This window comes from Lithobates pipiens, unplaced genomic scaffold, assembly GCF_037356315.1.
Source record: "Lithobates pipiens isolate NorthernLeopardFrog02 unplaced genomic scaffold, aLitPip1_a1.2 Scaffold_30, whole genome shotgun sequence".
Lineage (NCBI taxonomy): Eukaryota > Metazoa > Chordata > Amphibia > Anura > Ranidae > Lithobates > Lithobates pipiens.
This window is the reverse complement of record NW_027507791.1, coordinates 178,885,862-179,030,040: the sequence shown is the minus strand read 5'-3', so window position 1 is coordinate 179,030,040 and position 144,179 is coordinate 178,885,862. Positions and strand designations below refer to the sequence as shown.

General features: G+C 43.9%; 1 protein-coding gene and 1 long non-coding RNA gene across 2 annotated transcripts; both read right to left on the bottom strand.

The window, feature by feature from the left end:
- Window positions 1-28,051: 28,051 nt before the first annotated feature.
- Window positions 28,052-118,122, bottom strand: LOC143942261 (ribonuclease inhibitor-like). The gene is made up of 8 exons (XM_077463504.1): window positions 118,052-118,122; window positions 117,603-117,767; window positions 94,865-95,029; window positions 90,989-91,153; window positions 82,429-82,593; window positions 65,029-65,193; window positions 45,669-45,833; window positions 28,052-28,208 (listed from the first exon to the last, which is right to left on the bottom strand). The coding sequence occupies exons 1-8, from the start codon at window positions 118,120-118,122 to the stop codon at window positions 28,088-28,090; spliced, it is 1,182 nt and encodes a 393-aa protein (XP_077319630.1). The 3' UTR covers window positions 28,052-28,087.
- LOC143942283 (uncharacterized) lies at window positions 110,468-111,501 on the bottom strand. Its single transcript, XR_013264742.1, has 3 exons — window positions 111,427-111,501; window positions 110,664-110,842; window positions 110,468-110,568 (listed from the first exon to the last, which is right to left on the bottom strand). It is a non-coding gene; the product is annotated as an uncharacterized LOC143942283 (long non-coding RNA).
- Window positions 118,123-144,179: the final 26,057 nt, after the last annotated feature.

The following is a 144,179-nucleotide window of genomic DNA, read 5'->3' as shown; positions in this document are numbered from 1 at the left end:
CAAGACACTTTGAATTATAAATAGACACCCCTCCCTCTCTTGAACACCAGAGGGGGTGGTCATCAACGGACTCCCCTCTCCATTCCCCTTCTCTACTCTTTTGTCCATCTCTCCTTCTTTTCGACTCTCTCCCCCCTTTTTTCCTTTTTATTTTTGCATTTCCCCACTTCCCCCTCCCCCACTTCCCTCATCCTCCCACTCCCCTCCCACTTCCCCTTGCCAACCACCCTTGTTCCTGTATTACAATATGATCCCCAATCCAAGCATCTACAGATTCTCTACATGGCCTTAACTCACTTCATAAATTCCCTAGCTGTGCTTGCATGACGATCAGGGGTCAGGCTCGAAGACCAATTGCTATAACAGTTGCAGGACTACCACTAACCAGCAGGATAGGTAAACAGGCGATTCAGTTCGCATTGTGCGCTATATAAGTATTTCATTCATTCATTCATTCACTCTGGCAGATGACACAAGCTCACCTGAGGTGCGGCGTCTAAGTACTAACCGGTTTTCACCAGAGCTCCTGATGGTGGAGATGGATTTAGCTGCATGTTAGTACCAGGTCTCGGTCCTCAGGATCGCCCTACCAGGAGGTGAGCAAGCCGGGGTTCAGTAGCAGATGAGCAGGTAAGGATCAAACAGAAGCGTGATCAGTAAGCAAGCCAAAAGGTCGGTAACGTGTTGTTGCAGGTTGGGATCAGGCAGAAGCGTAGTCGTGGAACAAGCCAGGGGTTGATAACGAGCAGTAGCAAATATATAATAAACGGCAGCAGGGAAGACAAGAGCGAGATACAGGCTGGAGATAGCACAATATTATGGCAAGGAGCAAGTGCAGAGACATGGCTTATATCAGGAAGTTCATGGGAGGAGAAAAGAGTTCAAGGTTCAGCTGAAATCAAGATACAAGGCAGGGTTGTCTAAAGGATCTGACAAGACACTGTCCAGCATCTCAGATAGCTCAGTGAAAAGATTCATTGCCTGACACAGCTGAGGTCCCAAGTCCAGGTCCTGACAGTACTCCCCTCCTCCCTGGACGTCCACTGGGCGTCTTAGGGCCCGGTTTGTGAGGGAACCTCTGGTGGAATTCTCTTGTTAATCTAGGAGCATGAACGTTCTGCTCAGGCTCCCAAGAATTTATTTGCGGGGCCCATATCCTACCCATTGAACCAGATATTGCAATTTGTTCCTATAGATCCTGGAATCAATAATTTTCTCCACCACATATTCTTCTTCACCCTGTACCTTAACAGGTGGAGGGGTAGAAGAATTCATCCCGAAAAAGTATTTTCGTGAAAGGTTTGAGTAGCGATATGTGAAACACGGTGAATCTTCATACTGGCTGGAAGTTTTAGGTGAAAGGCGATTGGGTTGATCTGGGCCTAGATCTGGAAAGGTCCCACAAACTTTTGTCCCAACTTTGCAGATGGAACATGAACCTTCAGATTTTTAGTAGATAACCAAACTTGATCACCACATGAAAGGTAGAAAGTGTTCTGCGATGTCTATCTGCAGCCTTCTTGTAACTTTTCTGAGCTTCCCTCAAAGTCTCGATCAATCTATCCTGGATCTCCTGTAAAGCAGTTAATCTGTTGGTAACAGCAGGAATCGGAGTTGAGATAGGGAGATCAGGGATAAAAGCTGGATGATGTCCGGTATTTAGGAAAAAAGGGGTCTGAGAGGTGGAGCTATGTTTAGAATTGTTATAAGCAAACTCTGCGGTAGGAAGATAGTCCACCCAGTCATCCTGAAGATAATTAACAAAACATCGAAGGTACTGCTCTAACGTTTGATTGGTCCTCTCGGTCTGACCATTAGACTGAGGATGATGAAAAGCAGAAGATAGATTAATTGTTACTCCGAGAGCTGAGCAAAAGCTTTTCCAAAATTTTGAAGTGAACTATACTCCTCTGTCAGAAACTACATCTTCTGGAATTCCATGTAGTCTAGATTTCTCAAACCTTCAACCTTCAAAGATTTCTCGAACCATCAACTCCGCAGTTTGTTCTGCAGAGGGTACCCCCTTGACCGGTATAAAGTGAGCCATCTTCGTGAAGCGGTCAATAACAACCAAGATAGTGGTAATTTCTTTAGAGGGGGGTAAATCGACTAGAAAGTCCATAGAAATTAATCCCCATGGTCTTGATGGGACAGGGAGTGGCTGGAGCAACCCTAAAGGAGAAGCTCAGGGTGTCTTATTGCAAGCACAGACCAGGCACAAGGCTACATCTCTTTTGTACCCAGGCCACCAAAAGGAATGGGATAAAAGTTCCTCTGTCTTAGAAACTCCAAAATGTCCAGCAAGTTTGGAGTCATGAACCAACTTGAGGTCTTCAACCCGAGCAACTTCAGGTACATAGAGGCGATGTGCTTGAGTCCAGAAGCCATTTTTGTACTCAAGGAGGATGTCCATAGGAGGATTTTTGAGGAGTGGGTCATTCTCATACCCTTCCTTGAGGAGACTTAAGAGTGCTTTAGAACTTGTGGCACCTAGAAAGGTTTTTTGAGGCAGGACTGTGTATTTAGAGTTGTTTTCCTGGAGAGGTCCAGACAACATTCATGATAAGGCATCAGCCTTACCATTCCTTGACCCAGGTTGATATGAGATAATAAAATTGAACCAGGAAAAGAACAATGACCAACGTGCTTGTCTAGAAGACAATCTCTTGGCAGAACTAATTAATTCCAGATTCTTATGATCTGTGAGAACGGTCACAGGATGCTTAGCGCCTTCCAGCAAATGCATCCATGCAGAAAATTCTTCCTTAATTGCCAGTAACTCCTTATTCCCAATATCATAATTTCTTTCGGTTGAAGACATTAAATGAGAGAAGAAAGCGCAAGGATGAAGCTGCATCTTTTCACCACGTAATTGAGAGAGGATAGCTCCCACGGCAGAGTCCGAAGCATCCACTTCCACTATAAAAAGGTAATTCAGGATTGGGATGTACCAAGAGTTTTTAACTTTCCAAAAGCAGCCTGTGCCTCAGATGACCACACAAAGGGCACCCCTTTCTTTGTTAGTTGGGTAATTGGAGCTATCACCTTAGAGAAGTTCCATATGAATTTTCTGTAAAAGTTGGCAAACCTGACAAATCGTTGGATTTCCTTAACGTTTCCAGGGGTAGGCCAATCTACCACTGCTTTAATCTTCTCGGGATCCATGCTCACTCCATCTGGAGAAATAATATACCCTAAGAACTGGATCTGGGCTTGTTCAAACTCACACTTCTCCAGTTTGATGTAAAGTCGATTCTGCCTTAATCTTTCAAAGACAGTGCAAACATGCTTGCGGTGCTCTTCCAGGTTATTGGAAATGATAAGGATGTCATTCAGATAAACAATGACAAATTGGTCCAACAGATCTCGAAAAACATCGTTTATGAAGTGTTGAAAGGTCGCAGGTGCATTGCAGAGACCAAAAGGCATGACCAAGGACTCAAAATGTCCATATCTGATTCTAAAGACGGTTTTCCATTCGTCTCCAGGACGAATACGGACCAGGTTATATGCCCCCCGTAGGTCAAGTTTTGTAAACACTTTGGCAGAACGAAGTCTTTCCAACATTTCTGAGATCAAGGGGAGTGGATAACGGTTTTTAATAGTGACCTTATTTATGTGCCTGTAATCAATGCACGGACGCAAGGAAGAGTCTTTCTTTTCAACAAAGAATAGGGCTGCTCCTGCAGGAGATGTTGAGTGTCTAATAAAACCCTTCCCTAAATTTTCATCAAGCCACTCCCTGAGCACTTTTAATTCAGGTTCTGACAGAAATAAAAAGGCAGCCGAAAAGGTATTTCAGCCCCTGGGAGCAGCTAAATGGGGCAATCGTATGGGCGGTGAGGAGGTATTTGATCTGCATTTTTCTTATCACAGACATCCCGGAACGCATGGTATTGTGGAGGCAAGTTGTGATATGACTGGGTAGTTACCACACCAACTTGCAATTCCTTGACCAGCGGAGAACTTGTTTGGTAAGATTCCCTACAGTGTTCCTTGCAGTGGGAATAAGTGAAATCTATGGTACGTGTTCCCCAGTTGATAGAGGGATTATGAGTGGAGAACCAATGAATGCCAAAAATTATGGGAAATTTGGGTGATGTGATCAACTGAAAGCTGATGGTCTCAAGATGGTCAGCCTCAAACTGGGTTACCAGAGGAACTGTTTTATGGGTAACAGGTCCTGAGGATAAGAGTGAACCATCAACCGTCTCCATCTCAATAGGAGCAGATGTATTTCTGGCTTGAATGTTATTGCAGTGGGAAAACTCTATGTCCATAAAGTTTCCTCCAGCCCCAGAGTCCACCATAGCAGAGCAGGGGATTTCACGGCCCTCAGAAATAAGCTTAATAGGGATGACAAAATGAGACAGTGGAGAATTTACTTTATTTTCTTCGAGAATCAATGGAGAGATAGACTGGGTAATAGAGTTGATTTGTTCAGGCAGGATCACATCAGTCGCAGCAATTGTTTTTCTAACCTATTTAGGACAGTTAACTGCGTAATGCCCAGAGTCTCCACAATATAGACAGAGGTTCTCCGAACATCTTTTCTTTCTTTCTTTCTTTCTTTCTTTCTTTCTTTCTTTCTCCTGAAAAGAAATGGATCTCGTAATTGCATCAACCTGCATAGGTTCAGCTGTGTCAGAATCTGGAGAAACTCTTGGATCCTTCTGAACAAATTGACTAGCAGAGAAACGCATGCCACCATTACTTCCAAACATTCCCAGCCTCTCCTTCCTCCTTTCTGTAAGCCTCTGATCAACTCGGGTACATAGTTGGATGAAGGCTTCAAGATCATTAGGAGTCTCTACTCTGGCAAGCTCATCTTTTACCTGTTCAGAAAGCCCTTGGTGGAACTGACTTTTTTGTGCTGCTGGGTTCCAAGTGGTATCTGCCATCCAACGTCTGAATACAGCTGTGTACAGAGCGTTTACCCTGCCGTAAACTATGCAACTTTGCTTCAGCCATAACGCAGTGGTTGGGATCATCAAAAACTTGATTCAATGCATCCATACTGTCTTGTTCGATATAGGGGGAGGCCCAGACTAGAGCTTCCTCAGTCAGGAGGTTGATAACAAACATTACCTTCTGTCTTTCAGAAATGAATGCAGTGGGTCGCATTTGGAAATAGATGCAACACTGGTTAAAAAAACCTCTGTAATAGTGGCGGTCACCATTAAACTTGGGTGGGTGAGGCATATGTGTGTTAGTATCATCTCGGGAACGTAGATCCAGCAATGTTTTGTCAGAGCACGGATCTCTTCATGCTGCTCCTTCACCACACCTTCCAGAACGGAGAATTTTTCTCGGTAAGTGACACCAAACTCATGCAGCTCTGCAATTTGCTGCCTGAATGGAGCCACAGCATTTGCTATAGAGGCCTTCATGTTTTGGGCCACAATATTCTGTCACGATCAGGGGTCATGCTCAAAGACCAATTGCTATAGCAGTTGCAGGACTACCACTAACCAGCAGGATAGGTACACAGGCAGTCACCCTGGCAGATGACACAGGCTCACCTGAGGTGCGGAGTCTAAGTACTAACCAGTTTTCACCAGAGCTCCTGATGGTGGAGATGGATTTAGCTGCGTGTTAGTACCAGGTTGCGGTCCTCAGGATCGCCCCACCAGGAGGTGAGCAAGCCGGGTTCAGTAGTGGATGAGCAGGTAAGGATCAAACAGAAGCATGGTCAGTAAGCAAGCCAAAAGGTTGCTAATGAGTTGTTGCAGGTTGGGATCAGGCAGAAGTGTAGTCGTGGAATAAGCCAAGGGTCGATAACGAGCAGTAGCAAATATAAAACGACAGCAGGGAAGACAGGAGCGAGATACAGGCTGGAGATAGCACAATATTCTGGCAAGGAGGAAGTGCAGAGACATGGCTTATATCAGGAAGTTCATGGGAGGAGCAAAGAGTTCAAGGTTCAGCTGAAATCAAGGTACAAGGCAGGGTTGTCTAAAGGATCTGAAGAGGCACAGTCTAGCATCTCAGATGGCTCAGTGAGAAGATTCATTGCCAGATACAAAACTAGTCCCTCTTTAAATAGCAAAAAAGTGCTATTGTGCAAAAACAAGTATTTTTATAAAACAATACTGTGACAGTCCTGTTGAAAAAAGTGCATATGTGTGGTATCCAGTAATAGCACTGCTGACATGCTTATAAATCCTTGCGTCTAAAGATGATTGACAGGTGTTGCAGATCATGCATTGGTGCTCTTATTCCAGTGACCCCCTAGGTATTAAATAGTCACCTTGTAGTGTGTAACTTAGCGATTACGCTCAGTCAGTACACACTTGTGAACCACCCCTGGGTGCTATAACGGTAACAGGATCCTGGACTTCCCACGCAGTATCTCAGAAATAATGGGAAATAAAAAGCATTGATAGTGTGATATTGCTTAAAATGTTTTATTAAACAAATAAGAACAATCCCCCAATGGGGTACTCACATGTACCAGGTGAGGTCCATCAGTGCACCACTCTGTGTATGACATGAAATATTACAGCAGCTGGTTTTTGGAATGGTGTATGTTTCCTCCTAGGCAGATAGATTGCCTGTCGTACCATCCTGGCCCCTCCCCTACACATGCTCGATACAGAGTAATCGTATCTTCATAAGGGGGAATTCCCCTTATGAAGATACGTGTTTGTTTAATCTTTAGCACGCATTTATTGTGTAATATTCTAAAGCACAGCCTATAATTTACTATTTTTTAACAACTATGGGTACACTGTATGTATTGTGTACTCCGCCAGGAAAGTAGTAGCAACTGCACTAGGGGTGCACGGTACTGTGTACACCAACAGAAGTTTAATAACAACTATGGGTGCACCGTATTGGGTAAAGTGTATTTAATATATATTAAATACACTGCAGCTAACTGAATCCCCTGCCTGACAGAAGTATATTAGAAACAGTACACTGGGAATGGCCTGCAGTGAGATATAGCTAAACTGTATGCAGTGGATATTAGACATGTGCATTCGTTTTCGTCCGAATGCATTTTCGTCCGAATTTCAGCTATTTTCGTTTTCGTTTTGACAAACGATAACGAAAGCACAAAATCCGAAAAACGAAAGATCCGACATAAATAAATGCTTTATTTTCGTTTTCATTGTTACAACAGTTCGATATAGAATAGGAGATTCGACATGACTCTGACAACAATCTGTGTCTATAGAACCTGTGGTCGAAACTTACCTCTATTAGTCCAAGATTATATAGAGAAAATATTCGACAGAGAAAAAAGATTTGACAGAGAGAAAAGATTCTGCAAGTTACTGTCCTAAAAAGTGTTTGGGGACCCGGGTCCTGCCCCAGGGGACATGTATCAATGCAAAAAAAAGTTTTAAAAACGGCCGTTTTTTCGGGAGCAGTGATTTTAATAATGATTAAAGTGAAACAATAAAAGTGTAATATTCTAATATTCCTTTAAATTTCGTAGGGGGGGGGGGGTTGTCTATAGTATGCCTGTGAAGGGGCGCATGTTTCCCGTGCTTAGAATTGTCCCTGCACAAAGTGTCATTTATGCAGGAAAAAAAGTCCTTTAAAATCACTCGCAGCTATTATGAATTGTCGGCTCCGTAATACAGAGAACACTCATTGATAGTCATTGATTAAAAAAATAAAAAAATAAATAAAAAAAAAAGCGTGGGGGTCCCCCAAATTCAATTACCAGGCCCTTCAGGTCTGGTATGGATATTAAGGGGAACCCTGCCTCAAATTTAAGAAAAAATTTGACGTGGGGTTCCCCCTAAATATCCATAACCAGACCCTTCAGGTCTGGTATGGATATTAAGGGGAACCCCGCATCAAATTTTAAAAAAAATTGACGTGGGGTTCCCCCTAAAAATCCATACCAGACCCTTTATCCGAGCACGCAACCTGGCAGGCCGCAGGAAAAGAGGGGGGGGACGAGAGAGCGGCCCCCCCTCCCTCCTGAACCGTACCAGGCCACATGCCCTCAACATTGGGAGGATGCTTTGGGGGTCCGTGACCCCTCAAAGCACCTTGTCCCCATGTTGATGAGGACAAGGGCCTCATCCCCACAACCCTGGCCGGTGGTTGTGGAGGTCTGCGGGCGGGGGGCTTATCAGAATCTGGAAGCCCCCTTTAACAAGGGGACCCCCAGATCCCAGCCCCCCTGTTTGAAATGGTAAGGGGGTACAAAAGTACCCCTACCATTTCACAAAGAAAGTGTAAAAAATGGTTAAATAAAACAAACATACTTTTGAAAAATTCCTTTATTAAAAATAAAAAAATAAAAAAAAGATTCCAGCGGTGGTAATCCACTCTTGCTATCCAGCGACGGACGATCATCTCTCCAGCGATGTCTCATCTCATCCAGCGCAGCGATCCTCCATCCTTCTTCTGTCTCCTCCACGGAGACACTGCAGGCATTCCGGCGGCTGACGTTTCTTATATATATTCTTGTATATATATATTAAATACTCTGCAGCTAAATGAATGATCTGCCTGCCTGCTCAATTTAAATCAGACTCTCTCTTTCCATCCACGCCAACAAGTCCCGGAGGATGCTGGGACTGTCACATCATAAGGTGGGGGGGAATGTGACATTGTCCGGTAACCCTGCCCATTGTCCCTATATAAGTCGCCGCACAACGTGTCCCTGTCATTGAGGCCAGAGACAGCGTTGAGTCAACATCTCAAGGAAGAAGAGAAGAGGAGAAAGCGGCGGCGGTGGCGGTGACAGAAGACCGGGCCACCGCTAGTAAAAGAGCTATAGGAAGAAAGAGGAGGCCCGGCAAAAAGAACCGAAGCAGGGGGCAAGACCCCCGAAGTCGGGAGAAGAGGCGGCGATGACAGAGGACCGGGCCACCGCTAGTAAAAGAGCTGGGAGAAGAAAGTGGAGGCCCGGCAAGAAGAACCGAAGAGGGGGACAAGACCCCAAAAGTCAGAAGAAGACCCCCGGGTGGTGGCGGCGACGAAGAAGAAGAAAATCGGGCTCCTCTGCTAGTAAAAGAGCTAGCAGAAGATAGTGGAGAAGTCAGATGAGAAGACCCCCCAATACGGAAGGCCACCAGAGCTGTGCAATAAATTATTTTAAAACCTTGTGTTGTGTTTTATTTACTCTTTTTCACCAGGTGAATGGGTAGGGGTACATTGTACCCCATACTCATTCACATAGGGTGGGGGGCCGGTATCTGGGGGCCCCCTTATTAAAGGGGACTCCCGGATTCTGATAAGCCCCCCGCCCGCAGACCCCGACAACCAATTGCCAGGGTTGTCAGGAAGAGGCCCTTGTCCTCATCAACATGGGGACAAGGTGCTTTGGGGTGGGGGGCCGCAGGGCCCCCCTTCCCCAAAGCACCCCCCATGTTGAGGGCACGCTGCCTGGTATGGCTCAGGGGGGGGGGGCACTCGCTTGTCCCCACCCCCTTTCCTGACCGTCTGGGCTGCGTGCTTGGATAAGAGTCTGATATGGACTTTGGGGGGACCCCCATGCTGTTTTTTCGGCGTAGGGCTTTCCCCTTTAAGTCCATACCAGGTGACGGGGCCAGCGACGTGTCAATGTCTCCAATGGAGACGGCAACATTAACCTCCTGCGCTAGTCCCGGCTACCTGAAGCCACGTTCAAAATGAACTGACTTTTCTCCATGGGTGGGCAAATCCGTTCCTTTCAAAAGTCCGGCGGACTAGCACACAGACGGCCGGATTGTCCGCCGGACTGCCGAGTCCGGCGGACAATTTTGAGTCAAAAGTTCTTTCTAAGTCCGCCGGACTTTTGGGGGAAAAAAGTTTGCTGGAGCCCACACACGGACGGATTGTCCGCCGGATAGTCTGATCGTGTGTATGGGGCATTAGATGTCACCATAGATTTTCTGTTTTTAGATGGGTGTTGTTATCATGTCTAGTCACCAGATGGCAGTGTTTTATACTAGAATAGATTTACATATAAGAATGTTATTACGTCTATATGAATTGTCTCTGCTTCATATTTTTTACTTTTTTATATGAAATGTATCGGAGTACTTGTATTATATATGTATCTTTCTCTGTTTAGACTGAGAGATCAGAGAGGAATAGGAGCCCTGTAGATTATTTTTTGTTACCAATGAGAGCGAACTTTTGCTATTAAAAACGACATTATACACCCGACTTCATACCCTTTGATGAAGTCACCTCTTCAGTGACGCAACGCGTCAAGGAGGAGCCGGGTGTCGTTATTTCAGGTCGCGGCTGAGATCGGAAGTCCCTTCGTTCATGAAGCTGTATTGAGCTATTTTAACTGTAAGTTACTACTTACATAGTTACATAGTTACATAGTTACATAGTTAGCCAGGTTGAAAAAAGACACAAGTCCATCCAGTTCAACCTTAAAAACAAATAAATAAAATAAAAAATAATCGTACAATCCAGATACCCAATTTTATGCCCACAATTGATCCAGAGGAAGGCGAAAAAAAAAAAACCCAGCAGAGCATGCTCCAATTTACTACAGCAGGGGAAATAAATTCCTTCCTGATCCCCCAATAGGCGATCGGATTTTCCCTGGATCAACTTTACCTATGTTAGTACCTAGTTATATTATGTACCATCAGGAAAGTATCCAAGCCTTTCTTAAAGCAATCTACTGAACTGGCCAGAACCACCTCTGGTGGGAGTCTATTCCACATTTTCACTGCTCTAACTGTGAAGAAACCTTTCCGTACTTGAAGCTGAAATCTCTTTTCCTCTAGACGTAAAGAGTGCCCCCGTGTCCTCTGGGTTGACCGTACAGAGAACAACTCAACACCAAGTTCACTATATGGACCCCTAATATATTTGAACATGTTAATCATATCCCCCCTTAATCTCCTCTTCTCAAGAGTGAATAAATTTAGTTCCTCTAATCTCTCCTCATAGCTGAGTTCCTCCATGCCTCTTATCAGTTTGGTTGCCCTTCTCTGCACTTTCTCCAGTTCCCCGATATTCTTTTTGAGAACTGGTGCCCAAAACTGAACGGCATATTCCAGGTGAGGTCTTACTAATGATTTGAACAGGGGCAAAATGATATCTCTTTCTCTGGAGTCCATACCTCTCTTAATACAAGAAAGGACTTTGCTCGCTTTGCAAACAGCAGCTTGGCATTGCATGTTGTTATTGAGCTTATGGTCTACCAAAACCCCCAGATCCTTCTCCACTATGGATTCCCCCAGTTGTACTCCCCCTAGCATGTATGATGCATGCATATTCTTAGGCCCCAAGTGCATAACTTTACATTTATCAACATTAAACCTCATCTGCCACATAGTCGCCCAATTAGACAGTGTATTGAGGTCGGCTTGTAAATTGGAGACATCCTGTAAAGACGTTATTCCACTGCATATCTTGGTGTCATCTGCAAAGACAGAAATATTACTTTTGATGCCAGACCCAATATCATTTATAAAGATGTTAAAAAGTAAGGGTCCCAACACTGAACCTTGGGGTACACCACTGATAACCTTAGACCATTCAGAGTAAGAGTCATTAACCACGACTCTTTGAATTCTGTCTTCTAGCCAATTTTCTATCCATTTACAAACTGATATTTCCAAACCTGTAGACTTTACCTTACACATGAGCCGTGTGTGCGGAACTGTATCGAATGCTTTTGCAAAATCCAAGTATACCACGTCCACCGCCACCCCTCTGTCCAAGGTTTTACTTACCTCCTCATAAAAAGAAATCAGATTTGTCTGACAACTTCTGTCTTTCATGAATCCATGCTGTCTGTTGCTTAAAGTGTTATTGTTCAGCAAGAACTCGTTGATGTGGTCTTTTATTAAACGCTCCAGTATCTTCCCAGCTATAGAAGTTAAGCTAACAGGTCTATAGTTACTTGGTAAAGACTTTGATCCCTTTTTAAATATAGGCACCACGTTCGCCCTGCGCCAATCCAGTGGGACTATTCCCATCATTAATGAGTCCCTAAAAATTAGATACAATGGCTCTGAAATTACAGAGCTCAATTCTTTTAGGATCCGTGGGTGGATGCCATCAGGTCCAGGTGCTTTATCCACCTTTATTCTGTCTAAGTATTTCTGGACCATATCCCTTTTGAGCCATTGTGGATCATTTGGGGCTGTGTCACTACCACCCCCATTATGGACATGAGCTCCCCCATGCTCTTTTGTGTACACAGAGCTGAAGAAAGTGTTTAATAAATTAGCCTTCTCTTTGTCCCCAGTCACCAACTCTAGATTGTTTTGTAAAGGGCCTACATGCTCAGACTTGACCTTTTTACTATTAATATATTTGAAGAATTTTTTGGGGTTTGTCCTACTATCTTTTGCAATCTGTCGTTCGTTTAGAATTTTTGCATCCTTGATTTCCTTTTTACATATACTGTTAATTTCTTTGTAACATTTAAATGACACTAGTGATCCTTCATTTTTATATTTTTTAAAAGCTCTTCTCTTACAGTTTATAGCTTTTTTAACTTTGGCCGTGAGCCACATAGGTTTTGTTTTTAGCCTTTTAAACTTATTGCCCATGGGAATATACTTTGCAGTGAGGTCCCCAACAGTCTTTTTGAAGAATTCCCATTTCTGTTCTGTGCCCATTGAAGCGAATATTCTCTCCCAGTCTAAGTCCTGGAGAGTAGCCCTCATCCTTGGAAAATTAGCTCTCTTGAAGTTAAGTGTTTTTATCTTACCCGTATGTATTTCTTGTTTAGCGCTAACATCAAAGGAAATCATGTTATGATCACTGCTACCCAGGTGTTCCTTTATCTGGACATTAGTAATAAGCTCTGCATGGTTTGAGATTACCAGGTCCAACAGAGCTTCATTCCTAGTTGGGGCCTCAATAAACTGGACCATAAAATTGTCCTGTAATAGGTTTATCATTTTTTGCCCTTTAACTGTCCCAGCAGTGCCATTACTCCAGTCAATTTCTGGGTAGTTAAAATCCCCCATTATTATCACTGTCCCAGCCCTTGCAGCCCTTTCCATCTGTGCAAGGAGCTGAGTCTCCACCTCCTCATTCACATTGGGTGGTCTATAACAAACTCCAACGATTAACTTTGAACTACCCCCATCTAAATGCAGTTCCACCCATAATGCTTCGGACTCATCACACTCTCCATCCACCAGGTCCTCTTTCACACTTGCTTTGAGATCACTTCTCACATAGAGACAGACCCCGCCACCTTTCCTTTTTACCCTGTCTCTCCGAAAGAGTGCATAGCCAGGAATATTAATAGCCCAGTCATGTGAGGATTGAAGCCAAGTTTCAGCAATACCGATTACATCATAGCTCTCCTGATGCACCACAGCTTCCAACTCACCTATTTTGCTTGGCAGACTTCTGGCATTGGTGAATAAACACTTTAATGCATTATTACATTTTGCTCTGGTGTTTTTCATATTATTTTTAGTAGTACAAATTGCACTATAGTTTTCAATGGCTGTTTGCAACATGGGAAATTTCTTGACACCTGCCATATCCCACCCCCCATCTATCCCCATTCCACCCTCCATTAATGTCTGACCCCTAACTGACCTGTCTGCCCAATGTACTTCTGGTTCACCCTCCCCCCTCAAACCCAGTTTAAATACTCCTCCAGCCTTCCCATAAACCTCTTCCCCAGCACAGCAGACCCCCTTCCATTCAAGTGCAAACCATCATTAGCATATAGGTTGCACCCCAATGAAAAGTCAGCCCAGTGCTCTAGAAACCCAAATCCCTCCTCCCTACACCAGGTCTTTAGCCATGCATTCAGCTCTCTAATCACCCCCTGCCTTTCCTGTGTTGCGCATGACACAGGCAATATTTCAGAGAATATCACCTTGGAGGTCCTTCCCTTCAACTTGCAGCCTAGTTCTCTAAATTGATTCTTGAGGAGCCTCCACCTTCCATGTATACGGTCATTGGTTCCAACGTGGACCAAGACTGCTGGGTCATACCCAGCCCCTCCCAGTAATTTATCCACCCGGTCCACCACATGCCGAACCCTAGCACCAGGGAGACAGCAAACTATTCGGTTGAGGCGATCCTGGCGACAAATTATTCTATCTTGTCTTTTTAATAAATTGCACTGGATTACTACAGCATTGAGCTATCCCTCTTTTATTGCATGTTATCTGCATTTGAGGAGCCTGGAAACTGATCCTTAGACTGGTGTCGTCTTGTCTTGGATTCCTCTGGAAATGAATCGATCATTGTGGAATCAGTATTTCATACACATGGAGGCTTGACTTGATCTGTAAGAGTCTCTGTATGAGATGAGAGGATGGGGCAAACGATTAGCGCACAGTGAATGGTGGAAATACTTGGATGAATTGGATCTCTTTGATTTTTGCACATGAACGGTTTATCCGAATTTTATGACTGGATGTGATTTTTGCACTAATTAACACTTTGGCGCATTTTGCACTTTATTTTTGAAGAATGTTTGCACATTTTGATGAAAGTTTTTTATACTCTGATGTTATTGCATATTTGCACACTTGTTTATGAAGATTTTCTTTCTTGAATATTGCACTTTATCCCTTTCCCGCCGAGTGTACGCAGATGTGCGTACTCGGCTTCCGGGGGGTATACCGGGGATGATGCCGCACCTGCAGGCATCATCCCAGTACCGTTTTTTTTCAGCGGGTGATTGGCTTTCCAGCCATAACAACCGAAGTGGTTAAAAGCCGCTCGGCTCTTATGCCGGAGGAGCGGGAGGGGACATCCCCCCCTCCCGCCGCTGTTACCGGTGCTCCCACTCGATCAGGAGCACCGATTCACGCTGCGATGCCTCCGGCTGCTGGGGAGGAACTGGAACTAAGCCGTAATCGGCTTCATTCTAGTATCCTAATAGTAAACACGGAAGCGACGTCATGACGTCACTTCCCGTTTACTCGGCTGCCAATGCGCCGGTTTAAAAAAAATATACGGCATTCAGAATCGCTGTTTACAGTGATCTGAATACATTGAAGTGTAAAGGAGGGATGGGGGGTCTTTTAGACTCCCGATCCCTCCATAAAGAGTACCTGTCACCACCTATTACTGTCACAAGGGATGATTACATTCCTTGTGACAGCAATAAAAGTGATCAAATTTTTATTTATTTTTTTAAAACAATTCAAAAAAATAAAAAAAATAAAACATTTTTAAAGCGCCCGCCGTCCCCGCGAGCTCGCGAAGCAAAGAAAGCGCATATGGAAGTCGCGCCCGCATACTTAAAAGGTGTTCAAATCACACTTGTGAGGTATCGCCGCGATCGTCAGAGCGAGAGCAATAATTCTAGCACTAGACCTCCTCTGCAACGCTAACTTGGTAAACGTAAACATTTTTTTAAAGTGTCGCCTATTGAGATTTTTAGGTACCGTACTTTGTCATCAATCCACGAGTGCGTGCAATTATAAAGTGTGACATGTTTGGTATCTATTTACTCGGCGTAACATTATCTTTCACATTATGCAAAAAAATTGGGCTAATTTTACTGTTTCGTTTTTTTTTTTTATTCATGAAAGTGTCCCTTTTCCCAAAAAGTTGCGTTTAAAACACCGCTGCGCAAATACCGTGTGACATAAAATATTGCAACAATCGCCAATTTATTCTCTAGAGTCTCTGCTAAAAAAATATATATATATGTAATGTTTGGGGGTTCCAAGTAATTTTCTAGCAAAAAATATGGATTTTAACTTGTAAACACCAAATGTCAAAAATAGGCTTAGTCATGAAAGGGTTAAATTAGACTTGCCTATTATAGTTAGCATTGTTTATTAGCACAGAGTAAGTGCCACATTCTTCTTCTTTTATATTATAGGCACAGTTGGCTGTATAATATGGGCACAGATGGCTGCTTTTGCTGGGCACAAAGTCTGCATATGATGGGCAGAGTGGCTGCATATGATGGGCTCATTGGCTGCAATATATGTTTTTGTTTCAGTACTTTTCCGAATTTTTCAGTTTGTTTGCGCCCCCAAAAATTTTGAGCACCAGCCAACACTGGCGTGGGGGGGGGGGGGCTGACATATATACAGGTGTGGGGGGCTGACATATATACAGGTGTGTGTGGGGGGCTGATATATATAAAGGTGTGTGGGGGGCTGATATATATACAGGTGTGTGGGGGGCGGACATATATACAGATGAGATGTGTGGGGGGCTGACATATATACAGGTGTGTGGGGGCACTGACATACATACAGGTGTGAGGGTGGCTGACATACAGGATTGAGGGGGGCTGAGTGAGTACAGGTGGGGGTGGCCAGTGTGCGCATTCGGTAGGATGGCCCTTGGACAAGCCCTGGGGAGTGAGGTTGAAAAAAGTCCAACCTATGTGTGTGATTTAGGCTGGGTTCACATTGCTGCGGGGGGAGATCCGGATGTGATTCGCACCGCAAATCACATCCGATCTCCGTAGCGATGCGAGTTCAGCCATACAGATAGTATGGCTGAATTCGTATCGTTCCCGCAGCAAACTCGCACGGGACCCTTTTTTTGGTCCGCAACAGAATCGGATCGCATGGGGGTTCACACCATGCGATCCGATTCCTGTGCGAGTCGGCAGATCGCACTGCGATATGCGGACGGATCTGGGGGTGTCATTAACATATCATTGACACTCCCAGCCGTCCGCATAGGGCAGTGTGAACTGCCGGCGGGAGTAATGCGATGCGGGAAAACGCAGCGGATTCGCGGCGTTCCCGCATCGCAGCGGTGTGAACCCGGCCTAAGGCTGCATTCACACCTGAGCGTAGCTTTTTCAAGCGTTTTTTGCGGCGTTTTTTACCGCGATTTGCGGCGGTTTTTACCGCGATTCGCGGCGTTTTTTACCGCGATTCGCGACGTTTTTTGCCGCGTTTTGTCGCGAATTTGTGCAGGGCAAAAGGTCACCAATGTTAAGCATTGAGCAGATACAGCGTCAAAACGCCCATAGAAACGCTCGTTGTCGCGCTAAATGCTCGAATCGAGCGTTTCCATTAGTTTCTATGGGAATGAAAACGGCCAAATCAGCCCGATTCGCGCGACAAAAAAGGGTCCGGAACTTGTTTGAGCTTCAGGCGTAGGGCTTCAGGCGACTTGGAGTGGAGATGTGAACCATCTCCATTGAGAATAATGTATTTTTTCCCCTCCAGCGTTTTGTAGCTTCAGGCGGAGGGCTACAAAACGCTCAGGTGTGAATGGGGTCTTAATGTCAGTATTGCATTGTATATCCCTGTATGTTGCGGTCGTTCAGGTGCTTATCTAACAGTTTCTTGAAACTATCGATGCTCCCGCTGAGACCACCATCTGTGGAAGGGATTTCCACATCCTTGCCGCTCTTACAGTAAAGAACCCTCTTTAAGGTTAAACCTCTTTTCTTCTAATTTTAATGAGTGGCCACATGTCTTGTTAAACTCCCTTCCGCAAAAAAGTTTTCTCCTTATTATATGGTACTTGTAAATTGAAATCATATCCCCACTCAAACATCTCTTCTCCAGAGAGAATAAGTTCAGTGCTCGCAATCTTTCCTCATAACTAGGGATAAGCCGAACACCCCCCCCGGTTCGGTTCGCACCAGAACCTGCGAACAGACCTAAAATTTGCGTGAACTTTAGAACCCTATTAAAGAGGAAGTAAACCCTTCCAAACAACTTGGACCTATAGGTAAGCCTAGATTAAGGCTTACCTGTAGGTCCAAGCAATATCTCCTAAACCTATATGGTTTAGGAGATATTTGCCCGAAAATGGGCACCGCTGTCTACGGCGCATGCGCCGTAGACAGCGGCGCGCATGCGCACTAAATGCGGCAAATCCAAGAATGGATTTGCCAAATTTGTCGACTCCCGTGCGCATGCGCGGGAGTGACGTCATCGCGGCTTCGCCGTATGACAGCGGCGGAGCTGCGAGGCGCGACTCCCGTGCGCATGCGCGGGAGTGACGTCATCGCGGTTGCGCCGCTGTGATTCGTCGGAGCTGCGAGACCCCACAAGCAACATGGATGCGGCGGACTACAGGGATCAGCGGCGACTTCGCTGGCTCCTGTGTCAGGTAAGTGACACATAATGAGCTACTATGCGATGCATAGTAGTCCATTATGCTTTACCTTTGCAGGGAAAAAAAGAGGAAGTAAACCCATCAGGGTTTACTTCCTCTTTAAAGTCTATGGGACTCAAACATTTGAAATCAAATCAAGTGCTAATTTTAAAGGTTAATATGCAAGTTTTTGCCCTAAAAAAACTAAAAACAGTCTCTTAGAAAATTACTATTTTGATAAAGTGCAGAAAAAATGCAAAAAAAAAAAAAAGTAAACGCACTACAGAGTCAATTGAAAACCTCCACAGAAACACAACTGCTTCAATTGAGTGCAAAGCCAAAAAACAGTGAATTGATCATAAAGTGCCAAGTGCGTCATATAAATGTGCAAATAAGTAAACACTCTCCAGAGGTGATATAAGTGAACCACCCTAATAATAAACAAATGATATACAAGAAAATAAGAGAGTATACCTAGACCAAAAAGAGGGTACCCTCTCCTGATCACATGGGAATAAACTTTAGAATAAACAAAAAAAAAAAAAATATATATATATATATATATATATATATATATATATATATATATATATATATATATATATATATATAATAGTAAACGCACTACAGAGCCGGCTGCAACATATGTTATATCAGAATGAATCCGGCCTCTATAGATTAAATATACATATTGAAATCCATCAAAAATAAAAAGATATAAATATTCAAGTCCATAAATAAACAACAGTCTCCTTTAGGCCGGGTTCACACTGCTGCGGGGGGAGATCCGGATGTGATTCGCACCGCACTGCAGTTCAAATCACATCCGATCTCCGTAGCGATGTGAGTTCAGCCATACAGATAGTATGGCTGAATTCGCATCGCTCCCGCAGCAAACTCGCACGGGACCCTTTTTTTGGTCCGCAGCAGAATCGGATCGCATGGGTGTTCACACTGCAATATGCGGACGGATCTGGGGGTGTCATTAACATTTCATTGACACTCCCAGCCGTTCGCATAGGGCAGTGTGAACTGCCGGCGGGAGTCATGCGATGCGGGAAAACGCAGCGGATTCGTGGCGTTCCCGCATCGCTGTGGTGTGAACCCAGCCTTAAGTGCAAGTGCTTTGTGCAAACTTGTGCAAATTCAACTGAGGTGTGGATCTCCCAGTGCTTAATCCCGCTGTGATCACACTTTAGTGGGCAGTGGCCCCTTACCTATAGCAAGGAGGGATTCGCATAGAGGTATATAGATTTCTTTATATGTCTTCTCTCCTGGTAAATTCGGTCACCTTCTCCTTTGAATTTTATTCTTATTGCTCCAGAGGACCCAATAGATTAATAGAGAGGGAATACCATAGTGTAGTATCTCACAAATAGCATTTATTAAAAATGTACATACACAGGGTACTCACACATTAATAGATAGAAAAAAGCCTTTTTCTAGCAATCAGCAGCAAGTGCATCCACATTCAGCTTCCTTCCCGTCCCTACGCGTGACATCACATCACGTTCCCCTGATGAAAAAATTTATATCTTTTTATTTTTGATGGATTTCAATATGTATATTTAATCTATAGAGGCCGGATTCATTCTGATATAACATATGTTGCAGCCGGCTCTGTAGTGTGTTTACTATTTTATATATATATATATATATATATATATATATATATATATATATATACATTTTTTTTTTTGTTTATTCTAAAGTTTATTCCCATGTGATCAGGAGAGGGTACCCTCTTTTTGGTCTAGGTATACTCTCTTATTTTCTTGTATATCATTTGTTTATTATTAGGGTGGTTCACTTATATCACCTCTGGAGTGTGTTTACTTATTTGCACATTTATAAGACGTACTTGGCACTTTATGATCAATTCACTGTTTTTTGGCTTTGCGCTCAATTGAAGCAGTTGTGTTTCTGTGGAGGTTTTCAATTGACTCTGTAGTGCGTTTACTTTTTTTACATTTTTTTGCATTTTTTCTGCACTTTATCAAAATAGTAATTTTCTAAGAGACTGTTTTTAGTTACTTACCTTTGTTCACTTGATTTTCATTTATTTGGATTCTATCACCTTTGTGGTGTGTTTATTTTATTTTATTTAATGTAGCACTTTGCACTTTTTGATACTATTCAGTAGACATTTATAGATATATATATATTTTTATATTACACTATTGATTTATGTAATTAGGCATTATACTTATCACCCTCGGAGGGTTATTTAATATAGGGACAGCGCAATACCAACATATCTTTAGTTTCATATTAAGTGGATACGGTGTGATCCATTCCGGTAGTAGCAGCAGCCCCTGACATTTGATAGATCACCAGTGGTAGCGCAGGAATAAAACACTATCATTTAATAAAAATGTAATATCCCTTTAAATTTCGTACCTGGGTGGTACGTATAGTATACCTGTAAAGGGGTGCATGTTTCCCATGCTTAGAACTGTCCCTGCACAAAGTGTCATTTCTGCAGGAAAAAAAGTAATTTAAAAACACTTGTCGTCTCCTTGTAATACAGAGAACAGTCATTGAAAGTCATTAATAAAAAAAATGCGTGGGCCTCCCCCAAATTCAATTACCAGGCCCTTCAGGTATGGATATAAACCCTTTCATGACTAAGCCTATTTTTGGCATTTGGTGTTTACAAGTTAAAATCCATATTTTTTGCTAGAAAATTAATTGGAACCCCCAAACATTATATATATTTTTTTAGCAGAGACTCTTGAGAATAAAACGGCGATTGTTGCAATATTTTATGTCACACGGTATTTGCGCAGCGGTGTTTTAAACGCAACTTTTTGGGAAAAGGGCCACTTTCATTAATAAAAAAAAAAACGAAACAGTAAAATTAGCCCAATTTTTTTGCATAATGTGAAAGATAATGTTACGCCGAGTAAATAGATACCAAACATGTCACACTTTATAATTGCACGCACTCGTGGATTGACAACAAAGTACGGTATCTAAAAATCTCAATAGGCGACGCTTAAATTTTTTTTTACGGTTACCAGGTTAGCGTTGCAGAGGAGGTCTAGTGCTAGAATTATTGCTCTCGCTCTGACGATCGCGGCGATACCTCACAAGTGTGATTTGAACACGTTTACATATGCGGGCTCGACTTCCGTATGCGCTTTCTTTGCTTCACCAGCTCGTGGGGACGACGGGCGCTTTAAAAAAATTTTTTTTTTTTTTTATTTATAATAAAATGACTAAATTGTTTAAAAAAATAAAAAATAAAAATTTGATCACTTTTATTGCTGTCACAAGGAATGTAAACATCCCTTGTGACAGTAATAGGTGGTGACAGGTACTCTTTATGGAGGGATGGGGGGGGGTCTAAAAGACCCCCTACCCCACCTTTACACTTTAATGTATTCAGATCGCTGAAAACGGCGATTCTGAATACCGTATATTTTTTTTTAAAACCAGCGCCATTGGCAGCCGAGTAAACGGGAAGTGACGTCATGACGTCGCTTCCGTGTTTACGATTAGGATACTGGAACAATTACGGCTTCGTTCCAGTTCCTCCCCAGCAGCCGGAGGAGCCGGATCTTGAATCAGTGCTCCCGATCAAGCGAGAGCACCGGTAACAGCAGCGGGAGGAGGCAGGAGGGGGGAGATCCCCTCCCGCTCCTCTGGCATAACAGCCGAGCGGCTTTTACCCGCTTCGGTTGTTATGGCTGGATAGCCAATCGCCCTCTGGAAAAAACGGTACCAGGATGATGCCTGCAGGTGTGGGCATCATCCCGGTATACCCCCCGGAAGCCGAGTACGCACATCTGCGTACGCACGGTGGGAAGGGGTTAAGGGGAACCCCGCATCAAATTTAAAAATGACGTGGGGTTCCCCCAAATATCCATACAAGGTCTGGTATGGATTTTAAGGGGAACTCCACGCCAAATAAAAAAAATGGCGGAGTTCCCCCCAAAAATTCATACCAGACCCTTTATCCGAGCATGTGAACTGGCAGGCAGAAGGCGCCCCTCTCCTGAACCGTACCAGGCCACATGCCCTCAACATTGGGAGGATGCTTTGGGGGTCTGTGACCCCTCAAAGCACCATGTGCCCATGTTGATGGGGACAAGGGCCTCAACTCCACAACCCTGGCCGGTGGTTGTAGGGGTCTGCGGGCGGGGGACTTATCAGAATCTGGAAGCCCCCTTTAACAAGGGGACCCCCAGATCCCGCCACCCCCTGTTTGAAATGGTACATTATACCCCTACCATTTCACAAAGAAAGTGTAAAGAATTGTTAAAAAAAAACACACAGACACCATTGGGATAAGTCCTTTATTAAAAAAATAAAAAACAGATTCCAGCGGTGGTAATCCACTCTTGGTATCCTGTGATGACTGATCATCTCTCCCTATGACATCAAGCGCAGTGCATCCTGTCTCCACCAGAGACACCACTGGAATCCCGGCAGCCTGACAGTTCTTAGATACTACTTAGCTCCGTTACATCAGAGGGGGCGGGGTCACTCACACGTCACTGGGGAAGCCCCGATTTCTTCTTGCGTCGTAGGAGGGCGGGGTCAGGTGACGGGTAGCCCCGTCCTCCTCAGCTAAGACCCGTCAGGCTGCTGGGATTCCCGCAGTGTCTCTGGTGGAGACAGGATGCGCTGCGCTGGACGTCATCGGGAGAGATCACCCATCACTGGACCTCGGAGAAGAGATCACCCATCGCTGGATACCAAGAGTGGATTACCACCGCTGGAATCTTTTTTTTTTTTTTTTTTTTAATAAAGGACTTATCCCAACGGTGTCTGTGTGTTTTTTTAACACATTTTTACACTTTCTTTGTGAAATGGTGGGGTACAATGTACCCATTATCATTTCAAATGGTGGGTGGGATCTGGGGGTCCCCTTGTTAAAGGGGGCTTCCAGATTCTGATAAGCCCCCCACCCGCAGACCCCCACAACCACCGGCCAGGGTTGTGGGGATGAGGCCCTTGTCCCCATCAACATGGGGACATTGGGCTTTGAGGGGGTCACAGACCCCCAAAGCATCCTCCCAATGTTGAGGGCATGTGACCTGGTACAGTTCAGGAGGGGGGGGGCTCTCTCGCCCCCCTCTTTTCCTTTGGCCTGCCAGGTTGTGTGCTCGGATAAAGGGTCTGGTATGGATTTTTGGGGGGAGCTCCATGCCATTTTTTTAAATTTGCCGTGGAGTTCCCCTTAAAATCCATACCAAACCTGGGGGGGTCTGGTATGGATATTTGGGGGGAACCCCACATCATTTTATTTTGTAAATTTGATGTGGGGTTCCTTTTAATATCCATACCAGACCTGAATTTTTTTTTTTATCAATGACTTTCAATGACTGTTCTCTGTAAAACGGGGAGCTGACAATTCATTATAGCCGCGAGTGCTTTTAAATTACTTTTTTCCTGCAGAAATTACACTTTGTGCAGGGACAGTTCTAAGCACGGGAAGCATGCGCCCCTTTACAGACATACTATACACACCCCCAAGGTATGAAATTTAAAGGAATATTACACTTTTATTGTTCCACTTTAAGCAATATTAAAATCACTGCTCCCAGAAAAAACAGCCGTTTTTAAAACTTTTTTTTGCATCGATACATGTCCCCTGGGGCAGGACCCGGGTCCCCAAACACTTTTTATGACAATAACTTGCATATAAGCCTTTAAAATTAGCACTTTACATTTCTCCCATAGACTTTTACAGGGTGTTCCACGGCTTTTCGAATTTGCCGCAAACACTCCAAATTGGTTGCCATTCGGCAAACAGGCAATGTTCAAGTCGAACATGAGTTTGACTCAAACTCAAAGCTCATCCCTACTCATAATTTTTATCCTCCAGACCCTTTATTAGCTTTGTTGCCCTTCTTTGTATTCACTCCATTTCCAGTACATCCTTCCTGAGGACTGGTGCCCAGAACTGGACAGCATACTCTAGGTGCGGCTGGACCAGAGTCTTGTAGAGCGGGAGAATTATCGTTTTATCTCTGGAGTTGATCCTCTTTTTAATGCATGCCAATATTCAGTTTTCTTTGTTAGCAGCAGCTTGGCATTGCATGCCATTGGTGAGTCTATCATCTACTAGGACCCCCAGGTCCTTTTCCATCAGATTCCCCCAGAGGTTCTCCCCCCAGTGTATAGATTGCATTCCTATTTTTGCCACCCAAATGCATTATTTTACATTTTTCTACATTAAACCTCATTTGCCACGTAGTTGGCACCCCAATCATCTGTGCAGATCTTTTTGCAAGGTTTCCACATCCTGCAGAGAAGTTATTTCCCTGCTTAGCTTAGTATCGTCCGCAAATACAGAGATTGAGCTGTTTCCCCCATCCTCCATGTAGTTTATGAACAAATTAAATAGGATTGGTCCCAGCAGGGAAGCCCGGGGGACCCCACTATCCACCCCTGACCATTCCGAGTACTCCCTATTTATCACCACCCTCTGAACTTGCCCTTGTAGACAGTTTTCAATCCATGTACTCACCCTATGGTCCATGCCAACGGACCTTATTTTGTACAGTAAATGTTTATGGGGAACTGTGTCAAATGCTTTTGCAGAATTCAGATCCACCACGTCTGCGGGCCTCCCTTTGTCTAGATGGCAACTCACCTCCTCATAGAAGGTTGGTAGATTGATTTGGTAAGAACAATTCTTCATGAATCCATGCTGATTACTGCTAATGATACCGTTCTCATCACATTCCCACCAAACTCATGCAGAACCCTTTTTTTTGTCAGCACCAGAATCGGATCACATTGTGTGTTCACACCCATGCGATCCGATTCTGCAAATCACGCTGCATTTTGCAAATCGATTGCGGAGTTTCATTAAATGAACATACACTCCGCAATCGGTTGACATGAGCAGGTTTGCAATTTAGCCCCCATTCACATTGGGCCAGTTTGACATGTCAAATCGCATGCCATATAGCAGCCTATTGCCAGCAATGGCACCATCCGAATCCCAAAAGTGGCTCCTGCACTACTTTTGGCAAATTCAGGGGCGATTTCAATAGACATCTGTGTATGAAGCCGCAAAGATGTCTCTCAAATCTCCCCCCGAAGTTGCACTGAAATGCCGGTTTGAAATGTTGCGAGTTCAGATGAAAAACCTGCATTCAGTATGACCCCCGGCTTAGATGGGGGGTGGATTTGCAGGAAATTTGCTGTAAATTCGCACCACGTCCAGTGTGAACCGACCTCAGGGACCTTTTTAAATGCAAAACTGATTTTTTGCAGTTTTTGGTTCAATAGACTTCAATGGAGAAGCTGCAGAAAAGCAGGTAGTGCGTTTTTACCGCCTTTTGGCACAATTTCCATTTTTAAATCTGCCCAACAACAAATTTAAAAATAAATAAATAAACAACTAAAATGCAAATTGCTGTTAAAAAAAAAAAAAGCAGAAATCACTGCAGAAACGCTCAAAATCAACATGTATAGATATGAGCGGAGCCTAAGCCCCCATTCACACCAGTGCGACTTGTCATGCAATTAGACAGTTCCAAATCACATGACAAGTTGCATCCTATTGTCAGCAATGGAACCATTTGAATCTGTGTGACTCCGACTTTGCTCTATGCACTGATTTGATAAAAAAAAAAAAAAAAAAAAAAAAAAAAAAGGTTCCTGCACTATTTTTGCCGATTTCAGGTGCGATTTCCATAGACATCTGTGCATGAAGTATCACAGATGTAAGCCAAGTAGCACCTGGTGACCTGCTACTATGAAATCATGCGACTTCAAGTCGCACAATATAAAAAGTGGCATCAATGTGAACCATGGCTTAAAGTGATTGTAAAAAAATTCATTCAAATTAAAATAGAAATGAAATGCAAAACATTTTTGTATAAATAAAACAAAAAACATAAATATATTTTTTTCCTTTTTATAAGTGATCACATTCCCTCTATTCTCAGCTGCATAAGAACTGGGGGGGCAGAAGCAGCAGCACACTGTTCTTCCCAGTGAATGACTGTGTGGGGGACGGGGGGTGTCAGGACAAGTCTGATCATTGGAGGAGAGCACACTGAGTTCCCAGCATAGCTCGAGAACTGACCATGGTGTGCTCTCCTGCTTAGTGTGGTCAGTATTTAAAGTGGTAATAAACCACTATCTTTTTTAAAACCTGCAAGGCAATGGCATAATGTGCTAGTATGCAGTACATACTATTACATTATGTGAGACTCACCTTACAACAAAGCCCTCCAGTGGCGCACTTTCACCACTGACAGGGCTTCCATCTTAACCCTCTTCTGTCCGGGTTCAGACTTCATGTTGTGTGAGTGGGCGAAGCCGCCATGATGTCACTCCTGGTGATTATGGCACAGGACTCATTTATACATGTCTTTATGGACCTTGCTTTGTGCTCTGGTGCACAGTCATGCTGGGACAGGAAGGGGCCGCCCCAAAGTTGAAATTGTCCAAAATGTCTTATTATGCTGATGCCTTAAGAGTTCCCTTCACTGGAATTAAGGGGCCAACCCAACCCCTGAAAAACAACCCCACCCCATAATCTCCCCTCCACCAAATGATTTGGACCAGTGCAAAAAGCAATGTCCATAAAGACATGAATGAGTGTGTTTGGGGTGGAGGGACTTGACTGGCTTGCACAGATAGAACACCGATAGAACACATTTGGGATGAATTCGAACAGAGATTGTAAGCCAGGCCTTCTCATCCAACATCAGTGCCTGACCTCACAAATGCACTCCTGGAAGAATGGTCAAACATTCCCATAGACACTCTCATAAACCTTGTGGACGGCCTTCCCAGAAGAGTTGAAGCTGTTATAGCTGTAAAAGGGTGGGCCAACTCAATATTGAACCCTATAGACTAAGACTGGGATGCCATTAAAGTTTATGTAAAGGGAGGTGTCCCAATACTTTTAGTAATATAATGCAGATTAATTCCTGTATCATGAGCACCATCTAGAAGTCAAAATGTAGTATACATTGCCAAATTAGATCTTTCAGAAAACTATTCTGCATTTTGCCCACTAGATAGAGCTGACAACACAGAAATGAATCTTTTAGAAAAATGACAGCGCATTTTGTTTGGCGTTCACAAATACTTCTGACATTCCGAGAAGAAATGATTTATAAAATGCCCCCTAAGTAAATGTATTTTGCAATTTTTTTTGGTGAGAAATTATTTCATGGGAATCATAGATTCATTTTATGATGGTAATTTATTTTAACAGGATATAAATTAGGGATGTACCATTATATCAGCCGCTGAAAATGATAAGCCAAAAATAGGATTATCTGTGTTTTGCTGATAAAAAAGTGCTAGTAATAGTGTGATGTGTCCTACTCATTACACATTTTATTTATTACAACTTAAAACCGCATTAAATGTCACGAAAACCCTGGAATGTCCTGTGATATGATGTGCAGTATATGGTCTGCGCCCCATTAATGTCACCCAATAATATCACCACCAATTCTCTTCTCTAGTTGTACTCTTTGTATTCATTATAATCTAGAATATCACTCAGTATTATAGAGAATGGAATCCCAATCCCTGCTGTGTATGTAATGATGAATACATAGACTGATGATATATAGTAAGATTTTCGTACACCTCCATCCCATCCCCCATTGGGGTCCCCCCAGCACTCTTCAAGGGCTACTCTGTCCCCTGATTAGCCGCTCCCAGGCTGATGGATCTTCTGATGAGTCCTCCTGTATTGTCCTCCTCCAGCACACAGCTTCATACAAACCCAATTCTCAGATCTCCTGCAGAGATCAGTCCATGTGGGGGACACGGAGTCCGTGGGGAAAGGCCGGCAGTGACACATTGGGGGGAGATTCCATTCAGAGAACAAGGATCCCCCCACCATGGGGGAGGGGAGGGGGAGCCGGCTGTGTAAGATAAATACCGGCATGACAGATAAATGTCGGCTGTGTTCCCTGAGTCGGGTTATATAGGAAATGTTCAGTTTTTATCTTCATTACAAAACAGAATCCCCCATTGTGTCCTGGTGTATTAGTTCATCTGTGATGATCCATTCTCCTCTTGGGTCAGGTTTGTTCAGATTTATATCTCATCCTCATCCTCATCCAGAGAACAATGTCCCCTCCCCTCCTCCATTCACAGCAATGTCCTCTCCCCCTCCTCCATTCACGGCAATGTCCCCTCCCCCCTCCTCCATTCACAGCTGTAGCTGATTCTCCTCCTCGGGGGTCATCATAGAAATCTTCATTTCTGGTCGGAGATTTTTCAGATTTTCTAGTTCTCTTCTTGATTCCTCTGACAAGCGGTATTTTCTGATCCTAGAAGAGAGGATATAAACAGTCATCAGATCTCAGCAGAATTGTCTCACATTATTTCCCAGCATCCTCCAGGATATATATTAAGCTCTCCACACACATTAAAATCTGATTTTACAATCTCTGTTCGATCTTCCAACACATATGTAGAGTGAGGATCTGTCTGATTGTATAGAGACTGATATGATGGTTTAGGTAGGTCCTCATCTTATGAGGTTCTGGAAGATATAAAGCTGATTGTACAAAGATTGTATGGTCAGATTGTACTGTGTGTGATGGACCTTACACCATCCTGTCACCTTCTTGTAGGACTTTACCAACTAAGAAGTGACACTGCACAATGGAGGATGATGGGAGATATCAGATTATATAACAGGAAATATTCCTCCTCATTGGTCATTTGTCCTGTAAGATGTTCTGTGATGCACGAAACCCACCAATCACAGTCACACTTCTCTTTCTTTCTCATCTAATGAGGGACAGAGCAGTTTAGATAAGTTTGGGTTATACTGCCACCTACAGGAACCTCTGACACTGACAAATGAAAAAATTGTTGGCCAGGCCAGGATAATCCCTCCTACTCCCAGCATGCCTCAGTGTTTTGCTTGTGTCCTAGGAGGATGGATGTCTTTTCTCTACTCTGATGAGAAAAGTTTAAAGCGTTATTAAACCCAAAAGCAAACATTTATTATATTGCAGCTTACCAATTCTTAGATGTGATGGCTGTAAAAGATTTCCTTTCTTTGGCTTTCTTCTATTTTTATTTGGTGAACCAGTCAACAGGTATTTTCAAAAGCACAAGATCTCCAGCAGAATGTATCAGTTTACATGGATGAGACAAACCATTTAACACTGGCAGTCGGTGATTAATATGATCAGCTTTTATTTATTCATGCAAAATTTTTATCCCCCAAAATGGTTTGCTGTAACTGACTATAAAGTGTGAGCTGGAGTTTGGCTTCAATTTGTTAGTGTATCTAAATCTGCTAATACATTTATCACAACTTTTCAGCCGACTAAAAATGCTCCTCCGGAGTTGTGTCTCACTAATACAGGAAATGTCTTACTGGCCAGACCACAAGGAGATAACAAAGGAATAAAACAAACATGAATGCAGCCACCACATCTAATGATTGGTAAGCTGTGATATGACATTTTTGGCTTTGGGTTTAATACAGCTTTAACTTTCTTGCAGCTTTTTTCTTCCATTCAATAAAGATTGTTGTTACATTATTGCTGATCTGATGTGTAAATGCAGATAAGTGGATCCTCCCCATGAGACTGGACATGTGTGACTAGACTCTTGTATGCCGAGTCTCTAAAGCCCATGAAGGATAAACCTGTACCTGAGGAATCAGTCTTCTGCCATTACTCCCAACATAAACACTCTAAGCCCACGTACTCACGGTCAGAGATTTTGCCAACCAAATCCGTCGGATTTTGCCCGTCGGATTTAGTCCGACGGATTGTGTCCGAAACTGTTGCGTACACACGGTCGGGCCAAGTTGGCGAAAAATCCGATCTTTCAGAACGTGATGACGTAATTTCGTTATAATGGGACTACATTCAGGCTAGTAGTCAATAGCTTTGATGTAGGAATTTGATCTGAGCATGCGTGGCACTTGGCCCGATGAAAATGCTCTACACATGATCGGATTAGGTCCGGCCGGCCCAGTTGGTCGGGAAATATTTCCAACATGTTGGAAAATTGGGTCGGACAGAGATTCGGACGGAATCAGTCCGATGCATACCACACACAGTCGGATTATCTGACGACACGGTCCGATAAGACTCATTCCGACAGATTCTCCGACCGTGTGTACAAGGGCTAAGGGCACTTTCACGTCGGTGGTAAAGCACTGCTATTTTTAGCGGCACTTTACCATAGTTTTTGCTTTGCTTTTCAGTATACACCACTCCTACAGCACCTCAAAGATGCTGCTTGCAGGACTTTGAGTGTCCTGCCAGTGCACCACTCCAGTGTAAAAGCCCTCGAACGTTCGCACTGGAGTGAGAGGAGAGGCGCTTTACAGGTGCTATAGCATCTGTAAAGCTTCTCAGTGTGAAAGTAGCCTTATTGATGTGGTGAGCACCACTTTAAACCTTGAAGAACAGCCAGTAGTGATGGCTAACGTTCGCGGCGGGCCCCATTGACTTCAATGGGAGGCGAACTTTGCAAACCTACAGGTCAAATTTGCAGCCACAAAATAATTAATAGCTGTGCAAACATAGTCCCACCACATGGCCAATGACATAACACATGTATGAGGTGAATCTGGGATCGACAACTACAAGCATTCTTTTTTTATATGGGAAATTGTTGTGACAATTCAGGACTGTGGAGAGCATGAAGACAATGGAGGAGAGGGAAGGTCAGGGTAGGCAAAGAAGAGGGTGCAGGAGATGATCACCAGCAGTGTGACATACAGCAATGACACCTGCACCGTGATAGAGTCATCTGACACCAGCACCATGATAGAGAGCACTGACATCAGCAGCGTGACATACAGCACTGACAGCAGCACCGTGATAGAGAGCACTGACATCAGCAGCATGACATAAAGCACTAACACCGCACCGTGATTTACAGCACTGACAGCAGCACCGTGATAGAGGGCACTGACATCAGCAGCGTGACAGACAGCAATGACACCTGCACCGTGATAGAGAGCACTGGCATCAGCAGCGTAACATAAAGCACTAACACCAGCACCGTGATATACAGCACTGACAGCAGCACCATGATAGAGCGTACTGACATCAGCACCGTGATATACAGCACTGACACCTGCACCATAAGCAGCCCCAGGAGGAAGTCAGCATAGCACAGGGATGGTGGGAGCCCCTCATAATGAGCATAGCACAGGGATGGTGGGAGCCCCTCATAATATGCACAGCAGAGGTACAGCCCCAGGAGGAAGTCAGCACAGCACAGGGATGGTAGGTTCCCCTCATAATAAGCAGCCCCAGGAGGATGTCAGCATATCACAGGGATGGTGGGAGCCCCTCATAATAAGCAGCCCCAGGAGGAAGTCAGCACAGCACAGGGATGGTGGGAGCCCCTCATAATAAGCATAGCACAGGGATGGTGGGAGCCCTTCATAATATGCACAGCAGAGGTACAGCCCCAGGAGGAAGTCAGCACAGCACAGGGATGGTGGGAGCCCCTCATAATAAGCAGCCCCAGGAGGAAGTCAGCACAGCACAGGGATGGTGGGAGCCCCTCATAATAAGCAGCTCCAGTAGAAATATGACACCGCTCAACCTCTTCAAACAGGAGGGTATGGGCATATAGTACGGTGTGCTTTTTTTGGACAAGGAAGTGAGCCAAATGAAGAAAGAAGGTCTGTGTGCTCGATTAAAAAAATCGTTTATAGACATATACATGGTCTACTGGTCACATGTGTTGAATTCCTCCGAGATCCATGCTTCATTCATTTTTAGAAATGTGAGGTAGTTAACACTGTCGTGAGCTAGGCGAGTACGCTTATCGGTCACGATCCCCCCTGCTGCGCTGAACGTCCTTTCGGACAGGACACTGGACGAGGGGCAAGCCAACAGTTCGATTGCAAATTGGGCAAGCTCTGGCCAGAGGTCAAGCCTGCCCACCCAGTAGTCCAGGGGTTCATCACTCCTCAGAGCGTCCACATCGGCCGTTAACCCAATGTAGTCGGACACCTGGCGGTCTAAGCGTTCCCTGATGCTGGATCCGGATGACACCTGTCAATGGGTCGGCTGAAAGAATGACCTCATATCCGAAGTCACCAACACATCTTCAAACCGGCCTCTTCTTGCAGGAGCTGTTGGATTGGTACCCGCAACTCCTTCTCTGGGAGTGGTAATTGCTCCTCTGCCAGCGCACGCAAAAGCAGAATGCAGCATTTCTCGAAGCAAGGCCTGGAAGTGCTCCATTCTGCCAGCCATCTGTGACGGTGGTAACATTTCCGCCATTTTGTGTTTGTAGTGGGGGTCTAAGTACGTTGCCACCCAGTACTGGTCCTTGACCCTTATGCTTTTTATACGGGGGTCCCTATTAAAACACTGGAGCATTAAGGCCACCATTTGCACTTAACTGGAAGCAGTGTGGTGGCCTGGCTCCTGCTCATCATCCAGGATAATGCCGTCCTCTTCATTCTCCTTTCCCAATCCACGCACAACAGGGATCCCAGAAAGGTTTAAAGCATGCTCTTCTTGCTCCTCCTCATCCGCCCCGACACCATCCTCCTCTGACTCCTCTTCAGACTCCTGTTGTTCACTTGTCTCAGAGTAGCCCCCCGGGAATTCATCCAGCATTGCGACTTCCTCATCTTCCCGCTCCTGCTCCTCCACAGCTTGATCAATGACACAACGCAGTGCACGCTCCATAAAGAAGGCATAAGGTACCATGTCACTGATGGCGCCATGGCTGCGACTGACCAGTTTGGTGATCTCCTCAAATGGCCTCAGAAGTCTGCATGCGTCGCGCATGAGCAGCCACTGGCGCGGTGAAAAAAAAAACAGCTCCCCAGAACCTGTTCTGCCGCAGAGTTCATACAGGTAGACGTTAACTGCACGTTTCTGCTGGAGCGGCCTATCAAGCATATAGAAGGTTGAGTTCCATCGCGTCGGGCAATCACAAATAAGACGTCTGACCAGCAGATTGTGTCACCGCTGAATGTCAGCAAGGCGAGCCATGCCCGTGTAAGATCTTCTGAAATGGGCCGAGATTTTCCTTGCCTGCCGCAAGATGTCCTGGACCCCAGGGTATTTGACAACAAATCGCTGCACGACCAAGTTTAAGACGTGTGCCATGCATGGCACATGTGTGATTTTGCCCTGTTTCAATGCGCTAAGCAGATTGGCACCGTTGTCACACACCACTTTACCAACTGTCAAATTGAGAGGTGTTAGCCACTGATCTGCCTGTGAACGCAAAGCTGAAAGGAGTGCCGGGCCAGTGTGGCTCTTGGCTTCCAGGCACAACAGACGCAGCACGGCATGACAACGTCTCACCTGGCATGTCGAATAGGTTCTGGGGAGCTTGGGCGGCGCAGCGGAAGAGACGCTAGCAGCGGAAAAGGAGGAGTCAGCCGAGGAGGAGAGGGAGGAGGATGAAGTAGGAGGAGGAGGAGGAGGAGAAGGGCCAGGCCTGCATGCAATCCGTGGCAGTAAAACCAAATCTACACGGGTGCCATGGGTTACATGCTTGACGGCCGTCAGAAGGTTCACCCAGTGAGCAGTAAAAGTGATATACCTTCCCTGCCCGTGTTTGCTAGACCACGTGTCTGTGGTCAGATGTGGCACCGACACTGTGTGCCAGAGATACATTCACTTGCCGCTGAACATGGCCATATACCTCTGGGATGCCCTTCTGTGAGAAATACTTCCTTCCTGGGACCTTCCATTGTGGTGTTCCAATGGCCACAAATTTGCGAAAGGCCTCCAAGTCCACCAGTTTATATGGCAGTAGTTGGCGGGCTACGAGTTCTGACAAGCCAGCCGTCAACCGTTGGGCAAGAGGCTTATCCGGCGTCATTTTTTTACGCTCAAACATTAGGCCCACGGAAGCCTGCCTTTTTGCAGAAAAACGTGAGCTTGGCGTGATGGAAGGTGGAGTGGAGGACAATTGTGAGGAGAGAGGAGAAGGAGAAGTAGAAGACGAGGCTGGACGGTGAGAGCCTGGAGTGTGGCTTTGTGTGTTCCGTTGCTCCCACTGGGCTCGGTGATGGCTGCTCATGTGCCTTCTTAAGGCCGTCGTCCCTAGGTGAGTGTTGGGCTTACCGCGACTAATGCGCTGACTGCAAAGATTGCAGATGGCAACGCTATTGTCAGCAGCAGACACGTTAAAAAAAGCCCACACTGGGCCATGTGCCGGTGTCCTGGGAGCGCCAGATGTGACCGTACATGGTTGATGACTCGCTCCTGATACATTTGCAGTCTGCTTTGTCCCTCCTGTGCAATGCAAGTTATTCCTGCTTCTCCTCCCTATGTGCTGGTCCATATGTCCCTCTGAACTCCCCTCCTCTTCCTCTCTTGTGGGCACCCACGTGACATCACTAGACACGTCATCATCGACGTCACCTTCCCCACCGCTATAAGTAGAGATCTCGGAGTAGGCAGCAACACCGGGGACCAACCTCCTCCTTGGGCTGATCTGGGTACTGTCGTCAGACTGCTGAGTAACGGTTGTTGCTACCTCCTCTTCCTGATCCAATACCAAGAGTGGCTGCGCATCAGAAATGTCTTGATATGGATCAGAAAATAATTCATGTGACTCAAGCGGAAGGTATGTGGTGGTGGTGGTGTTGTTGGTGGTAGTGTCTTTGGGGGTGCACATAGCAGAGAGTGAAGAAGAGGGTGCAGATCGAGAGGATGAGGAGGGTGCAGAAGAGTAAGGCTGAGTGAGCCACTCAACCAAGTCTGGTGTGAATTGAACGCACCTTCTGCAACTTCCCACTTTGGCTCAAGCCTGTTGCTCCTGCCCTACCCCTACCACCCCTGTGGAAGGGCCTGCCTCTTCCTCTGCCTGTCATTTTTTAAATGACCCTGTGACAAAACTCTCAGTCCCTATACTGATAAAGGACTGCTGCAGTATAGGGCAGCGGTCAGCAGTAGTGCACCTCAACCCTATGTATTGTGGACCTAAACCAGTCCTTAAGGAATAGCAGACTGTACCTCACTCAACCCTATGTACTGTAGCACCCTAGACAAAGTTACCATTCCTTATAAGGACCTTTGTGGAACAAGTAGGTTGTGAATGATTAGCAGACTGTACGTCAGTCCCTATACTGATGAAGGACTGCTGCAGTATAGGGCAGCGGTCAGCAGTAGTGCACCTCAACCCTATGTATTGTGGACCTTTACCAGTCCTTATGGAATAGCAGACTGTACCTCACTCAACCCTATGTACTGTAGCACCCTAGACAAAGTTACCATTCCTTATAAAGACCTTTGTGGAACAAGTAGGTTGTGAATGATTAGCAGACTGCAGCAGAAGGGCAGCAGTCAAGTATAATATTCTTTCTATATTTGAAAGAAAGAATATTATACGTGTACAAGCCTATTACCATACCAGTCCTGAAAAGAACCTTTGTGGACCTAATAGTAACAGCTACTGATTAAACTGACTGTCCCTGCAGCACACAGCGTCCTGTCCCTTTCTCTACACTGACAAAAGACACTCAGGCTGCTGCAACGATCACTAGCACAGCACTGCCTCAAACCTATATTCTGAACTACACCTAACACCTATACCAGTCCTGAAAAGAACTTTTGTGTACCAAATAGCTAGTGATTTGGGTCACTGCAATCTCTTCCTGCTCCACACAGCAACCTCTCCCTATAGTGACAGAAGAAAGAATGTAAAATGGCCACCGGATCGGGTCTATTTATAAGTTAGGGGGAATGTCCAAGTGTTGTAATGTCTCAATTGGCTGTCCTGTACCCCATGATGGATGTGTCATCATAGGTCAAAGTTCTTTTACACAGTAAACACGGAAGTCCGCCGATCGGGCGGACAGCGAACAGCCCAAATTCGCCGCGAAACGACTGCCGGGCGAACCGTTCGGCCATCACTAACAGCCAGTCCCCTCCACCAGTACTCTCCCCAGTCTAGGCTACTTAGGGGCTCCTAAGACCACAAAGGCCTTTCTGATTGCAGTCTTCCTTTATGGAGAATGGTAAAAACTTGACAAGCTCATTGTGTCTCCCAAGCAATCTGCCATCCTTGTAACCATTTGAGAAAGAGTGTGTTAAAAAGTGGTGTGCCCACTCCATGGAATCAGCAGTATGACCCATTACTTGAAGTATCTGGATCAAATCCTAGACACGGCTCAAGCCAGAGTATTCCTTCCTTGGGTGAAACTTCAATCTCTCTGCTCCCAGACTGAGACTCTTCAGTCCAGGAGTCTTTTATGAGGGGCTCACCCATAAGTGCAGCTAGATCTCTTATAACTATGAGGTGTAAATGTTTGATAAGAGTTATTATTATAATTTATAGAGGATTTATAAAGCACCAACAGTTTGCTCAGTGCTTTACAACACGAGGGTAGACAGTACACTTACAATACAAATCAATACAGGAGAGATCAGGGGGCCCTGCTCATTAGAGCTTACAACCTAGAAGGGAGGATCAATTGGAACTAAAGGTAATAACTGTGGGGGGTGAGCTTATGGAGAAAATTAAAATACAGGTGTTAGGTGTGGGTAGGTTAGGCTTCCCTGAAGAGAAGGGTTTTCAGGGATTGTCTAAAAGCTAATAGAGTAGGAGATAAATGGACAGATTGGGGTAGGGCATTCCATAGGATTGGAAAGTCTTTGGAAAAGTCCTGGAGGCGAGCATGGGAGGACGGGATGAGGGAGTTAGAGAGCAGAAGGTCTTGAGATGAACAAAGAGAACGAGTAGGTTGGTATTTAGAGACTAGGCTAGTCATTTAGCTGGGGGCTAAATTGTGGATGGCTTTGTAAGTAGTTGTTAGTATTTTGAATTTAATTTGTTGGGTGAGCGGAAGCCAGTGGAGGGATTGACAGAGAGTGGTTGCAGACACAGAGCGATTGGTAAGTTGGATGAGTCTGGCAGCAGCATTCATGATGGATTGAAGAGGTGATCGACTATGTAGAGGTAAGCCAATGAGAAGGAAGTTGCAGTAGTCAAGGCGAGAGATGACCAGGGAATTAAGAGCTTTGTTGTGTTATTGGTTAGAAAGAGGCGCATTTTGGAGATGCTGTGGAAGTTGAGGCGGCAAGATTTGGACAACAATTGGATGTGGTGCTTAAAGGAGAGTTCAGAGTCCAGGACAACAACTAGAACCTTGGCATGCAAGGATGGGTTTATAGTTGTGCCATCGATTTTGGAAGAGAGATCAGGGGAAGGAAAAAGGACATTTGGGGATGGAAAAATTCTAAGTTTGGTTTTGGATAGATCAAGTTTGAAGAAGTGGTGCGACATCCAGACTGATATATCTGATTGAAAATAGGAGAGGTCCAAGAACAGAACCTTGGGGGAGCCCAACAGAGAAAGCAAGAGGAGAGGAGGCAGCAGAGTTGTAAGAAATGCTAAAGGTGTGGTTGGATAAGTTGGAGAATCAGCAAAGAGTACAGTCACTGAGACCAAAGGCGTGGATTTTTTTGAGGAGTAGGGGATGGTCAACAGTATCAAAGGCAGCAGAGAGGTCCAGAAGTAGGAGTACAGAATAGTGTTAATTGGTTTTGCCAGTTAGTAGTTTTAGGAAAGCAGTTTCTGTGGAGTGTTGAGGAGGAAGGGGATCAAGAAGGCTATTATTAGCAAGGTGGACGCTCAGTTGGTTGTAGACCAGACATTGAAGGAGTTTGGATAAGAAGGGGAGCAAGGAGATGGGGCATAGGTTATCAAGATCGGCTGGGTCCAGGGAGGACTTTTTAAGTATGGGCCTGACAAGTGCATGTTTTAGAGAGTTGGGGAAGATGCCAGAAGAGAGGGGGATATTGGGTTAGAGAGTGTAGCATAGAGCCAGAGGGTGAACGTAGAGAATTTGCGAGGGAACAGGATCTAGCGGGCAGATGGTAAGGTGGACCTTAGCAAGTAGTTTAGCAACCTCGTCTATAGTGGTGGGGTTGAAAGAGGGAAGCAACGATTGTACCTGTGGGCATGAAGTGTAATGCATGGAGGGTATCTGAACAGTAGAGATCACTTCACTAATTGTATCAATCTTCTGTTTGAAGTGATTGGCGATCTCCTGGGCAGTGAGAGAGTTGGTGGGTGGAGGCAGTGGAGGACAAAGTAGAGAGTTGAAGGTAGAGAAGAGTTGGCAGGAACTTGATGATAAGTTGCTAATGAGAGTGATAAAATAAGTCCGATTGGCAGTGAGGAGCGTATTTTTGGAGCTCAGATTTATATTGGTTAAAATCTTTCTGAGACTTAGTCTTACGCCATAGGCACTCATGAGCACGACTATGTTTTTTTCAGACTTCTAGTATCATCTGTTTGCCAAGGTAGAAAGGGTCAGGGCCTGATTCTGTGTGTAGTGAGGGGGACCAGTGAGTCCAGCGAGGCTAGAAGTGAAGCATTGTAGACAGAAGTGGCTAGGTTTGTGCAGGATAGGTTTGAGATTTTGTTATAGAGGTTGTCAGTAGCAGAGTAGAGAAGAGAAGGGTTTAGATGACATAGGTTTCTGCGGGTAACTTTTAGGTGGTTGGAGGGAGAGGAGGTGGAGGAGAGGGAGAGAGTGAATGGATAGTTAGAGAGGTTGCATGGAGTGCAATGGTGAGAGAAAAAGAGGTCAAGGGTATTGCCTTCAGAGTAGAAATATGTATCCACTGCTTCAGATCAAAGGAGGAGGTTAGGCTGAGAAGTTTGGAAGTGGCAGGAATGTTGTGCTAGTATTAATAGGGATGTTGAAGTCACCCAGGATGATTGTGGGGATTTCAGAAGAAAAAAAGTTGGGTAACAAGGCAGAGAAGTCATCAAGAAAGGTTGATACTGGTCCAGGGAGCCTGTAGATCACAGCTATCCTTAGAGAAATTGGAGTGAAAAGATGAATGCAGCATGCTTTGAAAGAGGAGAGTGACAGAGAGGGAGGTGGTTGAAGTACCTGAAAAGTGCTATGTGGAGCTAGAAGGATTCTGACACCTCCTCCCTTACGTCCACTGGATCTGGGGGAGTACAGAGAAGATCACCATGGGATACGGCAGCAGAAGATGCAGTGTCGGATTCATGAAGTCAGGTTTCGATAATGGTGAGTAGAGTAAATGAGTTAGCGATAAAGAGGTCATGGAGAGAGGTGAGTTTGTTGCAGACAGAGCAGGAATTCCAAAGAGCACAAGAGAAAGGGAGTAGGTCTTGATAAGAATAGAAATGGGAACTAAATTGTGTTGATTGTATCTGTTGCCAGAGGGTGCAGGATTATGGGTGCATGGGGTACAGTTAAATGATGGAGGCCTGGGGTTTGGGGATATATCTCCAGAGGTTATGAGAAGCAGGAGAGTGAGGGAGGTAATATGGGAGTGGGATTTATATGAAGGGACCTGTCCCAGGGTCCTGGAGATTCTTTGTGTTTGTGGATTTAGAATTAGCAGGAGTTGGTGAGTGCAGGAATAAGGAGAGGACATAAATGAGGGTGATATATATGCTGTGGGGGGGGGGGGGGTGAAGGAGAGATAGTTTAAGGACAGAGCTGTCAAATGGAGTGGTAGAGTGCATGTTACAAGGTGAAAGAGCTGAAGGGGTAAACAAGGTCACTTGATGTCTGTGCGGCGTTTTTCAAGGAATTTTCTTGTGTTCATTTGCTTTGTGCATTCGCTGAAGTGCAGCGTCTCCCACTTATAAAAATAGACCCACTTTGAGAAAGAGCCCCAGTTGCAAATGTGCCCCCTGCAAATGCTTCTCCCAAAAGATGCTTATATTTATACTTATAGGGATGGGGACACCGGCGTGCTGAACCACTACACCAGCCACCTCCACCTATTCTGAACCTCCCGTTAATATTCATGCTCCAAGTGTCTGTATCTGAATGTTCCCTGGGAGACTGGATTGGACAATAGTGCCAAGTGTACAGACCAGACACTACTTTTTGAAACCATAAATCTCTGGAAAGATTAAAACTGCGCATGTCAGTCCTGAATACCCGTTGGATAACCAGGACAGACCTTACTGCACATGCCTGTCTGTATGGGAGATGCCTGAACAAACATCACTATACAACATACTGGTCTAGATGATCACAACAGATTACTGGTAAGGTGATATTACATAGTCATCTTTGCCCCTGTCCCCTCTTGAAGACAATTGGGCTCCATATACAGTACAGACCAAAAGTTTTGACACCTTCTCATTCAAAGAGTTTTCTTTATTTTCATGACTATGAAAATTGTAGATTCACACTGAAGGCATCAAAACTATGAATTAACACACGTGGAATTATATACTTAACAAAAAAGTGTGAAACAACTGAAAATATGTCTTATATTCTAAGGTCTTCAAAGTAGCCACTTTTTGCTTTGATTACTGCTTCACACACTCTTGGCATTCTGTTGATGAGCTTCAAGAGGTAGTCACCTGAAATGGTTTTCACTTCACAGGTGTGCCCTGTCAGGTTTAATAAGTGGGATTTCAAGCCTTATAAATGGGGTTGGGACCATCAGTTGTGTTGTGCAGGAGGTGGATACAGTACACAGCTGTGAATAGACTGTTAGAATGTGTATTATGGCAAGAAAAAAGCAGCTAAGTAAAGAAAAACGAGTGGCCATCATTACTTTAAGAAATGAAGGTCAGTCAGTCCGAACAATTGGGAAAACTTTGAAAGTGTCCCCAAGCGCAGTCGCAAAAACCATCAAGCGCTACAAAGAAACTGGCTCACATGAGGACCGCCCCAGGAAAGGAAGACCAAGAGACACCTCTGCTGTGGACGATAAGTTAATCCGAGTCACCAGCCTCAGAAATCGCAGGTTAACATCAGCTCAGATTAGAGAACAGGTCAATGCCACACAGAGTTCTAGCAGCAGACACATCTCTAGAACAACTGTTAAGAGGAGACTGTGTGAATCAGGCCTTCATGGTAAAATAGCTGCTAGGAAACCACTGCTGAGGACAGGCAACAAGCAGAAGAGACTTGTTTGGGCTAAAGAACACAAGAAATGGACATTAGACCAGTGGAAATCTGTACTTTAGTCTGATGAGTCCAAGTTTGAGATCTTTGGTTCCAACCACCGTGTCTTTGTGCGACGCAGAAGAGGAGAACGGATGGACTCTACATGCCTGGTTCCCACCGTGAAGCATGGAGGAGGAGGTGTGATGGTGTGGGGGTGCTTTGCTGGTGACACTGTTGGGGATTTATTCAAAATTGAAGGCATACTGAACCAGCATGGCTACCACAGTATCTTGCAGCGGCATGCTATTCCATCTGGTTTGCGTTTAGTTGGACCATCATTTATTTTTCAACATGACAATGACCCCAAACACACCTCCAGGCTGTGTAAGGGCTATTTGACAAAGGAGGAGAGTGATGGGGTGCTGCGCCAGATGACCTGGCCTCCACAGTCATCGGACCTGAACCCAATCGAGATGGTTTGGGGTGAGCTGGACGGCAGAGTGAAGGCAAAAGGGCCAAAAAGTGCTAAGCATCTCTGGGAACTCCTTCAAGACTGTTGGAAAGCCATTTCAGGTGACTACCTCTTGAAGCTCATCAACAGAATGCCAAGAGTGTGCGGAGCAGTAATCAAAGCAAAAGGTGGCTACTTTGAAGAACCTAGAATATAAGACATATTTTCAATTGTTTCACACTTTTTTGTTAAGTGTATAATTCCACATGTGTTAATTCATAGTTTTGATGCCTTCAGTGTGAATCTACAATTTTCATAGTTATGAAAATAAAGAAAACTCTTTGAATGAGAAGGTGTGTCAAAACTTTTGGTCTGTACTGTATATGGACTGTAAATCAAAGAAGTTTGGACTGGAATCAAGATGCCAAAACGGTGAGCTTTATCTTATCCCCATATGTTAGAAGGGGATGGTTTACTCAGATTTGAATAAAAGCCGTTTATTTTCTTGATCATCGTCAATTTCCATATATACCAGCCTATGATCTATAGACTCCATTTGTTGACTGAATCTTTGTGTCATAAGGAAAATTCTAATACAGTGAAATATCAGTTAGTCTCCCTTTGGAATTCAATCGGCAATATTATATATATATTTATATACATGCACTTTATTTAAGTGGAGCAATGAAACAATTTTTCAATACAGACTAATTCATTTATTTTTCTACCCCATGAATAACTATATTTTACTTTTTCTTAATGAATTTATGAACCAAATTTTTCTGAGTGCCAAGATTGTTAGAATCAGTTTTTCGGGAGATCTCATCGTCTATGGTGTATGAGAGTGTTGTACAATTGGGTGCGGTGACCACCTGTGTTCTATTAAGACTCACTTGTCTTAATTTCTATTACATGTGCCAAGTTGGGTGTATTTAATAAATTTTTCTAAATTTATATTCTTATGTGTGGTTAATCAATAAAGGTATTTCGTCATAAATCGTTTTTTTTTCCTTTTTGAAGAGTACCTTTGGGAATCTTCCCGTGTTTTTGTTCTCACAAGGTTTAGGAGTGTGTCAATGGGAATGTGGGTCCATTGTTCTATAGGGATGGGCCGGCAACTACTTACGACTATAATAAATTGTCAGTCCGACAATACAAATAAAAGTTCATTGATAAAAACGGCATGGGATTTCCCAACAGGGAAACTCTGAACCCCAAAAAATGACCCGGTTGCATAAACGGGTAACCCCGCCACCCTCGGACAACATGGGGAAAGCCATAGGGAAGTCCCCGTGCATCAGAGGGGGGGGTCGGGTCACTGGGTGGCCCCACCCTCCATTATATAAGAAGTGTCAGCTTAACAGAAGCTTCACACAGCTGAAGACTCCCACTGAGGCAGATCATGCGGACAGCAGCCGAAGGAAGATGCCGGACGAGAAGACCAGAGGAAAATAGAGGGAAAAGTGGGGGAAGAAGAAGATGGAGGAAGAAGAACAACACTGAAGGAAGAGAAGAAGAAATAACATGGAAGAAGAAGTGAGGAAAGAAGAAGAAATTAATAAACAAATTATCAAAAACCGTCTGTTGTCTACAATTTTTGACACTTTTTTTGAGAAATGGTAGGGGTACATTTGTACCCCATTACCAATTCGAACAGTGGGGGGCAGGATCTGGGGGTCCCTTTGTTAAAGGAGGCTTCCAGATTCTGATAAGCCCCGCGCCCGCAGACCCCATAACCACTGGGCAAGGGTTGTGGGGATGAAGCCCTTCTCCCCATCAACATGGGGACAAGGTGCTTAGGGGGCTACCCCAAAGCACCCTCCCAATGTTGAGAGCATGTGACCTGGTACGATTCAGGAGGGGGGCGCTCTCGTCCCCTCTCTTTTCCTGAGCCCTGCCAAGTTGTGCGCTCGGATAAGGGTCTGGTATGGATTTTTGGGGGACCCCAAACTTTTTTTTTTTTTTTTTTGGCGTGGGGTTCCACTTAATATCCATACCAGACCTGAAGGGCCTGGTATAAAAATTTTTTAATTTTGGTTCGAGGTTCCCCTGTGGGGAAATCCCATGCCGTTTTTATCGATGAACTTTTATGTGTATTGCCAGACCGCCAATTCATTATAGCCGCGAGTAGTTTTAAATTACTTTTTTCCTTTGGAAATGCCATTTTGCTGTCAGAAAGAAACATGTGCCACTTTACAGGCATGCTATAGACACCTCCCAGGTACGAAATTTAAAGGAATATTACACTTTTATTGTTTCACTTTAAGCATTATTAAAATCACTGTACCCGAAAAAAACTGACGTTTTTAAAACTTTTTTTGCATTGATACATGTTCCCTGGGGCAGGACCCAGGTCCCCAAACATTTTTTATGACAATAAATTGCATACTAACCTTTAAAATTAGCATTTTTGATTATTCTGATACTTTTAAAGGGTGTTCCGTGGCTTTTGAATTTGCCACAAACACCCCAAATTGTTCGCTATTCGGCGAATGGGCGAACAGCCAATGTTCGCATTGAACTCATGTTGGACCCGAACATAAAGCCCATCCCTAGTCTTACAGAAGCACATTTATGAGATTGGGCACTGATGCTGTACGAGAAGGCCTGGCTCACAGGCTCCACTCCAATTTATCCCAAATGTGCTCTTTCAGGTTGAGGTCAGGATTCTGTGCTGGCCAGTCAAGTTCCTCATTCATGTCTTTTATGGATCTTGCTTTGTGCAGTTTTCCAAATAATTTGATGGAGGGGGGATTATGGTGTGGGATTGTCTTTCAGCTGTTGGGCTTGGCCCCTTAGTTCCAGTGAAGGGAAATCTTAAGGCATCAGCATACCAAGACAATTTGGACAATTTTATGCTCACAACTTTGTGGGAGCAATTTGGGGGGGGACCCATTCTTGTTCCAACATGACTGCACACCAGTCCACAAAGCTAGGTCCATAAAGACATGGATGAGCAAGTTTGTGGAAGAGGAAATTGACTGGCCTACAGAGTCTTAATCTCAACCCTATAGAACACCCTTTATTGAACCCTACGGACCAAGACTGGGATGCCATTAAAGTTCATGTGCGTGTAAAGGCAGGCATACAGGCATATAGTGTAACAGTCCAGGATTGGATATTTAGGCTCCATGCACACTGGCTTAAAAATGCTGCTACTATAGGAGTTTCTGTCTGTGTTCTGCCTGTAGAAGCAGCTCCATGTTCTTCTACGTGTCTTACACATTGGGATGATTACAGACAAATTGAGTCCTGACCAAAACCCGATAGAACGCCTTCTCATCCAACATCAGTGCCTGACCTCACAAATGCCTTTCTGGAAGAATGGTCAAACATTCCCATGGACACACTCCTAAAACTTGTGGCCAGCCTTCCCAGAAGATATGAAGCTGTTATAGCAGCAAAGGGTGGGCCAATAAAATATTGAACCCTATGGACTAAGACTGGGATGCTATTAAAGGGGTTGTAAATCCTGATGTTTTTCACCTTAATGCATCCTATGCATTAAGGGAAAAAAAAAAACTTCTGACACTGACCAGCCACCCAGCACCCCATTTTACTCACCTGAGCCATTCGTTCCCACAGCAGAGACGCATGCTATCTCTCTGCCCATTGTCTAGGCTCTTGATTGGATAGATTGATAGCATCACAGCCATTAGCTCCCACTGCTATCAATCAAATTCAATGATGTGGGCGTTGCATTCTCTGCAGCTATTACCTTTTGTACCAAAACCACCTCCCTTTAGAATGTAAGCTCTACGAGCAGGGCCCTCCTGTACCTTTTGTATTGTACTGTAATTGTGTTGTCTCCCCTATACATTGTAAAGCGCTGCGTAAACTGTTGGCGCTATATAAATCGTTAATAATAATAATGAGAGGGGCTGAGTCTGGCATTCTATGTCTATGGACTCTGGAGTGCACCCTCATGGTAACCCCCAGGGAGAGAAATTTACCTAGGGGGTTTACCGATGTGGGGAGGAGCTGATAGCACCACCAGGGGCCCCTAGAAGAGGTGAATTGGGTCCACTCTGTGCAAAATTAACTACACAGTGGAGGTAAGTATAACATGTTTGTTATTTAAAAATAAATAAATAAGGGTTTACAACCTCTTTAACCACATATGGACTGCCCGTCATCATTATATGTCGGCACTTTGTGTCCATACACATTGGGACGATTACAGGCATATTTTGAACTTGATATTTAGAGGCAGAAAAAAAAACTCTTCTGGCTCGTGTTTCTGATTGGAGCTTTCTGGTAGAAAAATGCAAAACTCTAAACTTTGTACAATAAACTCTCTATATTATTTTTTTCTGCCAAGGGAACTGGCATTTTTTAAGCCCAGTGTGCATGGAGCCTTATGGAGCCTAAAGATGGATTTTGATGACATTTTCATATTTCTATATTATGTGGTTTAGGTATAAAACTGTCCCAGAATATTGTTGTCTCAGTCAGTCCTGTTATACTCACTGTAATTCCTCTATCTGGCTGGTTCTCAGAGCTTCCATCAGATCCCTGAAATGAGGACCCTCCAGATTGTTCCAGGACAGGTTCAGTGTCCTCAGTGTCTGGTTATTTCTTATTCCAAATGCCAGGTGGGGGCAGCAACTGTCTGTCAGGTCATTATAGGACAATCTGTAGAAGAGAAGAATGTTACCAGAAGAAAATGAATTTCTCCCCAGGAATGAATGTAACTATTCTCTACATGAATGGAACTAATTTCTCTTTATTGGAATCATTTACATTAAATCGCTTTATAAAACACGATCGACCATCTACACTATTGGATGATTTCTCTTTTTGTGGATCCCAGTTACTAAATGTGACATGAGAAGTGGATGAGGTGGTGTGATCCATTCATTATTTCTGTATGAGGATTGGACCATACACACTCGCACTTTCACCTCCAACCTTCTGCCAAGTCTTGGAATCAGTTGTGGAGATTCACTTTGATCGTCACACAAGTCTCACTCATGTTGTGGAAACTTAATTTACGAAAGGTGACACCATTGTACTTTGGGATTTCCTTTGATCATCATGGTGTGGAGATTTCATTATTACTGTTCTTTATTTGGACCTTTTTTGAAAATGTGTACTAATATTGCTGCACTAATTTGATATATGCTGATTATAATTTATCTTCATTAGTTATCAGTGAAATAGTCTCCATAGCATTGTTATATATACACTTATAGGGAGTTTTGTGTTAAGGAGTCTCACTTTTATTGTTATATTTTTACATTTATATTGTTTGAATGTTATATACTAGTGCTGCAGTCTTTCATATTATACTAGATGTGCTAATTCCACCAATCGTGATCGAATATAACAATTTTATTCACTACAAAAATACACTTTCATACATGTGAGCAAGGGCAGATCTCCTGCAGCCTATTCACAGATACTTCAATCTATATAACTGTTATATTCTTAATATCTAAATTTTAATTGGCTTTATTATATTTTATTTAGAATATGAATTCTCCATTGTGTGAAAGAAAAACTTTGAATCGGTTAATCCTATGTTATGACGTGTGATAATTGAAAAAGTAAACATTTAAAACTTGTCAGGATTTTGATGAATATTGTATATCTTATATATGCTTTTAAGGGATATATTTCTATGTAACTGAGATGTTGTTTAAGGTTTCCCTCCCCCCCCACTTCCTCTCATTAGTATGTTAACAGATGGTAGCTGTACTATAGTAACCACTCTTTAGCCCACACCCTTGTGAAGGAGGGTTTATTCTTTTGGCGCAAATTTAAAAGTCTGTTTTATATAAGCAAAAGTTAGGTGGGAAGGTTTCCTGTTGGATCCTACTCTCGCAACTAAACAGATTCTCAGCAAACATACATCTCAGCTACATTCAGCATACAAAGGGTTATGCCGCCATTTTAGAACACATGGTCAAGCTTGAAGTATTATATATTTGAAAAGAAAGAAAGATACTAATGATTATCATTGTACTATTTTTGTAAGTATTATTTTCTACTAAGTGTGTACAATAAAAACACACTTTTTGATTTACACTGACTCAGAACTAATTAAGGAAATTCGTCTCACAATCTCAATCGGTCTCACCAGATATATATTAGAGATATATATACATTTTCAAATATTTTTACAATAACATATAATGTGCAAAAATACATAAGCATGAAGAGCAACAAAGTCACCTTATACAATTGAAAACATCAAAAGTTTATACATGTTAAAAAGCTGATTTTCTACAACCCATTCACCACTCCAATCACCATACAGTGACTTGTACAGTAAGGCTCGGTTCACACAGGGGGCGATGCGAGGCGACACGACTTGCCGCGCTGCGACCTGCCGCGACCTCAGCGGCGACTTGCAAATGACTTCTGTATAGAAGTCAATGCAAGTCGCCCGAGGTCGCCCAAAAGTAGTACAGGAACCTTTTTTCTAAGTCGGAGCGACTCGAGTCGCTCCTCTTAGAACGGTTCCGTAGTACAGAACGGGGGCGACTTGTCAGGTCGCGGCACGGCAAGTCGTGTCGCCTCGCATCGCCCCCTGTGTGAACCGAGCCTAACAGAAATATGAAGTCCCAGAGATTCATGCAGATGGTTTAAATCAATTCTAATCAACTTCCACCTCTTTGCATCAACTTCAATCAACCTCAACCACACCAGTGAGCAAACAGATCTTTTACCAAAAGGTTTGTCCCCACAAGCAAGGCCCAGACATGCTTGTGTATATCCCTCCAGCAGCACCACTCCGCTCAAGCTGGCTTACAATGAGAACAGACTGTGCCACAGAATGTCAGACCTCCAGGTAGTATCTCCAATATCACCCGAGGTATCCAGACAATGGCCGCAATCACATTACATAGAAAAGAAAAAGCCTCCATAGTGCATAATCCTTACACACTGTATTTATAGAATCATAGATTGTACACTTCCATCATATACATGAGTATACACTGAACTCAGAGCACACACCGCTCCGGACTGCAGCCGTGTATGATGGAGTCCAGGCAGTGAAGCCTGGCATGGCAGCTTTTCTCACTCACATCATGAGTTTACACACACCGGCTGCACTTCCACGAGGAGGTGGTCCCAAATCACGCCCAGGTACATTTTTTTATGTTTAGTTGACATTTTAGCACATTTGTTTGCCTTTTCCTTTAATCCCACTCTATTCCACTTAACCACTTTCAGACCGGACCATTTTGCTGGTAAATGACCAGAGGTCTTTTTACACTTTGGCACTGCGCTGCTTTAACTGGTAATTGCGCGGTCATGCAATGTTGTACCCAAACAAAATTTGCGTCCTTTTCTTCCCACAAATAGAGCTTTCTTTTAAAGGTATTTGACTGACTCTGCGATTTTAATTTTTTGCGATATAAACGTAAAAAGACCGCAAATTTTGAAAAAAAATGATATTTTCTACTTTTTGTTATTAGAAAAATCCAATAAACTCAATTTTAGTCATACATTTAGGCCAAAATGTATTCAGCCACATGTCTTTGGTAAAAAAAAGTCAATAACTGTATATTTATTGGTTTGCGCAAAAGTTGTCACATCTACAAACTAAGGTACGTTTTCTGGAATTTACGCAGCTTTTAGTTTACGACTGCCTATCTCATTTCTTGAGGTGCTAAAATGGCAGGGCAGTACAAACCCCCCCCAAATGACCCCATTTTGGAAAGTAGACCCCCTAAGGAAATTGATAAGTGGCATGTTGAGCCCATTGAATATTTTATTTTTTTGCCTCAAGCGATTGAATAATGACAAAAAAAAAATTTTTTTTTTTTTTACACAAAGTTGTCACTAAATGATATATTGCTCACACATGCTATGGGCATATGTGAAATGACACCCCAAAATAAATTCTGCTGCTTCTCCTGAGTACGGGGATACCACATATGTGGGACTTTTTGGGAGCCTAGCCGCGTACGGGGCCCCGAAAACCAAGCACCGCCTTCAGGCTTTCTAAGGGCGTAAATTTTTGATTTCACTTCTCACTACCTATTACAGTTTTGAAGGCCATAAAATGCCAAGATGGCACAAAATCCCCACAAATGACCCCATTTTAGAAAGTAGACACCCCAAGCTATTTGCTGAGAGGCATGTTGAGTCTATGGAATATTTTATATTTTGCCACAAGTTGCGGGAAAATTACAAACTTTTTTTTTTTTTTTTTCACAAAGTTGTCACTAAATGATATATTGCTCACGCATGCCATGGGCATATGTGAAATGACACCCCAAAATAAATTCTGCTGCTTCTCCTGAGTACGGGCATACCCCATATGTGGGACTTTTTGGGAGCCTAGCCGCGTACGGGGCCCCGAAAACCAAGCACCGCCTTCAGGCTTTCTAAGGGCGTTACAGTTTTGAAGGCCATAAAATGCCAAGATGGCACAACCCCCCCCAAATGACCCCATTTTGGAAAGTAGACACCCCTAAATTTAGGGGTACACTAGTGAGACTAGGTAATAAATGGCAGGTGCCCTGAAACTATAAAAAAATAACTAACCAACCAGCGTCACCTGTAACAGTTATATGGTGATCACTGGTGAAAGGGTTAACTAGGGGGCAATCAGGGGGCTTTATGCGGTAGTATATGGGGGTCCCTGGCGCTATAAAAAGCTGCGGCGAACCTAAATACCTACCTGCCTAACTAGCGTCACCTGTGACACTAATACAGCGATCAGAAAAACGATCGCTTATTAGGCTGGGTTCACACTGGAGCGATGCGGGAACGCCACGAATCCGCGGCGGGTTCCCGCATCGCATGCCTCCCGGCGGCAGTTCACACTGCCCTATGCGAACTGCTGGGAGTGTCAGTGAAATGTTAATGACACCCCCAGATCAGTTTGCATATCGCAGTGCGATCTGCAAACTCGGATCGCATGGTGTGAACACCCATGCGATCCGATTCTGCTGCGGACCAAAAAAAGGGTCCCGTGCGAATTTGCGGCGGGTGCGGCGAATGGCTGAACTCGAATCGCAGAGATCGGATGTGATTTGCACTGCAGTGCAGTGCGAATCACATCCGTTCTCATAAACCGCTGCAATGTGAACCCAGCCTTAGTGACACTGGCGACGGGGGGTGATCACGGGGTTAAACCTTTATTGGGGGGGTTAGGGGGGTACATTAGAACTAAAGGGGGCTAACCCTAACTGCCCTAACAGTTATTACAGTCACAAATGACACCAATGCAAAAGAAAAAATGCATTGGTGTCACTGTGACTGGGGGGGCAGGGGTAATTGGGGGGGTGATCGGGGGGTAAAGGGGGGGTGTGAGTGTGCCTGGCATGTTCTACTGTGAAGTGTCGTGTTGGTGCAACTCACCGATCCTCTCTCCTCGGGGTCGGAACGAAAAATACTGACACGGAGGAGAGATTACATCACTTCCTCTCCTGTGTTTACATTACAGGAGAGGAAGTGATGTCACGGAGGATTTCCATTCGTCGGGAGCGATCGCGAGGGGGTGGCCATGAATGAATGGCCGCCCCCTCATCCCGGATCGCTCCCGAACGAATACCGACCGCCGCAGGCACCGGGGGGGGCCCGATCGGGCCCCCCACCCGCGGGAAGGCAGGGACGTACAGGTACGCCCATATGCCTGCCCGTGCCATTCTGTCGACGTACATCATCGTGCGGCGGTCGGCAAGTGGTTAATATGCACTTGCACACTTACTGGCCCAACATTTTCTTACTCTGTAATGTCCTTTATTTATGCCCTTTTAGTCTCTATTTTTTTTTAAATGGTATTATAAGAAAAACTTATAAAACAAGGAATGTATAAATACACTGATATACACACTAATTGCTTAGAATACCATTTATATGAAACAATACAGGAAAATCACCTGCATCTACATACTCTTATTGCAATATGCATACACTGTTGGGTCCATAGGGGGTGCATGGGTGCATGGGTACCCCCCCCCCCCCCCCAAGCCGGTCACCAAAAAATAAATAATAAATAAATAAAATGTCCCTTTAAGAAAAAAAAAGTTCCTTTAAGTGCACTGTGTTCGGGCTGGGCGCCGGTCTCATTGCACTATGGAAGCGTCATGCCAATGCAATCCCGTGATTGCAGGCAAGATGCTTCATTTGCTGTGTTTTTTGATGCCCTGTGGCGCTGTGTAGTGTGCCTCTACACGCTGATTGGGTCATTCTCCTTCATGTCTGGGCAGTGCTGTCCATGGGCGGCATGTCACTTACGGTTTCGGCTCTGTGTGAATGGAGAAGCCAGGTAATGTGTTACTAACACAAACAGCCTGTAATTGTCCGCACATATACAGCTTCACCTTGTGCTGTATGTATTTTTCTCAGTCTGTGATCGTAGGGTGGAGGGAATCATGCTTCACCTCTGCCCTGCCTGGAATCAACCTCTGTCCAGCCCTTCACCGACAATCTGCTGGAGCCTTCATCACACATCTCCTGTATGTGTACACCACGAGGGCTCCCAGCACTGCGTCCTACAGTCATCCTGTACAGGTCTGTGTTCTCTCATCTCTATCTGTCTGTCTCTATCTATCTGCCTATTTATTTATCCATTTGTATAACTTCATATTTATCTCGGTGCTGGTGTCAGTGCTCTCCATCTCGGTGCTGGTGTCAGTGCTCTCTATCTCGGCGCTGGTGTTGTGTCAGTGCTCTCCATCTCGGTGCTGGTGTCAGTGCTCTCTATCACGGTGCTGGTGTCAGTGCTCTCTTTCACGGTGCTGGTGTCAATGCTCTCTATCACGGTGCTGGTGTCAATGCTCTCTATCACAGTGCTGGTGTCAATGCTCTCTATCACGGTGCTGGTGTCAATGCTCTCTATCACGGTGCTGGTGTCAGTGCTCAGTCTCTATCACGGTGCTGGTTTCAGACAGTGAGGGAGATAGCAGCGGAGAAGCCAATCAGCAGGCAGTCCCAGCACCATGGCTGAGGATCAGCACTGGACTGGCACCTCCAGACCACTGCAGTGGAGCCCTGCATAAGTGGGGGTAAGGGCCTGGCAGAGGGAGGGGCTCTAGCACAGGTTGGCACACTGGGACACTGGCACAGGACTGTGTTGCCCTGACTGTGGCACTGATCATCTCCTGCACCCCCTTCATAGCCTGGCCTGACCTTGCCTCTCCTCCATGGCCTTCATGCGCTCTTGAATTGTCAAAATTTCACAGATAAAAAAAGAATGCTTGCCATTGTCGATCCCAGATTCACTTAATACTTTTTTTATGTCAGTGTCCATGTTGTGGGACTATGTGTGCACAGCTAGTTAGTATTTTGTGGCTGAAAATATGACCTGGAGGTTTTTAAGGTTCGCCTGCCATTAAAGTCAATGGGGTCCGCCGCGAACCTTGCGGTTCGCAAACTTTTGGCCACGTTCGTGAAACGTCCCGTTGCAAGTTCGTCCATCACTACTCTTCAACCCTACTCCTGAGACGCAATAATGTTAAGGAGATTTAACCCTAACCCTCTACCTTGACCACATCCTCCCCCGTGCACACTGTTTAAGCTCTGCCTGTTACCGCAATGTGCCCTCTTTTGGCAAGCTGCTAAGATTGACACACAGAAGATTGCCTCTCGTGGCTACGAGGGGAGGCACTGATATGCTAAACAACTGCACCTGGCAGGACTTCCTAAGAGGACTCTCTTGGGACCTGAGATCTGGGAAAGGGGATGGTTATTGCAGCAGACTACCCTGGGACAACTGAGTTTGCCACCTCTTTTGGGGAGAGGGGGGTTCCTTCGCCTTTTTTTTTTTTAAGCCTATTGAGGGAACTGTCATTTATTACTATTGTCCAATGTGTATCTGCATGGTCAAGCTGGAGGGCTTGAACAGACAGGAGGGGTGGTCTCCATCTTTGAGGGTGAGCCCCCTCTGGCGCAGGTGGTTCTTGACATACCGGGGTCGACTCTCTGTGTGCCCTCTCCTGCCTGGTTTCATAGTTTCATAGTTAGTAAGGTTGAATAAAGACATCAGTTCATCCTGAGCGAGCATCTACAACTGTCCCCATCCCTGTACATTGCACACTCACATTGGTCCCCACCCTCAATGAGCCCACAATCCAAGGTCCCCATTCACACACCAGGGCCAATCCCAGACAGAAGCCAATTAACCTACCTGCATGTCTTTGGATTGTGGGAGGAAACCGGAGTACCCGGAGAAAACCCACACAGGCACAGGGAGAACATGCAAACTCCAGGCAGGTAGTGTCATGGTTGGGATTCGAACCAGTGACCCTTCTTACTGCTAGGTGAGAGTGCTAACCACTACACCACTGTGCCGCCCGTATGATTCTGAGTCATACTCCTTTAATTTTTTTTTTGGGGGGCTGCCCTGTGCCGGAGGGGAGATACTGCTCTGGCACATCTGCCCGAGGGGTTGAGAACATGAACTTGTGTGTGGTGTGGGTTGGCGGGTGGGTGACTGAGTTATGGGGGAGCACTTTCAGACTTGGCTCGTGGACTGATCTTTTTCTCTGGATATTGGAGTCTCTCTGCCTAGAGCTGGGTTTGTAACTGTGCGAGGCGTTCTACTACACGGGATCATTTCAGGTTACACGCTTTTAAATGATTGAGTTTTTGGTCTGGTTAAATGCTCTTCTATAATTGTTTACCGATTTAGAAAACATTACTTATATTTGCCCGGGGGTGGGGAGGGGGTTCGGGAGCTCATTCTCCGACCTGTCTGCCTACTAACCCCCAGGGACCTTGCCATAAGTCCAGTGACCTACTGGTGAGCGCTTTGGCAATCTCTTGCTACTATAGTCCCCTTTTGCCACACTTTTTGCCACAATTTCATTTCAAATTTTCTCTCTTTTTCTTTTCTCTTCTTTGTCTGCTCTTTTCTTTTTTTCCCTAATGAGTCCGTTAGGTCTAGCTCTCCCTCTTTCCCCCTCACACCCCCTCTCTCTTCCCCCTTCCCTTCCTGCCCCCCTTAGGCAGTTCCCTTCACCTTCCCTGACCCCTCTACCCTTTATTCTCTCTTTGCCCCCCCTCCCTCTCCTCCTGAGACATGATGGTGGTCTCGATTAAGGTGACCACTATAAACGCCAAGGGCCTGAATTCCCCTGAAAAAATAAGGATCCTTTTAAAGGATTTAAAAAAACAGGCACTGATGTAGCCTTCATACAAGAAACACATTTTAAAACAACTAAACTCTCTTTTCTCCAATCCAGATTCTTCTCCCAGGTCTACCATTCCACTAACCCTTCATCTAGGACCAAGGGAGTATCCATACTGATCTCTAGCAAACTCCCGTGACTTCATGTAGATTCTCAGGTGGACCCCGAGGGGTGCTATCTTTTTTTGAAGGGCCGTGTTGGAGATATCCTCTTCACATTTGCGACGATCTATGCACCTAACACCAAGATAGATTCATTCTGACTGCACTTGAAAAACTGATGGAATATAGAGAGGGTCAGTTAATATTAGGGGGAGACTTCAACATCCTGCTATCGCTCTCTTCGGACACTTCTTCGGGTAATTCCTCAATCCCGACGGCAGTTAGGTGGCGAGTAGCGAAATCCCTTTTAAAGACTCAGTTAGTGGACATTTGGCGCCTCCAGAATTCCGGAGAAAGGGACTACACCTTCTACTCCTCCCCGCACAAAGTATACTCTAGAATTGACTTCTTGATCTCACATGACCAACTACATTTAGTGAGTTCCTCCTCCATTGACTACATTACTTGGTCGGACTACGCTCCTATAGCCCTTACATATACTCTCTCTAAACACCCCTCACCCAGGTCTCTGTTCTGACGACTGAATGAGAGCTTTCTTCAGATCCCAGAGGTTCTGGCAGATGTGACCAGGGAGTTGGAATTATACTTCCAAGAAAACAGTACACAGGGTAGTGTGGGGGGCGCACAAGTCCGTGCTTCGTGGGGTCCTCATTAAGCACACAAAATGAACAACTAGTGGGTCTTAAGGACCTGGCTTAGATGGAAGCGAAACACAAACATGCCCCTACACAGTCCTTGGAGTCCGAACTGGGGTCCTTACGTGCACAGATAACAGACCTACTTCATTATAGAGCCAAGGCAGCTTTGCAATTCTGCCGTAGGGTATCCTATGAATCGGGCGACAAGTGCGGGGAAACTTTAGCCAGATTGGTGAAAGAGTTGAAATCTAACGCCTATATACCGCATGTAGTGGACTCAAATGGTCAAAAGGCTTCAACACCAACCCTGATAGCCAAGAGATTTGGTGACTTTTACTCCGACCTTTCAACCTAACCAACACTAACTGTAACCAGGAAGACATCGACACATATCAGGGATTCAGGCCTCCCGTTCCTCACGTCTGAGATTCGAGAGTGCTTGGATGTTCCGATTACCTAAGAATAAGTTCAGACGACCATAAATTCACTAAGACATGGTAAAGCCCCAGGCCTGGATGGATACACAGCCCAATACTACCAGACCTTCCTCCCCATACTTGGGCCCATTTAGTGACACTGTTCAATGCCCTGGGCACTTTTGGGGAGTTTCCCAAAGACACCCTTAGAGCCCACATCTCGCTGATACCCAAGGAGGGTAAGGACCCAAGCTTATGTGGGAGTTATAGGCCCGTCTCCCTCCTAAATTTAGACTTAAAACTATTCTCTAAAATCCTGGCCACAAGATTAGTACAACTTCTCCAATCCCTTATACAGCTAGACCAAGTGGGCTTTATCCCCAACAAAGAAACGTGAGACAACACCATTAAGGTTCTGAATCTGGTGCACAAAGCAAAATCCTCTAAGACCCCTTGTATCTTTGTGAGTTTGGATGCTGAAAAAGCCTTCTACCGAGTAAACTGGAGTTTCATGTTTTCGGTCCTTTGCCATATTGGCGTAGGGGAAAAAAATGATGCGCTGGATAGGCAACATTTATTCCCACCCTTCAGCCCAGGTTAAGGCAAATGGAGTGCTTTCCCCTCCCTTCGCTATTGGTAATGGAACCAGGCAGGGTTGCCCCCTCTCCCCTCTCTTATTTGCGCTGTCCTTGGAACCCTTCCTCGCCACAATCAGATGAAACTCAGATATCTCGGGTCTCTAAATAGGCAACATCGACTGAAAAATATCTGTCTACGCAGATGATATGATGTTCTCTTTGACGAACCCCAGAATTTCGTTACCGAATCTTGTCCGAGAGTTTAAAACATACGGAATGCTCTCACACTTGAAAATAAACGTTTCCAAGTCGGAGGCTATGGTAGCGGTCCCCACGCGAACCCTGCTGGATTTACAATCCAACTTTCGGTTTAAATGGACTGACACAGCCCTTAAATACTTGGGCACCTATATTCCCCCAGAGATCTCACGCACATTTGTGCTGAACTTCCCCCCCTACTAATTAAGGCACGCCAACTACTTTCCAAGTGGCACTCAGGTTTCCACTCCTGTTTCGGGAGATGTAATCTTGTTAAAATGAATTTACTACTTAAGTTTACCTATCTATTCCAAGCCCTTCCAATTAAGATCCCAGCCCCATTCTTTAAACAAGCTCAGTTAGCACTTATCCACTTTGTTTGGATGCACAAAAAACCCAGACTTAAATGGTCACAACTAACACTCTTTAAACAGGGGGGGGGGGGGGGGGTTGATACTACCTAGCCTCCTGCCTCGGCTGCATTTTAGACTGGAATCGCAATAATGCCTCCAAACTCTAGGTCCGAATTGAACAATCCCAAACCAACATTCCTGTGAAAAGTGCCCTGTGGTGCTATACAGTCCTACCCCCAACATTGAAGTCGCACCCTGCCATAGGGACCTCCCTAAGACTTAGCCATAAGACTGTTAATCAACTAGCACTGACCTTTTCACCCTCGCCCCTATTCCCTATCCTCGGTCACCCGAAGTTCGAACCAGGGATATACTCTGCAGATTATAACCCCCTCAGACTTTCCAAAATGGACCACACAGCTAAATTCATCATTGAAGGGAAATGGCTCTCTCTGCGGACACTAATCGACCCATTAGGAGCCTTTCAACTGCCCTTCTGGAGAGTGGCACAACTCCATCACTTCTTCCACTCTATACCTGACCCTCATTCTTTCTCTAAACAGAAGACAGAATTTGAAAACCTCTGCGTGGGGGAGGGTCCTCTGGCCCATATCCTCTCCCAAACATATTACCTGTTAAACATGCCAATAGACCACCCACATTTGTCCTGTTTGTCCAGTTGGGAGAGGGACCTGGGTTGCTCCTTTTCCCCGACACAGAGACAATGCATCATTGTCCTATCCCTCAAGACATCTCTTTGCACCAGAATACAAGAGACAAATTTTAAACTCCTCACCCGCTGGTACCTGACGCCGTCTAGATGCTTTCCCTCCTCCTCCGACAGATGCTGGAGATGTGGAGAGGAGGAAGGCACGCTGATTCACGTTTTGGTCCTTCCCCAAAACTGACAATTTTCTGGAAAGAAGTCCGACGGATATCACAAAAATTCCCAGAATTCCCTATCCCGGATGAGGCAGCATTCTTTCTACTGCACCATTCTCGGATCCCCATTAAAAAAATTAAAAAAATCCCTCCTCAGACATCTACTGAATGCATCGAAATCTTGTATCCCCCGGTATTGGAAACAAAGCAATACCCCGTCCATTGCACACTGGATTAGGAAACTAGAAGAGATAAAACAGATGGAAGATCTGATCCTTACGGCACAGAATAAACAGGAAAGTTTTAAACAAACTTGGGACCAGTGGAATGTCTGTGTTTTCTGCTGAGGGACGCCACCTCTTAGCATCATAGTGCCCCACACTTTGCATTTGTGGGCCTTCGGGCTCCAGCTACCACCGTGTCTACTCCCCATCCCCACCCATCCCCTTTGCCCCCTCCCCTTTCCTCTCTATTTCTTCTCTATACTCTCCCCATCTAAAGAAAAGGGAAAAGGTGGGAAGGACGGACTACAATCGTTATAGTTTGGATGGGCCTCCTCGGTTAGATCCGAGGATTTAAATCCTTAGACCCTTTAGGGTGCATCGTACAGTCATGAGGTTCAGAAATATAACTGTGGCGGATAAAATGCCTGTAAAGTGAAATGTTTATGATGCATTCTGTTTCATTGTATGTAATGTGGGGACCGTCTTCCCCTGTTTGGAGCTGAATAAAATTATATTTGAAAAAAAAGAATTGTTGCATAAAGCTGGAAAGGGTTATAAAAGTATTTCCAAAAGCCTTGCTGTTCATCAGTCCACGGTAAAACAAATTGTCTATAAATGGAGAAAGTTCAGCACTGCTGCTACTCTCCCTAGGAGTGGGTGTCCTGTAAAGATGACTGCAAGAGCACAGCTCAGGCTGCTCAATGAGGTGAAGAAGAATCCTAGAGCGTCAGTTAAAGACTTACAAAAGTCTCTGGCATATGCTAACATCCCTGTTAGCGAATCTACGATATGTAAAAAAAAAAAAAAAAAACACTGAACAAGAATGGAATTCATGGGAGGATACCACAGAGGAAGCCACTGCTGTCCAAAAAAAACATTGCTGCACGTTTACAGTTTGAGCAAGAGCACCTGGATGTTCCACAGCAGTACTGGCAAAATATTTTGTGGACAGATGAAATCAAAATTAAGTTGTTTAGAAGAAACACACAACACTATGTGGAGAAAGAGAGGCACAGCACACCAAAATCAAAACCTCATCCCAACTGTGAAGTATGGTGGTGGGGGCATCATGGTTTGGGGCTGCTTTGCTGCGTCAGGGCCTGGACGGATTGCTATCATCAAAGGAAAAATGAATTCCCAAGTTTATCAATACATTTTACAGGAGAACTTAAGGCCATCCGTCCCACAGCTGAAGCTCAACAGAAGATGGGTGTTGCAACAGGACAACAACCCAAAGCACAGAAGTAAATCAACAACAGAATGGTTTATACAAAGAAAATATGCCTTCTGGAGTGGCCCAGTCAGAGTCCTCAGAGACCTCAACCCGAATGAGATGCTGTCGCATGACCTCAAGAAAGCGATTCACACCAGACATCCCAAGAATATTGATGAACTGAATCAGTTCTGTAAAAAGGAATGGTCAAGAATTACTCCTGACCATTGTGCACGTCTGATCTGCAACTACAGGAAACGTTTGGTTGAAGTTATTGGTGCCAAAGGAGGTTCAACCAGTTATTAAATCCAAGGGTGCACATAATTTTTCCACCTGCACGCTGAATGTTTATATGGTATGTTCAATAAAAACATAGTAACATTTAATTATTTGTGTGTTATTAGTTTAAGTAGACTGTGATTGTCTATTGTTGTGACTTAGATGAAGATCAGATCACATTTTATGACCAATTTGTGCAGAAATCCATATCATTCCAAAAAGAGTTCACATACTTTTTATTGCAACTGTATCTATCTATCTCTCTGTATATCTGTGTATATCTATCTATCTGTATATCTATCCATACGAATGTCAATCTATCCATCCGTATATCTCTCTCTCCATCTCTCTATTCCTCAATCTCTCTATCTAATTGTGTATATCTATCTATCTGTATATCTACCTGTATATCTACCTGTATTTTTATCTATCTGTATAACAGCATATCTATCTACCTCTCTATCCATTAGACATGTGCAGAGTAAAATATTTCGTTTCGGAATTTCGTTTTCGTCTGAAAACTTAATTTATTTAGTTACTCCCGAAATTCGTTTTTATTTATTTCGTTTTTCGTTCAAAAATTGCATTCGTCCGAAAATCCACATGAATTACGGTCGAATCTGTCTTGGAAGGCTTATGGTGTCTGTCGAATGTATAAAGAAGATTCGACGGAGCTCACTATATAGCATACTTTAGAACCCTATTAAAGTCTATGGGACTCCAACGTTCAAAATCTAAAGTGCTAATTTTAAAGGCTAATTTGCAAGTTACTGTCCTAAAAAGTGTTTGGGGACCCGGGTCCTGCCCCAGGGGACATGTATCAATGCAAAAAAAAGTTTTAAAAACGGCCGTTTTTTCGGGAGCAGTGATTTTAATAATGATTAAAGTGAAACAATAAAAGTGTAATATTCCTTTAAATTTCGTAGGGGGGGGTTGTCTATAGTATGCCTGTGAAGGGGCGCATGTTTCCCGTGCTTAGAATTGTCCCTGCACAAAGTGTCATTTATGCAGGAAAAAAAGTCCTTTAAAATCACTCGCAGCTATAATGAATTGTCGGCTCCCGTAATACAGAGAACACTCATTGAAAGTCATTGATAAAAAAATAAATAAATAAATAAATAAAAAAAAAAACGTGGGGGTCCCCCAAATTCAATTACCAGGCCCTTCAGGTCTGGTATGGATATTAAGGAGAACCCTGCCTCAAATTTAAGAAAAAATTTGACGTGGGGTTCCCCCTAAATATCCATAACCAGACCCTTCAGGTCTGGTATGGATATTAAGGGGAACCCCGCGTCAAATTAAAAAAAAAATTGACGTGGGGTTCCCCCTAAAAATCCATACCAGACCCTTTATCCGAGCACGCAACCTGGCAGGCCGCAGGAAAAGAGGGGGGGACGAGAAAGCGGCCCCCCCTCCCTCCTGAACCGTACCAGGCCACATGCCCTCAACATTGGGAGGATGCTTTGGGGGTCCGTGACCCCTCAAAGCACCTTGTCCCCATGTTGATGAGGACAAGGGCCTCATCCCCACAACCCTGGCCGGTGGTTGTGGAGGTCTGCGGGCGGGGGGCTTATCAGAATCTGGAAGCCCCCTTTAACAAGGGGACCCCCAGATCCCGGCCCCCCCCCTGTTTGAAATGGTAAGGGGGTACAAAAGTACCCCTACCATTTCACAAAGAAAGTGTAAAAAATGTTTAAATAAAACAAACACACTTTTTAAAAATTCCTTTATTAAAAATAAAAAAAGATTCCAGCGGCGGTAATCCACTCTTGCTATCCAGCGACGGACGGTCAGCTCTCCATCGATGTCTAATGTCATCCAGCGCAGCGCAGCATCCTTCTTCTGTCTCCTCCACGGAGACACTGGAGGCATTCCGGCGCTGACGTTTCTTATATACGGAGGGCGGGGCCACCCGTCACCTGACCCCGCCCCCCTCTGACGCAAGGGGAAACCCGGGGTTCCCCGTGACGTATGGGTGACCCCGCCCCCCTCTGATGTAACGGAAACCTGCCTGTGTTACATCAGAGGGGTGCGGGTCACCCCTACGTCACAGGGAACCCCGGGTTTCCCCTTGCGTCAGAGGGGGGCGGGGTCAGGTGACGGGTGGCCCCGCCCACCCTATATAAGAAACGTCAAGCCGCCGGAATGTCTGTAGTGTCTCCTCCACGGAGACAGAAGAAGGATGCTGCGCTGCGCTGGATGACATTAGACATCGATGGAGAGCTGACCGTCCGTCGCTGGATAGCAAGAGTGGATTACCGCCGCTGGAATCTTTTTTTTATTTTTAATAAAGGAATTTTTCAAAAGTGTGTTTGTTTTATTTAACCATTTTTTACACTTTCTTTGTGAAATGGTAGGGGTACTTTTGTACCCCCTTACCATTTCAAACAGGGGGGGGCCGGGATCTGGGGGTCCCCTTGTTAAAGGGGGCTTCCAGATTCTGATAAGCCCCCCGCCCGCAGACCTCCACAACCACCGGCCAGGGTTGTGGGGATGAGGCCCTTGTCCTCATCAACATGGGGACAAGGTGCTTTGAGGGGTCACGGACCCCCAAAGCATCCTCCCAATGTTGAGGGCATGTGGCCTGGTACGGTTCAGGAGGGAGGGGGGGCCGCTCTCTCGTCCCCCCCTCTTTTCCTGCGGCCTGCCAGGTTGCGTGCTCGGATAAAGGGTCTGGTATGGATTTTTAGGGGGAACCCCATGTCAAATTTTTTTTAAATTTGATGCGGGGTTCCCCTTAATATCCATACCAGACCTGAAGGGTCTGGTTATGGATATTTAGGGGGAACCCCACGTCAAATTTTTTCTTAAATTTGAGGCAGGGTTCCCCTTAATATCCATACCAGACCTGAAGGGCCTGGAAATTGAATTTGGGGGACCCCCACGCTTTTTTATTTATTTATTTATTTATTTTTTTATCAATGACTTTCAATGAGTGTTCTCTGTATTACGGGAGCCGACAATTTATAATAGCTGCGAGTGATTTTAAAGGACTTTTTTTCCTGCATAAATGACACTTTGTGCAGGGACAATTCTAAGCACGGGAAACATGCGCCCCTTCACAGGCATACTATAGACAACCCCCCCCCTACGAAATTTAAAGGAATATTACACTTTTATTGTTTCACTTTAATCATTATTAAAATCACTGCTCCCGAAAAAACGGCCGTTTTTAAAACTTTTTTTTGCATTGATACATGTCCCCTGGGGCAGGACCCGGGTCCCCAAACACTTTTTAGGACAGTAACTTGCAGAATCTTTTTTCTCTGTCAAATCTTTTTTCTCTGTCGAATATTTTCTCTATATAATCTTGGACTAATAGAGGTAAGGTTAAGCACATTCGACCACAGGTTCTATAGACAGATTGTTATCGTCAGAGTCATGTCGAATCTCCTATTCTATATCGAACTGTTGTAACAATGAAAACGAAAATAAAGCATTTATTTATGTCGGATCTTTCGTTTTTCGGATTTTGTGCTTTCGTTATCGTTTGTCAAAACGAAAACGAAAATAGCTGAAATTCGGACGAAAATGCATTCGGACGAAAACGAATGCACATGTCTACTATCCATCGATCTGTGTTTATCTATCGATCATAACTGTATAACTGCATATCCCCCTCCCCCTCCCCCTCCCTCTCCCCCCCTCCCCCTCCCTCTCCCCCCTTCTCTCCCCCTCTCTCCCCCTCTCTCCCCCTCTCTCCCCCAGATATTACATTTTTTTAATCTAGCTTTAGAGAACTGTTTGATATTGGTGATATATGGAGACAACCAGTAGATGAAATATATCACCATTATTATTATTTGATTTATGTAGTTTAGACATACACTATATTACCAAAAGTATTGGGACACCTGCCTTTACAAGCACATAAACTTTAATGGCATCCTGGTCTTAAGCCTCGTACACACGATCAGATTTTCTGATGATTGTTTGTCCGGTTTTTGTGGCATGCTAGTCTCATATCGAAAGTGAAAAGGTTACTCACCATATGAAAATTCTCATCTAACAGAATACAACTTCAGAAGTGATATATTGTGTTGAATAGTTTTGTATGTATTCTTTGATTAATGAGCATGCGTAGTCTTGCTCTTACAATTTTTTTCGGACAAAAAACGTACTTAGATGTTAAGTTCACGTACTGTAAAAATTTTATAGCCTGCACATCCAGCTTTTGTCGGACGAAAAATCGGAATCGGTTGCACCATACTAACGATCCAAGAATCAGCAGATAGTTCGTACAGACAAATTTTACCTCTTATTTTCGTTGTGTGTATGGGCCTTTAGTCTGTAGGGTTCAATATTGAGTTGGCCCACCCATTGCAGCTATAACAGTTTCATTTCTTCTGGAAAGACTGTCCACAAGGTTTAGGGATGTATTTATGGGAATGTTTGACCATTCTTCCAGAAGCGCATTTGTGAGGTTGAGCACTGATGTTGGATGAGAAGGCCTGGCTTGCAGTCTCCACTCAAATTCATCCCAAAGGTGTTCTATACCGGATTAAGTTCAGGACTCTGTGCAGACCAGTCGATTTCCTCCACCCCAAACTCACTCATCTATGTCTTTATAGACCTTGCTTTGTGCACTGCCCCAAATCATTTGTTGAAGAGGAAGGGGGATTATGGTGTGGGGGTTGTTTTTCTGGGGTTGGGCTTGGCCTCTTAGTTCCAGTGAATGGAACCCTTAAGGCGTCTACCAGGTGTATACCAAGACAATTTGGACAATTTCATGCTACCAATTTTGTGGGAACAGTTTGGGGATGGCCCCTTCCTGTTCCAACATGACTGCAAACCAGTGCACAAAGAAAGGTCCATAAAAACACGGATGAGCGAGTTTGGGGTGGAGGAAATTGACTAGCCTGCACAGAGCCCTAATCTCAACTCGATAGAACACCTTTGGGATGAATTAGAGTGGAGACTCAAGCCAGGCCTTCTCATCCAAAATCAGTGCCTGACATAACAATTGTGCTGCTGGAAGAATGGTCAAACATTCCAATAGACACACTCCTAAACCTCGTGGACAGCCATCCCAGAAGAGTTGAACCTGCTATAGCTGCAAAGGGTGGGCCAACTCAATATTGAACCCTACGGACCAAGACTGGGATGCCATTAAAGTTCTTGTGTGTGTAAAGGCAAGCATCCCAATACTTTTGGTGATATAGTGTAACAGTCCAGGATTGGATATTTAGGCTCCATGCACATGAGCTTAAAAAAATGCTGCTACTATAGGAGTTTCTGTCTGTGTTCTGCCTGTAGAAGCAGCTCCATGTTCTCCTATGTGTCTTACACATTGGAATGATTACAGACAAATTGAGTTCAACATTTAGGGGCATGTTTCGGGTTTCTGATTGGAGCTTTCTGGCCGAAAAAAAATGCTAAACTCATCTAAACTTTGTACAATAAACTCTATATATGAACGTTTTTTTTACTGCCAAGGGAACTGGCATTTTTTAAGCCCAGTGTGCATGGAGCCTAAAGATGGAGTTTGATGACATTCTCATATTTCTAAATTATTTATGTGGTTTAGATATTTATTTATTTTTTATTTATTTTTAGGTACTTATATAGCGCTGTCAATTTACGCAGCGCTTTACATATACATTGTACATTCACATCAGTCCCTACCCTCAAGGAACTTACAATCTAGGTCCCTAACTCACTTTCATACATACTAGGGACAATTTAGACAGGATCCACTTAACCTACCAGCATGTCTTTGGAATATAAAACTGTCCCAGAATATTATTGTCTCAGTCAGTCCTGTTATACTCACTGTAATTCCTCTATCTGGCTTGTTGTCAGAGCTTCCATCAGATCCCTGAAATGAGGACCCTCCAGATTGTTATGATACAGGATCAGCGTCCTCAGTGTCTGGTTATTTCTTATTCCAGATGCCAGGTGTGGACAGGAACTGTCTGTCAGGTGATTATTATCCAATCTGTAGATGAGAAGAATAAAGGAATAAATGTAACTATTCTCTACATGAGTGGAACTCATTTCTCTTTATTGGAATAATTTATATTAGATCACTTTATAAAACACAATTGATCATCTACTCTATTTGAGGTTTTCTCTTTTTGTGGATCCCAATTACTAAATATGACATGAGAAGTGGATGAGGTGGTGTGATCCATTCATTATTCCTGTATGGGGATTAGACCATACATACTCACACTGACCTCTAGGCATTCACCTCCAACCTTCTGCTAAGTCTTGGATTCAGTTGTGGGGATTCACTTTGATGGTCACAGAAGTCTCATGCTGCATATACACAATCAGTTTTTACACCAGAATAAACTCACATTTTTTCTGACGGAGTTCCGCTGAAACAGACTTGCGTACACACGATCACACCAAAGTCCAATCGTTTAGAACGCAGTGACGTACATGTATGACGGGACTAGAAAAAGGAAGTTAACCACTTCTATACCAGGCACTTAGACACCTTCCTGCCCAAGCCAATTTTCAGCACTGTAGCAATTTGAATGACAATTGCATGGTCATACAACACTGTACCCAAACACATTTGTTATCATTTTTTTCCCACAAATAGAGCTTTCTTTTGGTGGTATTTGATCACTTCTGTGATTTTTATGTTTTGCGCAACAAATAAAAAAAGACCAACATTTTTGAAAAAAAACAAGTTTTTCTTTGTTTTTGTTAAACATTTTTGTAAATAAGTAAGTTTTTTTCTTCAATGATGGGCACTGATATGGCTGCACTGATGGGCATTGATAAGGTGGCACTGATGGGCACCAATGAGGTGGCACCAATGACGCAAGTAAGTTTTCTTCTTCAATGATGGGCACTGATATGGCTGCACTGATGGGCATTGATAAGGTGGCACTGATGGGCACCAATGAGGTGGCACCAATGAGGTGGTACTGATGAAGTGGCACTGATATGCAGCACTGATGGTCACTCATAGGTGTCACTGATGGGCGTCATGGATGGGCACTGATAGGTAGGCACTGCTGGTTTGCTGATGTTCGGTATTGCTGGGCATCACTGTTTTTATTTTTGTACATGATGGTGCCAGTCAGCGCCCATTTGTGGGCACTGACTGGCACAGATTGAGCATCATTTGCACATGTGGATGGCCATGGGGTACATACCTGGCCATCCACATGTTACCCACTTCCCTGGTGGTCTAGTGTGGGCATCAGAGGGGGAGGATAAATAATCAGCGCAGACCCCCCCTGTCAGGAGAGCTGCCGATTGGCTCTCCTCTACTCGCGTCTGGCAGACGCGAGTGAGGAAAAGACGATCACCGTCTTTTCCTGTTTACATCATGATCAGCCGTGATTGGACACAACTGATCACGTGGTAAAGAGCTTCTGCCAGAGGCTCTTTACCGAGATCGGTGGAGCGGTGTGTCACTAATATTGCTGCATTCATTTTATATATGCTGATTATAAAGTCTCTCTATTAGTTATCAGTGAAATAGTCTCCATACCATTGTTATATATACACTTATAGGGATTTTTGTGTTGAGGAGTCTCACTTTTAATTGTTATATTTTCACATTTATATTGTGTGAATGTTATATACTAGTGCTGCAGCCTTCCATATTATACTAGATGTGCTAATTCCACCAATAGTGATCAGTAGGGATGAGCTTCGTGTTCGAGTCGAACGTACGTTCGACTCGAACATTGGCTGTTCGGGCGTTCGGCGAAATCCGAACTCTTGGTCCGTTCGCATCAAAATTCGTATGGCGCGCGCGGACCACAATGCACTGCGATGGCGCAGTGCATTGCTGGCTCATGATTGGCCAAGCATGCACTGTGACCCCGCATGCTTGGCCAATCGCAGCGCCAGCAGCGAGGAGAGCCATGATTGGCCACAGGCATCCTGCCTGTGGCCAATCATAGCTCAGGCTGTGTAGTGCACGCCCCACACTATATAAGGCCGCTTTTGAGGCGGCCTCGTGTAGTGTGTTGGCATCTGAAGCAGTGAGTGTTCTGTGTACCTTCAACACAGTTACACACCAATCGTTATTGGCTGATTTCCTATCTTGCTGTTGTGTAGTGGTTATTGTCTGTGCCCTGACCGCAGTATACACCACTATATTCACCTCACCTATATAGCTAGTGATCTATCTTTAATAATAGAGCTTGCAGTCAGTAGTGTTAGGAGATAGTGCGTGCTGTCTGCGTGCTCTGTACCCAGTACATACCGCTATAATCCACCTACATAGCTGTTCTCTATTTGGGCCCAATTGCCATCTGCAGGAGTTATTGGAAGTTGTGTGTGCTTCCAGCACAGCACAGTATACATCTGTATATACCCGTTTATCTCTGCTGTTCTATAAAAAAGGCATCTGCAGGAGTTAGTGGGTGTTGTGTGCCTCCAGCACAATATAAACTACCCAACTACTGTTTTACCCAACTCCCTTCAGGCCATTACCATGTCTGGAAGGCCAGCAAGGAGAGGCAGACAGGCGCGAGCCGATAAAAGAGGGCAAGCAGGCTCTGTGTCTAGAGACAACAGTGCTGGTCGTGGATGCGGTGCATTGTCATCAGCACGTGGCCATGGGACATGCTTGTCCTTCTTTTCTGCAGCTGGACATGTTGAACCGCAACATGCCAACGACTTGGTAGAGTGGATGACCAAGCCCTCTTCATCCTCCTCATCCTCTCTCACCCAGTCTCAGGGTAGTAGCAAAGCAGCTGCCAACACATCGTCTTCCCTCCTCTCAATGTCATCATCAGTGACTCCTTCCCTAGACCCACCACGTCCTCCTGAGGAGTCTCCTGAACTCTTTGAGCACAGTGTTGGGTACATGCTCCAGGAGGATGCCCAGTGTTTGGTGGGCTCTGATGATGACACTCAGCTAGAGCAAGGCAGTAGCGTGAGCGCAGAGAGAGGGGATGCTCAAGAAGGACAGCAATCTGGCAGTCATGTTCCACAAGCTGCAGCATACTGCCAGGTTTGCTACAGCGATGAAGAGGGAGGGGATGATGAGGGCACTGACTCCACGTGGGTGCCTGGAAGGAGGGAGGAGGAGGAGGAGGAGGAGGAGGAGGAGGAGGCACATGTCCAACGAGGCAGGATGCCCTCCGGGGGACAGCTTAGGGGCAGCACACCGACTGAATCACACCGCAGAGCTCCACCTGCGCAGAGCGCTTCCTCTGCGCGTTATTCTAAAAGTTCTTTGGTGTGGGCCTTTTTTGAGACGAGTGCATCAGATCGCACCGCTGCTATTTGCAACATATGTCTCAAGCGTATCTCACGTGGCCAAAACATCAGCCGCATGGGCACCACATGCTTGACCAGACATATGTTGACCTGCCATGCAGCTCGTTGGCAAGCGTACCTCAAAGACCCACACCAAAGAACAAAGCGGACCTCTCCTTGCCCCTCATCAGCTGGCATCTCCAACCCCACATGACCTTCAGTCCTCTCCGAAACCTGCTCTGAGAGGAATGAAGGTGTAGAATTAGGTGTGTCACAGCCAAGTGCTTCCGGGAACTCTGCTAGTGGTACATCCACATCCGATTATAGCAGGCAAATGTCCCTGCCCCAGCTGCTGGACCGGCGGAAGAAGTTTACTCCCAGCCATCCACATGCCCAGCGGTTGAATGCTAGCTTGGCTAAATTGCTAGCACTTCAACTGCTGCCTTTTCAGTTGGTAGACTCGGCCCCCTTCCGTGAGTTTGTACAATGTGCGGTTCCTCAGTGGCAGGTCCCCAAACACCACTTTTTCTCACGGAAGGCGATTCCGGCTCTCTACCGGCATGTGGAAGGCAATGTCCTTGCCTCGCTGGACAGGGCGGTCAGCGGTAAGGTGCATATTACCGCTGACTCATGGTCCAGCAGGCATGGACAGGGACGTTACCTGTCTTTCACGGCCCATTGGGTCACTCTTCTGGCTGCTGGGAAGGATGCAGGACAAGGTGCAGTAGTGTTGGAGGTTGTTCCGCCACCACGCCTCCAAAATGCTACTATTGGTTGTGACACACCTCTCTCCTCCACCCCCTCCTCTTCTTCTTCCTCCATGGCCTCTTCCAGTGCTCTGTCCTCAGAACCAGCGGTGCTCCGTAGGCGTTGCAGGGGCTACGCAAGTACGCAGGCAAAACGATGCCATGCCGTGCTTGCGCTGGTTTGTTTGGGGGACAGGAGCCACACTGGGGCGGATGTTTTGTCAGCTCTGCAGGGGCAGGCCGAGAGGTGGTTGACGCCACGCCAGCTTAAGCCAGGAATGGTGGTTTGCGACAATGGCACCAACCTCCTCTCCGCCCTCCGACAGGGACAACTGACCCATGTGCCCTGTGTAGCTCACGTCCTTAACCTGGTGGTGCAGCGGTTCTTGGGCAGGTACCCCGGCTTACATGATGTCCTGAAGCAGGCCAGGAAAGTCTGTGTGCATTTCCGCCGATCATTTAATGCCTGTGCTCGGCTGGCTGAGCTCCAAAAGGAGTTGAACCTGCCCAAGAACCGCCTTATATATGACATGCTGACCAGATGAAACTCAACATTGGCCATGCTGCAGCGGCTGCACACACAGCAGAGGGCCATCAATGAGTACCTGTGCGACTACGGCACCAGGACAGGGTCAGGGGAGCTTGGTTTTTTCTCACCACGCCAGTGGGGCATGATCAGGGATGCATGCACTGTCCTGTCACCGTTTGAGGAGGCCACAAGGATGGTGAACAGTGACAGTGCATGCATCAGTGACACTGTACCTCTTGTCCACCTCTTGGAGCATACGCTGCGTGGAATAATGGACAGGGCACTTGAGGCAGAACAGAGGCAGGAAGAGGCAGACTTCCTTGCCTCTCAAGGCCCCCTTTATCCAGACAGTGTTCCTGCTGTGCCACCCATCACACAGGAAGAGGGTGAGGAGGAGGAAGAGGAGGAGGAGGATGATTGTGTCAGCATGGAGGTGGAGGCTGGCACTCAGCATCAGCAGCAGCAGTCTTATAGGGATGATTTACAGTCCCAAGAAACACGTGAAATACGTGGCTGGGAGGAGGTAGCTGCGGATCATGTTGTCCTTAGTGACCCAGAGGACTCCGGACCGAATGCCTCAGCTAACCTACGCTGCATGGCCTCCCTGATCCTGCAAAGCCTGCGGAAGGATCCTCGTATTCTTCGGATCAAGGAGAGGGACCATTACTGGCTGGCCACTCTCCTTGATCCACGGTACAAGGGTAAGGTTGCCGACCTTATCTTGCCATCGCAGAGGGAGCAGAGGATGAGACATCTCCGGGAGGCCTTGCAGAAAGCTCTGTGCAACGCGTTCCCAGAGACTGGGAGGTCACAAACTCCTGGTCCTGGACAACGTGTTGCTGAGGCATCAGTCAGAAGGAGCGGTGGAGAAGGTGGCCGTCTGACTGATGCTTTCAGACAATTTTTTAGTCCGCAGCCCCAAGGTATGATTGGTTCCAGCACCCATCGCCAGCGTCTAATTTACATGGTGCAGGAATACCTAGGGGCAAGGTCAGACTTGGACACCTTTCCCACCGAAAATCCTCTGGCTTACTGGGTCTTGAGGATGGATCACTGGCCAGAGCTTGCACAGTATGCAATTGAGCTACTGGCCTGTCCTGCATCCAGCGTTCTTTCGGAAGGCACCTTCAGTGCTGCTGGTGGCTTTGTTACCGATCACAGGGTGCGCCTGTCCACCGAATCAGTTGATCGACTGACCTTCATCAAGATGAATCAGTCTTGGATCACCCACAGCTACCAAGCACCTGAAGCTGATGTAACCGAATAATTTTTTTTGAAATATCACATCCCTTCAAGACTGCCTATGCTGATGCTGAGTGACTGTCCTGTTATGTTGATTGTCTATCCTCTTCCTCCTCCGCTGATATGTTGGAAGAACATTTTTGGTTCTGGGTGATGCCAGCAGCCCAATTTTTCTGCCCCTTTTTTAACAGGGGCGTTTAAGTACAATTTTTGATGCAATGCTTTGCAGCAGGGCTAATTCCTGCAATAAAACTAGAGTATATGGCAGAGGTTGCAGTGTGATGGCACCAGCACCAGTGCCTAAGGCCCAATTTTTCTGCCCCTGTTTAACAGGGGCGTTTAAGTACAATTTTTGATGCAATGCTTTGCAGCAGGGCTAATTCCTGCAATAAAACTAGAGTATATGGCAGAGGTTGCAGTGTGATGGCACCAGCACCAGTGCCTAAGGCCCAATTTTTTTTGCCCCTGTTTAACAGGGGCATTTAAGTACAATTTTTGATGCAATGCTTTGCAGCAGGGCTAATTCCTGCAATAAAACTAGAGTATATGGCAGAGGTTGCAGTGTGATGGCACCAGCACCAGTGCCTAAGGCCCAATTTTTCTGCCCCTGTTTAACAGGGACATGTAATTACAATTCTTGATATAATATTTCACAGGAGGGCCCCTTCCTGTGCCCACCCAGAGTAACGGTGAGGACTTATAGTGTTGTGGCACCAGCACCACAACCACCAAAGGTCAATTTTTCTACCACTGTTCAACAATGGCATGTAATTACAATTCTTGATATAATCGTTCACAGCAGGGCGCTCCAGCGCCCACCAAGAGTCACTTTGAGGGCTTACAATGTTGTGGCAAAACCAACACCTTGTTCCGCCATTTCTGCAGAGCATATAGCCCCTACTTTCAAACATCCAACTTACAAACATCTCCTACTTGCAAACGCAAGGAGACAGCAGAAAGTGAGATGAAAAAAGATGGACGACAAAACTAATTATACAGGGGTGATAACCCTTCCCTATGTTTTCCAAAAAGCTTAAAAATAGTTTTTTTGACTGGAGCTACACTTTAAAAATGTACCAGTTGAAAATTACAAACAGATTCAACTTAACACAACAAACCTACACAGTCCCTGTCTTGTTTGCACCGCCTGTATACTGCTGTTCTGAGTATATAGGGCCTGGGGGCCACACGCATTTCCTTTTTTTAATATGGGTACAGGGTTCCCCTTAATATGCGTACAAGACCCAAATAGGCTGGTAATGGGCAGGGAGGGCTACCCATGCCATTTTTCTGAATGATTTTCAACCATATTGCAGGAACCAGATATAACATTAAAACCGCAAGCAGTTTTAAATGGTGTTATTTCCGTTTAATGTCATTTTGTGCAGGGACTGTTCTAAACACGGGAAACACGTGGCACTTCACAGGCATACTACAGACACCCCCCAGGCACCATATTTAAAGGAATATTTCACTTTTTTTTTCACTTTAATTGTCATTAAAATCAGTGCTCCCGCCAAAACGGACGTTTTTAAAACTTTGTTTTGCATTGACCCATGTCCCCTGAGGCAGGAGTCAGGTCCCCAAACCCTTTTTAGGACAATATCTTGCATATTAGCCGTTAAAATTAGCACTTTCCATTTCGAACGTTCGAGTCCCATAGACTTCAATGGGGTTCTAACGTTCGTAACGAACGCGGGGTCCGTTCGAAAGTTCTGGTGCGAACCGAACCGGGGGGGTGTTTGGCTCATCCCTAGTGATCAGATATAAAAATTATATTTACTACAAAAATACACTTTCATACATGTGAGCAAGGGCAGATCTCCTGCAACCTATTCACAGATACTTCAAACTATATAACATAAAATGTGCAAAAATACATAAACATGAAGAGCAACAAAGTCATCTGATAAAATTGAAAACAAGAGTTTATACATGTTAAAAAAAAGCTGATTTCCTACAACCCATTCACCACTATTCCCATCTCCAATCACCATGCAGTAACAGAAATAAGAAGTCCCAGAGATTCATGCAGATGGTTTAAATCAATGCTGATCAGCTGCAACCTTTTTGCAGCAACTTCAATCAACCTTCACCATACCAGTGAGCAAACAGGTCACTTACCAAAAGGTTTGTCCCCATAGGCAAGGTCCAGACACTCTTGTTTATATCCTTCCAGCAGTGCCACTCTGCTCAAGCTGGCTTCTGATGAGAAGAGACTGTGCCACAGAATGTCAGACCTCTAGGTAGTATCTCCAATATCACCCGAGGTATCCAGACAATGGCCACAATCACATTACATAGTAATGAATGGATTAGATCTTACAGAATACTTGAGTTGTAATATATATATATATATATATATATATATATATATATATATATATATATATATATATATATATATATATATATATATATATATATATATATATATATATATATATATATATATATATATATATATATATATATATATATATATATATATATATACACACATATACATACACACACACACATATATATACATACATATACACACACACACACACACACACACATATACACTCTATGTATGGAACAAGTGAAATTATATAAGATTTTCAGACTTGTGAAAATATATATTCTGTTATAAGCTCATAACCATTTCTTGGGAGAGCGCACATATGGCAATAATTGTTTTCCCTTCACTTTCCCCCATCTGTGAGAAGGAAGGACTCACATACTTTAAGATGAAAAAGTTCAATGTGTTAGTTGGGAGATAAGTCCTTTATATTACAATATTTCTTGATTAAGATATTAATAAGAACATTTGGTTTTAAATGAATATATACATATATACACACACACACACACACACACACACACACACAGATATATGTAGTATTTGTAGTAAACTTATATTGTATATGTTAAAGCGGAGCTACACCCTAAAGTGGAACTTCCGCTCATTGGAACCCTCCCCCCCTCTGGCGCCACAATTGGCACCTTTCAGGGGGGAGGGGGGGTGCAGATACCTGTACCGTACAGGTATCTGCACCCACTTCCGGCATAGATATCCGCAGAATCTGCGGATATTTACGCCACTTCCTGCGGGTCCCCCGCTGTCTGCTGGGAAACACACAGATCCCAGAGACAGCGAGGACCATCCTTATTGAGCAGCGCGGCTCGCGCATGCACAGTAGGGAACCGGGAAATGAAGCGGCAAGGCTCCACTTCCTGATTCCCACACCCAAGATGGCGGCGGCAGCACCCGAGAGACGATCGAGAGATCGAATTCGGGTGCCGACATCGCAGGCACGCTGGGCGGGTAAGTGTCCTTATTTTAAAAGTCAGCAGCTGCAGTATTTGTAGCTGCTGGCTTTTAAAAAAAAAAAACGGCGGAACTCCCACTTTAAAATAGGTTTACACACTGTTTTTGCCCACACTTCAGGAATGTCAGTGTTTAGTGACTGAATAACCCCACCCTTGCGAGTGAGGTGGAGGGAAACGGTTTCCTTAAAAGTCCGCAGTTTTCTGTTGAACTATAAGACAAACAAACCCTTTTAGGAAGGAGGAGCAGATTTTAGGAGAAAGTGGGGGCTGATTTTAGGACTAACAGGGGTGAGAAAAGCAGATTTGGCCACAGACACACACCACGAGGACAGCTACATCGACACATATCTGATTCAATCTCCATCTTAAGAATATTATACATTATTAATGACATTGTAAACTGATATTGTTCTTGTAATATTTTGCTATTTTTATTATTAAATCAATTTTTGAGTTTTAACCACGAGAACTGAACAGACTTTCTTGGAACTTTCCTCATCAATATGAATTATTGAAATATTGTTATTACTGTAAAAATTTTAATCTTACAGTGGCGAGCCTTTGCCAGCTTCATTTTGTCCGAATATTGAACATTTTTTAATTATTTCTCCTTCCGCTTGCCGAGAGGGAATACAAACACAAACATTGGCTATTCAATCAATCTTCCAGGAGAAACAGAAACAGCAAATGAACCATCGGCATCATTGAATTAACTTGGAATCATAGAATCATCAGAATTGGTGAGACGTTTGTGCACGTGCAAGAAAACTTTATTTCTTGATGAGGTAATTTCCTGCGTGTTACATGAAGGAAGTCCATTTCTAACTTGGTAAATAGGGATGCACCGATACCATTTTTTTTTTTTACAATGAGTACGAGTACCGATACTTTTTTATAGTACTCGCCGATACCAATTACCGATACCTACCACAACTGTTTTGTTTTAATTTAGCTGTCAGCAATGGTACAAAGCATTGAAAAGTTATTTAAAAATTAAATAAATAGGATTTTTTTTTAATTTAGCACTTTTTCAATGTGAAATGTGTAAATATATGCTAATATATAGTATATACAAAGCCGCGCCAACCCTCCACTACATATAATATAGAATTAAGATTAAACAAATTAATAAAATAAAATATGAAAATAAGTACTGATACAATTATGCAAAAAGACCTCAAATAATGTGTAGATGACCAAAAAAGTCAAACATGGCATTAAAGTGAAAAAAGTCCAATTAAAGAAAAGTTCATAAGTGAATCCAAATGACGGACGTAAGTGTTCTTAAATGACAGCACCACAGTGGTTCAACACTTTCCAAGGCGCTGACAGGCAAACGTGTTGTCTGATAATGTCTACGGAGCAGAAGTGGGCCAAAGTCCCTTTCTTTTCTGGGGGTCTCTGAGTGCTTCATATCGAGACCACTGAACAGACTATTATCTTGGAAACACCGCTAAGAGATGGAGTGCTGACCCAGCTGAGGAAGGTTAACCTGGATGTCATCCACTTATCATTTGTATATGCTTCATTCCATATATTTTCTGGTAATTGCATTCAACATATGGTGACGGGTATCTCACGCGCCTTGGAAAGTGTTGAACCACTGTGGTGCTGTCATTTAAGAACACTTACGTCCGTCATTTGGATTCACTTATGAACTTTTCTTTAATTGGACTTTTTTCACTTTAATGCCATGTTTGACTTTTTTGGTCATCTACACATTATTTGAGGTCTTTTTGCATAATTGTATCAGTACTTATTTTCATATTTTATTTTATTTATTTGTTTAATCTTAATTCTATATTATATGTAGTGGAGGGTTGGCGCGGCTTTGTATATACTTTATTACTGTTGGGTGCCATATCACATTTATTGCTGCAGCCTATTTTGTTAGTTTGTTAATTTCACATTATTTTTCCTAGCGCGGTTTACATTTTTCCTATTATATGCTAATATATATGTGTAAAAATCTTCACTAACAAAACAGAAAAGTTGTAGTTGTTTATCGTTTATAAAATAGATGCGAACAAAAGAAGAAAAAGCAGGAAAATAATAATTAAATGGAGAAGAATAGGGAGATAATTAAGGCCGATTAGAGTAAATTAAGGGTTATTAAGGGGTTAAACAGAGGAACATTTGTTCACCCCTTTGATCTGCAGATGAAGAAACAGAAATATAAAAAAAGAAACAATGTTTCTTTCTATTTTAGTGTTTCAGGGCAGAGCAATAAACATTGCTTTTTTTTTTTTGACAGCTCCAATTACTGGACTTCTTTAACACTGGGGAGACACCGACAGCTCAAAGAACTGAGCCTGAAAATATCACCCAGAGATGGTGAGATACATGTCACAGGCGGAACTAAAGAGCAGATAGGAAATGTTACTAGCTTACATTGTAAGAAATGTGGCCATGTACAGAAAGAATGTTTAAAATATAAATTAGATTCACAAAGAAAAACTTTGGAATTTCGAAAATGAGGAAATTTCTGAGCAATTTATTCATCATTCTCCTAAGAATAGGTTAATTGATTTGCCATATGCCTCAGAAGTCAAACAGATCAGTACACTGACTCGTTAATGACAGTTCAATCAATATGACAAACAGTGATGACAATGAGAGAGATGGATTACTTCCATCGCCATCGCGATTTAAGAAAAACATTTCTGAGACCTCTCCAACATTAAATTGTGTTGCTTCAATTTTAATAGACGAAGGTCAAAGGCCATGGGTACATTGTTTATTAAATGGTAGGAAAACTATAGGGTTAATAGATTTAAGAGCTGAACTCAGTTTAACTAAACACAAATTACCTATGAATATGAATTCTCCAATATGTAATTTAATCAATTTCAGTGGAAAAGAAAATACAGTTGCAACTAAAGTTTCTGATGTGAATTTCCAGGACTTTTGAAAATTAATATAGACATCTGGTATTGCCAAAATACAGATAATATTTTAGGCATGGATGTGATTAGTAAATTAGATTGGATTATTGATTTAAATAATTCTGCTATAGGGAAAGATTCATCTTGGCCCAAGTCTATGTTACTAGAACCCGCAATGTACAGTAATGTTGGAAATTTTTGTACAGTCGCTGACATGTCTTCAGATTATAATTGGCCACATACAGGAACCAATCTCGTATTGGAACAATTGGAAAAATATATAAAAAAAAACTTTTTTCCCTCAGTTTAGGCCAATACATAGTCTACATATTTTTGGTAAAAAAAATTGCAATAAGTGTTTGATTGGTTTGTGCAAAAGTTAAGCATCTACAAAATAGGGGATAGTTGTATGGCATTTTTATAATTTCTTTTTTTTTTAATAGTAATGGTGATGATCAGCGATTTTTATCATGATTGCGACATTACGGGTGAAAAGGTCGGACACTTTTGGAACCAGTCACATTTATACATCAGTGCAATTAAAAATGCATTGATTACTGTGTAAATGTGACTGGCAGTGAAGGGGTTAACCACTGTAGGGGTTAAGTGTGTCCTGGGGAGTGATTCTAACTGTGGGAAGAGGGGCTATGTGTGACAAAAAACTGATCAGGGCACTGTGATCAGTGTACTGTCACTAGCTAGAATGTTGAAATGCTTGTTTACATCAGAATTTCCCTGTTTCTCCTCTCCATGAGATGATCACAGGTATCCCCGCAGACATGGAATCCGCGGGACCCACAATCACACTCATGGAGCTCGCGGCGAGTGCGCCCCGCAAACTGCTTCTTAAAGGGCAATGTACAGGTACGTTAATATGCCTGTACCTGCCCTTCTGCTGATGTATATTGGCATGAGCTGGACGGCAAGCAGTTAAAGAAGGCACAATCAGTGGTAAATTGTATTTGGCCTATCAAGAATGCTGATGATTCATATTCTTTATCAGTTGATCTTAAGATCACTGAATAAATGCATTACAAATAACAAACCTATTGTTCCTAATTTAAATTTAAATTACCAATAGTAATTTTTCAGTACGATTAACTAAAAACTGTCAAGAAAAACTTGCCTTCAGCTTTAATAAAGAAACTTATGCATTCACAAGAATAATTCCAGGATTGGTTATTAGTGATGGTTTTTTATACGAGTGTTTGGAGAAAGTATTATCAAAATTCTCTAGACCAGAATGTATTTTCCAGCACGTGGCCAAGTTTTTGCTGTCTACACAAAGTATAGGAGGAACATGACACTCTTGTCTGAGTTATTTACTCTGTTACAAACAGCCTGGCTGAAATTGAACACAGCATCCGTTCAGTTAATGGAAAGTCAGATAACATTCTTTCATATGCAAATTAGTCATGGACAGAGACAGTTATCACATGAAAAAGTTAGAAACATTTCTGCTATTCCAATTCCAACTTCTTACAAGGCATTATATCAATTTTTGAATGAAGTAAATTGTTGCAAAGAATTTTTTTTTACAGAAATATGATGATAAAGTTAAGCCATTATTTGATTTCTTGAAACAAAAAGATGTTGTGTTTGATCAATGGGGTTAAACCCAAAGCCCCTTCATTGAATATAATCAAAATTGGTGTGTCAATGCCTGTTTTGCATACTGATGTATCTGAAAATTCCTTCTCAATAACTTTGTCTCAATTAAAAGAAGGTGATCAGAAAATAATAGTCTTTTCTCCAGAGGTTTGACAAATATGGAAACAACTTTTGACACACGAAGCAATTGTTAAAGTGGTTGTAAAGGTTCCTTTAAAAAAAAATAAAAAAATAACACACATCATACATACCTCCACTGTGCAGTTCATTTTGCACAGAGTGACCACAATCCTCATATTCTGGGGTCCCTTGTCAGCTGTCTCAGCTCCTCCCTGCAACATCTAAACCCCTCTGGGAAGCACTTTCCCAAGGGGGTTAGCTTGCGGGCGCTCTCCCGTGATACAGACAGCGGCTATAGCCACCTTATCTTAAGCTCTAAAAGCATGTATGGATACGAATGTGATGCATCTGAGGTATAAATGGATTTCGATAAGAAAATTAAGATTGTTTAATCAATCACTTTGAGAAGGAAATGTCAGAATATTAATGAATGGATTAGATCTTACAGAATATTTGAGCTGTAATATATAAATTAATTTATATTTATATATATATATATATATACATATATATATATATATATATATATATATATATATATATATATATATATATATATATATATATATCATAATATAATTTGTATCTCTTCTATGTATGGACAAAGTGAAATTATAAAAGATTTTTAAGCTTGTGAAAATATATAAGCTCATAAGCATTTCTTGGGAGAGCTCACATATGGCAATAATTAGTTGGTTTTCCATCCCCCATCTGTGAGAAGGAAGAATTCACATACTTTGAGATGTAAATGGTCAATGTGTTAGTTAAGAGATAAGTCCTTTATATAACAATATTTCCTGATTAAGATATTAATAAGAACATTGAGTTTTAAATGAATATAATATATATATATATATATATATATATATATATATATATATATATATATATATATATATATATATATATATATATATAATACACACATACACATATATATATACTGATATATGTAGTATTTGATTTAGAAGTTAAAGGAAACTTATATTGTATATGTTAAAATAGGTTTACACAATTTTTTTCCCACACTTCAGGAATGTCAAAGTTTCGTGACTGAATAACCCCCACCTTTGCGAGCAAGGCAGGCAAGGTGGGAGGGAAACTGTTTCAGATTTGGCTTCAGACAAACAGCACGAGGACAGCTACATCTACACACAGACACACATCTGATTCAATCTTCATCTTAAGAATATTATACATAATTAATGACATTCTATACTTTGATATTGTTCTTGTAATATTTTGCTATTTTTCTTATTAAATACATTTTTGCGTTTTTACACAAGAACTGAATGGATTTTCTTGAGAGTTTCCTCATCAATATGAATTATTGAAATATCGTTATTATTACCATACATATTACACAATCAAATTACATAGAAAAGAAAAAGCCTCCATAGTGCAAAATCCTTAAAGCAGACCTCCACAAAAAAGTAAACTAACTAAAGTGGAAGGTCCGCTCATCATAACCCTCCCCCCTCCGGTGCCACAATTGGCACCTTTCAGGGGGGAGGGGGGTGCAGATACCTGTATAATCCAGGTATCTGCACCCACTTGCAGGACTAGCTAGTCGCAGCTAGCCGCAGATGCCCCGCCCCCATTGTGTTCTGGGAAACACACAGTTCCCAGGAGAAAGCGGGGACCAGTGGAGACATGCAGCGCGACTCGTGCATGCGCAGTAGGGAACCGGGCAGTGGAGCCGCATCTCTTCACTTCCCTATTCCCTGACAGAGGATTGCGGCGGGGGCATTGTGCTTCATTTGCTGCTGACATCGCTGGACCCTGGAACAGGTAAGTGTCCTTTTATTAAAAGTCAGCAGCTGCAGTATTTGTAGCTGCTGACTTAATTTTTTTTTTAAGGTGCAGCTCCTCTTTAAATATATATTGAATCACAGATTGTACACTTCCATCATATACACAGAACTCAGAGCACACACACCACTCTGGACTGCAGCTGTGTATGATGGAGTCCAGGCAGTGACATGAAGGCCTTTTCACATCTACATTAGAAGTGTTGGTATTCGTCCACATTGTAGGTTGCAGATTTCTCATCGGTCTCATCACACATTTTGTCAATAAGTGTAGGGCTCTATACATAGAATTATATTATACTGTTTGTACTTCTATATCAGACTTCCTGCTGGCGGCTGTTTTTCATTCATTCGATTTTCACAAAGTTGTTCATGTTTTTTAGTGCAAATATTTCATTTTATAAAAAAAATGTATTCAGCTTTAGAGAACTGTCTGATATTGATGATAAATAGAGACAACTAGGAGATGAAATATATCTCCATTATTATTATTATTTGATTTATATATTTTAGACTACACTATATTACCAAAAGTATTGGGACACCTGTATTTACAAGCACATGAACTTTAATGGCATCCCAGTCTTAAGCCTTGTACACAAGATCAGATTTTCTGATGACCGTTCTTCCATTTTTTTGTGGCATGCTAGTCTCATATCAAAAGTGAAAAGGTTACTCAGCATATGAAAATTCTTATCCGACAGAATACAACTTCAGAAGTGACGTAATGTATTGAATAGTTTTGTATGTATTCTTTCATTTCTGAGCATGCATAGTCTTGCTGATTTATTTCGGACGAAAACCATGCTTATTAAATGAAAATCAAATGTCAAGTTTACATACTATAAAAATGTTATAGTCTGCACATCCAGCTTTTGTCAGACGAAAAACAGAAATTGGCTATAGAAAGCACCATACTAACGATCTAAAAATCAGCATATCGTTTGTTCGGAAAAAAAATTACGTCTGATTTTTGTATCGTGTGTATGGGCCTTTAGTCTGTAGGGTTCAATATTGAGTTGGCCAACACTTTGCAGCTATAACAGCTTCAAATCTTTTGGGAAGGCTGTCCACAAGTTTTAGGAGTGTTTTTATGGGAATGTTTGACCATTCTTTTAGAAGCATATTTGTGAGGTCAGTCACTGATGTTGGATGAAAAGGGCTGATTCACAGTCTCCTCTTTAATTAATCCCAAAAGGTGTTCTGTCAGGTTGAGCTCAATACTCTATGCAGACCATTCAAGTTCCTCCACCCCAAACTCTCTCATAGACCTTGCTTTGTGCACTGCCCCAAATCATTTGATGAAGGGGGATTATCGTGTTGGGTTTTTCAGTGGTTGGACTTGGTCTTTTAGTTCCAGTGAAGGGAACACTTATAGTGTTGGCATACACTTTTTTGACAATTTCATGCTCCCAATTTTGTGGGGACAGATTGGGAATGACCCCTTCCTGTTCCAACATGACTGCACACCAGTGCACAAAGCAAGGTCCATAAAGACATGGATGAGCGAGTTTGGGGTGGAGGAACTTGACTGGCCTGCACAGAGTCCTGACCTCAACCCAATAGAACACCTTTGGGATGAATTAAAGAGGAGACTGTGATCCAACATAGCCCAGTGTGCATGAAGCCTAAAGATGGATTTTGATGACATTATCATATTTCTATATTATTTATGTGGTTTAGAAAACTGTCCCAGAATATTATTGTCTCGGTCAGTCCTGTTATACTTACTGTAATTCCTCTATCTGGCTTGTTGTCAGAGCTTCCATCAGATCCCTGAAATGAGGACCCTCCAGATTGTTCCCAGACAGTTCCAGTGTCCTCAGTGTCTGGTTATTTCTTATTCCAGATGCCAGGTGGGGGCAGGAACTGTCTGTCAGGTGATTATTATCCAATCTGTAGAAGAAGAGAAGAATGTTACCAGAAGAAAATGGATTTCTCCCCCAGGAATGAATGTAACTATTCTCTACATGAATGGAACCAATTTCTCTTTATTGGAATCATTAATATTAGATCACTTTAGATAAGACAATCAATTATCTACACTATTAGAGGATTTCTCTTTTTTTAAACCCCAATTACTAAATGTGACATGAGAAGTGGATGAGGTGGTGTGATCCATTCATTATTCCTGTATGGGGATTGGACCATACACACTCACACTGACCTCTAGGCTTTCACCTACAACCTTCTGCTAAATCTTGTATTCAGTTGTGGAGATTCACTTTGATGGTCACAGAAGTTTCACTCATGTTGTGGAAATTTCATTGACTAAAAGTGACACCACTGTACTTTGGGATTTCCTTTGAACATTATGGTGGAGGATTTGATCTTATGGCATGGAGAAGATTTTATTATCGTTCTTTATTTGGACCTTTATTGAAAATTTGTACCAGTATTGCCACTCAAATTTTATATACGCTGATTATAAAATTTTCTTCAAGAGTTATCTTTAAAATAGTCTCCATACCATTGTTATATATACACTTATAGGGAGTTTTGTGTTGAGGAGTCTCACCTTTGTTATATTTTCACATTTATATTGTATGAATGTCATATACTAGTGCTGCAGTCTTCCATATTTTGCTAAATGTGCTAAATCAGTGATCAGATATAACAATTACATTCACTACAAAAATACACTTTCATACATGTGAGGAAGGGCAAATCTGCTCCAACCTATTTACAGCTACTTCAATCTATATACCACATGACGTGCAACAATTACATAAACATGAAGAGCAACAAAGTCATCTTATAAAATTACAAACATCAAGAGATCGTTCATAAATATGAAAAAGCAAATTTCCTACAACCCATTCACCACTACTTCCATCTCCAATCACCATACAGGGACTTGTGCAGTAAGACCCCTTTCACACTGCAGCACCTCTAAAACAGTGCTAAAGTTTGGGTAGTTTTTGCGGTGCTTTAGCAGGGAATTTCATGCGCTAGTGGGCCGGTGACAATGGGACCTTAAAAAAAGAAAAAAGACCCGTTTTGCGACGCTTTCAAAGCACCTTGGAAGTGCTGCCCATTCATTTCAATGGGTAGGGGCATTTTGGGAGCGCTATTTATAATGCTAATAATGCCCCAAAAATGCAGCTTTCAGGACTTTTTCTAACATCCCACAAGGAGCACCGCCGCAATGTAAACGCACTCATGCAAATGAATGGGAGGCAGTTTTCGGGCACCATTTCTAGTGCTAAAATGCCAGAAAACTGCCTCAGTGTGAAAGAGGTATCACTCTCACATAGAAGTAGTGGGTCGCTGGTTCGAATCCCAGGCACAACACTACCTGCCTGGAGTTTACATGTTCTCCCTGAGCCTGCATGGGTTTCCTCTGGGTGACACCAGTTTCCTCCTACACTCCAAAGACATGCTGGTAGGTTAATTGGCTTCTGTCCAAAATTGGCCATAGTATATGAATGTGAGTTGTGTGCCTTGGATTGTGGGCTCCTTGAGGGTAGGGACCGATGTGAGTGTGTAATATGTATGTGGAGTGCTACATAAATTGACGGTGCTTTATGAGTACCTTAAATAAATAAGGATAATTGTAGACATGCACCTGCACTCACTCAGATTACACTGGCTGGACTGGTGTCTTTATTCAACCTTACTCATCTCCTAGTTGGCTCTATATATCACCAATATCAGACAGTTCTCTAAAGCTGGATATAAAAAATTTAAAAATTAAATATCTGCACTAAAAAAAAAAAAAAAAAACAACATGAACAACTTTGTGAAAATCTAATGAACAAAAACCAGTTGCCAGCAGGAAGTCTGATATAGAAGTACAAATAGTATAATATAATTCTATGTATAGAGCCTTACACTTAGTGACAAAATGTGTGATGAGACAAATGAGAAATCTGAAACCTACAATGTCATCCAAAAATGTGATCGTGTGTATGAGGCTTAAGACTGGGATAGGGAGGGGGGGGGGGGAAATAGGATTGGCGCTATACCCTTTAAAGGTTGGAGACTAAGGTATACAATTAGCAAGAAATTTCCAGCAGGCTGGATAATAAAATAAAATAAAGTAAAATAGATGTTTGTGTCAATAAGTGTCAACAATTATTGTGTCCTTTAGAGACCATAAGTGTCATAACATATCCTAAATGCATAAATCATTAAACAATTGTAACAGCATAAAATTATATAAAGTGCAAGGTGCTAGTGAATAAATTCTGGTAATTGTGACAAACCTATATAAATGAAAAGTAAAGCTTAGTATATAGAAAAAATATGTATACCAAATATATATATATATATATAAATATAAAAATAAAAAATATATAAAAAAATCGATTTATCTGTTACACGTATCAAGTCCTCACGTAGTGTAACTGTGATGAAAGGTACATATTACATAAGTGAAAAGATACAAAAAGGTGAAAAAATGTGGTAAAATTTTGCAGTAAAAAAAGCAAAAATGGAAATAAGAATGATAATTAAAAATAATAAAAAGTTAAAAAGTAGTAAAGAGTGTCCCTCAAAAAGGTGATTATAAATTAGTGGGGTGTCCACTGCGAGTGAAAGTGAAGTGAAGGGTGGAGGAAATTTCAGTTGTTGTTCCCGGTGCTCTGTGGCTATTTTTATGCAGTTGCTCTCACCAGAGTTAAGGCCCCTTCCGGGGTGGATCAACCTTCACAGTATCAGCCACTGTGTAGCTCTCTGGCTGGCCTCTGTTGCAGTTCCGGGAAACCTTCGTTCCTCCGTTCTTATGCCGTGTTTAGGTTATATGTAATGAATAAGAGGCATATCCATGGTGCAGTACGTCTTATGAAACTTCGTATTTATTGTATAGGCCACGAAGCATACACTGCTAACTCAGAAAGCGTGCTAGCCGAACGGAATCTTTCCTTTTCAATATAGCATATGAACGGATGTTTGTGAGTAATATTTTTGCCTATACAATAAATATGAAGTTTCATAAGACGTACTGCACCATGGATATGCCTCTTATTCATTACATATAACCTAAACACGGCATAAGAACGGAGGAACGAAGGTTTCCCGGAACTGCAACAGAGGCCAGCCAGAGAGCTACACAGTGGCTGATACTGTGAAGGTTGATCCACCCCGGAAGGGGCCTTAACTCTGGTGAGAGCAACTGCATAAAAATAGCCACAGAGCACCGGGAACAACAACTGAAATTTCCTCCACCCTTCACTTCACTTTCACTCGCAGTGGACACCCCACTAATTTATAATCACCTTTTTGAGGGACACTCTTTACTACTTTTTAACTTTTTATTATTTTTAATTATCATTCTTATTTCCATTTTTGCTTTTTTTACTGCAAAATTTTACCACATTTTTTCACCTTTTTGTATCTTTTCACTTATGTAATATGTACCTTTCATCACAGTTACACTACGTGAGGACTTGATACGTGTAAGGCCGCGTACACACGGGCGGACTGTTCGCCCAACCCTGTCCGCTGAACAGTGTTTGGACGGACAGTCCGCTCGTGTGTGGGCTTTCAGCGGACAGTTTCAGCGGACAGTTGGACGGACAAAGTCTTTCGGAAATTCCGAAAAACTGTCCGCTGAAACTGTGTTTGAGCGAACAGTCCGCCCGTGTGTGGGCCTGTCCGCTGTACTTTCGAAATGAGCGGACTGTTCCCGCTCGGAAAGTCCGCCCATTTCGAGCGCGTGTACAGGTAGGCGGGGCCCGCGAGGGAGACGTCGCGGGCTCCGCCGCCTGGAATGGGCTTAAAGGGGAACCCCAACGCCGAAAAAAATCGGCGTGGGGGTTCCCCCAAAGTCCACACCAGACCCTTGTCCGAGCACGCTACCCGGCCGGCCAGGAAAGGGGGCGAGCGAGCGCGCCCCCCCTCCCGAGCCGTACCAGGCCGCGTGCCCTCAACATGGGGGGTGCCTTGGGGAAGGGGGGGCCGCGCGGCCCCCCCACCCCAAAGCACCTTGTCCCCATGTTGATGAGGACAAGGGCCTCTTCCCGACAACCCTGGCCGTTGGTTGTCGGGGTCTGCGGGCGGGGGGCTTATCGGAATCCGGGAGCCCCCTTTAAGAAGGGGGCCCCCGGATACCGGCCCCCCACCCTATGTGAATGAGTATGGGGTACAATGTACCCCTACCCATTCACCTGTGAAATAAAGTACAAAAAAAAACACAACACATGGAAAAAGTATTTTATTGCACAGCTCCGGGGGTCTTCCGTCTTCGGGGGTCTTCTCGCCGGACTCCTCCACTATGTGTGTGTAGCTCTTTTGCTAGCGGAGGAGTCCGGCTTTCTTCCTCCCCGCCGCCGGCCTCTTCTCCCGACTTCGGGGGTCTTGTCCCCCTCTTCGGTTCTTCTGCCGGGCCACCGCGCCTTCTTGTAGCTCTTTTACAGGCGGTGGCCCGGTCTTCTGTCGCCGCTGTCGTCGCCGCCGCCGCCGCCTTCCGTTCTTGTTCTTCTTCTTGTTCTTCTTCTTCTTCTCCTGGAGATGTTGACTCGACGAGCTCTCCGGCCGGAATGCCAGGGACACGCTCCGCTGCCACTTATATAGTGACAATGGGGCGGTGTCACATGGTATATGTCACATGGGTTGGTCACATGGGTTGATGTCACATGGGGACTATGACATCGTAAGGGGGCGGGGTCACCATGTGACCAACCCATGTGACATATACCATGTGACACCGCCCCATTGTCACTATATAAGTGGCAGCGGAGCGTGTCCCTGGCATTCCGGCCGGAGAGCTCGTCGAGTCAACATCTCCAGGAGAAGAAGAAGAAGAACAAGAAGAAGAACAAGAACGGAAGGCGGCGGCGGCGGCGACGACAGCGGCGACAGAAGACCGGGCCACCGCCTGTAAAAGAGCTACAAGAAGGCGCGGTGGCCCGGCAGAAGAACCGAAGAGGGGGACAAGACCCCCGAAGTCGGGAGAAGAGGCCGGCGGCGGGGAGGAAGAAAGCCGGACTCCTCCGCTAGCAAAAGAGCTACACACACATAGCGGAGGAGTCCGGCGAGAAGACCCCCGAAGACGGAAGACCCCCGGAGCTGTGCAATAAAATACTTTTTCCATGTGTTGTGTTTTTTTTTGTACTTTATTTCACAGGTGAATGGGTAGGGGTACATTGTACCCCATACTCATTCACATAGGGTGGGGGGCCGGTATCCGGGGGCCCCCTTCTTAAAGGGGGCTCCCGGATTCCGATAAGCCCCCCGCCCGCAGACCCCGACAACCAACGGCCAGGGTTGTCGGGAAGAGGCCCTTGTCCTCATCAACATGGGGACAAGGTGCTTTGGGGTGGGGGGGCCGCGCGGCCCCCCCTTCCCCAAGGCACCCCCCATGTTGAGGGCACGCGGCCTGGTACGGCTCAGGAGGGGGGGCGCGCTCGCTCGCCCCCCTTTCCTGGCCGGCCGGGTAGCGTGCTCGGACAAGGGTCTGGTGTGGACTTTGGGGGAACCCCCACGCCGATTTTTTTCGGCGTTGGGGTTCCCCTTTAAGCCCATTCCAGGCGGCGGAGCCCGCGACGTCTCCTTCGCGGGCCCCGCCTACCTGTACACGCGCTCGAAATGGGCGGATTTGCCTCCTCCTTACGTGGGCGAGTCCGTTCATTTCAAAAGTTGAGCCAACTGTTTGGCAAACAGTTCGCTGAAACAGTCCGCTCGTGTGTGGGCAAGTCCGCTCATGCAAATTTTGAGCGGACTGTTTGCCGAAACTGTTTGCCGAACAAGGTTGGGCGAACAGTCCGCGCGTGTGTACGCGGCCTAACAGATAAATCGATTTTTTATATATTTTTTATTTTTATATTTATATATATATATTTGGTATACATATTTTTTCTATATACTAAGCTTTACTTTTCATTTATATAGGTTTGTCACAATTACCAGAATTTATTCACTAGCACCTTGCACTTTATATAATTTTATGCTGTTACAATTGTTTAATGATTTATGCATTTAGGATATGTTATGACACTTATGGTCTCTAAAGGACACAATAATTGTTGACACTTATTGACACAAACATCTATTTTACTTTATTTTATTTTATTATCCAGCCTGCTGGAAATTTCTTGCTAATTGTATACCTTAGTCTCCAACCTTTAAAGGGTATAGCGCCAATCCTATTTCCCCCCCCCCTCCCTATTTCATTTTATTCCCTCCCTTACTGGGTAGGAATTTAAATAGGGGCTGCTCTTACCCAAACCACTATCCATAGCGCGACCTACAACCCCCTTACTTTTAAGACTGGGATGCCATTAAAGTTCACGTGCTTGTAAAGGTAGGCATCCCAATACTTTTGGTATTATAGTGTATATCTAAATTATATAAATAAAATAATAATAATAATGGAGGGCGGCACAGTGGTGTAGTCCAGAACAATTGTTAGGTCAGGCACTGATGTTGGATGAGAAGGCCTGACTCGCAGCCTCCACTCTAATTCATCCCAAAGGAGTTCTATTGGGTTGAGGTCAAGACTGTCCAGGCCAGTCAAGTTTCTCATTCATGTCTTTAATGGACCTTGCTTTGTGCACTGCCCCTAATCATTTGGAGGAGGGGGATTGTGGTGTGGGGTTGTCTTTCAGGGGTTATGTTTGGCCTCATAGTTCCAGTGAAGGGAACACTTAAGGTGTCAGCATACCAAGACATTTTGGACAATTTCATGCTCCCAACTTTGTGGGAACAGTTTGGGGATGGCCCCTTCCTGTTCCAACATGACTGCACACCAGTGCACAAAGCAAGGTCCATAAAGACATGGATGAGCGAGTTTGGGGTGGAAGAATTTGACTGGCCTGCAGTGTCTGGACCTCAACCCAATAGAACATTTTTGGGATGAATTAGAGTGGAGACTGTGAGCCAGGCCTTCTCATCCAACATCAGTGCCTAACCTAACAATTGTGCTTCTGGAAGAATGGTCAAAAATTCCCATAAATACACTCCAATACATTGTGGACAGCCTTCCCAGAAGAGATGAAGCTGTTATAGCTGCAAAGGGTGGGCCAAATCAATATTGGACTCTACGGACTAAGACTGGGATGCCATTAAAGTGCATGTGTGTGTGTGTGTAAAGGCAGGCGTCCCAATACTTTTGGTAATATAGTGTAATAGTTCAGGATTGGATATTTAGGCTCCATGCACACTGGCTTAAAAATTGCTGCTACTACAGGAGTTTTGTGTTCTGCCTGTAGAAGCAGCTCCATGTTCTCCTATGTCTCCATACACACTGGGATGATTAAAGGCATGTTTTGAGCTCAACGTTTAGAGGCAGGAAAAAAAAACCTTCTGGTTTGTGTTTCTGAAAAAGTGTGTATAAAGGGCGCTATTTGGACAAAGGAAAATGTAGATATTATAGTGAATTAATAAAAGCTGTATAAGTAAATCAATAACGTAAATAAAATGTGTGTAATCAAAAAGTGCACAATTCATCAATATATATAAACGTCCATACATTTCTATGATAAATGACTCCTCAATATGTGCTCCAACATCGTGCTCCTGAAATATGTGCTCCAATACTCCAAACCAATAGTGCTTCACCCGGAGTGACTATAGAATGTGCTCACCAGATTTCCCCGGCCAGCAAGTGACTATAAAGCATGAAAAAGTGTGACATGTGAGAAACTGCTCAATTCATAGGTCAGTCTTCATCAGAATCCACATCTATCTCTCTCCTCCATACATGGATAAATACGATCACAATCGAATAAGCAGAGATATGTAAAAAAATCTCCCCAGTATCATATATCCTCCACAATATTCATCTGTCTCCTTCTCCCATTACAAGACTCTGTGGAATTGGCTCCACCACAAAGAACCACAGAAGGCAGGTATAGTGTAATAAAGTTTTACACTGTGGTTGCACAGTGGTGTAGTGGTTGATGGAGGCACAGTGGTGTAGTGGTTGATGGAGGCACAGTGGTGTAGGGGTTAGCACTCGATTCCGCACTGCTATGTGACTAACGGCATGTGGCTTGTGTTCCAACTACCCAGCAGAAATGGAGGGCTCCTGTCACTTTGTGTGTCAAGCCTCTCTTCTATGCATTTCACGCTCTGCGCGTGTTATCACGTTTCTGATTGGAACTTTCTGTCAGAAAAAAATGCAAAGCTCTCCCGAACTCTCCTAAACTCATCTAAACTTTGTAAAATAAACTCTCTATATGAAAGGTTTTTTTTTTCTGCCAAGGGAACTGACATTTTTTTAAGCCCAGTGTGTATGAAGCCTAAAGATGGATTTTGATTACATTCTCATATTGCTATATTATGTATGTGGTTTATATATAAAACTGTCCCAGAATATTATTGTCTCAGTCAGTCCTGTTATACTCACTGTAATTTCTCTATCCGGCTTGTTGTCAGAGCTTCCATCAGATCCCTGAAATGAGGACCCTTCATATTGTTCCTAGACAGGTTCAGTGTCCTCAGTGTCTGGTTATTTCTTATTACAGATGCCAGGTGGGGGCAGGAACTGTCTGTCAGGTGATTTCTATCCAATCTGTAGAAGAAGAGAAGAATGTTACCAGAAGAAAACGAATTTCTCCCCCAGGAATGAATGTAACTATTCTCTACATGAATGGGACTTCTTTTCTCTTTATTGGAATCATTAATATTAGATGACTTTATATAAGACGATCAATCATCTACACTATTGGAGGATTTATCTTTTTGTGGATCCCAATTAATAAATGTGACATGAGAAGTGGATGGAGGTGGTATGATCCATTCATTATTCCTGTATGGGGCTTGGACCATACATACTCACACCGACCTCAAACCTAAACTAAAAGTGACACCATTGTACTTTGGGATTTCCTTTGAATATCATGGTGGAGGATTTGATGTTGTGGTATGGAGAAGATTTTATTATTACATTCTTTATTTGGACCTTTTTTGAAAATGTGTACTAATACTGCTGCACTAATTTTATATATGCAGATTATAAATTCTCTTCATTAGTTATCCATGAAATAGTCTCCATACCATTGTTATATATACACTTATGGGGAGTTTTGTGTTGAGGAGTCTCACTTTTATTGTTATATTTTCACATTTATATTGTTTGAATGTTATACATTAGTGCTGCAGTCTTCCATATTATATTAGATGTGCTAAATCCACCAATAGTGATCAGATATAACAATTCCATTCACTACAAAAATACACTTTCATAGATGTGAGCAAGGGGAGATCTCCTGCAACCTATTCACACTTCAATATATATAACATATAATGTGCAAAAATACATAAACATGAAGAGCAACAAAGTTATCTTATTCAATTGAAAACATTGAGAAAAAATGTATACATGTTAAGAAAAAGCTTATTTCCTACAACCCATTCACCACTATTTCCATCTCTAATAACCATATAGTGACTTGTGCAGTAACAGTAATAATAAGTCCCAAAGATTCATCCAGATGGTTTAAATCAATGCTGATCAACTGCCACCTCTATGCAGCAACTGCAACCAACCTCCCCCACACCAGTGAGCAAACAGGTCACTTACCAACATGTTTGTCCCCACAAGCAAGGCCCAGACACGCTTGTTTATATTCTCCCAGCAGCATCCGTTCTGACTCAATTACAAGGTAAGAACTTTATCTTCAGCTTCATATAGGGCTTATACAACCTGGTGATCTATTTATCCCTTGCATCAATTTAGACAGCTTAATTCAATGAATAAACTCACTGTATGGAAAGACAGTCGATGAATCCTCTCGAATGTTCTGTTTAATGATGGATATTCATAGGTAGAAAAACTTTGAAGTTGTAAACCACATGTAAAGATGTTAGAGCAATGAGGTATACTGTGCACAATGAATCAGAGAGAGGAAGGGGAGGAGAATATACAGAACTATGGTGGGAGAGAGAGTTCAGATAGACAGAGTAAACAAATCTTAAAGACACAGAGCATAATAATTCACAACACAACACTCCCTGTCTGAAATCTTTATATTTCATAACCATAAACCAATATATATAATCAATAAGTTCAATACTGTTAAATGCCCTGGAACCTGTAATGAAAAACATGCAACAAGCAAGCATAAAAATAAGTCCAACAGGATTGAAGAACGCGTAGTCCAACGTATGATGTCTTCAAAGAATTCCAAAGTTCAGAGTAGAACCAGTAGATCACAGCAATGTACTGCCCACTGTGCCAACAGCATGGCTAGTCCTTGTGTAAGTCACTCACCTGGCAAAAGGAGTACTAACTCTGCAATTGGCCGAGTAAAGGTTTGTGTCGATCCTCCCTTGGGGTACCCAGAGGAAACCCACGCAGGCACAGGGAGAGCATGCAAACTCCAGGCAGGTAGTGTCGTGGTTGGGATTTGAACCCGCGACCCTTCTTACTGCTAGGCGAGAGTGCTACCCACTACACCACTGTGCTGCCCACACCACTGTGCCGCCCATTTGTGGAATATGGATGAAAATTATAATATAATGAGCATAGAATGCTATGAAATAGGATAATTAACCTATCTAAGCACCATTTGAAATGTATGTAAATCAACCAAATTGAATTATTTTAACATTTTCTAAAAGAACAAAAAATAAATAAGAAGAAATGAGTGAAACTGTTGTGTGGTTGAAAAGTGAATGTGAAGATGCGTGAGAGATAAGAATAAATGATAAAGAGTAACAGACGATAATAGATGTTATGTGAGAATTGACACAGCAATAAAGGTGAAAGAGTAATAGTAAATGACAATGAATGGTTAAGTGATACCGATAAGACTGATGTGAAAGGGGAAAAAATGGGAGAAAAAGAAAGAGGAAAGGTGAAAAGAGTGAGAAAATAGTGGCACAATAAAAGTGAAATGGTTTTAAGGAAATTTACAGGTGTAAGTGAAAAAAGTGGAAATGAAAGAAATAAGAAATGAAGAGGTGAAAAACCCAGTGGATGAGTAAAGCTTAGTAATTCCCAGCAATGTCCTGCACTGATTCCCTGTTTATACTGTACAAACAGTGATTGCGATATAATGAGAAAGTAGACACTTTGCCTAATACTGGATAGTTCACAGCTCAAAAAGATGTTTTGAATACTAACATCTTAATTAATGTTAGTTAATTATCCTATTTCATAGCATTTTATGCTCATTATATTATAATTTTCATCCATATTTCACATATGGGGCTTGGCCAAACGCAATGACGCTTCTTTCTAAATTCAGATATTTTTTATTAAATCTTTCAAATTTAATGTCTTGCCCTAGGGTGGGAAATTTAATGCGACTCCCTGTAAGGGATACCAGTGACGTGAGCCCCTTTATGGAGCGTCAAGGGACTGAGCAATTCTATGGGATCAAGTGAAAAGAGTTTTAGAGGATCTCTGGTTGGGAGAAATTCCACAATACATTGCTATCGGTAACTATATATTAAAGATATGCTGCTAATGCTATTTAGTTTTTTAGCCATGAAGTACAATGAATAAATGTTTAACAAAAACCTTTTCCCCTAGCAGATTAAACCTCTGAAGAAGACCCTATTTGGTTGAAATGTGTCAGAATTCATACGCTCAGCATTTGCAATAATCAATGTTGTGTATTACTGTGTCTGAATCAATTGTATTGCTTTCCATTCCCGATACCAGAGCTCATATTTTAACCTACTGTCAATTTCATATGATTTATGTTAATAAAAGCCATTACATTTTACTCTATATGAGATATTGTTATAATCATTGCTGCCTAGCAAACCCCAATCCCGGGGGACACTACCCTTTTTGACACAATTTGGGGCTTGCAGCATTGTTTCTTTGCTCATAAAAGTGCCTTCCCCATATAATGGTGTCCCAATACTTTTGGTAATATAGTGTAAAAGTCCAGGTCTGGATATTTAGGCTCCACGCACACTGGTTTTAAAGTTTTGTATTCTGCTTCTAGAATCGGCTCAATGTTTTGCTATGTCTCCATACACATTGGGGCAATTACAGGCATATTTTGAGCTCAACATTTAGAGGCAGAAAAAAACTGTTCTGGTTCGCGTTTCTGATTAGAGCTTTCTGGCAGAAAAAATGCAAAACTCTCCTGAACTTGTCTAAACTTTGTACAATAAACTCCCTATATGAATGTCTTTTTCTGCATGGAGCCTTATGGAGTCTAAAGATGGATTTTGATGGTATTATCATATTTCTATATTTATTTGGTTTAGATATAACACTGTCCCAGAATATTATTGTCTCAGTCAGTCCTGTTATACTCACTGTAATTCCTCTATCCGGCTTGTTGTCAGAGCTTCCATCAGATCCCTGAAATGAGGACCCTCCAGATTGTTCCCATACAGGTTCAGTGTCCTCAGTGTCTGGTTATTTCGTATTCCAGATGCCAGGTGGGGGCAGGAACTGTCTGTCAGGTGATTCTTATACAATCTGTAGAAGAAGAGAAGAATGTTACCAGAAGAAAATAAATTTCTCCCCCAGGAATGAATGTAACTATTCTCTACATGAATGGAACTCATTTCTCTTTATTAAAATCATTTTTATTAGATCACTTTAGAAAATACCATTGATCTACATTATTTTAGGTTTTCTCTTTTTGTGGACCACAATTACTAAATGTGACATGAGAAGTGGATGAGGTGATGTGATCCATTCATTATTCCTGTATGGGGATTGGACCATAGACACTCACGCTGACCTCTAGGCTTTCACCTCCAAAGTCACTAGGTCTTGCATTCATTTGTGAAGATTCACTTTGATGGTCACAAAAGTCTTGCTCATGTTGTGGAAACTTCATTGACTAAAAGTGATACCATTGTACTTTGAGATTTCCTTTGAACATCATGGTGGATATTTTGATATTATGGGGAGAAGATTTTATTATTACCGTTCTTTATTTGGACCTTTTTTGAAAATTTGTACTAATATTGCTGCACTAATTTTATATATGCGGTTTATAAATTATCTTCATTGGTAATCAGTGAAATAGTCTCCATACCATTGTTATATATACACTTATAGAGCGTTTTGTGTTGAGGAGTCTCACTTTTATTGTAATATTTTCACATTTACATTGTTTGAATGTCATATACTAGTGCTGCACTTATCTACTTGACCAATGGGCACTTAAACCCTCTTCCTAACCAGACCAATTTTCAGCTTTTGCTGCTCTCACACTTTGAATGACAATTACTCTGTCATGCAACACTGTACCCATTTGAAATGTGTATCCTTTTTTTCATACAAATAGAGCTTTCTTTTGAGTGGTATTTAATCACCACTTTTTTTTATTTTTTGTGCTATAAATCAAAAAAGACTGAAAATTCGGTGAAAAAAAAAAAAAAACGTTGTTTCTGTTAAAATGTATTGCGTATTGGCGAGTATTGGCAGAGTACTGCAGGGTATTGCAGAGTATTGGCAGGGCTTTGGCAGGGTATGGCAGGGTGTTGGCAGAGTATTAGCAGAGTATTGCACATTACTGCAGAGTATTGCAGGGTATTGCACATTACTGCAGAGTATTGCACATTATTGCAGAGTATTGCACATTATTGCAGAGTATTGCACAGTAGTATTGACACTGAGCAGCTCTGTGAGCACTACAGATCCAGCCCACAGCGCTGCTAAAAATGATTACTTCCCTCTCCCCTCGCACTGTACAGATCGGTACAGAGAGGGGAGGGAGTACCCGGCATCATGACATGGATGTTGGTTTGTTTACAAGTGATCGCTCCATCATTTGACGGAGCAATCACATGGCAAGCGGCTGCTACAAGTGCCCGTTTACAGTGAATCATGATCCGGAGGACCCGGCGGTCAAGGATGTTTGCAGGAGCGCGCGAGAGCAACATTCTGTGAGGACATCCATGGACACCCTCCCAGAATAAGCCAACTACGCTGTAGCCATCTTTTAGCTATGGCCTTGTTGGCATGTGGTTATACTGTGCTAAATCCACCAATAGGGATCAAATGTAAAAGTTACATTCACTACAAAAATACACTTTCATACATTTGAGCAAAGGTAGATCTGCTCTTCTTCAGGTGTATGAAAGTGCATTTTTGTAGTGAATTTAATTTTTATTATTGATCACTATTGGTGGAGTTATCGCATCTACATTAGAAGTGTTGGTATTCAGACACATTGTAGGTTGCAGATTTCTCATTTGTCTCATCACACATTTTGTCACTAAGTGTAAGGCTCTATACATAGAATTATATTATACTATTTGTACTTCTATATCAGACCTCCTGCTGGTGGCTGGTTTTCATTCAATAGATTTTCACAAAATTGTTCATGTTTTTCAGTGCAGATATTTATTTTTTTACATTTTTATATCAAGCTTTAGAGAACTGTCTCATATTGGTGATATATAGAGACAATTAGGAGACGAAATGTAGTAGTTTAGACATACACTATGTAGCGCAGGGGTTTTTCACAAAAGCTATTATGCCGATATGTTGTTTCTTAAGTAAGGTGTTGGCTCCCTCTAGTGTCCTTATAATGCCAATGCTGTTAGAACTTTTCTTATAATTCTTGAGGAAACAGCGCTGCAGGGCATTGAGGGAAATGTAGTCCAATGTTCAAGTGACTTATGTGTTTAACTCTCTCTGGAACTACTTACCCATGATGCCCGGTTCACCTACCCACAATACCAAGTCAAAGAACAGGCTGCTGTGTAGGCCAAAGGGACAGGCGTGGCATGTTTCCGGCCTCTTGGGACGCCATTCAAAGCTGGCCTGCAGGAAATTCTGTGTGTGACTGACAGACTGTGGCCTGGAAGGCACGGAGCGGAATCATTTGGCCTCTGAGGAGCTCCAGAGCACAGTCAGCAGGATCGAAGTGTGGATGGACCAGAGGATTCAAGATTTCTAAAGATTTCCTGCAATACAGTTACATCAGCCATCAGTGGGAGCATCGCGGTGTAATGGCGCCAGCTCAGAATGGACTGAGACATGCAAGAGGAGAGTTTGCAAGCATCTGTACCTGTGTTGGTGAGTGGGCACTTGCCTAGATAAATACAGTATACCGTTACTACATAAGCTGGTTCCAAATGGTTGCTGGGATCTGTAGTCCGACAGGAGTGAGTTCATTCAGACATAGACTGTGCACGGTACAACTTCAAGGTTGTTTTCTCTGTACTGCAAAGTTAGTGTTGAGTTACAACCTTTATTAAAGAAGAAGCTCTACAAGTGTATTATATGTGCAAACTTTCAGTTACCAGCACATTAGTTCTATTATTGATCTACTGCCTACATGTTTCCTTACCTGGATTTACAAACACTGTAGTATAATCTAATTAAGCTAGCTGAAGAGGAAGAAGAAAAGACGTTGTAATTTTCTCGTCGTTAAAAGATTTTATTGCATGTACAAAATGACATACATATTAGATACAATAATGATTATACAATCAAGGTAATGAAGTTTACTCACACAGATCCAAAAGTATTATTATCATTATCTGAATTGGTTTAAAGACATACATGGTAAATTATTAATAAATCCTTAACTAATAAACAATAATATCAATAATTTGTAAATAAAGGATCTTGCAAAATTAGATGCAATCTTCGGGACTGTCTTAAGATAAAAACAACTTGTATGCATATTTTTATAATGATATGTGAGTATGAGTATAGTAAAAGAAAAGAAGACGAGAGAGAAATTAAAAGATATAAAGAGAAAATAGGAAAAGAAGAAAAGAAAGAGGGGAAGGAAAGGAATCCGTGGAATTGGGCAGATAATATCTTCTCAATCAACTACCATGGCAAAAGCACTTTCAAGTCAAATGATCGAGATAAAAAGTTATTGATTCATGGCTGCCATATTTTTTCAAATTTAGGAATCGTGTTGGACTCACAGCTTCGTTAGTCACCAAGTCCGGAGTTCTCCAGGCTTTTGCCAGTGTTTGGCTGCTGTGAAAAGTTGAACCAGCAGATTAAATTGGTAATGTGTTAAGTAATCCGGTTTTAAATTAAGGAGAGCCATTAGAGGATCAATAGGGATTTCCTTCTTAAATAATTTAGATGCCATATTAAATATTACCGTCCAAAAAGTTAGTGCTTTAGGGCATACCCACCAGGTGTGGAAATATGTGCCCAAAGCTGAACCACGGAAACATTGTGCTGAGTAATTCTGTGCATATTTATCAGTTCTAACTGGTACAAGGTACCATCTGGTTATCACTTTGTAGTTTGCCTCAACCGCCAATACATTAGGGGAGATTGCCTTTGTTACTGACCAAATTTGGTTACATTCAACATTTTCTAATGTTCGTTCCAGATCCAACTCCCATTTTTGTTTATAGGAAGGTTTTTCCAATTCAGGATGTGTTAAAATCTGGTAGTATAATAGTGATATTATACACCTAGTATGAGGATCATTCTTACAAATATTTTCAAAACTAGTGAGTTGATCAAGTGGAGTATCAGAGTTTAGGTAGGGTGTGAAGAAATTTTTAATTTGGAGGTATCAAAATAATTCAGATTGGGGTAAACCATAAGATTCACATAGAGACGGAAAAGGATGAGGAGTTTACGAATTTATGCATCGTCAAGAGGTTAAGGGATACCCATTCTCCAAATGATTTGGGAGAAACCATGCAGGATAGAAAGCTGGATCTTTGTAGAATGAGCGGGGAGGATTATGCATTGATTGTAGGTTGCTCCCAATTTTAGTTGTATCCCATAGAGAAAGAAAATGCTTAGTAATAGGATTACGCAATTCTTTACAGACTTTCGGGGAAATCCAAAGTAGGTTGGAAATCGTCAATGGGTCACATTCTGCAGCTTCTATGTGTACCCATAGAGGAATCTCATAATTTGCTTGATATTTGGTGACACTAGCCAAATGTGCTGCCTTATAGTACTTTCGCAAAGTTAGGACATCCCAAACCCCCATTTAATTTAGGGAGAAATAACGTGTATTTTTGTAGTTGCGGTTTAGAGGAACCCCATATATATGTCAATGTTCTATTCTGTAGAATTCTCAAAAAATAGGCAGGCACCGGAATTGGTAACACTCTGAATAAGTATAGTATTTTGGGAAGTATTGTCATTTTAATTGCATTTATTCTTCCAAACCATGATAGTGGGATGTGAGACCAGGATTTCATTAGGTTTGATTTTAGGATTGGAGGATAATTTAATGGTAAAAGATCTGACAATGATGCAGTAAGATTGATCCCTAAATATGGGATTGATTTTTCATTCCAATTAAATGGGAGTCCCTGTTTTGCAGAGTTTAGTTCCAATTCTGAAAGGGATATGTTCAAAGCTAAGCATTTTTTGGGGTGGATTGATAGGCCAGAAAAAGCAGCAAATTCATTAGGAATTGGAATAAGATTGGGCCCTGAGACCTGTGGAGAAGAAAGAAATAGTAATATATCATCAGCAAAAAGACAGATTTTGTGTTGGTAACCACCCACTTCAATGCCTGTTATAGTATGATTTGATCTTACTGACTGGGCAAGTGACTCAATTAAAGGCGCAAACAATACAGGGGAATGTGGACATCCCTGTCTTGTACATCTTTCAATGTTAAACAGTAAAGACTTGTAACCTGCATATTTTATGTAAGCTTGTGGTTTGTTATATAATGCCATTATCCAATTTATGTAGTTAGGACCAAAGCCCCATTTTTGGAGGATGTAGTTCATATACAACCAAGAAATAGAATTGAAGGCTTTTTTAATGTCTAGCAAAAGAAAACATGCGGGTATACAACATGTTTTTGCAATGTGTGCTAGCAGTGTTGCTCTACGCACATTGTCTCCCGCTTGATGTTTGGGCATAAATCTGACCTGGTCTTCATGTATTAGAGATCCAATGATTTTATTTAGACGAGATGCTAGAATTTTGGCCAGAATTTTGGCCAGAATTTTGATATCAGTGTTTAACATTGAAATAGGACAGTAATTAGAGCAGGATGTTTCATCCGAATTAGGTTTTGGAATAATGCAAATGATTGCCATTAAGGATTCTGGTCTAAAGGATTTATCCTCTAAGATATTATTAAATGCATCAGCCAACATAGGGGAAATGATGTCAGCAAAAGTGCGATAATAGAGTGCTGTATATCCATCAGGGCCCAGTCTTTTATTTATTTTTAAATCTTTAATGGCAGCCATTACATTTTCTGTAGTTATATGTTTGTCTAAAAGATTCTTATGAGAGGAAGATATTTGAGGAATCTTATATGTGAGAAAAAGGATTCAGCTTCTGTAAGGTTAAACTCTTGTTTCAGAGTATAGGGACGATAAACTAGATCCAAATTTCTGCACTATTTTGAGCGGATTACTGGTGTAAGTGTTTCTAGCCCATTTAAGTCTGATTGGTTTAAATAATTTATTAATGGATTTTAGTGCACAAGCTAAGTACGTGCCAGATTTATTTGACTTAACATAAAACACATGTTTAGTATGGTACAATGATTTATCTTCACAATTTGCAAGGAATAAATCGAATTCCAATCTTGCCTTTTCTAGTTTAATTTTTGTTGTCGGAGTCGGATTGTTTTGAAAATCTATAAAAGAGGAATTCACTTCAGTTTCTAGTTTCCTTGCCAAATTAATGCGTTCCCGTTTGAGTATTCCTGGCTGTTGGGTCAGTTGTCCCTGTCGGAGGGCAGAGAGGAGGTTGGTGCCATTGTCGCAAACCACCATTCCTGGCTTAAGCTGGTGTGGCATCAACCACCTCTCAGCCTGCCCCTGCAGAGCTGACAGAATATCTGCCCCAGTGTGGCTCCTGTCCCCCAAGCACACCAGCGCAAGCATGGCATGGCATCCTTTTGCCTGCGTACTTGTGTAGCCCCTTGATTGCCAATGGAGCACTGCTGGTTCCAAGGACAAAGCACAGGAAGAAGCCATGGAGCAAGAAGAAGATGAGGGGGTTGAGGAGAGAGGTGTGTCATAACCAGTAGTAGCATTTTGGAGGTGTGGTGGCGGAACAACCTCCAACACCTTGTCCTGCATCCTTCCCAGCTGCCAGAAGAGTCACCCATTTGTAATCCTCTGCACCTGCATTTTAAGTGCCTCCTCCCCTCCTCCTGTGCATGGCCTATATATATATCAGTCTTTGTTGTTGTCCCACTTGCTTAATGAAGGAGCGCGGCTGTCAAACAACCTCAGCCTGTACGCTCACGAAACCGGTCGCACCCACCTCATGATGTCATCTCTCTCCGCCGGTGCTCCAGACCTCGCTCTGCTTTGAACTGCACTCCATGGCCGGCGTCTGTGCCACTTCCTGCCTCAGCTTGATGGACTATCAGATGACCACATCCATGCTCAGCTTTTAAAGTGACTGAATACTCATAGATCACATCCAAAATGTGAGTTGCCTGTATTTAATACGTTTTTATAATTAAAGTGTATGTTATCTCTACACCCAGAGGCGCCTCTTCCTTTGCTTTTTTTTGCAGGTTAACATATGTCTGGTCAAGCATGTGGTGCCCAAGCGGCTGATGTTTTGGCCACGCGAGATACGCTTGAGACATATGTTGTAAATAGCAGCGGTGCAATCTGATGCACTCGTCTCTAAAAAGCCCACACCAAAGAACTTTTGGAATAATGCGCAGATGCAGCGCCCTGCACAGGCGGAGCTCTGTGGTGTGCTTCAGTCGGTGTACTGCCCTTAAGTTGCCCCCTGGAGGGCATCCTGCCTCATTGGAGATGTGCCTCCTCCTCCTTTCTCATATCAGGTACCCACGTGGAGTCAGTGACCTCATCATCCCCTCCCTCTTCATCACTGGAGCAAACCTGGCAGTATGCTGCAGCTGGTGGAACATGACTGCCAGATTGCTGTCCTTCTTGAGCATTCCCTCTCTCTGGGCTCACGCTACTGCCTCCTTTAGCTGGGTATTATCATCAGAGCCTTCAAAACGCTGGGCATCCTCCTGGAGCATGTACCCAACACTGTGCTCAAACAGTTCGACAGGGACTCCTCAGGAGGACATGGTGGGTCTAGGGAAGGAGTGACTGATGCCATTGAGGACGCGTTGGCAGCTGCTTTGCCAGTACCCTGTGCCTGGGTGAGAGAGGATGAGGAGGATGAGGAAGGCTTGGTCATCCACTCTACCAAGTCTTTGGCATGTTGCGGCTCAACGCGTCCAGCTGCCGAAAATAAGGACAAGCGTGCCCCATGGCCACGTGCTGATGACGATGCACTGTTGCCTCTAGACACAGAGCCTGCTTGCCCTCTTTTATTGGCTCGTGACTGTCTGCCTCTCCTTGTTGGCCTTCCAGACATACTAATGGCCTACACAGAGATGAAAACACCAGCAATTGGGGTAGCTTTAGGTGCACACTGAGCAGATGACACAGTACACCGACTGTAATTACTGCAGCTGCCTGCGGTATAGGATCTGAAGAACACAAGCAATTGGGGTAGCTTCAGGTGTATACTGTGCAGGTGGCACACTACACCGACTGTAACTGCTGCAGATGCCTGTGGTATAGAAACAGAACAACACCAGCAATTGGGGGTAGCTTCAGGTGTATACTGTGCAGGTGCCACACTACACCAACTGTAACTGCTGCAGCTGCCTGTGGTATAGGAACTGAATAACACCTGTAATTGGGGGTAGCTTCAGGTGTATACTGCGCAGGGGGCACAATACACCCACTGTAACTGCGCTAGGTTCAATCACAAGAAATGTAGACACTGTCCCTGCCTATCCTTCTCTCTATGAATGCTGCAACACACTACACAAGGCCGCCACGCAGGCAGCCTTATATAGTGTGGGGCGTGTACTAAATCCCCTGAGCATCCTGCCTGTGGCCAATTATTGCTCTCCTCACTGCCAGCGCTGTGATTGGCCAAGCATGCATGTCACAGTGCATGCTTGGCCAATCATCAGCCAGCAATGCACTGCGATGACGCAGTGCATCGTGGGCCGTGAGCGCCATGCGAACATGGCGCGAACGGCTCACAAAGTTCTGGCTTCGCCGAACGGACGACCACCCAGCTCATCCCTACATATTGTGACCAAGTTCTGGAATAATTAGATAATATGCAGTCCATTAGTTATTGGGAGGAGTTTTCTCTACCAATGATAATGGAATTCTTCATGAATTCTTTTCCATTAAAGGATTATATTTGCAACTTCCCTCTTTGAGTTTTTCATTCCATAACATCTTCTTTTTCTGGAGGTGGGGATACATTATATTTCTTTTGTGTTGGTGTTGATTTCCATTTTTCTCCACATATTGAGAAGAATTTCTTTGTGAGGAAGTAGATGCTGTTCTTCTTGACGTAGATGTAGTTTGTGGAGATTCAATTTTAGATCTTGTAGCACTTGTTGGAGTTCTTCAGATGTTCTGCATGTGTGATTGATACCTTGGTAAGTAAATCTTAAGGAAAACGGAAACCCCCATTGGTAAGTAATCTTGTTTCGTTGCAATTACATTAATTGTGGCTTCATTGCACGCCTTTTGGAGATAGTTGGTTGGGATAGGTCCGCAAATAATTGATAGTTATGTCCCTGAAAGACTAAGTTAGTCTTTTCTCTAGCAGCAATTAATAATTGTTCCTTTGTTCTGAAAAACTGGAATTTAGCTATTATGTCCCTTGGGGGCCATCTGTTTTTTTTGGGCATAAGAACCCGGTGCATTCTGTCCATCTTCAATCTTTCAATTGGTATACCTGGTAATAATTCTTGACACAATGCTGTTACTGAGGATTGCACATATATATATATATATATATATATATATATATAACAGATTCTGGTATCCCTCTGATACGCAGATTTGACCTTCTAGCTCTGTTCTCAAAATCCTCACGTTTGTTTTGTAATACAATATTTTCTTCTTTAAGCATATCAATTTCTGTCATGAATTCATTCGTTGTATGTTCAATATCTTCCACTTTAATTTAAAGTGCTGCTGTGCAATGTCCCAATTCCCTAATCTCCTTTGTACGATTTTCAGTGATTTGCTCTGAAGTTTGTTTTAGCACTTTATGTAAAAAAAATTCAATTTGCTTCAAAATGTTTTGAGGTAAAATAGAATCTTGCAGGGCTGAATGAGATTCAGACAATGAATTATCTGTATCTCCTGAGGAAACAGGCTGTATTAGATTTCATTTCAATTGTTTAGTACAGCGTGCTGAGGTGTTTGAGGCTGCTTTTGAGGTAATTTGCACCATTTTAGGTGATACCGCACTGGTGTACCTCCTAACTTATTTTTTGTTTTAATACGGGCTCCCCCAAGCACCATTCTTATATTAAAATGTTCCTCTCACTTCTCCGGTATATGGGATGATATTTTCACTAATTGAATGTCAGCTGGGTTATCTCTATTCAGCGGTTAATCTCCTAACTTAGCGGAGCTCTAGCTGAACATGTCTGTCCTGCTAGACTCCGCGCATGCGCCTGACTTTGTCATTTTCTATACAGCATAATAACTTCGGGTTCACAGAGCTGAACAGTGTACTGTAATCTAGGGGGAGCCCGTGAGTATATTGTATGGACAAATGCATTGTATTTCACTGCTGCATGGTGCTTAATATTTTTTTCTGCAGGTTTGGTGTGTGCTCTGAGGTTGGAGTGGGAAGGTTCTTGATATCAGGGCTCCTCAGGTAACCATTGAGTGTTGATTTTACATACACATGGATACGTTATTTACTTTCACTCTTTATGTTGGAACTACCACTGTGTCTATTGTGTTAAACAAGTTTTTTCATCTGTTTATGTGGTTAATCTTACAACGTGTGTGTTTGAGATCTTCTACTACAGATGGTGAAGGACGAGTAAATATCCATTAAAGTGTGTTATTATTGTGTCTTTGTCATTGTGTCTTACACTAACATTGCTATACAGTTGTGCCAAGGGGGATCGAGTCATTTTCTGGGTTGATAGGCAGAGTGCAGGCCCAATCAATTATCAGCAGCTCCTTAGGAGGTAAGTGCTACACTATATTACCAAACGTTTTGTGACACCTGCCTTTACAAGCACATGAACTTTAATGACATCCCAGTCTTAAGCCTCGTACACACGATCAAATTTTCTGATGACCGTTCATCCATTTTTTGTTGCATGCTAGTCTCATATCAAAAGTGAAGAGGTTACTCACCCTACAAAAATTCTCATCTGACAGAATACAACAAAGTGATATAATGTGTTGAATAGTTTTGTTTGTATTCTTTCATTTCTGAGCATGCGTAGTCTTGCTCTGATTTTTTTTTTTCCGGCAAAAACCATACTAATTAAATTAAAATCCGAAGCGGAGTTAACACAAGATACATTTTTTTTATTTATTTTTTTATGTATATTTATTGAGAAAAAGGTTTCTTTACAACAGATGAATTTGTACATTCCAATACAAATAATCAAAATTGACAATGTAACAGCAACAAAGAAAACCGCCGCAGGCGGGATATAAAACGTTAACAGTTTAATACAGCATATCAAAAGGTAAGGGGAAAAGGACACACCACGAATCTGCCAATAAGGATATGTAAATAGACCAAGAGATGTATTTGTTTTTGCGGGAGGGGTCGTGGAGTATGAATCCCAAGATCAAACCTGAGAAAAACATTCCCGAGAGTAAAGAGCCATAAATTAAGGTGTCGTCTCCGGGTTAAACGTGGAATTGTCCCACCTGTCCCATACTTTAGAAAACTTAGGTAGAGAGTCTTGTACCAGCGCAGTCATACGTTCCATCCTGCGTATGTATGCAATTGCAGAAATTAGCTGCGGCTGGGACGGAGGGGAGGGGGACAACCAAAGAGCAGGGATCACTCTCTTGGCAGCTAGGAGAATATAGGCTGTCAGTTTCTTGGCGTGCTTAGATAACGCCGCGATAGGTAGGCCTAACAAGTAGTGTTTAGGGTCTAACGGGATATCTACCTCTAAAACAGATTGTAGTAGAGATTGCACCATAGACCAAAAAGGTATAATCAAAGGGCAGCTCCAGAAAATATGATCTCTTAGGCATCTCCAACACAGCTTAGATATGGAATGATCATATTTATGTAACATTTCAGGGGTCTTGTACCAAAACATTAGTATCTTATAGGCCGTCTCTCTCTGCTCCACACATCTGGAGACTTTAGAAGTAGAAGTCCAAATGTCCTGCCATTGAGAAATGGTTAAGGGGGACGGTAAAATTGTAGCCCATCTTCTCATGTAGAGATGTGTTTCCGTGGTGGGCGAGGATGAATTGTGGAGGACACTATATAGAGAGGATATAAGTCCTTTCTGGCATGGACCTTGGGAGCACAAAGTTTCAAAGGTGTTAGGGTTGGCCAAAGTCAGGTCAGGGGATCTGGAGTGGAAATAATGTTTAAAATGAATGTATGAAAAAAAGTCGATCTGGAATGTCATATTTATCCTGAAGCTCAGGAAAGGATAGGAGTTTGCTAGATACCGGATGCACCAGATGGCGAAGTTGGAAGATGCCAGACCTATACCAAGGAAACATATTCATCACCGAGAGGCTGTCAGGCATATCTGGATTAAAAATGACATTCAACATGGGTGAGCATGGAGAAGAGAGAGAGAACCGTTTGTGACACTGTTTCCATATGTAGAGAGTAAAAAGCATCGGTCCAAGGCATATGCGCCTAAGCTGAGCCATAGAGGAGGTCAGATCAGACCACAGCATGGAGCAGGGATGGACAGGGGTGACCACACTCATTTCTAGCTCTGACCATCTACTGGTAGCAAAATACGATGACCAGGAGACAGCCGCCAGAAGGTGTGTTGCATAGTAGTACTTCACTATATCGGGGGCTCCCAGTCCTCCATGAGACCGTGGAGCAAAAACCACTGTTTGGGCTATCCTATGCAACTTATTCCCCCATATAAATTTAGCAAAGGCTCGCTGAATATTCCTAAGCTGAGGCATAGAGATAGCAACTGGTAATGTTTCAAAAAGATATAAAAACTTAGGGAGTATGGCCATTTTCAGTACGTTAATCCTGCCCAGGAGAGATAGGGGACACGACGACCAACTTCTGAGCAGTCTGTGCGTTTCCGCTATTAAAGATATATAGTTAGCTTCATAGAGGGAGCTATACTTGGCGGTCAGGTTAATGCCGAGGTATTTAAGGGAAACGGGGCACCAACGATAGGGGTATGTGGATTCCAAGGAAGCTTGAAGCGTGGGGGGAATATGAATAGGGAGCGCTTCGGTTTTAGTCGTATTAACCCTATAACCCGAGAGTCTAAAAGAGTGTGAAGTTTGGGAAGGGAGGTTAGAGGTTTCGTCAGGGTGAGGAGTATGTCATCTGCAAAGAGAGACAGCTTGTATTCTTTCAGTCTGAGGGAAATTCCACATATGTCCGAATCCTCCCGTATAGCTGCGGCCAAGGGTTCTAAGCATAGTATAAACAACAAGGGGGATAGGGGGCATCCCTGTCTGGTACCATTACTATGTGTGAAGAGTGGGGATCTGTAAGATGCCAATTGGACTTGGGATGTGGGAAATGAGTATAGGGCTTGCAGGGCTGACAGGAAAGAACCAGAAAAGCCAAAACGCTGGAGCGTAGCAAACATGTAAGGCCATCCCAGCCTGTCAAAGGCTTTTTGTGCGTCTAAACTCAAAACGATGGCCGGGCGAGACGTTTTATCGAGTAAATCTATGAGGTCAATGGTACGCCTGGTGTTGTCCCCAGCCCGTCTGCCCAGTACAAATCCCACCTGGTCATTGTGAACCAGGGCGGGGATCAATAAGGAAAGCCTATTAGCCAAGATTTTGGTGAAAATTTTATAGTCAGAGTTGAGTAAGGCTATGGGTCTGTAATTATCTGGTAGGGTAGGGGATTTACCCGGTTTCGGGATAACTGTGATGTGTGCATGGAGAAATTGAGAATGCGGTATAATGCCCTTCTGTAGGGAGGTAAAGAGATTAAGCAGATGAGGGCTCAGCGTCGGGAGAAAAGTTTTATAATAAACATAAGGAAGCCCGTCGGGGCCCGGGGACTTATGGGACGGAAGGTCTTTTACAACCGCAGCCAGTTCTTCCGGTGTAACGGGAGCATTCAGGGTGTCTACTTGTGGGGAAGACAACAATGGCAATTTGAAGGAAGCGCAGAAATCATCAAAGCTGTCTTGGGAGAACACATGGTTAGGGTCTGAAGTTAGGCAGTTATATAATTTTTTGTAGAAAGCACCAAATACTTTAGACATCGTCAAGGGGCAGTAAGTCGGAGTGCCGTCCGACTGCAGCAGGAGGTCAGGATAGGAGTGCTCAGGAGGTCAGCTGAAGTCTGGGCTTCCCTGCAGGCATCCGAGCGGCGACCAGCGGGGGTCCGGTGCAGGAGAGGCTGTCCTGGGGGGTCCGCGCTGTGAGTCTCCCGCAGTCCCGGCCGGGACTGGATCCAGGATGCGCCGTCTGGAGGCTTCGTGGAGCGGTGTAGGTCGCAAGATGGCGGCGTCTGGCCTGTCTCGCCGCCCGCCGCCGGAGTAAAAACGGCGGCGGATCCGGCACAAATATCAGCTCCGTCCGGAGCTCTGATGGCCCACCGGCGGGATGAAGAGGCCGGCGGGTAGAAAAAGGCTACAGTGGACGAGGATGGGGTTAGATGGAGCTAGGCCTCGGCGGAGCTCTCCCCAGACACGTCCGTCGTCTTCGGCTTCCGGCCATGCCCCCCCCCCCCCCAAGATAAATTTCTATAGTTTGCACATCCAGCTTTTGTCAGACAAAAGATCTGAATGGGCAGTCGAAAGCACCATACAAACAATCCAAAAATTGGCAGATTGTTAATTGGGACGAAATTTTACTTTTGATTTTCGTAACCTTGTGTATGGGCCTTTAGTCTGTAGGGTTCAATATTAAGTCGGCCTACCCTTTGCAGCTATAACAGCTTCAACTCTTCTGGGAAGGCCATCCACTCATTTAGGAGTGTGTCTATTGGAATGTTTGTCCATTCTTCCAGTAGCGCATTTGTGAGATATGGCACCGATGTTGGATGAGAAGGCCTGGCTTGCAGTCTCCGCTAAAATTCACCCCAACAGTGTTCTATTGGGTTTAGGTCAGGACTCTGTGCAGACCAGTCAATTTCCTCCACCCTAAACTTGCTCATCCATGTCTTTATGGACCTTGCTTTGTGCACTGGTCCAAACCATTCAGTGGATGGGGAATTATAAATTAGAGTTGTTTTTCAGGGGTTGGGCTTGGCCCCCATTGTTCCAGTGAAGGGAATTCTTAAGGCATCAGCATACTAAGACAATTTGGACAATTTCATGCTTCCAGCTTTGTGGGAACAGTTTGGGGATGGCCCCATACTGTTCCAACATGACTGTGCACCACTACACAAAGCAAGATCTATAAAAACATGGCAGAGGGAGTTTGGGGTGGAGGAACTTGACTAGCCTGCAGAGTCCTGACCTCAACCCAAAAGAAAACCTTTGGGATGAATTAGCGCAGACATTGCAAGCCTGGCCTTCTCATCCAACAACAGAGCCTGTCCTCACAATTATGCTTCTGCAAGAATGGTCAAAAATTCCCATAGACACACTCCTAAACCTTGTGAACAGCCTTCCCAGAAGAGTTGAAGCTGTTATAGCTGCAAAGGGTGGGCCAACGCAGTATTGAACCCTACGGCCTAAGACTGGGATGTCATTAAAATTCATGTGTGTGTAAAGGCAGGCATCCAAATACTTTTGGTAATATAGTGTAACAGTCCAGGATTGGATATTTAGAGATAAAGGAAAGGGTCTGGTCTCCCCAGTGACACACTTCCATCCCTGTAACATATAACAAAACAACAAAGGATTCGCCCTGGGACTTTAAATGAAGTGGGTACTGTTTCCACCAGTAAACATAACAGTAGTAAATATAGTATATGGTTTATTCAAGTACAATTGTTTACATGGATAAATAACACCAACGGTTGCCAATTAAAAAATATATAAACAAGGAATATTGGTACATAAATGTAGAAGTAGTACATGGTACACGGGCATCATACTACCCGACTAGTTTTGTGAGATCCAGCTCGCTCTTCAGGGGTGGATGTGTGTAACAATGTACCTAGGATGAACAAAAATATATATGTTTGGCAATAGAGCACAGTATTAGTTATAAAGGCACAGGGTAGGAGGGGTTGTAGGCCCCCCCGTACTTACCACTGAGCTTGGCCATGGCTCCAGGTGTGTGGCCTCAAGACGGCAGCAGCAGATGCCTCCCCAGGGAGCTGAGGGGGCAGAATCAAATGGGACCCCATCCAGGGCCAAACGGAGAGCAGGCATGGCAAAGGTGTAGTGATGTATCCCTAGGGTCCTCATTGGTCGATAAAAAGTATAGGCTGTGAACTTAAGTATGTTTGTCGGGCATCTAAAGTAGTAAAGTAAAATCAATAGATATTGGTATAAAGATATGTATGCATGTATGCATGAATGAAAGGCCTGAGCCAAAGGTTGTAGGGCCATGAAGATGGTTAGAAACCTAGGACAACAGAGGGGTACTACCAGGTGACAAAGTGGACAAAGAAAGGGGGGAAAGAGGTGAACTACAATTGTGTGGGTAGTGATGTATCCCTAGAAACCTCATTAGTCCATAAAGCATATAAGCTATATATAGCTGTTTATCAGGCATCTAAAGTAGTAAAGTAAAATCAATGAGTATTGGCATAAAGATATGTATAGCCAAGTAAGGCCTGGATCAAGGATGGTAGGGACATGGAGATGGTGGAAAACATAGGGTAGCAAGGGGATACTAGCAGGTGACAAGATAAGAAAAGAAAAAGGAGAAAGATGGACTTGTGTGGAAAAATCAACAGTATCCAAAAAATAAATAAATGAGAATAAGTGCTCATAAGATAAACAATGTGTAAGATATGCAAGTGTGCCTAAATAAAGTAAGTATCAAAAAGGTGAATATAGTAAGTACCTGAGTAAGGTGAATATCCTAAGTATAAAAGTAATGAGACACAGCAAGCAATCTCCACAGCTGTGTATGTCCTCAGTGAAGAGTGAAATGAAATCCAAGCCATGCCTGACCTCCAATTTAACCCTGGAAGTCCCCAGGAGGCTCCGCCCCCAACACCATGTGTGGATGGCTGACATGTGAGTGGAGGGGGCACCCACTGTCATAGGAAGGCACGCAAATGCAAGTGTACCCCCATGCCATCTGATAATATAGTGCGTCCAGCTGTGCCGACGTCTGCAAAATCGCAGACGCCATGCTTCTGAAGCCTAAACATGGTGCCGATGTGTAGATGTCCCCATCCGCCTAAAAGCAGATGGGGACAGCAGGAGACATGAAAAAGCCTCCCTTTATACACATCGCAGCTCCCAATGCGAGACAAAAATCGCTAGCGCCAACCGAGGAATCGCACACAGAGCCAGGGTATATAACAATACTGGAATAAAAATTGTGTTGGAGGATGAGTAACCTAGTATAGTATCAAAGTGTAACAATTGTTTATACATGTAAATACACCATGTTTAGGCTTCAGAAGCATGGCGTCTGCGATTTTGCAGACGTCGGCACAGCTGGACGCACTATATCATCAGATGGCATGGGGGTACGCTTGCATTTGCGTGCCTTCCTATGACAGTGGGTGCCCCCTGCACTCACATGTCAGCCATCCACACATGGTGTTGGGGGCGGGGCCTCCTGGGGCCTTCCGGGGTTAAATTGGAGGTCAGGCATGGCTTGGATTTCATTTCACTCTTCACTGAGGACACACGCAGCTGTGGAGATTGCTTGCTGTGTCTCATTACTTTTATACTCAGGATATTCACCTTACTCAGGTACTTAATATATTCACCTTTTGATACTTACTTTATTTAGGCACACTTGCATATCTTACACATTGTTTATCTTATGAGCACTTATTCTCATTTATTTATTTATTTATTTATTTTTTGAATACTGTTGATTTTTCCACACAAGTCCATCTTTCTCCTTTTTCTTTTCTTATCTTGTCACCGGCTAGTATCCCCTTGCTACCCTATGTTTTCCACCATCTCCATGTCCCTACCATCCTTGATCCAGGCCTTACTTGGCTATACATATCTTTATGCCTATACTCATTGATTTTACTTTACTACTTACTACTTTACTACTTTACTACATATTTGTTTATAGCTTATACGCTTTATGGACTAATGAGGTTTCTAGGGATACATCACTACCCACACAATTGTAGTTCACCTTTTTCCCCCCTTTCTTTGTCCACTTTGTCACCTGGTAGTACCCCTCTGTTGTCCTAGGTTTCTAACCATCTTCATGGCCCTACAACCTTTGGCTCAGGCCTTTCATTCATGCATACATGCATACATATCTTTATACCAATATCTATTGATTTTACTTTACTACTTTAGATGCCCGACAAACATACTTAAGTTCACAGCCTATACTTTTTATCGACCAATGAGGACCCTAGGGATACATCACTACACCTTTGCCATGCCTGCTCTCCGTTTGGCCCTGGATGGGGTCCCATTTGATTCTGCCCCCTCAGCTCCCTGGGGAGGCATCTGCTGCCGCCGTCTTGAGGCCGCACACCTGGAGCCATGGCCAAGCTCAGTGGTAAGTACGGGGGGGCCTACAACCCCTCCTACCCTGTGCCTTTATAACTAATACTGTGCTCTATTGCCAAACATATATATTTTTGTTCATCCTAGGTACATTGTTACACACATCCACCCCTGAAGAGCGAGCTGGATCTCACAAAACTAGTCGGGTAGTATGATGCCCGTGTACCATGTACTACTTCTACATTTATGTACCAACGCTCCTTGTTTATATATTTTTTAATTGGCAACCGTTGGTGTTATTTATCCATGTAAACAATTGTACTTGAATAAACCATATACTATATTTACTACTGTTATGTTTACTGGCGGAAACAGTACCCACTTTATTTAAAGTCCCAGGGCGAATCCTTTGTTGTTCAGGATTGGATATTTAGGCTTCATGCACGCTGGCTTAAAACATTTCTGCCACTACAGGAGTTTTGTGTTCTGCCTGTAGAAGCAGCTCCATGTTCTCCTGTGTGTCCATACACATTGGGACAAATACAGGCATATTTTGAGTTCAACATTTAGAGGCAGAAAAAAAAACTCTTCTGGTTCGTGTTTCTGATTGGAACTTTCTGGTGTAAAAAATTAAAAACTCTCCTAAACTTGTCTAAACTTTGTACAATAAACTCTCTATATGAACGTTTTTTGTCTGCCAAGGGAACTGGCATTTTTTTAAGCCCAGTGTGCCCAGTTAAGCCTAATTGAGCCTAAAGATGGATTTAGATGACATTGTCATATTTCTATATTTTTTATGTGATTTAAATACAAAACTTCCCCAGAATATTATTCACTCAGTCAGTCCTGTTATTGCCAGGGAAGGTTCCATCCACTGATGACACTGCCTGATATTTGATGTGCAGTACTGTGGTCCACCAGCAGGTGTCTCCTGGCAGTCTGGAACTGCCAGGGGAGCTTTCCCCTGTTGATAGTATTATGTGATCTTTTGGCCGCAGAACTGGCATTCACCAGCGGGTGGTTCCTGGCAGTGTGGGGCCAACATCGTCTCCTGCAATCAGGCATCACCTGAGTCTGATTAAGATAAGTATGAATACATGGGAAATGCACACACACCTTGCTCTGGTATTGTCCTTGTGCCCAGCTTGTTTATCGGTTATCCAGAACCCCGATTCCTGTATCCTGAACCTGTTTGTATCTGTTCCTGTATCCCTGGATCCTTGCCCTGCAGCCTGATCCCTTCCATCCTGTTCCCTGTCTGTTTACTCCTGGCCCCCATCTGCTGATCTCCTGTTTATGACCCTGGCCTGGCTTGAATACAATTCTGGTACTCCCTTTTGCTATATATGCTGTTTGGTTTATTATCACTGTTTGGTTTGTTTACTCTGTTTGCATTGGTGGTGTGTTCACATTTATATGCATTTACTTTAATAAATTTACTTACTTTCACCTATTTATGTCTGGTTCACTCTGTCAATGTCACAAAATTCTGGTAACATCTGGTTTATGACAGAATACCAGGGCCATCTCTAACCAGAAGTGGCTGCGCAGGGGAACCATTTTGATTCAGTTTGGTTGCAAAATGAATGCGGATGAGGTTATAAATTTTTCTCTGCTGGCATCTGAAAGTGGCGATTATTGCCGCCAGGCTTTGAAAGGATGGTCTCGTGACCAGTTGTTTGCAACTATTACTTTGGATGACTTCCTGGTCAAATCAGGGTTATTTATTGTTTGGGGTTGATCAAGATCTGTACCGAGCTGGCCCTGCCCTGTATTCCAGAGGGCCAAGATGATTTCACTTCTCCTTTTAATGTGAATCAGGTTGTATCCCTAGTGTGGCTTTTTGAAGATGATCCCACCAATTTTTGTGAGCACTACTCAGCCTGTTCCCCACAGGCGATTACTGAGTGTATTGTGTCTGGTCAGTCTTTTGTTAGACAGGGAGATTTAAAACTACAGTTTGTACAACCTATACTTTCGGCATGGTCTGACATGGTGCAACCAGCCCCAGCCAAACAAACCACCTCTGCCATCAGACACCAGCCTATCCAAATGTATGTTTCCCCATCACCCATGTCAACCTCATTTGCAGCCCAGTATACACTAATCCCAACCAAATACTCATATCCAATCTCTGATCCCTGTACCTATCCTGCATTCAACCCACCTGCCTCTTCTCAGCTGCCTATAAACCCACAAGAACTTCCCCCGGCTACTGTTACCTCTTCTCTGCCATATCCCAATCCTCCTTTCCAGTCTGTTGCACTCCTTACCTACAGTCCTGCAGTCACCTACAGAGCTTCAGTGGCTAAGCCAAAGAAAAAACAAAAGTTTTTCCCAACCAAAACGATCCTGCCATTAACCCAACCTGCCTCCCGCCCACCAGTCTGGCCCAGCTTGAAGTTCCAGTGCCAGTGTCACAACCCGAGGTGCCAGCGTTCCAGCCCAAAGAGCTAGAGCCAGCGTTCCAGCCCAAAGAGCTAGAGCCAGCGTTCCAGCCCAAAGAGCTAGAGCCAGCGTTCCAGCCCAAAGAGCCAGAGCCAGCGTTCCAGCCCAAAAAGCCAGCGTTCCAACCGGAAGAACCTGGAAGAACCAGGCTGAAAGTCAGCCTTTCAGCCTGATGTCTTGGTGCCCGCCTTCCTGCTTGCTGTTCCCGTGCCCATGTTCCACCCTGAAGCCCCAGTGCCGGTGTTCCAGTCTAATGTTCCTGTGTCAGTTCCCTGCTTGAAGTTCTGGTGCCTGTGTCCCCGCTTGAAAATCCGGTGTCCCAGCCTCAACCTGAAGTTTCGTGCCCGTGTCCCAGCCTGTCATGCCAGTGCCTGTCACCTGGTTTTCTGGGCCAGTAGGAGTAGACCACCCACTGGGCCAGGGCCTGTTACTTAGCTTGCTGAGCCAGTGCCTGTTACCCAGCCTGCTGTTACAAAGCTCACTGCTTGGCCTGATGTCCCGGAGCCTGCTGCCCAACCCGATCACCCAGAGCCTGCTGCCCAGCTCAACGACCCAGAACCCATTGCCCAGATTGAAGTGCCTGCTGCCCAGCATGATGTGCCCGTGCCTGCTGCCCAGCCTGATGCGTCCCTGTCTGCTGCCCAGCCTGATGCGTCCCTGTCTGCTGCCCAGCCTGATGCGTCCCTGTCTGCTGCCCAGCCTGATGCGTCCCTGTCTGCTGCCCAGCCTGATGCGTCCCTGTCTGCTGCCCAGCCTGATGCGTCCCTGTCTGCTGCCCAGCCTGATGCGTCCCTGTCTGCTGCCCAGCCTGATGCGTGTCCTGTCTGCTGCCCAGCCTGATGCGTGTCCTGTCTGCTGCCCAGCCTGATGCGTGTCCTGTCTGCTGCCCAGCCTGATGCGTGTCCTGTCTGCTGCCCAGCCTGATGCGTGTCCTGTCTGCTGCCCAGCCTGATGCGTGTCCTGTCTGCTGCCCAGCCTGATGCGTCCCTGTCTGCTGCCCAGCCTGATGCGTCCCTGTCTGCTGCCCAGCCTGATGCGTCCTTGTCTGCTGCCCAGCCTGATGCGTCCTTGTCTGCTGCCCAGCCTGATGCGTCCTTGTCTGCTGCCCAGCCTGATGCGTCCTTGTCTGCTGCCCAGCCTGATGCGTCCTTGTCTGCTGCCCAGCCTGATGCGTCCTTGTCTGCTGCCCAGCCTGATGCGTCCTTGTCTGCTGCCTAGCCTGATGCGTCCTTGTCTGCTGCCCAGCCTGATTTGCCCTGGTCTGCTACCCAGCCTGATTTGCCCATGCCTGCTGTCCAGCCTGAGCTGCCCATCACCTGGTTTGATACATTGAACTGTCTTCATACCCAGCTTAGTGGTGACTCTGCCCGCTGCCCAGCTTGATGCCATGGACTTGTCCTAGAAGTAGTTAGTTTTTAGCATCAAGAGGCTGCTCCTTTGAGGGGGGTACGGTCAGGGAAGGTTCCATCCACTGATGACACTGCCTGATATTTGGCATGCAGTACTGTGGTCCACTAGCAGGTGTCTCCTGACAGTCTGTAACTGCCAGGGGAGCTTTCCTCTGTTGATAGTATTATGTGATCTTTTGCCCACAGTACTGGCGTCCACCAGTGGGTGGTTCCTGGCAGTGTGGGGCTGACATCTCCTGCAATCAAGCATCACCCAAGTCTGATTGAGAGGAGTATAAATACCCTGCAAGTGCACACGCACCTTGCCCCAGTATTGTCCTTGTGCTCTGACCTGCAGCTTGTTTATTTGCTATTCTGATGCTGAACCCTGATTTTTGTATCCTGGATCCTGAACCTGTTTGTATCCGTTCCTGTATCCCTGGATCCTTGCCCTGAAGCCTGGTCCCTTCCATCCTGTTCCCTGTCTGTTTACTCCTGGCCCACCATTTGCTGATCTCCTGTTTATGACCCTGGCCTGGCTTGACTACGATTCTGGTATTCACTTTTGCTATATATGCTGGTTGGTTCACTGTTTGGTTTGTTCACTCTGTTTGTATGGGTGGTGTGTTCACATTTATATGCATTTACTTTAATAAATTTACTTGCTTTCACCTATTAATGTCTGGTTCACTCTGTTGCAGTCACACAATTCTGGTTACATCTGGTTTATGACAGTTATACTCACTGTAATTTCTCTATCCGACTTGTTGTCAGAGCTTCCATCAGATCCCTGAAATGAGGACCATCCAGATTGTTCCCAGACAGGTCCAGTGTCCTCAGTGTCTGGTTATTTCTTATTCCAGATGCCAGATGGGGGCAGGAACTGTCTGTCAGGCGATTAATATACAGTCTGTAGAAGAAGAGAAAAACTTTACTAGAAGAAAATTAATTTCTCCCCAGGAATGAATGTAACTATTCTCTACATGAATGGAACTCATTTCTCTTTATTGGAATCATTAATATTAGATCACTTTATAAAAGACGATCAATCATCTACAGTATTGGTGGTTTTCTCTTATTATGGATCCCAATTACTAAATGTGACATGAGAAGTGGATGAGGTGGTGTGATCCATTCATTATACCTGTATGGGGATTGGTCCATACACACTCACACTGACCTCTAGGCTTTCACCTCCAACCTTCTGCTAAGTCTTGGATGCAGTTGTGGAGATTCACTTTGATGGTCACAGAAGTCTCACTCATGTTGTGGAAACTTCATTGACTAAAAGTGACACCATTGTACTTTGGGATTTCCTTTGAACATCATAGTGGAGGATTTGATCTTATAGTGTGGAGAAAATTTTATTATTACCATTCTTTATTTTTACCTTTTTTACTTTTGGTAATATAGTGTAAGTTTATAGTTTTGTGTTCTGCCTGTTTTTTTAAATATCTCTATTCGTTTTTTTTTTTTTTTTTTTAACATATCCATTATACATTTCACCATTTACATTCATCGCTCTCTTCGGAGCTTCCATAACATCCATTCATAGTCATTTCCTGAAATACTATAAAATTATATATACATTTATACATTCATATCCCTTTCACCCCTTTTTTTTTCTCCCCCTTTTGGTGTGGCTTGCCCTGTCTCCATGCTGTTTTATCCTGATGCCATTTTTTTATCCAGCTTGCCCATACTCTCTAATATTTCTCTCCATATCCTCTACTCAAATATGTTTCCCTTTATAATGGTAGATTACTATTTACTAAATTTTTCCACCATGTTGATGTTGGGGCTTCCGCCTTCTTCCAATTCAGCACTATTGTCTTTCTAGCATAAAAAAGCAACAGACCCACCTGTATTCTCCTTCTTATAGGGATGATATTATTCCCTACTAGTCCTAATAGGCAGATCTCTGCCTCTTGATTTAAAGAGACTGATGTTACTATAGTAATTACTCTCAAAACCTCCCTCCAGAATATCGCTATCTTTGGACAAGACCAGAATACGTGGATGAAATTTCCTGGGGTACCTGCACATCTCCAGCAGTTTTGACAGTTTGTTGGAAATATTTTGTATAATTTGTATGGCATATAATAACTTCTATGTATTATTTTAAATTGTATTTATTTATCTCGCAGAGATACTAGTATTTGGAGATCTCCATATCTCCTCCCAGTTTTTATCTACTAATGTTGGAACATCTCTTGTCCAGTTTTCACATAGCTTGCTTATATCTGAAAATGTAGTTTTGGATAAGTAGCTATATAAAATTGAAATTTGCTTTTTTTTGGTCTTTTTCCTTACCATTTGCTCTAATTCTGTTTCTATCAATTGTGGGATCCCCTCCAGGAACTGAGCAAATAAAGCATGGACCAACTGCATGTATCTAAAAGTGTAGTTCCCAGGTATATTCCAATATTTTCTTATTCTGGCAAATGAAATAATTCTCCCTTCGGGTACAACTTGTGATAGTTTTTTTAATCCCAAATCTAGTCCATGCCCCTGGATCTTGGATGGAATCCAAATGTGGGGGCTCTGGATTTCTCCATAGTGGAGTGTTTGGGGATAAATCCCCTCTCAAATGGTCCTCTTTTGCCATGGCTTCTCTCCATAATTTTACTGTCGTAATCATCGAGGGAGTCAGATCTGGCCTATATTTTAATCCACAGAACGGCAATGACTGCAGTGCCTCCCGCAACTGGACCACTGCGGCATCTACCATTGTAGCAGAGTCATATCCATCCAGATTCAGCCATCTCCCTATCATCACCAACTGTGTAGCCATATAATATTTATAAAGGTCTGGGAAAGCCAATCCCCCTGTACCACCAGACGCATAAGTATGCTTAGTTTAATTCTAGCTGGCTTGCCTTTCCATATAAATGTAGAAAGCATTCCGTGTAGCTGTGTAAAAACAGTCTTAGGCAACCACTGCAGAGAATTTCTAAATAAATACAGAAATTTAGGAAGAATCTTCATCTTTATTAAATATATACGTCCAAGCAGTGACAGGGGCAATGCCTCCCAAATCTAACTTTTTCTTACACTCCTGTATTACTGGATCTAAATTCAGCATTTTAAAGTCTTTGACCTGTCAAGATTTTATTATGCCTAGATACTTAAATTCCATTTTAACGGTAGATCTGGGGGAGCTGTATCTTGTGCCCCTTTGTCAATAGAGAATAACAAAGACGTATCCCAATTCAGCCTTGTAAACATTGAAAAAATATTCAATAGTTCTAGTTCTTTGTGTTCTGCCTGTATAAGTAGCTCCATGATCTCCTATGTGCCCATACACATTGGGACGATTACAGGCATATTTTGAGCTCAACGTTTAGAGGCAGGAAAAATAAACCTTCTGGCTTGTGTTTCTGAAAAAGTGTGTATAAAGGGCGCTATCTAGACAAAGGAAAAACCTTAAATATTATAGTGAATAAATAAAAGCCGTATAAGTACATCAATACATTAAATAAAATGTGTGTAATCAAAAAGTGCACAATTCATCATTGTACATAAAAGTCCATACATTTCTATGATAAATGACGCTTCAATAAATGCTCCAACACCAAGCTCCTGAAATATATGCTCCAATACTCCAAACCAATAGTGCTTCACCCGGAGTGAATATAGAATGCACTCACCAGATTTCCCCGGCCAGCAAGTGACCATAAAGCATGAAATGGGAGAAACTCCTTGATTCATAGGTAAGTCTCCATCAGAATTCACAGCTATCTCCTCCAAACATGGATAAATACGATCACAATGGAATAAGCAGGGATATGTAAAAGAAATGTCTCCAGTATCACATGTCCTCCACAATATTCATCTGTCTCCTTCTCTCATCACAAGACTCTGTGGAATTGGCTCCACCACAAAGAGCCACAAAAGGCAGGTTTATTGTAATAAGGTTTTATTTAAAAGAAAGCTGCACTGACATATGTCCAATATGATACACATGGCATAAAGGCAGCTCAAGGGTCTGTAGAATCTGTCCCGCACCACTGTGTGACTAGTGACATGTGGCGGGCATTCCAACTATCCGGCGAAAGTGGAGGGCTCATGTCAGTTTGCATTTCAAGCCTCTCTTCTATGCATTTCACACTCTGCGTGAGTCATCGCGTTTCTGATTGTCCCTTTCTGGCAGAAAAAATACAAAATGCTCATAAACTGGTCTAAACTTTGTACAATAAACTCTCTATATGAATGTTTTTTCTGCCAAGGGAACTGCCATTTTTTTAAGCCCAGGGTGCATGGAGCCTTATGTAGTCTAAAGATGGAATTTGACGACATTCTCATATTTTTATATTATTTATGTGGTTTTGATATAAAACTGTCCAAGAATATTACTGTCTCAGTCAGTCCTGTTATACTCACTGTAATTCCTCTATCCGGCTTGTTGTCAGAGCTTCCATCAGATCCCTGAAATGAGGACCCTCCAGATTGTTCTTATATAGGATCAGGGTCCTCAGTGTCTGGTTATTTCTTATTCCAGATGCTAGGTGGGGGCAGGAACTGTCCGTCAGGTGATTATTATCCAATCTGTAGAAGAAGAGAAGAATGTTACCAGAAGAAAATTAATTTCTTCCCCAGGAATGAATGCAACTATTCTCTACATGAATGGAACTCATTTCTCTTTATTGGAATCATTAATATTAGATCACTTTATAAAAGACAATCGATCATGTACACTATTGAAGGACTTCTCCTTTGGTGGACCCCAATTACTAAATGTGACATGAGAAGTGGATGAGGTGGTGTGATCCATTCATTATTCCTGTATAGGGATTGGACCATACACACTCACACTGACCTCTAGGCTTTCACCTCCAACCTTCTGCTAAGTCTTGGATGCAGTTGTGGGGATTCACTTTGATCGTCACAGAAGTCTTACTCATGTTGTGGAAACTTCATTGACTAAAAGTGACACCATTGTACTTTGGGATTTCCTGTGAACATCATGGTGGAGGATTTGATCTTATGGTGTAGAGAAGATTTTATAACTACCGTTCTTTATGTGGACCTTTTTTTTAAATGTATACTAATATTTCTGCACTAATTTTATATATGCTAATTATAAAGTCTCTTTATTTGTTATCAGTGAAATAGTCTCCATACCATTGTTATATATATATATATATATATATATATATATATATATATATATATATATACACACATACACACTTATAGGGACTCTCACCTTTTATTGTTAAATTTTCACATTTATATTGTGTGAATGTTATATACTAGTGCTGCAATCTTCCATATTATACTAGATGTGCTAATTTCACCAATAGGGATCAAATATAACAATTACATTCAATACACAAATACACTTTCAAACATGTGAGCAAAGGCATATCTACTGTAACCTATTCACAGCTACTTCAATCTATAACATATAATGTATAAAAATACATAAACATACACGAAGAGCAACAAATTTATCTTAAAAAATTGCAAACATCAAGAGAAAGTTTATAAATGTGAAAAACGAGAGTTAGACTTACCGGTAACTCTGTTTCTAGGAGTCGTCCAGGACAGCACTAGAGAGATAGGCTCCACCTCCAGAGGCAGGAAACACAAACCAGATCTTTAAAGGGCGGTCTCCGTCCCTTCCCCTTCAGTCTTGTAACCGAGAACTTCCCCGGAAACGGCTTCTGTAACGACAAAAACACTTGTCCAGCATTATAACAGCATATAGGGAGGAAATCCATGCTGTCCTGGACGACTCCTAGAAACAGAGTTACCGGTAAGTCTAACTCTCGTTTTCTCTAGTCGTCTGTCCAGGACAGCACTAGAGAGGATCAACGAGAACTTACCAGATTAGGGGGGGACTACCGCTTGAAGGACCTTTCTCCCAAACGCCTGGTCTTGCGCTGAGATAAGGTCCAATCTGTAATGCTTCATAAACGTCGAGTAGCTTGACCAAGTTGCTGCTCGACAAATTTGCTCTGGTGTTGCTCCAGCTCGCTCTGCCCATGAGGTCGATAGTGCCCGTGTGGAGTGAGCCATGGGGGGAAAAAGGACATTCCATTTTCATTCCTTTGTAGGCTTCTACAATAGCTTGTTTGATCCACCTTGCAATTGTATTTTTTGAAGCTTGTGACCCCAATTTTTTACCCGCATGTAAAACAAATAATGCATCTGATTTTCTGATGCTTTTTGACATCTCCAGATACTGTAAGACACAGGCTCTCACGTCCAGTTGGCTAAACTCTACCTCCTTAGGATTAGTGGGGGACCCACAGAACGAAGGTAAAACAATTTCCTGTGTTCTGTGGAACTTTGTCACTACTTTGGGCAAAAACCCCGGGTCCGTGCGCAACACCAGCCTATCTTCAAAAATTTGTAAAAACTGCTCTTTCACCGAAAGTGCCTGAAGCTCGCTAATGCGTCTGGCTGTGGAAATAGCCACTAGGAACACTGTTTTAAGCGTGATCCATTTCAAGGAAAGTTCTTCTTCCCGAGACTTTTTCACCCATCCCTGTAACACAATTGACAGGTCCCATTTGGGTAAAATTTTGAAAGGAACAGGTTTAATCCTGGTCAACCCCTTAAAAAACCTGCTGACTAGCGGGTCTACTGCCAGGGGTTGATCCAAAAAAACAGACAGGGCCGCAATTTGTACCTTTAAGGTACTGATAGCCAGTCCCTTATCTACACCGTCTTGTAAAAATTCCAAGACCGTCGGGATACTTATAGACACCTTTTTTGTGTCCAACCATAAACAAAAAACCTTCCAATACTTAACATAAATTGCTTGGGTTACTTTCTTTCTACTAGAAAGGAGTGTTTTAATTACCCTATCCGAGAGCCCCTTAGACTTCAAGAGACTCTCTTCAGACGCCAGGCCGATAACTTTAGGGTCTGAAGTTCTGGCAACAGAACTGGACCCTGGGACAGCAGATCCTCTCTCTCTCGGGCAGTATGAGGGGAGGCTCGTCTGTCAGGCCCAGCAGCATTGAGAACCATGGTCTCTTCGGCCAATACGGAACCACCAGTATCAATGTGGTCCGTTCCTGCAAAAACTTCCTCAGGACTAGAGGAATTAGTTTGAATGGGGGGAAGGCGTAGCAAGTGCGAAACGCCCAGTTTTGTGCCAAGGCGTCTATCCCTTTTGCCCCTGCCTCCCTCTCTAGGGAGAAGTATACTGGGACCTGGGTGTTCGCTTTCCTGGCGAACAAGTCCACCTCCGGAAGACCCCATTTGCTCACTATCAGCTGGAAACTCTCCCTGTTCAGTGACCATTCTGATTCGTACACCCGGTGTTGACTCAGAAAGTCTGCCAGGTGGTTGTCCACCCCCTTTAGATGGACCGCTGAAACCGATTTTAGGTTTTCTTCTGCCCAATGCATGATCGTACTTGTTAGCTTGATCAAGGACGGGCATCTTGTTCCTCCCTGCTTGTTTAGGTAGGAAACTGCCACTATACTGTCCGAGAGGACCTGTACATGGTGGTCCTTCAGATCCCTGGCAAACACCCTTAAAGCTTCCCAGATTGCCTGCAACTCCCTCCAATTGGCTGACCTCTGGGACTGTGTCTTCCCCCAGCAGCCTTGGGCTACTTTCGACCCCAATTGGGCCCCCCAGCCCCAAGCACTGGCATCCGTGGTAATGCGAACAGACACTGGAGGAGACCACCATAGACCCCGTACTAGGTTCTCCTCCCTCTTCCACCATCAAAGAGACCTTCTGGTCTTTGAGGATAGATGGATAGTCCCGTCCAGGGATTCTTGTGTCCCGTCCCAGCTGTTCAGGATATTGGCCTGAAGGCACCTGAAATGAGCTCTTGCCCAGGGAACTGCAGGGACTGTTGCTACTAACAGGCCCAACCCTGCCATAGCTGATCGGATGGAAATTGTCCGATTGGACTGCAAAAAGGTTACCATCTCTTTCACCTTTTCTACTTTTTCCCCTGTGAGGAAGACTTTCTGTGACACTGAATCTACCAGAAAACCTAGATACTGTATGGCCTGTGTTGGTATCAAGTGCGACTTTTCTTCGTTTACCAACCACCCCAGCCTTTTTAGGCAAGAGATGGCTACCCTCAGATCTCCCTGTAATTGGAGCTTTGAGGGGGCGAAGAATAAAAGGTCATCCAAGTATGGTATGACAGCGATCCCTTTCAATCTTAGGGGGGCCAATGCTTCTGCCAGGACCTTGGTAAATATCCTGGGAGAAGAAGACAGACCGAATGGAGGTATTGAAACTGTCCTCCCCAAAGAATCGCTATCCTCAAATACTTTTGAGAGTCTTCTCGGATCGGGATGTGTAAATACGCGTCCCTTAGATCGAGAGAGGCCATGAAACAATTTGGAGGGAGTACTGTTCTCACTGTAAAAATTGTTTCCATCCGGAATTTCTTGTAAGTTACCCACTTGTTCAGTAACTTCAGATTCAAAATCAACCGGAATTTGCCTGATGGTTTCTTCACTACGAACACGTGTGAATAGAAACCGTGGTTTATTTCTTGTGACGGGACTGGCACTAAAACCCTCTGGTCTATTAAATCGCCAATTTGCGACAGCAAAGCTGTCGCTTTCTGGGGATCCTTGGGAGGCTTGGTCAGACACATCCTTGTAGGTGGGATGTGCTTGAACTGTATTTTGTAACCCTCCCTGATGATCCTCAGGATAAAAGAATTTGGGGCAGTCTTTTGCCACTGTGGGAAGAACTGCCCCAGTCTTCCCCCCACAGGAACCAAGTCACTGGGATTTAGTGTTTTTTTTAGAAGAGGAAAACAGATTGCCTTTCTGTTTTCCTCCCCCCCCCCACTGTTTCTTAGGGGTTGACTCTTTAGGGGTCTGTCCTTGTGACTGTCCCTGCCTTTGAGAACAAAAAAGCCGTTTACCTGTTGTCTTTTTGGGTTTGACAGGAAAGGCCTTCTTTTTGTCCGCAGTACGGTCCAGGACTTTCTCAAGATCCTGTCCGAACAATAGGTCTCCCTCAAAGGGGATGCCACATAACCTCACTTTTGAGGCCGAGTCGCCTGACCAAGACTTCAGCCAAAGTGCCCTGCGAGATGAATTTACAAGGGCAGCGGTCCTGGCTGACAATTTAACAGACTCTGCAGAGGCATCTGCTATATACCCTGCTGCTTTATGTAGCATAGAGCCATAGACTGAGTATAGCCTCAAATACAAAATATACGTAATACATATAACAGTACCATCATCCCAATTGATAATTGTCAAGAATTGGGAATTCTAAGGATATTGGGGCAGTTGCTGAGGCTGTTCCCTTGATATCCACACCCAAAAATGTTTGTTGAGGGGACTATTGCGGTACTAAATAAATCATAAAAGACTTTGTTATAAAAAAAAAAAATTTTTACCGCGAAACCGGTAGAGGAAACGTTTCTGTACCCCTCTTCAATAGAAACCTTACGGGGTTACCCGTCGGTAGTTTATTAAATTGTGGTGTATATGATTTTAGTAATATGAAAGTTTTGATGGATTTCATTTTTTTGTCCTTATTTATGATTTATTTAGTACCGCAATAGTCCCCTCAACAAACATTTTTGGGTGTGGATATCAAGGGAGCAGCCTCAGCAACTGCCCCAATATCCTTAGAATTCCCAATTCTTGACAATTTATGTAGCATAGGAAGGGAATCCACAATTTCCTTTCTGGAGGTCCCCCCTTCCAAATGGCCTTGTAATTGTTCCAGCCAGACCTCCAAGTTGCGAGCCACTATTGTCGTGGCCATTGCAGGTTTTAAATTAGTCATGGTTACTTCCCATGACCTTTTCATCAGTACCTCCATCCTTTAATCCATGGGTTCCTTAAGAACACCCATTTCCTCAAAGGCGAGGTCTGTTGATTTTGCACACTGGGAAAAAGCTGCGTCTACCTTGGGCACTTTGTTCCAAACACAAGAGGGGTCCTCGCTGAAGGGAAATCTCCGCTTCATACTTTTAGGAAAGAATAGCTTTTTCTCTGGCTCCTCCCACTCTTTTTTGATCGAATCTATCAGTGTGCTATGAACCGGAAAGACCCTAACTGAATCTGCCTTTAGGGTCTGATACATCCGGTCATGCAAGGACAGGGAGACTGGCTCTTCTCTAATTTCGAGCGTCTCATAGATCACCCCCAATAAGGCATCAACCTCCTCGAGTGAGAGCCTGTATCTGGGAGAGCTTGACCCTTGAACAGGAACATCTCTGGATGATGCTGCCTCACTTAGGCCATCCAGAGAATCAAATTCCTCTTCCCCTGATTCGTCACCTTCCACTGGGGTGGAAGCAGGGGGAACTGCGGTTGGTTTTGGGGTTTCAAGGTTCGCTAACATTGCTTTGATGGACTCCATTTCTTTCTGTACTCCAGAAATCAAATCCTTACAAGCTCCCATAGCTTCCTTATAGACCAATTTGTCTATGCATGGTTTACAAAGGGGCTTAGACCATCCTTCTTTTAATTTACTCATACATGAAGGACATCTCTTCTTCCCCCCCCTGACTTCTCTGGTTCTTTGGGCAGAGCCTAAGGCAAGAGAAGGCGAGAAGAAGGAAGGGAAAAAACAGACAAGCCAACGTCAGCGAAACCTTAGCAGAAATAGGATGCCTTCACCAAACACCTATGTGCACCCCACTAACAGGATTCGCAAGACTCTTTAGTCCGGATCCTGTTTGAGAGAGGGAGGGAGGAAAAACACACTTGGACTATTTCAAAATGCCTTTGCATTGATTAGTCCATCACCCCCCCCCCCCTCTCTCCCAGCCCTGTAGGTACAAGACACCTCTGTGTTTGCCTACCTGAGCTGGTTCGGCTCCACTGCCACACTCCACTGCATCCATATTCACTCGGAATCTTGCCTAACCGCCTGGAGGCTTTTCCCTTCGTAAGCGAAGCAGCACGAATGCTATGTGGCCGAGGCTTTTTAAATTAGCCGCCAAGGTTCCGAACGTCCACGCTCGCCGCGCGACCCGGAACCGGTAGTGGATTGCCGGAAGTCCTCTATCCTCCTCCTGCGTTCCACAGGCCGGAACTCGATGCCTGTGCCCGCCCCCCGCCTGACTTCGCGCCCAATTTTGAACCTATCGTCAGACGAGGAAACGACAGCCCTCCCCGGGCTTCAGAAGAAGGAGAACGCCGGTTCGTAGCTGCTGTCAACCCGACCGGAGGACTTCAGATGTCTGTTACCATCAACAGGTACCCAGAACTCCTTCCCCGTCTCTTATGGGCAATCCCACCGTCAGGAGAAGGAGAGCTCCTGATCCAGCCTCCTCCTCCGGTGGAGGAAACACAAAGACTGAAGGGGAAGGGACAGAGACCGCTCCTTTAAAGATCTGGTTTGTGTTTCCTGCCTCTGGAGGTGGAGCCTATCTCTCTAGTGCTGTCCTGGACAGACGACTAGAGAAAAACTGATTTCCTACAAATCATTCATTACTAATCCCATCTCCAATCAACATACAGTGACTTGTGCAGTAAGAGCCCTTTCACACTGCAGCACTGCTAAAACAGCTGTAGAGTGCTGGTCATTGTTGCGGTGCTTTAGTGGTGTTTTTAGCTGAGCTTTTCTTGCACTAGTGGGCCGGTGACAACGGGACCTTAAAAAAAGAGAGAAGATCCGTTTTGCGGCTCTTTCAAAGTGCTTTGGAAGTGCTGCCCATTCATTTCAATAGGTAGGGGTGTTTTGGGAGCGCTATTTATAATGCTCGTAACCTGCCCCCAAAGATACTGTTGCAAAACTTTTTCTAACGTCCCACAAGCGCACCCCCCCCCACACATAAATGGAGGCAGTTTTCAGGTGCCATTTCTAGTGCTAAAACACCTGAAAACTGCCTCAGTGTGAAAGGGGTCTAAAAGAAATACCAGAGATTCACCCAGATGGATTAAATCAATGCTGATCAACTTCCACCTCTTTGCAGTAACTTCAATCAACCTCCCCCACAACAATGAGCAAACAGGTCACTTACCAAAAGGTTTGTCTCAACAAGCAAGGCCCAGATACGCTTGTTTATATCCTTCCAGCAGCGCCAGTCCACTCAAGATGGCTTCTGATGGGAACAGACTGTGCCACGGAATGTCAGACCTCCAGGTAGTAACTCCAATATCACCCGAGGTATCCAGACAATGGCCGCAATCACATTACATAGAAAAGAAAAAGCCTCCATAGTACATAACCCTTAATATATATAGAATCACAGATATTGCACTTCCATCATATACACAGAACTCAGAGTACACACCGCTCCAGACTGCAGCCGTGTATGATGGAGTCCAGGCAGTGACATGGAGGCTTTTTCCTTTCTATGTAATGTGATTGCGGCCATTGTCTGGATACCTCGGATGATATTGTATTTTTGCACATTATATGTTATACAGATTGAAGTAGCTGTGAATAGGTTGGAGAAGATCTGCCCTTCCTCATATGTATAAAAGTGCATTTAATTTTTTATTATTGATCACTATTGATGGAGTTATCACATCTACATTAGAAGTGTTGGTATTCAGACACATAGAACGTCCACGGAGCCGCAGCTGCAGGCTGTGGGCGTAGGGACGGCATGACAGCTGCTTTGTATGCACTGTCGCCGTCTTTAGATTAGAAGAGAGTGGCCGCTTTAAGATTGGGGAGTAGGCGGGGCGGTGGGCGGAGCCTGCCGCCGTGATACCACGAGGCACAGGAAGCCAGGGGTCAGTTGGAGAGCGGAGGAGGAAGCGATTGCGTGCACCCTCGCCGCTCCTACGATACCATGGCTTCTGCTGAATTTCTGGGGCATCTGCGGGCTGCGTTTGAGAGGGAGGGCGCCGCATGGCTCCAGGCCCAACTAGCGGCCGTGTCGGCGGAGCGCGAGACAGCGGTGAGGGGGGGGGGGGACGTCAGAGACACCTCGGGCGCGGCGCTCCCGAGCGCTTCAGCCCTGAAGTAGGCTGCAGGGGCCTCCCGCGGACGGCGCGCAACACCCCCGGGCGGGAAGGATGGCGTATTGCAGCGGACTCCAGGGGAAGGGATGACCCCGGCCTCCGCCCCATCTGGGGAAAGGAGCAGCAGGTATGCAGCGAGGAGCAGGGCCCGAAGGAGGGGACCAGAGAGCCCGGCGGGTGGGGCAGGAACATTCCAGGAGTCGACGCCCCCTGGACGGCGCCAGTGCATTGCCATAGCCATGGCGGCTGCGGGAGCGGTGGGGGGCGGCCTGAACGGTTCGTAAGTGCAGCGGGTGGGGGTTCGGCCCAGCAGGGTGGCCCCCAGTCCCAGGGACGATGGCAGTGGACATTCGGCTAGCCAGGGCCCGGGTGGGGCAGCCGCTGGGGCACGCGGGGTGCGGCATCGGCGCACCGGGAGACACAGGAGCCCTTCTCCCGGACAAGGAGGCGGGGCTGGCGGCAGGGGGGCTCGGGACTCCAGAGCACAGCATCGCAGACCCCTGGATGGTGGGGCGGGCCCGTCGGGGCGTCCTCCTTCTGAGCACGTGCCGGCTGTGGAGAGCGGAAGGTCGGAGGGCGAGCTGTCCGAGTCTGACGGTGGAGACGATCGAGGAGAGGAGACGGCGCTGGGTCCGAGAGCGGCGGCTGCGAGGCCCGGTCCTGGGCAGCCCGGTGAGTGTGACACTTCTATTATGTCTACTTTGTTGCATGGTTTGTTGGGTCGGAGTGGCGGTCAAGGGTCACCCGGTGGGGGTGGGGGGATCGGGTCTGGGGGGTCTGCTGTCCGGCCTCCGACTCCTGTGGCCTCGGCTGGCGACACGGGGCAAGAGGGCCTGGGTTTTCTGTTGTTGGGCCTGAAAGACTTGGTACAGCGGTTTGAGAGTGGGGTGGGGAGCGGGCCATCCCGAGCATGGTCGCAAGCCTCGGCTGGGAGTAACCTCTTCGCCTGCGGTGCCCCCGGTGTCACCGGTGGTGGGGGGGGAGAAGGCGGCGGGTGCTTCTGCACCCGCGGCAGAAGTGAGTTCGGAGAAGGCGGGAGACAAAAGTACGGATCAGGTGCGGTTGGCGGATGCGGCGCGGAGCGATGTCTACGTCTGCTTCGAGGGACCATTAGGGGCACACCTGAAGCCGGAGGAGAAGGAAAAAATTTGGAAGGGTGAGTACGTTGAGATCTTCACCCTACTGCCACTGGAGAAATTCAACCTGGATAGGTTGAAGCCTGAGGAGCGGAAGAAGGAAGACGAGGAGAAGCGACGGTACCGGCTGATTCCCAGGACCTTCGATAACTGGCTCCAGGCGTTTGCCATTTTGGCGAGTGTGGTGGGTGAGAAGGCGCTGGAGCATTGCTCGGCTTTGTTCGTGTATTTGGAAGCTGTTAGTGAAGCGCATCGGACGTATGGCGGCACTGCGTGGCTCCGGTACGATGAGCAGTTCAGGCAGCGGATGGCAGTCCGACCTTCACTTCGCTGGGCGGCGAGGGCTCCTAACCAGTTTTTTCAGCAGGGGGTCAGAGGTTCTGCCATCCCAGGACAACCGGCCGATGGGGTTATTGCTGGCAGTTTAACGAGGGATCTTGTAAATTTGGGTCGAGCTGCCGGTTCAAGCACTTGTGTTCGGGCTGCGGGGGATCCCATGCCCTCGCAAAATGTTTCAAAAAAGGAAAAGGGCGCCCCAGAGATTCTGTCAACAAAAGGGACGACTCCGGTTCGGGTGGAAAGGATGCTGCCTTTCCTCAATAGATACCCCGACAGGGCGGGGCGCGCTTGCTGGAGGCGGGGTTTACTTCGGGTTTTCAGATCCCTTGCTCCTTGACGTCGGTGCCCCCATTTGCCAAGAATTTGAAGTCGGCTCTGCAGCACGCGTCTGTGGTGACGGAGAAGTTGGGTAAGGAAGTCGCGTTGGGCCGCATGGCCGGCCCGTTTCGGGAGGCACCTCTCCCGCGTCTGGTGGTTTCTCCGCTGGGGGTGGTTCCAAAAAAGGAGCCGAACAAGTTTTGGTTGATCCATCACCTGTCTTTTCCAAAAGGGGGATCGGTGAACGATGCCATCGCGCCGGAGGACTGTGCGGTTACATACACCTCCTTTGACACGGCGGTGTCGTGGGTTCGGCGATATGGCCGCGGGACCCTAATGGCAAAATCCGACGTCGAATCGGCGTTCTGGCTTTTGCCTGTGCACCCGGATAGTTTTTGGCTGTTGGGGTGCCGATGGGAAGGGGCATTTTACGTGGATCGGTGCCTGCCTATGGGGTGTTCGATTTCTCGTGCCCTGTTCGAGCACTTCAGTTCCTTTTTTGGAGTGGGCCGTTAGGGATGCTTCGGGCATTAACTCGGTCGTCCATTACTTGGACGATTTTTTGTGTGTTGGCCCGGCTGGCTCGAACGTCTGCGCGGTCCTCTTGGGAACGCTGCAATACTTGGTGGAACGCTTTGGCGTCCCTTTGGCTCCGGGTAAGACTGAAGGGCCTAAAGCCTGCATCACGTTCTTGGGGATTGAGATCGATTCGGTCAAGATGGAATGCCGCCTGCCCTTGGATAAGTTGGAGGCGTTGCAGGAGGAAATTCGGGGGACAATAGGGGTTCGCAAGCTGCAGTTGCGGCTGTTACAATGCCTGTTAGGGAAGCTCAATTTCGCGTGTCGGATTCTTCCGATGGGGCGGATTTTTTGTCGCAGGTTGGCCGCGGCTACGGCTGGGGTTCGGGCCCCCACGCATTTCGTGACTCTTAAGCGGGAACACAGGGAGGACCTGAGGGTGTGGCAGGAGTTCTTAGCGGCCTACAACGGACGGGCACTGTGGATGTCGGGTCCCATCAGTAATTGGGATCTGGAGTTGTTTACGGATGCTGCGGGGTCTTCCGGTTTTGGTGCCTATTTCAAGGGACGTTGGTGCGCGGCACCATGGCCCACGGAGTGGGCATAGGCTGGGTTTTTGAAGAACCTGGTGCTGTTGGAATTTTTTCCCATTGTCGTGGCGCTGGAAATTTGGGGGGAGCTTCAATTGCGATAACATGGGGGTGGTCCAAGTGGTCAAACGGCTGACCGCGGCCTCTGGGCCGGTGGTTAGGCTTGTACGCCATTTGGTATTACGCTGCTTGCAATTGAATGCCTTCATCTATACTGTACACCTGCCGGGGGTTGAGAACACGCTGGCTGACGCGCTGTCTCGTTTTCAGTGGGACAGGTTTCGGGGATTGGCGCCAGAGGCGGAGCGTCACGGGATCAGCTGCCCGGCTTGGATGTGGCGCATAGCATTGGACTCGCAGCAAGGTGGATTGAGTTGTCCGTGAGTAGGACGACGTGGAAGGCTTATTCGAAGGTGTGGCGGGAATGGTCTGACTGTTTGACAACGATCGGCATGGCCCCGGGCGATGCGGGCATGGCTCAGGCAGTGTTCTACTTCCTTAGCTTGGCAATGGAAAAAGGGGTGTCGGCGGCCTCGCTTGACAGGAAGCTGGCGGGGTTGGCCTTTTTGTTTAAATGGGAGGGAAGTCCTGACTATACTAAAGAATTCTGGTTGCGGCAGGCGGTGAAGGGTTACTGGAAGGAACATAGACGGAGGGACGGGCGGCGTCCGGTTTCCTTTCAGGTGCTACGCGGCCTGTGCGGGGTGTTGGAGACGGTATGCGATTCCATATACGAACAGGTATTGTTTCGGGTGGCTTTTTCCTTAATTTTTTTGGGGGCTTTCCGGATTGGTGAGATGTTTTGCCCGGCCAGGGCGCGACATGGGGGGTTAGCGATGGGGGAGGTTGAGCTGGGCCCAGGGGCGGTGAGGATTTGGTTGCGCAGGTCCAAGACTGATCAGGAAGCGAAGGGGATGCTGGTGGAAGTGGGTTCGATTGCCGAGGGCGCTATTTGTCCTGTGGGGGCGGTGGGGGCATTCCTGCGCGTCAGGCCTCCTGGCCCGGGCCCCTTTTTCGTGCACGAAGATGGTTCCTTTTTGTCCACATTTCAGTTCAGGGCCGTTTTAAAAAAATGTGTGCTAGCAGCGGGCTTTGACCCTAAACATTTTTCATCTCACTCCGTCTGCATCGGGGCGGCCACTGAAGCGGCTAGGTCCGGGCTGGGTGCTGGGTCGGTTCGGAGAATTGGGAGGTGGGACTCTGAGAGGTACAGGCTGTATGTTAGGCCAGAACTGTTAGTTTGAGCATGTTGGTGTTGAGGTGGGGATATGTCTGATGTTTTGGGGAGATGTTATGGTTGTCGTGTATTTACTTAAATATGATGTTGGCTTGGTGTGGATTCTGGGCCATTCATACGTGTTTTGAGGTTCGAAGAGAGCGGACATTCGGCCTAATGGGCGGCAGCTTCGGATTCCTAGGAACGAGGCGCAGGTTCGCTGGATTGGGGTCCCCGGTATGAGGTGGAACAGGGTGTTGGGTGAGGTGCACAGATTTTCTCGCCTGGATCGTCCGCCTGATGTTCTTCTATTGCACGTGGGGGGTAATGACATGGGGGTCAGGTCAATGAGGGACCTCATCAGAGACGTTAAGTGTGATTTTCTCAGGCTGAAAGCCGCTTACCCGGGCATGGTCCTGATATGGTCTGACATGGTTAGCAGGACGTCGTGGAGGTGGGCGCTGTCGGAGAAAAAAGTGGATAGGGCCAGGGTCAAGGTTAATAAGGAAGTGAGCCGGATTTTTATCAGGAATGGGGGGTTGGCGGTCAGACACAGGGAACTGGAGTTTGAGACCTGGAGGTATTTGCGGAGTGATGGGGTTCATTTGAATGAGGTGGGAACGGACCTGTGGACTTTGGGACTCCAGGAAGGGATTCACAGGGGTTTGTGTGTGTGGCGCTGCTCGAAAGGGTAAGGCTTTACCACCTTTCGAGCTGTGGCAGTGTTTTTGGGGGTCAGTTGAGAAGGTAAAGTGGTGCAGATGGAGAAGAGGTGGTACCCATCCATGGTGATGGGGGTGGTTGGTTTTGTACTTCACGGTTACATGGGGTTAACCGGGAAGAGTAAAAGGGGTAGGTCACTGCATTGGTTGGGTATAGCCTCCGAGACAGGGGTTTCCGTCTGGAGGTCAAGAGTTTAAAAGGTAATGTGCAGTGACCAGTAGGGTCTATTTATGCTATGACCCAGGATACAGTTTTAAAAGAAAGTTGTTTACATGTTAATTATGGTTATTTATTGAAAGTTTATATTTTGTTACATTTATATATATATTTGGTTTAATAAATCAAGGCCTGTCGGCCATTTACTCCACAATAGTCTGGTCTGGTTTTTGGGGTGACGTTGGGTTTGGAATGAGGTAAAAGGATCTATTGGGTAAGAGTGATATGGAGGGGAAGTGTCAGACAATACAGAGGTCATGTAGGTTGCAGATTTCTCATTCGTCTCATCACACATTTTGTCATTAAGTATATCTATATCAGACTTCCTGCTGGTGGCTGGTTTTCATTGATTAGATTTTCACAAAATAGTTCATGTTTTTTAGTGCAAATATTCAATTTTTTTAACTTTTTTTTTATCCAGCTTTATAGAACTGTCTGATATTGGTGATATATAGAGACAACCAGGAGATTAAATATATCTCCATTATTATTATTTGATATATATAGTTTAGACATAAACTCTGTTACCAAAAGTATTGGGACACCTGTCTTTACAAGCACATGAACTTTAATGGTATTCCAGTCTTAAGCCTTGTACACACGATCATATTTTCTGATGACCGTTCGTCCATTTTTTTTGTTGCATGCTAGTCTCATATCGAAAGTGAAGAGGTTACTCAACATACAAAAATTCTCATCCGACAGAATACAACTTCAGAAGTGACGTAATATGTTCAATATTTTTTTGTTTCCGATGGGAAATGTTGTATGTGAGCTCGTTGTTGGGAAGTCCGACCGTGTGTATGCTCTATCAAACATTTGCTGTCGGACCTGATAGCAGGTTCTCAAATTTTCCGCTAACAAAACTTGTTGTCAGAAAGTCCGATTATGTGTACACAAGTCTGTCGCACAAAAGTTAACGCGTGCTCGGAATCAAGCTGAAGGAGCCGCACTGGCTATTGAGCTTCCTTTTTCTCGGCTCATCAAACGTCTTGTACGTCACCGTGTTCTCACGGTCGAAATTGTTGGCCAACATTTGTGTGACCGTGTGTATGCAAAACAAGCTTGAGCCAACAACCTTCGAACAAAAATCCACAGTTTTGTTGTCAGAAAGTCTGATTGTGTGTATGAGGCATTACTCTTACAATTTATTTTGGGCGAAAATGCGCCATACTAACGACCCGAAAATTGCCATTACAAAATTTTACTTCCAATTTTCGTATTGTGTGTATGGGCCTTTAGTTCATAGGGTTCAATATTGAGTTGGCCCACCTTTTGCAGCTACAACAGCTTCAACTCTTCTGTAAAAGGCTATCCACAAGGCTTAGGTGTGTGTTAATGGAAATGTTTGACCATTCTTCCAGAAGCACATTTGTGACGTCAGGCACTATTGTTGCATGAGAAGGCCTGGCTCGCTGTCTCCACTCTAAATAATACCAAAGGGGTTCTATCGGGTTGAGGTCAGGACTCTGTGCAGGGCAGTCAAATTCTTCCATCCCAAACTCACTCATCCATGTCTTTATTGACCTTGCTTTGTGCACTGGTCCAAATCATTTGGTGGAGAAGGGATTATGATGTGGGGTTGTTTTTCAGGGGTTGGATTTGTCTCCTTAGTTCCAGTGAAGGGAACTCTTAAGGCATCAGTATACCAAGACATTTTGGACAATTTCATGCTCCCAACTTCGTGGGAACAATTTAGGGATGACCGCTTCCTGTTCCAACATGATGGTGCACCAGTGCACAAAGCAAGGTCCATAAAGTCAAGGATGAGCGAGTTTGGGGTGGAAGAACTTGACTGGCCTGCAGAGTCCTGTCCTCAACCTGATAGAACACCTTTGGGATGAACTAGAGCAGAGACTGCAAGTCTGGCCCCCTCTTGTCCAACATCAGTGCCTGACCTCTCAAATGCGCTTCTGGAAGAATTGTCAAATATTCCGATAGACACACTCCTAAACCTTGTGGACAGCCTTCCCAGAAAAGTTGAACATGTTATAGCTGCAAAGGGTGGGCCAACTCAATATTGAACCCATGGATAAATGCCCTGTACACACGGTCGGACATTCTGACGACAAAATCCGTTGGATTTTTTCCAACAGATTTTGGCCCAAACTTGTCTAGCACACACACGGTCGCACAAAGTTGTTGGAAAAGCCGATGATTCTGAACGCGGTGACGTACAACACGTACGACGGGACTATAAACGTGCAAGAGGCCAATAGCTTTTGTCTTGTAATTTATTCTCAGCATGTGTGGCACTTTGTTTGTCGGAATTGCCTACACACAATTGGAATTTAAACGATCGGATTTTGTTGTCTGAAAATTTTAGATCCAGCTCTCAAACTTTGTGTCGGAAATTCCAATGGAAAAAGTCCGATGGAGCCCACACACGATCGGATTTTCTGACATGATCCGATCACACATTTTCTGTCGGAACGTCCGACTGTATGTACAGTGCATAAGACTGGGATGCGATTAAAGTTCATGTCTGTGTAAAGGTAGGCGTCACAATGGTAATATAGCGCAACGATCCAGTATTGAATATTTAGGCTCCATGCACACTGGCTTAAAAATCGCTGCTACTACAGGAGTTTTGAATTCTGCCTGTAGAAGCAGCTCCATGTTCTATATGTCCAGCAGCTGAGTTTAGGATTCCAAGCTGGATTCAAGGCAAGTTGACAGTCTCTGTCCCTAATGTATGTATGAGTAGCTGCCGACAAGCTGCACGAGAGCCACTCACAGCGAGGATCCTGGAGAGGCAGGAAGACTCCACACAGATACATGTGCATGTGATCCTCAAGTCAGCTGGTGAGTGATGCTGGTGGTTGCTTTGCTTATGCGTTTCAGAGCGTGGCCTCCTTCAGGTCTACCATGTTTTTTTCACAGGGGCCCTTAAATATTTTCCTTCATAAGGTGGTTAACCTGTTCGGTGTCAAATGATAGGCAATCGCAAGGAACACATGGCTACTCATTAGCAGGGATGAGCCCGATGTTCTAGTCAAACGTAATTTGGTGTGTTCGTGGCAAATTTGAAAGCTGCGAAACACCCTTTTAAAGTCTATGGGAGAAATCAAAAGTGCTAATTTTAAAGGCATATATGGATGGTATTGTCATAAAATGTGTTTGAGAACCCAGGTCCTGCCCCAGGGGACATGTATCAATGCAAAAAAAAGTTTTAAAAATGGCCATTGTTTCAGGAGCAGCGATTTTAACAATGCTTAAAAGTGAAACCATAAAAGTGAAATATTGCTTTAAATTTCATACCTGGGGGGTGTCTATAGTATGCCTGTATATCGGCACATTTTTTCCCCGTGTTTAGAACAGTCCCTGCACAAAATGACATTTCTAAAGGAAAATAAGTCATTTAAAAAACTACTCACAGCTATAATGAATTGTCGGGTCTTGGCAATACAGATAAAAGTATTTGAAAAAAACGGCATAGGGTCCCCCAAAAATCCAAGGGCCTGGTATGATTAAGAGGAAGCCCAAACCAAATTTTTTTTTTATTGCGTGGGGGTCCCCCCTATATATATATATATATATATATATATATATATATATATATATATATATATATATATATATATATATATATATATATACATACACATACACATACACACACACCACCCAGGAGGAGCCTGTGGTGGTGACATCATTACGTTTGTTATCCGGAGATTGATGGGACACAGTTAGGAGGCGGGAGGAAGTGAGAGGAGACACCACAATCTTTTGATTTTACATGATTATACCATGAATAATCCTGTAAGTGCAATTTGTTTATACTATTAAACCCTTTAACCATTTTAAGAAATACTATATGTGATTATTTGTAGCCGTATTAGTGCAATTGTGCAATTGTGATAGAGAAAATTGAGTATTGTCCGTGATACTTTTTTTTTATTTGCACTAACATACAATTTTTCAGGACAAGCTTTCGAGGTATGTCCCACTCCCCATCTTCAAGGTCCAAGCAGTACTGATTTACAAATTTGTGGATTTGTAAATCAGTACTGCTTGGACCTTGAAGAAGGGGACATACCCCAAAAGCTTGTCCTGAAAAATTGTATGTTAGTGCAAATAAAAAAAAGTATCACGGACAGTACTCAATTTTCTCTAAGAAATACTATAGTAGTATGTAGTGGTTAGCACTCTCTCCTAGCAGTAAGAAGGGTCACTGGTTCAAATCCCAACCACGACACTACCTGCCTGAAGTTTGCATGTTCTTCCTGTGCCTGTGTGGGTTTCCTCCAGGTACTCTGGTTTCCTCCCACACTCCAAAGACATGCAGGTAGGTCAATTGGCTTCTGTCCAAAATTGGCCTTAGCATATGAATGGGGACCTTGGATTGTGGGCTCCTTGAGGGTAGGGACTGATGTGAGTGTGCTATATACAGGGATAGGGACAATTGTAGACACACACTCAGGATGGACTGGTGCCTTTATTCAAACTTACTAACTATGTAACCATGGGAGCCATTTTTGTTCTTGTTTCATGAGTTTTATAGCTTGCCTTCAGTGGTGGAAGGCACTATAGGTTGTGGGGGAGACCTTCATTTTTCCCAGTGTTTGGCAAGACTATCCTTGTGGTAGTCATTTGAAGCTGGTAAGAGGCTTTAATATTCACTTGGGTGTGAAGCATCCTTGACATGGGACTTTTTCACTGATGTTTTGCTTGAAGCAGCACTTGCACTTTATGGACTTTTGTTTAATACCCCAAGACATATTAATGCACTGTTTCATATTGGGTTTTTCTTAGTGATTGGTTCATCAAATGTATGCACATTTATCACTTATTCGGATAATTTATGTATTTAATTTTTTTTTGGTGCCTGCCTTAGTTTTCTTCACTAGAGTTTTTTTCACCACTGTTAAATTTATTTTTATTTATTTTTAGTCAAACATTGTTTGTTTCACTGTATTTAATGTTACTCTCAATGCCTTAGTGGAATATTTTTGTTTAACTTTATGCCATATTGAGATTTATGGTGACTGCTTTAGTTTTCTTCACTAGAGTTTTTTTCACCACTACTTCATATAGATTCATTTTTTATATAAAAACTTTTTTATATTTATTTTTAGATAAATATTGTTTGTTTCACTGTATGTAATACTATTCCTAAAGCTTTTGTGGAATTTTTCTGCTTCTATGCCATAGTATTGAGATTTTTTGTTCATCGCGGTCTCTTCACAAATTACTATCTAGCGCTGCAGCGACATTTTTTATTTACTGTATTTATTGGCGTATAACACTCACTTTTTCACAATGAAAATCGGGTGCAAATAGCGTGTGCGTGTTATACGCCAATATAAAAATTTTTGTTTTTTCCTGAAACTTCCCTCTTAAAATGAATGTGCGTGTTATACACCTGTGCGTGTTATACGCCGATAAATACGGTATTCTATTTTGAGTTTGGTATCAGACTTTTTGGTGCTGGCAGCTTCTCACTACAATATTGTTTTCTCTAGCGCAGCGTTTAGCTTTTGGTTTTTGCTTATAATATAGATACCCCCCAGGTACGAAATTTAAAGGAATATTTCACTTTTATTGTTTCACTTTAAGCATTATTAAAATCATTGCTCCTGAAAAAATTGTGATTTTGAACGTTCGTGTCCCATAGACTTTAATGGTGTTCGCGTGTGCGAACAAATTTTTCGCATGTTCTGCTGCAAACTGAACCGGGGGGGTCTTTGGCTCATCCCTACTCATTAGCAAGACAACCTTGATGTATAATCATAGTGCACATTCATTATCATTATATATATATATATATATATATATATATATATATATATATATATATATATATATATATATATATATACTCTTCACAAACTCTTCACCTTTCCTAGATGGAAAGGTGAAGAGTTATATAAAGAAATTCACAACCTCGAACCAAGTCATAAAAATACAGGAGACCATGGAACAGAACTTGGCAGTTATCTTAAAAAGAGATGAACTAAAAGATCTTATTGAACAGGAAAACAGAACGCTCTTCTATCGGCTCAAGAAGGAGAGGTGCCAATGGGGGAGATACATCAGGTAAATATCTATCCAAAATGTTAAAAAAGAAAATTAGGGTCAATTTTATCGATTGTATACAAACTGGTAACAGGGAAAAGTTATACTCAACCCCAGATATAGCGCGGGCTTTTCAAGATCATTATGGGAAACTATACTCGATAACTCAAAAAGATCCCCCAGATAAGATAAAAGAGATGCTAGATAACAGTTGAGTTCTGTTAAATGAAATTGGCTCCTTAGAGGATCCCATAACGGAAGCACAGATATTTAAAATCTTAAAAAAGAGTCACCAACCGGAAAAAGTCCAGATTCCGAAGTGTTGTCGACCATATATTACAAAAAGTTCAGTGACATTTTAGTCCCCAAGCTGTGTTCTTATATGAATAGGATAGGCGCTAAATGGGAAAAACTATGTGAAGCACTAGAGGCCGCGATTACCATCATCCCATAGGAAGGAAAGGATCCCTCATTGTGTTCAAGCTATTGACCCATTTCCCTATTGAATGCCAGCGTGAAGTTGTTGGCGAATATACTAGCAGGCAGAATGAGGACATTAATGAATAACTTGGTGCACACTGACCAAGTGGGCTTCATCCCAGGCAGGGAAAGTAGGGATAATGGTATTAGAACTCTTTTACTAGTACAAAAGATAAAAGATAGTAATTCCCCAGGACTGCTACTGTATATAGACGCCGAAAAAGTGTTTGACAGAGTAGATGCCGAACAAATTGGAGGCATTTGGAGTTGGCCTCAAGATGATTTGCTGGATAATATGATCACTCTACAGCAAGGGTCAAAATGAATGGGACAGCATCAGAGTTCTTTGAAATGTATAATGGGACTCAACAGAGTTGTCCCTATTACTGTTTGTCCTACCCTGTTTCCCCTAAAATAAGACCTAGCCTGATTGTCGGTGTTGGCTGCAATATAAGCCCTACCACCCAAATAAGCCCTACCCTGTTTCCTCAAAAATAAGCCCTACCCTGAAAAGAAGACCTACAAGGACTTTAACTAGGGCTTATTTGGGGGGTAGGGCTTTTATTGCAGCTATTACCGACAATCACACTAGGTCTTATTTTAGGGGAAACAGGGTATTATTAGAACCATTGTTGAAGGGGTTAGACAAAATCCTGACACTAGGGGGTTACAAATTGATGAGGAGGAACATAAATTAGCGGCATATGCCGACATCTTGTTTTACGCTACAAGCCCTATGATAACCCTCCCCAACCTACTGAAAATGTTATAAACCTACAGCAATGTAGCAAATTTCAAGATGAACCCCTCAAAATACTTAACATAAGTGTTAAGCCACAGGAGGAAGGTATTTACAAACAGGCCTTCCCATTTATATGGAGGGACACCGAGTTAAAGTATTTAGGAGTTAAAATAACATCCTCACTTGGGACCATTTACCAAAAATGTATTCCTCTGTTGAATGATATCAAAACCAATTTAAATAAAATCGCTTCTAGACAAAGGTCTTGGATTAGTAGGATAAACTGCTTTAAAATGATAATTCTCCCTAAAATATTATATAAGATGCAAATGTTACCAATCTTAATCCCAGAAACATATCAAATTATTAAATTCGCTACTACGTAGGTTTATTTGGCAGAACAAAAAGCCCCGTATAAGTTTGGCGGTTCTAACAAGAGATAAGGCACAAGGTGGTTTGGGGGCAGGGCTGGACTGGGACAAAAATGTGGCCCTGGACTTCATCCAGACCAGCCCAGGGTACAACACATTAGGACACAGCACAACAGGCCACATCAGAGTACAGGACACATGGCACATCAGGGCACAGGACATTGAGGCACAGCACATAAGGCACATGGCACATCAGGGTTCATGAGGCACATCAGGGTACATGGGGCACATCAGGATACATGGGGCATGTGACAGGGTACATGGAGCATGTGACATCAGGGTACATGGGGCACATGAGTATACATGGGGCACATCAGGGTACATGGAGCACATCAGGGTACATGGGGCATGTGACAGGGTACATGGAGCATGTGACATCAGGGTACATGGGGCACATGAGTCTACATGGGGCATATGAGTGTACATGGGGCACATTGTTTACTAGCCTTTTACTTCAAATGCAGAGTAGCACAGGAAGCGTCTGTGATAAGTTCTCCCTCATTTCCCGCAGCCCGGCCTCTTATCGTCCATCCCAGATGAGGTCACAAGCAAATTGAGATGGACGAGAAGAGAGTAGGGGCCGCCAGGGAGCAGCGTGACATGAGAGAGAACTTATCATAGACGCTTCCTGCGCTACTCTGCATACTGGCTAAATCTCTATCTACCCATCAGGTGCCAGCTGTCGCTGATTGACGGGTAGATTGCCACGGACCTCCCCAGTTGAGAAATGATGCAAGGAAAAAAAGGTGGGTCAAATTGGAAAGTAGGATTAGTAAGGTTACTCTAAGGAAAGTGATATGGATTCCAACACACAAGAGATTTAGACGAACACACTCACACAATCACATGGATAGCAATGGCAATGTTTCACAAAAGGGAAAAGTGGGGATATAATTCCCCTCTGACACCACTAAGTGACACATATTATTTTGCACCAGTAAAAGAGTTTGTTTGGCAATTGGATCAAGCAAAAAGATGCACAATTAAAAGATATTACAGTGAATGGTAAAATATGCACTTTTCAGGAATTGACAAAAAAAAAAAAGAATGTATTGGAAGTAAAGTATGCACAGCTGAAACACTTTGTGGAGTCCCTTCCCCAACCGATCAGGTCAGAGGACAGCCTGCTCCCACTAGATCGGCTGTGCTCAGCGACAGATGGAAGGAGAGGGATCTCAAGGATCTATAAAATTCTGAATGGATTAAAAATATCACCTAGAGCAGTGGTCCCCAACCTTTTTGGCACCGGGGACCGGCGCTGTTGAAGAAAATTGTGCCAAGGCCCGGGGATGTATGCGGCTTTTCGCGGACAATTTATCGGGGCAATGGCTGGCATTGGCGCTTCAATCATCCTGGCACCATCATTGATATGATGTCAGGATGATTGAAGCGCATTATTTCTATTATTACATTGTAATATATAATGAAATAGTTCAGCTCACCATAATGCAGAATGTGCCAGAGTGTCACTTTCCACGTTGCCTGTCACCAGATGCAGATTGTCACTTTCGACGTTGCCTGCCTTCAGATGCAGCTTGTCACGTCGCTTGTCACCAGATGCATTTTGTCCTTTGCCACGTCATCTGCCACCAGATGGGGATTGTCACTTGCCACGTTGCCTGCCTTCAGAAGCAGCTTGTCATTTGCCACGTCACATTTCACCAGATGCAGTTTGTCACTTGCCACGTCACCTACCACCAGATGCGACTTTTC

Excerpts from the sequence above, each read along its gene's own strand:
- LOC143942261 (XM_077463504.1), bottom strand. The coding sequence starts at position 118,122 with ATGAGTGAGACTTCTGTGACCATCAAAGTGAATCTCCACAACTGCATC. Across the intron at positions 91,154-94,864 it reads AGCCGGATAGAGGAATTACA|ATTGGATAGAAATCACCTGA; the intron begins GTGAGTATAACA and ends CTTCTTCTACAG. Across the intron at positions 82,594-90,988 it reads AGCCGGATAGAGAAATTACA|ATTGGATAATAATCACCTGA; the intron begins GTGAGTATAACA and ends CTTCTTCTACAG.